General features: G+C 38.8%; 1 protein-coding gene and 1 long non-coding RNA gene across 6 annotated transcripts; both read left to right on the top strand.

Annotated features, from left to right (window-relative positions):
• The first annotated feature begins 7,762 nt into the window (after positions 1-7,762).
• Positions 7,763-120,960, top strand: CTDP1 (CTD phosphatase subunit 1). 5 transcript variants are annotated; one of them, XM_054189384.1, is made up of 13 exons: positions 7,763-8,154; positions 23,759-23,842; positions 26,959-27,052; positions 28,590-28,718; positions 30,024-30,174; positions 35,978-36,068; positions 37,182-37,348; positions 38,179-39,264; positions 47,699-47,840; positions 49,729-49,959; positions 56,356-56,521; positions 80,451-80,638; positions 118,749-119,285. In XM_054189384.1, the coding sequence occupies exons 1-13, from the start codon at positions 7,823-7,825 to the stop codon at positions 118,870-118,872; spliced, it is 2,985 nt and encodes a 994-aa protein (XP_054045359.1). In that variant the 5' UTR covers positions 7,763-7,822; the 3' UTR covers positions 118,873-119,285. The 5 variants fall into 5 exon arrangements, with proteins under 5 accessions (XP_054045359.1, XP_054045363.1, XP_054045361.1 ...); XM_054189386.1 differs by lacking the exon at positions 118,749-119,285 and adding an exon at positions 119,318-119,863 and having other exon boundaries at positions 7,764-8,154; XM_054189383.1 differs by lacking the exon at positions 118,749-119,285 and adding an exon at positions 119,927-120,960 and having other exon boundaries at positions 7,765-8,154.
• LOC128904747 (uncharacterized) lies at positions 44,332-45,494 on the top strand. The gene is made up of 2 exons (XR_008464623.1): positions 44,332-45,119; positions 45,277-45,494. It is a non-coding gene; the product is annotated as an uncharacterized LOC128904747 (long non-coding RNA).
• Positions 120,961-121,753: the final 793 nt, after the last annotated feature.

A 121,753-nucleotide genomic window follows, 5' to 3' on the forward strand; every position in this document is an offset into this window, starting at 1 on the left:
GTGGGAGTAGCCTCAACAAGGTAAATAATGGTTTACTTTATGAGTCAGGTCAGCTACCTGTAGGGCTTTCAAGGGCAGGGCCAGAAGGATGCGTCTATGCTGGGGTATGTATGGGTAGCCTCAGTCAGGTAGGTGTGTACGTGATAACCTCTTGTACAGATGAGCTGGTATGAGCCAGTTATACAGAAAAATACCCATCTGGCAGTGTTTGCGCTGCTCAAAATACACCTGTGCAGATCCATCAGTGTAAAACTAACCCCACTTGTAGAGAAGGAGCAGTGGGGAAAATGTAACTAACTTTCACAGATGCTTTATTTTTTATATCCTTTTCTTTTGGGTTGCCCAAGAAAAACAAAAATTGAGAAGCTAAATCAGTCTCTGCTCTATTTCCACTGAAGAGCACAGAGTTTTGCCAAAGGTATTTGCCAGAAAAAAGATCCAATCTGAACAGAGCATGAGAATTGCATTTTCAAACACAAAGAGCCAGGTGATGTAAAAGCTGATGACAACACAATTTAAACTGCCTTCTAATTGGTTATTGTGGTGCTAAGGCTTTGCATCATCTCCTTTTGAAGGCAACTGACAACATTTGAGATAGTTCAGTGTGAGTGGGATTAAGCCCCAGATACGCATTTTATTGTATTCCATGTGTTAAAGTCATTCCCTGAGTTGCTCCTGTAAAAGCCAGCAGAAACCGTGGCAGAAGGTCCTTGGCTGAGAATTCAAGAGCCTAGAAACAGGAAAAGATTGCCACAATGGAAACTACCCAAACCTCTTTTACTTGGGGCGCTCACGTACAGCAAAATCTGCTCTAGTTTCTGATGGCAAGTCCCATCGGCTTTTGAGCAGGGTAAAGCTTCCCTTCCTACTGGAAACACTAAAAAGACAGGATGAGGTTACTTCACTTCCCCAGGTGAAATCTGCCACTGGTTATCACACTGGACCCAATGAGGTGTCTGGGCATGGATGAGCTGTGAGACCTTTTGAATATCTCCATATTTTGTTCTAATGTTTAAATGTGATACCGCCTTGCAGACTTCTTGCACTGAGGAATTATATATAAATAGCTATAAACTCCCTGCCATGGGGACTGGCCAATCTGTGACTCTTGAACAACTTTTGCCTCACTTCTGAGTAGTTCAGATACAGCTCTCATAATAACATTGCATCATGTAATTGGCAACGGGGCTGTCTAGCACCAGGCCGGCTGGTTCATTCAAATCCCCAGCCACAGGGGAAAGCCCAGAGTGACTTTGCCCAGCCACCCTGCACCGCAGCTGCATGCCTGGGCTTTGGGCTGGAGCAGGGTCCATGGGTGGCTGGTGAGCTGCAAACCACCCCACGGCTCTCCTGGGAGCGGTGAGGTACATAGCGTGTGCTCTGTGGCTCTTGCCCATTTGCAGATTTCTGTAAGCTGCTCGTAGATTGTGGGAGGCTGGCCACCTTGTGCTCTTTGGCCTCACGAAAATTGCTATGGAACAGGAATTACTGTGGATTAAGTATGCTGTGAACAGCTTGCAGCATCAAAGTCGTCAGTCTGAATAGAAAAATACTCAGCCCAGTCACCTTTAAGAGGCATTATATAACGCATTTTGAATTTTCATTAAAGCTAGAACACCCAAAGCAGGGTAACAGGTCTTTTATTTTAAGAGAAGTTTTAGCACAGCATGTTTCAACCTTAAGTAAATAAACTGCAGATTATCTCCTTTATCTTCTTAGAATTCAACCGTACTGAACGCATGTATTTTTTTAAATCTATCACTTTCAAGAAGTGCTTCCCCACAAAGCTATATCTACCACCCCAGTGCTTTCACTCGACAGTTACATGAAGCTGATATCTACAGCATATGCTTTTGTTCATGCTACGTATTCAAATACAAAGGCGTGGTTAAAGTCTGATGTCCTTTTTGAGGGGAAGACTGGGGAAAACATCTGCCTCTTGATGGAAGCCATCTGGTGTAACCAGACATGAAGTCAAGCATTTTAACACAGTGTGTTCCATAGAATTATACTTACTAAAGAGAATTACAGATTCTTCCCTTAATGTTCTCATCACACACCGTCTCAGGGATTTTCCCTTGCACCTACCTAGGACTGATCGGTGCAATTATTTTGTAAAGCTTTGTCTTACTGCAATCAAAGTAACCAGAAACAATAATACCAATTATGTAGTTTTCTGTTGTTATTCTCCCAGCTGAGCGTTTCATTACAGGTGCAGAGAAAATCACAAAATAGTTTCTGCGGAAGGAGGGGCTGCAGAGGCTTTCTGAGATCAGCAGTACTGTAGAAGCTGCAGCACACCTTCGGTTTGTTCCAGAGATAAGAGTTAACATATCAGGGTTGGTAAGATGAGGTGAGGTCTTCTTATTTCATCCCTTACCTGCAACATTGCCAATTCTAGCCCTGTGCGGCCGTGCAGTGTCAGACTTCAGTCACTCAGTCCTTACATGCATCAAACCTGCCGGTGAGGGATCAAATATTGTCTATCCTTGTCTGCCCAAGGAGGTCTGGTAGGACAGGTGTGATGTTGAAATATATAAAAGCTGTGTGGCGGGCCAGCTTTCAAGAAAATGGCAGGTGTTCAGTAAAGCTGCATGACCTTAAATGTACATCTTTCGATGAGGGAGATTAGCAGGCCAAAGGAAAACACAGTAATGATCAGTTTGAGATATTTGTAGGGCAAACAAAGCTGCATCATTTTTATGACATGGTTCTGCTCTGCTGCCAAGACTATGATCTCCACATACAATAAGGGGACATTCAGTACCAACAAATACAGTTTGTTTAACTGAGCTCATCTTCAAACACAGGGCAAGATTACACTCAGGGAATCTAGAGAAAATTTGCAGTCTTTTCTGGTTTCCTTAAAGAGGTTATTTCTTATGGCAGAAATGTAAAAAAAAAAAAAAAAAAGAAGATATTGTATGAAAAAAAGAAGATATTGTATGAAAAAAAAGAAGATATAGTATGAATGTAACACCAGTCCTTGGTGCTTCATGTTATGCTAGGAGAGTCCTGTCACTAGTTACCTGCTCACTAGTGGTTTGCCCAGGGGTGAATACTGGTGCCAATACTGTTTATCATCTTCATTAATGACCTTGACAATGAGGCAGAGTGCACGCTCAGCAAGTTTGCAGGTGATAAAAAGCTGGGAGGAGTGGATGATAGGCCAAATGGTTGTGTTGCCATCCAGAGGGACTTTGGCAGCCTGGATAAAAGGGGAGAAAGGGACCTCATGAAGTTCAAGAACAGAAAATACCAAGTCCTACCCCTGGGGAGCAGCAACCCCAGGCATCAGGACAGGCTGGGGGCCAGATGTTTGAAAAGGAGCTCTGCAGTAAAGGCCCTTGGGACCCTGGTGGACACCAAGCTCACCACGAACAAACAAATGTAACCCTTGCAGTGAAGAAGACAACAGCATCCCATCATGCATTAGGAAGAGCACTGCCAATAGGTTTGAGGGAAGTGCTCCTTCCCATGTACTCATCACCAGTGACACTACTTTGGGGTGTGCTGGGTCCAGTACAAGAGAGGCACAGACATACTGGAGCAAGCGCACAAAGAGACACAAACGTTATTAAAGGGCTTGGAGCATCTGTCACACAAAAAGAGGCTGAGAGAGCTGGAACTGTTCAGCCTGGAGAAAAGAAGGCTCCAGAGGGATTTTACCAAAGTGTATGAACATCTGATGGGGGTGGGTGATTGTTGATAAAGAAGACAGAGTCAGTGGTGCCCTGTGAAGGCACAAGAGGCAACGGGCACAAATTGAAATGCAGGAAATTCTACCTAAACACAAGAAAAAGCTTTTTTCACTGTAAGGTTGGTTGAATACTGGCACAAGTGGCTCAGAGAGGAGAGGCTGTAGAGTCTCCATCCTTGGAGATATTCAAAACCCAACTGAACACAGCCCTGAGCAACCTGCTAGTTGCCCTGCTTTGAGCTGGGGAGTTGGGACTAGATGATCTCCAGAAGACTTTCCTTGACTATCATGACTACCACTCTTGATGGAACAGGGTTTTGCTAGACTTGCAAGTCTGTAAAAGTTTTATCTATATAAAAATTCATTCCTGATGAATTTTCCTGCTCTTTGAGGCTACCTTTTTTTCTTTACGCTCTTGAGACAGGCCTCAGCCTGCTGCACCTGAGCAGAACATCGTCAATCCACCCTCAAAAACAAAAAAGCCTGGGTGCGAGCTAAAAACACTGGTCAGATGAGAGTTGAGGAGAAGTTCTGCAAGTCAGCACTTCCTGGTGGAGCTCCACGGTGGCCTCATGTCCTGGGATAGAGTCAATTTTCTTCCTAGTAGCTGCTGTTGTGTTTTGAATTTAATACAAGAATAATGTTGATAGCACATATTGTTTTAGTTTATTAAGTCAAGGATTTTTTCAGCTTCCCATAGAAGCTAAGAAGGAGCATAGACAGGACAAGCTGGCCAAAGGATATTCCATACCACAGACATCATGCTCAGTGTATATATATGGCGGTTGGCCAGGGGACAGGAATCCCTGATCGCTGCTTGAGAGAGGCTGGGAGTGATGATCACACGTGATGATCACATGATGATCACAGCAGGTGATGAAAGCAACTTGTGTTGCATTACTTTATTTTGTAAGAGATTTACCATTATTACTATTTTTTATTATTATTATTATTATTATTATTATTATTTTGTCTTCCATTACATTTCTATTAAACTGTCTTTATCTCAACTCATGGGGTTTTTTCTCCTTCCTCTTCTCCCTACCCTACTGGGGTTGGGGGGAGGTGAGTGAATGGCTGCACGGTTCTAGATGCTGGTTTGGGCTAAACCGTGACACCTCCTTGGTGGTCACTGGTGGTGTTAACTTCAGTTTTCATGTGCAAAAGAACATGGACATGTTTCTTCAGTGCTGATTATTTTTATTTCAGATTAAGAAAAAGCAGAGAGCAACATAGAGAGATACTACCAGTCTCCCCAGTGAGAACTGTGCAGCCTTGTAAAGGAAGGAATAGTATGCAAAAAGGAAACGACTCACCTTTTATGATGTAACTTTACTGCATGCACATGACAACATTAAAAGAATATTATTAAGAATAATACACACTAGGGAACATAAGAATTAAGGCTGGTAGTCAAAATACGAAGAACAACTGGGGCTCACCTACCTTATGTTCAGTATTCAGTTTTAAATGCAGTGTTCAGTGTGTGGCCTTATTCTCTACTTATTTCCCACTGTTCAAACTCTGTTAATTGTCGTGGTTTGGGCTGGGCTGGCGACTAAAATGAACAGCAGATGCTCTCTTTTACCTCTCTCCCCTTCAGAGTAGGGAGAGCATCTCCCTTCAGAGGAGAGGAGAGCAAATGAGAGAGAGACTTATGAATGAAAAGAAACTAAATTACTTTAATGAAATATTAATAATAAAATAATAAAAAGATAAGACTATTAATAAGAAAATAATGAAATATATACAATATATACAAAACCAGCATCAAGCTCCCAGGGTGACAATCACATCACCAGCAGGCACTGGGAAAGTCACAGGCTTGACTCAGCTACAGATGGGAACTGGATTCCAGATCTGGATTCAGGAACGCATGGATTGGGATTAAAGGTAGACGAACAGACAGAGTCCTCCTTGGACGTCGGCCATTGAAGAAAGAGGCTGAGCCCTTTGATCCCTCAGCTTTTATACTGAGCGTGATACAGCTGGGATGGAATACTCTGTTGGTCCCTGCAGGTGAGACCCTGCTACACTTTTCTGCTTCCAACCCTCCAAGAGGGGCAAAGAACAAAGTTAGCTGACCTTGGTTGTTATAGCAATAAGTGTAAGCAGGAGACTCTCTGCGTACCATCCCTTGGTATTCACTATAAACATCAAGCCTTAACACTCTGAAAGTGGACACTGTATGAAAAATATGCCATTAATTTCAGAGAGTGCAGTTAGTTTAGATGAGACTTAACTGAAAAGCAAAATGACTGAAAATAAAATTGGTTCTGTTTTACCTCAAACCAGGACATTATAATAACAAAATTTCTTATAAGCAAATCCCTCCAATATGGGCAAGGCAGTATTACCCCCTCCTCACACAGCCCAGGACAGAGTATGTACACAAACACCCTCTAAAAACTGTGGCTGAAGACACTGGTGTTGGACAAGAACTCTGGAGCAGAAAGAGAATGAACAAACACCATTCTGCTGAGCAGTGTCCAAACACCTTCGCCGTGAAAATGAACTATTCCTCTTGCAGTTCCTTATGTACGTTATTCATAACAAACCTTCCAACTTCTCTAGTAAATGAGTGGAGGACTATACAGCCAACAGCCTCCTTTACTATGTAACCTTGAGGCTTCCCAAAAAGCAACTCCCTTCAGTTCATTGTACAAGAAAGGGATCTAGAAAACACATGCGATCATGCATGTGCATGGACTCATGAATGAAAAGAAACTAAACTACTGTAATGAAATATTAATAGTAAAATAATAAAAATATAAGAATATTAATAAGTCTATGTGTGATCATGCTACATCCAGCTCAGGGGCCCCAAACATAGGAAGGACGTGGACCTGTTGGACTGAGTCCAGAGGAGGGCCACGAAGATGATCCGAAGGCTGGAGCACCTCTGCTACGAGGACAGGCTGAGAGAGTTGGGGCTGTTCAGCCTGGAGAAGAGAAGGCTCCGGGGAGACCTTAGAGCAGCCTTCCAGTACCTAACGGGGGCCTACAGGAAGGATGGGGAGGGACTCTTCATCAGGGAATGTAGTGATAGGATGACGGGTAACGGTTTCAAACTGAAGGAGGGTAGATTTAGATTGGCTATTGGGAAGAAATTCCTTGCGGTGAGGGTGGTGAGGCACTGGAACAGGTTGCCCAGGGAGGCTGTGGATGCCCCATCCCTGGAAGTGATCAAGACCTTGTTGGACAGGGCTTTGAGCAGCCTGGTCTAGTGGGAGGTGTCCCTGCCCAGGGCAGGGGGGTTGGAACTAGATGATCTTTAAGGTCCCATCCAACCCAAACCATGATAAGATTCTATGATTATGCCTGTGTACAGGGAGCTGATAAAAGGTGCATGGCAACTTTCATTCAAGAGTTTCCCTTTTGCTAGTTGCTGGTGATGGTAGCCGCCCCACAACCCAATCTTGTCATGAAGTTCACAGCAACGTCTTGCAGGCCAAATTCCCCACTGTCCCACACTGTTCTTGTTTGAGGGTATCACTACTGACATGTTGGGAGGAAAAACCTTGGGAGAACCTGCTGTTATATAGAGACTGCGCGCGGATGGCATGCTGTCAGGCTTCTCCCTGCCAAAATCCTGGCTCCAGCTCTGGAGCTCCTAGGTCCAGACACGTTAAGCCTGGGAGTGCCAACGGAGAACGAAGATTAGGTGTCCTTGCTACACAAGCACCAGAGATGCTGAGGTCGTATTGCAGTCCCGGGTGAAGTTTCCCGCTTCCCGGCCGGAGCGGGATGGACTACAAGCCCCAGCATACCCCGCGCGTTCCCGCCCCTGCGCGGCCTGTCGGGGGCGGGACGCGCGGGGCATGCTGGGGCTTGTAGTCCGCCCCGCTCCCCGCCTGCCGCCACCGTCCGCGCCCGGGCCCCGCCCCCGCGGTTCGAGCTAGGTGCGCCTGTGCCTTTAAGCACGGCCGGACGCCCGGGGTCCGGCGCATGCGCAGAGAGGCCGTGACCTCGCTGGCTGTCGGTGCCGCCGGTGACTGCTGGGGAGCCCCCGATTACCCCCCCCCCCTTCCCCCCCCCCCCCCCCCCCCCCCCCCGCCGGCTCCGGCCCCACTGCCGGGCCGGCGGCGTTGCCATAGCGACCGCCTCCCCCCGGCCGGGACGATGGAGGGGCCGGCGGAGAGGGGCGGCGGTCCCGGCGCGGAGGGCCCGGCGGGGTTGATCACGGAGATCCGGGCGCCGGGCCCGCGGCCGCTGCGGCTGCTGGAGTGGAAGGTGTCGGTGGGGACGGCGGTGCAGATCGGGTCGGTGCTGGCGCTGTGCGCCCCGCTGCCGCCGGTCCCGCGCCCCACCGCTGGCCCCTCCGCCCCGCCGCCCGCCGCCAGCGGCGCCAGCACCCGGCCGCAGCGGGCCGGCCCCGAGCGCAAGCTGAAAGCGGAGCGGCCCGGCGTGGTGCGGGAGCTGTGTGCGCGGCCCGGACAGGTCATCGCGCCCGGGTGAGTGCGGGGCGGGGGGCGGCGAGAGGCCCGGGGAGCCCGCCCTGGGACGCGGTTTTCGCGCTTTTTCCGCAGCGCCTGGGCCGGGCCCTGCGCCCTGCCCGCTCTGCGGGGCGTCCGACGTGCGCCCGGCCCGGCCCCGGTGCGCGGCGGGGAGCGGGTACCCACTGGGGCCCTGCCGCCGGTGCGACCGGCGCGCGCCATCCTCTCGCTGCCGGCGCAGGGACGGGGGGAAGGCCGCACCGCTTTCTCCTCAGCTCCCAGCTATGGCAGGCGCTGGCGAGGCGGCGTGTAACAGGGGCCTTCTTCCGTCCCTGAGCCCCGCTTCCCCTCCGCGGCGGTCGGTGTGGGTGGTGCAGCCGTGCCTGGCTCCGGCGTGTGTCTCGCAGCCACGTTGCCGCCGGCAGGGAACGGCCCTTCCTCCGGAGCTCTACGCGGGGAGCAGCCGTGCCGGGAGGAGGAGGAGGATGAGGAGGGAGCAGGGAGCCGGGGAGGTGCAAGAGACCGTGCTCGGCTCCCTTGTTTCAGAGCCGCGTCCCGTGCTGTGAGCTCCGCCGCGAAGAGCTGAGCATCCCCTTCGCGAGTCTCGGGGCTCTCTGAAAAATGGCATAACTACTTGGACGTTTTTTTTATTTTATTATTTTTTTTTAAAAGTTTGGCGGTTCGCTGTTAGGTTGGTGCAAAACTCAGGTAGTGAAGGGATCGTTTCCTGCCTGCTAGGAGGAATTCTAATGGGAATCAGAGCCGCGGCAAGGCATTTTTAAATTACTAGATGCCATACATATAATATTGGCACCATAAATGCTTTTAATACTGTAGGCTTTTTAATGTATAAGTCTTCACAAATATAAATGAGGTGATGTAATTTTAACTTTCAGAAGAGCAAAGGATTAAATGAGAGAGATTTTCCATAGTTTAACAATGGCTTTGTCTTGATAAGACAGGATGTTGGTCGACTTTTAAATTCTTAAATGGCTAATAGATAGGGCCTCCCAGTTTTCTAGGTTAAATTGGGCTAATAGTTTGCTCCCCTGTACTTCAAGAAGATTTTTCTTTTCTCAACAGGAAACGATTGAAATGCTCTACTTCCTCTGTTTTATGACAGCAAGTTATTTTCTTTTATTGCAGTTCGCTTGATTTTTGGGTGGGTGCAGCCAGGCCTAAACTTTCTTGATTGAAAATCACCAGTATATGCAAAACATCTGTGTATGGGAGTGTTCTCAAAGGGTTAGAAAAAAACCAGTCTGTTTCTTTTTTTATCAGTCAGTAATGTAAGATGCTACGGAGGAGATATAAGATGTGTTTTTGTTGCTACAGAGAGTATTAATCTTTCTGAGATAAGACTGTGGCTTTCCTTTCATGCCACATCAGCGTTCTGCTGTTGCATCTGGTGCAACACGGCCAATCTTTTAATATCTGAATTAGAACAAAGGTACCATAAATGCTAGGTCAGATGGTTTTACCATCTTAAAAATACAGACTGAAATTTTAAAACACTGCGTGCATGATGAAATTCATTTGATAGTGCCAAGTGGAAGGGAAGATAAGTTATCTTCTTGTCTTTTCATTATGCTAACTAAGCATTAAAACCAAAGACTTTAGATGGTGAATGTAAACAATTTTAAATATGATGGGTCTGATGTAGCAGCGTTTTTAGGTTTAGCTTTGCTCAATGTAAATGTTAGGACTTGAATGCACCAATTTTTATACAATGCTTTTATTGGATCTGTCTGATCTTGATTCATTTGATTATAATTAGCAAGTCCTTGCTTTGAGACAATTAGAAAATACTGTTCTTTATTACTGTTGTTCTTGGCTTCTAAAACATATGTATCTTATACTGCTAAAAGTTGTTTCTTAATATTGACCATTGCTAGATATTACGCTTCTGTAATTCTGACTTTTCAGCGTGCGTTCTCTCTTATGTGCTGTAATGGTATTTACTGGGTGAATGTAAAAGAAAATTTCAAGTGGAGAAGTAGAAGATGCATGACCTAAGGGTAGTACAGCTGGGCAGCAGTTGGAGAGGTGACTGCATTTCTTTGGTCACTTAAAAGTGGTTGTTTGTGTATTTTTTTTGGTGAGCATCTAATCTCTTGCATGTGGCTTCCCGTTTTGTGGAATGGAAATAATAACATTTCACTACCTATCAGCAATATTTAAATGTATGTTAAATTGTGCAGTATTAAATACAGGTGTGATTAAGGTAGGTAACATAGCTGAAATTTATTCAACATCTCCAGAAGATATACTTTTTTTTTTTTTAATCCAAATTATCCAGGGTGGTAGGTGCCATTTGCTGCCTTCAAAAGAAGTGCGTTTGGTCAGTTTAGCCCTGAATTCTCTATAAACCCAAAGATATATGCAAATATTTGTCAGGCATTTAATTAAGCACTGTAGAAATACTGTTTCTATTCCAAATATTTTTCCTTTTCATTAAAACCTGAGAACATTATTTGATTAAACCTTTTTATTTGAGGATAAATAATGTGACTGTCTAGGTTTCTTCTATGTCAATTTGGTCATTATGTCTGAAAATGACACCTTTTAGCACAAGTCTCTCCATCTCAAGAAGATACATTTCTTTCTTTTTCTTTTATATCAGGCATGAAATTAAATCCTTTGGTGTATGGAAGTAATTTTCCATGCTTATAGCACTTCATTTTCTTGTAGTTTGATTAACTGCTTTTTGGCATTGATGGTGGCGTAAGCTGCCCACAGGGGAGAGAATAGTATTGGGTGGGGGTGACAGCCTGAGGCAGGCAGGAGGTGGCTTTTGCTTATACTAGCAGAGGTAGGCTGGCATCAAATGTCAAACTAGGACTCAAGAGAGGAAGGTGTTTGACCTGTTAGGACTGTAAATAGCAGGTATGACAGTAAGCAGTTAATGAAGGGTCTTTGATGTTAATGAAGCATAATTTCTATGGGTGGCAGGAGCAACAAATAAAATGTCAAAAACTGCTGCACTGCTCTGTGTATTATTACTGCCAGTTACCCATCAAGGTTAATAGCTCTGAAGCTACTACAGGTATGTCAGGATTCTGGGTTGGGTCAGTATTTTGTTTTATGTGAATATTTACATAAGTGTTTCTAATATGAAATGATTGTCTGCTTTCAGGCCCTACTGGTGGGATAGACTACTGAAAGTCTTTTGTTTGGCTCACATGAGTAGAGTCTTCCAAAATATTTATTACCTGTACATTTAAACTGGGTATCTTTGTGTCTTACTACATAGCTTTAATAGCTAAAACTTGTGTTCTTGTACAGAACATAAAGTATATGTGTGCTGGAATAAAAATCTTGTTTAAACCTATCTGTATTCTAGTGAAGCAAAACTTGTATTTGTTCTTTTTGGAGAAGGTAGTGGGGGAAAAGGTGGGAATTTGTTCTCTAAAACTTTAGATTTTTATGTGTTGTTACTTGGCATTTTTTTGTGTGAAAAAACTTGATTATAAATTTAAAAAAAAATAAAATCTTCCTTTTGTTATCAAATGCCACAGAGCCTCAGGGCCTAGTTTACCACCCAAGATGAGGATACTTAACCTTGGACCCCAATACCTTTCATCTTCCAATCTTCAAGGGAAATAAAATGCTGATGGATTACAGTTTATTTTGAAGTAATGACACTTGTAATGAACTACAGGAAAAACAACTTGCTGTTTTAGTTAGACACAAGTGTTTTCATAATATCCTGTCAAATATTTAATGAGCTTATTGGAGTCTACAAAAAAACCTCGTTGGCAAACACTGAGGATTGTTGAATAGCACTTAACAATCCCAGTTTACTACATCTCTCACCTAATTTCTTTTTACCCTTGGATTCATTCCATTATTTTTTTTTTATAGTAAGTTTTGGAACGTATCTTTCTGACCTGTTTCATGTGTATCCCTCCCCCACCCCTTCCTATCATATATTGTGATATTAAGAAAATCTGCTTTTTAATGTGTCTGTCTTAAGTTTGGTTGAGTTTGATATTGAAAAAGATCCAAGTTCTAAATCAGGGGTTTCTGTCCTTCATTGCCGGCTTTTTATCCTCTTCCTAGTTCTCCGGCACCTCACAAGTTGGAAGCTCACACTATAGCTAATAGCGCTGAGTGGTAGAGTACAAAGTCTGTTTTCTTTATGCGGCCATCTGTTTTCACAAAACTTGTAGGTACTTCCTTATCTAAGAGAATCAAGCTGCTCAGTCAGGTTTGATTGGAAACAGGCATCAGCCTCAGAAGTTCCCAGTGGTGTGGTTGTAGCAGCCTTGTGTTTGTAGTAGTTCTTGGTGCAGCGTCCTTAGACCATGGTTTTGTGATTGCTTCAGGCTAATATGAGAGTTGGCTGGAATGGATGCTCACACTTGTGAGTCCCTCCAGCTTGCATTGAGTTGGGTGTTGGAAATCACGTAGCTAAAGATGGCTTGGTCTCTTCCCCCCCGCCCTCCATCCTTCCTACCCAACCTGTGAAACTGTCCATACTGATCAATTCCTTCATTTTGCTCAGTTGCTGCAACAGGAGTGTAGTGTAGGGAAAGGGAGGGTGATTTATCCTTTCAGCAGTAGCCTGCATTTAGGTCAGATCAAAGTGGTTGTGTAAATGCAGTAGAGTCATTAGGGAGATAAATGACATGTTGATACTGGGAAAGAACATTATTGAGGTTGTGTATGTCCCATATGTCATTTTGAATGATAGTTTTTAGTACATGTTACTTTTATCCTTACAAGGTTTCTCCTAAAACAGGGGATTTTCTGCTGTCAGAGTTCTTACTGTAAGTTGCTCATCTCACTTGAGCTCAAGGGCTTTGCCATTGTTTGTGAGTATGTGGAGAATCCCATGGGCCAGCAGACAGAGGGAGATAGCTCATGGGACTATTTTATGCATCTTGTTGTAGAACGACAAGCTGGTTGGTTGTAGCTCTCGTTTAAAAATGTGTATGTTTGTAGATGTCTGTGCTGGCTATCAATTTTGCTTTTACCTAAACTGTAATGGATTTTTATTGCTGTGTAGTTTCTTTACTGTACTTTGGAGCTTTACTTCAATACTAGAGTTGTTTAGAAGATCCCTGTCTTTTTTAAAGGCAAACGAGCATGTTATTTCTTCTCTGAAACTGCCATTTGGTTCTCCCTAATTGTAAAACAAATAGCCTTCTGAAGAGAAAATGTATGGACAAAAATTCTGACTGTGGACTGGAATGAGACCTTTACTTTTTGTGCTGCACAACACTTAGCCCTTTGAACTGGAAGGGACTGGAAAAGTTTGAGGAAGAAAGTGAGAGACAAGAATTTTGCTTTGAATTGTTTTACAAGTTTCTATCTTGACCTAAGAGGTTTTTTCCTTTGAGAAATCCTACTAGTACAACTTGCGTCCCTGTCTGGACTGATGACTGCGTGTTTGGTGTTAAATTAAGGGATGATCCTAGTAGGGATTCCAGCCGTTTGGATTTTCAAAATCAGCCTTACGCAGTGGAAGACTCCCCTTAGCTTATTTCATAACCCAATATTTGAACTTAATAAAAATGAATATGGGGTGATGGTATTAAAAATTCTTAAATATTACCAAAAGTATATAAAAAATCTTTCCAGTTGGGCCTTTCTAGCCTGAAGGTTCAGTAAAGAGCCAGCCTTGCATTTTGGGATCTCTTTTTGAGAATGATAATAGACAATTCAATGCAAGTTGTCACCTATAAAATATTCTTATTAATATCTGTTTTGTGTAGTTAAAAATGTTAATTAAAGCTTAACCTAAGGTCTTCTAGCACACGTGGATAGTTGAATTTGCAGCAGTTGCCTTTTAAAATATATAGGGGAGCATAAAATGACTTCCGGGAAAGCAGGTAGTATTGCATTACAGGTTGCAATTCAAAGATCTTAATTGTACATTTTGGCTAGGTTTTGCTTTTTTGAACCTAGACCTACGGATTTGGAAATCTCCCCCTTGGACTGTAGGGGAAGGATGGATACTGTCACTAACAGGAGAGACTGGTCTTAAAAAGGCTTTGGAAGATGGAAGGGTTCCCCCTGTTTTGATGTGGACGAGGAAGTGCCACCATATGTAATGTGTGCTTTGAAACCTGGGTGAGAATTTCTCACCATATTTTGTAGCGTGTTACAACAGTGCTCAACAACTGTGTATTTTCCTTCAGAGTCTGTATCTCTACTTCTGATGAAGTGCTGCTTGTCCAGAAGGATGAAACATTGTTTTCAGTCAGTGGAAACTACTTTTTGCCTCAGACTAGCCTGTTGATGAAAAGGAATTAGCTAGAGTGGAGTACATAGAACGTTTGTGAGAGCACGCTATCTTTTCTGATGTTTTCTGAAACACTGGTCCTATTGAAAAAGAAGGAAAAAAAACCCCAATATAAAAATCTATTTTTGAAACAAAGAACAAAGGTTTTGTGCTCTTTCCAGTGCAATGGGAAGGGAATTTTTCTTCAGCCGTCTGGTGGGACTGAAATTATTTCGATTTAGGGTAACTGGGCTGATGCTGGATAATTCATACAAGATATCATTCATCAGAACCATCTAGGTCCAGATGGGCTTTTTCACTTTGTATGTTTCTGTGTGTGACGTGGTGGTGTACCATGTAGATTACTTCTTACAAACGCATCCATTTTTTTATGGTATGTCCTTTTTTAAGGAAAGGCTGGGGTATTGCCAGGCCACTATTTCACTAATAATCTTTAAAAAAATAAAATAAACTGCTTTTCTACAAATGTTTTGAGAAAAACTATAGAATAAGGCAGTGATTTGGACATTTAGAGTAGAACCGAATAATGCCCATTTGTTTGCATTGTAGTGCTTCCTCGTTTAAAAATTCCATCTAAAACTTTGCAGCGTTTGGCTGGTGTGTAAGGCAAAAGGTCTCTATCCAAGCTTAGTGGAGTGAACTGTGTGAATCCCGATTCGCAGGAGGGGAGGGTGGGTGAGCAGCTCTAGCTGAGGAAGGCATCGCTAAACAAGAAGGGAACTTAATTAACTTTCCAAGTAACTTTACAGTTATTTATACTACTTCCCTTTTATATGCCGAGAAGCCTTCTCAACTGTTGGGCTCTGCTTTCAGAGTGTGTGTTGGGTTATTCTGGGCTCACGTGATGCTCTTAGGTGTCCCCACAGCATGCGATGTCACGTGGCTGTTGCCAAATGTGGGACTGCTGCTCCTTGGTTTGAAAGCTGCTGCAAAACTTGTGACGGTCTTGTTCATAATTGCTGTTAAGGGTGTTAAGAGTTATTAAATTTTCCTCCATAAGTGTGTTCATTTGGCTTAACAGCAAGTCCCAAAGGAAAACATATGCAGAAGAGAGTGTCAAGGTAAAAATTTGTCACAGTATCTAAAAAGGGAAAGGAGGGGAGGAAGCTGTTAGGCTTGAGGATTCTGCATCCTGCTGTAAGCCTCTTCCCATTTTATTAATTGTTTGGAAGTGACAGACAAAGGGACCATGATTGCTTAAGTGTCTTGTTCTAATGAAGAAGGGGATGAAATGTTTGGAGAAGGTGTAATGTTTTCTGTTAATAGATGCCGCTTTCCAAGGCAGAGGGGGAGAGGTCACAGGATCCTCCCAGGCTTCTTACGCACAGGAAGAAACAAAACACACGCAGCTGCCAGCTGTATGCGTGTCAACTGTCTTTTTCTCAGTCATCTTTCTCTCTTTTTGGTGTCCATGCTGTTTTGGTGTTCCTCAGCAGCTGTTTCTCTAGATATGGGCCTGCAGGTGCAGAAGGCAAACCAAATCTGTTCAGATAATCACAGGTTAACTTAGCCGGGGATAGGAGGAATGCAGTGGTAAATCGGTCTGAGGTAAGGCGAAATTATGTGCCTTTTCCTGGAGGAGAGGAGGAGGATTTGAGAAGTTATACATCTGAAAAGAACAAAAAGGGATCACAGACAGGATTAGTCCAAGACTGTTGTCAGCTGGCTTTGCAGCAGTTCAGCTGTGACTATCATTCTTTTGTAACTGATGTGAATGTTAAAGTGTCATTTGAGAAAACAATAATTAATCTAAAGCTGCAGTTCTGTCGATTAGGATATACAGTCACCGTACTGCCACTTCAACTTTTTGGATAAATGCTTATTAGGTTGGCAGTGATCATCATATATATGCATATATATGTATGGGCAATGGATTTGGAGTTTTGATCCTGCAGTCAGATGGATGTTCCTGAACCAATGAACTTATCTTGAAGAGCATGTGCTAGAAAGCCACAGTTAGTGGTTTTAAAAAACGTATCCTGGGATAACGTAAGCTTTGTAAAAATGCTTCCTTTGAAATCTGCAAGTAGGCTTCCTTAGGAGCTGTACCATGCCTCGTTCTTCCCTTGCCAGCTTTTTTTGTGAACCTGTGTCACTTATTGCTTTTACCCTGTGATTCTTATACAAGCAGGTGCTGATGGCAGTATACTCATGAAATGCTAGAGGAGGGGAAATTGTAAAAAATGAAACACCTTCTTTAGCGTAACAGTGAAAATCATGGGTATTCATATTAAAACTACAGGTATGGTTCACCGTTTTTAAACTTGGATGTGTTCTTAAAGCTACTATGTTTTAACTATTTCAGGACATCTTTTATACCCTGCATAGTTCTTACTTATCTAAGATGTGCTATGCGGTAGAAGGAAGCTGGCTGTAGTATGTGTTATGTTTCCAGCTGTAACTGACTTTAACTGTAACTGGCTTTAATTAGACTATTGCCTTGATGTTTGTGTGTAAAATTTACAGATATCTCTTAGAGATGCTGTCAGCAGTTTGAAGTCCCGTGGGGCTTTTCCAATAATATTTCTATAGTTGGTGTGAAGTTCTGGTGTTAAGTGTAGTCAAGGAGTCAAAGAGCATGCATTCACTTTGATTTTACTGCTTCAAGTGGTAGTCATCTGTTCAGTTAAGAATATGTAACCTGTGTGTGAACACAAAAGTAATTTTGCAGTCTTTCTGGCCCTGTGCTGTTAGATGCAGTTCCTCAACACTCAACTGGAGTTGTGCTGTAAGTATTTGGTAAGTGCTGTGTGACTGCCAAGGCTGCAGTTGGAGAGAGGTGGCAATAGAAATACAAATGTATAAAGCAGAAATGTCAATAGTTGACAGTGATGGTGGGGGGATGGACTGTAGAACTCTTTGCAGCTTCGGGGAATTACTGAGACATGTCAGTGTATTTTCTTCTGTTATTGTTAGAAGTACTACTTAATACTGATGAAACAAGTTAGAAAAACATGAGCTCTTAACTCTGTACTTTTGAATTCATTATGTATGAGCCTTATTATTTTGAGGGGTATTTATGTAAAAGTATGGAGAACGGTATTCTTACTGTTACCTTTTTTAAAAAAATATACTTTTGAATTCTCCCAAATCATCAAATTTTTGTTAAAAATAATCGTTGAAAGATTTACTAGATTTATGTAAAGGGCACTGCAAAATGTTTTGGGGGTTTTGTACCTTTTTATTGCACACTTAATATTTAAAAGTGGCTCTTCAAAACATGTAAAAGTTGCCCATATGTGTTTGTGCATGGAAGGTGGGGAGGATTACCTCCTTCCTTGTAATGCCAAAATCTTTTCCAGAAATCAATGGAAATGGTACTGAAAGGCTTGCAAATCATGCAAAAGAAGTAGACTTAATTCATGCTTAAGGTGTCTTTTGGTTTATAAATAAATTCCAGAAACTTTGGGCTGAAGTTTCTCTTGGCATTCATGAATTACGTAGTGCTGTTGACCGTATCTGCACCTGAACAGATATCTTGCCTCAAAAGTAGAAGAAAAAATACTTTTCAGCTTTTCTGTTCTAAAATGTTTTTAAGTTCGCACACATTTTAACTCATAATTGTGAATAGTTTGTGTTTAATAGGAAGAAAAAAAAATCTCAATACTAATTTTTTCTGCATTAGCTTTGAAGTATTGAGATGATGCCTTGAAGTGTGAACTATGCTTTCTATGAGCTGCTGCTCGCAGCAGTTGTTATTATATAGCTGTTGTAATTACAAATGTGTCTGTACTCTAATGTCGGCGTCATGCTAGGATAGGGTGTGGGTTTTTTATTTATTTTTATCAAAATGGCTGTCTTGGTTGTGTGAAGTCTCTGGGGCTCACACATTTGATATACAACCTTCTCTGCTTGCTTGTCCTTGAGTGTAAGTCAAGTGACTTCTGTAGAGAACAGATGAGACAAGTTTCTTGCAATGTCTGGAAGAGGCTGTAGGCCATGGGTTGCCTATAGCAGCAAGAACTGTGTGTACTTGTCATCCTTGGTATTTTTAATCAATTATTCAAGTACTCTCTGCTTCTTCACAGATATCGATGAGGGTTAAATAAATAAATAAATCCAGTGGTTAAATATCTAAGGAATTACTCTTTCGTGGTGATTTCAAGGTGATTAAGGCTTTGAAAAATCCTTGCTATGCAGCTGCAGTCATATGTAATAGAGGCTGTGGTTTCATGTACATTGGGCTTGAGGGCTCTTTGTAGTGGCTCTAAATCCTGCAGCCACATACCACAAAATGTTGTTCTGGTATAAGCTAACAAAAATGTCAGTGTTTCACAAATTTGAGTAAATTAAACTGTAGAAGCAGGCTTTAAAGTTGAATCAGCCTTCATCTGTCTGCCCTGATAGTTTTATGACAGCTAAAAGATTTTGTACTCCTATTTGTTCTAGGTAGGTTAGTTGATTCAATAATAGTTGATATTAATAATTACTGATCTGAGACGTGTTCATTTGTTATTTTTACCCCTTGACAATTTGGCAATAACACCCTCTTGAGCATGCTGCAGAACTGGGGGGGGGGCTTTTGTTTACCTGTACACTGGAGCCTCATTTTGCTGCATTAGTACAGTTTTACATCTTCTAATGCTAATTGCAAGGGCATATGGCATCAGATTGAGGACAGCGGGTTTAAGTGATCACAGTGACAACTTGGATTATGTGACTCTTGTGGTATTTGATATCTTTCTTTATCCCAAACTGATCGGAGGAAAGCCAGTGATCTCCTGGCCCAAGGTACTGAAATAGTCCTTTCTGGAAGTGCCAAAGGAGGGGGTAGGCTTTCAGAGGAAACGTGAGGGTGGGGAAAAAAGAAAGTAAGGCATTACCTTTCTTTGGCAGCAAGCCATTAGAGCAGTTGCCTCTGGAAGCGGAGCCAAGCTGTAGTAGAAGTCCATGGCTAATGTGTGAGCCAGCCCAGGCAGGATGCAGGAACAACGACAAAACCATGGATGAATGCAAAGAGTAAATTTATTTTTGTTACCTCGCCAACCGGGGGATCCCTGAAGTAGCACTCGAGCAGAAGCACGCAAGCAGGGACACAGGCACAGATGAGCTTAGTCCATGCTAGAGGATCACTGACCCTGCTGGGTTTGCCTATATATGGGGGATTCGTGCAGGTGTAGTTTACACTGTGCCTTGGTCTTTCCTACAGCAGACCAGGAATCTCAAGCATATTCAATAGGGTGTATCTGAGTCTTATCACAGGTCTATGTTATCTACACACAGATGTTCTACTTGTCCAACATAGAAGGCCAAACAGCGATTAGTGTGATATATGTGTTTTTTCAACACCCTAGCTGCAAGTCACTGGAGCACGTTTACAATCCTCACCAATCTTCTGTTATTTTCCCACAGCTAATATATGGGCATGTTAGATTAGTACTGAATAACTAAGATAACCTATCTGCTATCACGTTAGGCTGAGTACCCTTAGGTACAGCTCTCTGTAGTTTTCTCCAGTAAAGCTATGTCATGGCCATTGTACTCATGTGCTGCAGCTGGCTGAGCCCCCCACCTGCAGGTAAGTGCTCTACTCCATGATAACCTAGCTCAAGAAGTTCTTGCCAGTCTTCCTGTAGCTCCTGCACTTGCTGTCATCCGTATTCACTGCTGGAAGTGTTAGATCATTCTGGAAAAACAGATTTAAAACATAATAAAACCTTTAGGGGATTGCTTTATGTTTGTAGTCAGCTCTCTTCAGTGATCCAGTTAACTGCTTGCTGCAGCGGAGGAGTAGCAAATTTGTAGCATGGATGCGAGGACTTTGTATGCTGGCTTTCCTGCTGTAACTAACCTACCGGGAACCACAGTCATGGTTGAGCTTGATAAAAACTTATGTTTGGAGTCAGCACTAACGACTAGGCCTTAGAATTAGCAAAGGCATTGACTTCCTCTGTTAATAAAAGCAAAATGCTCGTATTGGATTTCATGAAAGCTTTCCTATTTTTTTTTTTCTTTCCCATGCTGCTGATTGAAAGCAGATATTGTTAAAAGACTTGTTTTAGAAACAGGCAAAATGTGGAAATGCTGGTTGAACAGTGACAGGCTTATGGTCATCAGCATCCTAAGGCCATTAGTAAAATGTCTGTCCCTATCCATGATCGTTACAACAAAAATAAAATTTTGCTATAATGGCACACCTAGTATCTCTGTTTCTTATTTACAACCACATCTGGAAAGAACGTGACTGAGATCCTAGAGTGAGTTTTGTTATTTACTTGTTCAAGTTTTGCTTAAATCCCATTGTGTTTTGTCACTTAAAAGAAACTGTGTGTGCAGTTTGCTGTCCTGTTGCAGTCCTTTGGCTATCAGGGTGGGTATTGGAATGATCTACCCCATCCACAGCCACTCACAGAAAATGTGCCTTTCACAGCCCAACGGCTTCCCTAGCGCCTGGCTCACTTGCGCAGATGTGATAGTTTGGAAAACCGGGAAAGGTTTTTGCATCTTTTGTGTCAGTCTTCCTGGGAATGTTATTGTTGAAGTAGCCGATGAGCTCTGCTTATCACCGAGTGCATCCTGGAGAAGTTTGGGGAGAAAGAGGAAGATGCTGTTAATGCTGCCAGCAGTAGAACTTATTGCAATTCTTCAGACTGGATGGGGTGGGATTTATTTTTCTCTCTGGAAATGGAATAGGGAGTGGCTCTGTTCTTTAAGCAGATTTCACTCATGACCCAGAGAAGAGAACAAGCAGAAACCTGAACCCTTATTTGGTATATGCAGCCATTTAAAGATAGTCATGCGCACTGTGATTCAGCTTGATCTTGTCTGATAATTTTCTTGGATCTTGGCTATTAAATTTTTAAAATCCCAGTAAAAGGATTACTTCCAGTTCTGAAATTCACAAAAGTTGTTTTACTTGAGTTAAATGCTTGTTCTTCCACAGTATATTCCCTTCTTGTAATTAAAGCATATCTGCTAAATTTAAATGAGTAAAATATTTAAGTACACTTAAGCCTTGGTAAGGTTCAGGCCTTCTTTCTGCAGCATTAAGTGGTTTGTTTGGGTTCTTTCCCCTGGGAGAAATCTGCTTAAGATTCTCACAGTTGTACTCGAAACTTGACCAGCTTGGTTGTGTGGTGCTCAGAAGTTCGCTGGTGCTCTGGAGTCCTTCCTCTGCCCTTTTGGGTTAAACGTCATCGCAGAGAATGGTATAACAGAGGGCTTGGTATCATGTACCTCTTATCTCCAGCAAGCATCATAAAATAGATGTTCTGGTCACATTTAAATGTGCAGGGGCACAACTGATGTTTAGCAGTGCTGTTTGGTATGTGACAAGGTATAGAGGTGCTGTTTAAGAACAATATCGATGAATAATTTAGAACTCTTAACTTTCTCGTAAGAATCTCTCCTTTGCTAAAATCAAAAGGACAAGATGATGCATACCTATACATGAATGGAGAAACTCTTGCATGCCCTAATTTGAATCTTGCCTCAGCCCAGGAATATACCAGCCTCTCCTGTTGCATTCCTGGAGTGTGATGTTACTTTGGATGCAAAGTAGAGAATGCCTGAAGATATTTTTGGCTTCTAAGATGGCATTAAAAAAAAAAAAAGACTTTTTTCATGAACTATTGAAAACCAATTAAACTGGGGTAAAAACTCAGTCATTGTAAACTCTTGTACACATTTCTGTAGCTCATATTGCAGGGTGTTTTTTGGCCTTTTTAGGTGTCTGGGTAATTTCAGGTTCATACACTGAACACAGGTTAAACCAGCAATTCTAACATGGTCCTTAGTCTGAGTTCATAGCCTAAAAAGAAGGAACTTAATGATGAATCAAGGTAAAAGACAGCAAGACAGGCACATTGTCAAAGGGTTGGGGGAGGAGAAAAAGAGTCCAATGAAATAATGCAGACACAGGGGCATGAGAGGAAAACTAAATAATCAAACAATGAATTGCCAGTAGTGAAGGGCCACAAAAATAGCTTGTCTCATGCAGTTCTTGTACTAAACCAAGCATGACTATTTATTACTTGTGTTTTGTGAAATACATACAGTGTTTTAAAAAAGACATCTAAAATGCTTACACAGAAGTGTAATTTCCAAGCAGGTGATGACTGCCAGTGAGAAGGGGCAAGATCTGCACTTTTGTAAACGGGAGTACTGGTAGTATGATAGCTTGTGAAGACTTTTCTTTAAATAAACCTGACCTGAATCTAGTTCTTACTCTCAAGGATGAAAAAATCCTCAGCATGGGCATCAACTGCAGTGTCATCAGGCTTCTGGTCATTGAGAAATGAGTGACACATTGGAAATAAGCAGTTGTAGGCATCACTTGGAAAGTGGAATTCCTTTTGAAATTCATAAATGCTTAATAGTCAATTACATGAGTAAGAGATTTGAGCATGCAAAACAATTTTTCTCCTGATGCTGCTTATTGCAATGCATTTTTGAAGCCAAAAAGAGAAAACTACAACAAACTTATGAAAGAGCTTGGATTTGCGGCATTTTTCTGCTTGATTTTTTTATTTTTCCTAAAATATTAGAGAGATGCTGTAGCTCATGGTCACAGAGTTGAGGAAATTTGGTAGTAGCTGAACTATACCTGTTTATTAGAGATGTTTTAATTAAAAAAAAAATAAAAAACAAACCCTACAAAATGAAAGATCAACTCCTTCAACTATGTTGAAGAAAATGGGAGAAGTCTTTTGTAAAGACTGTTCAAGCAATTGAGATAAATGCTGGTATTTTCAAGATATTGAATTTTGAGAACTGAATTTGAACAAAGGAGTACTTTAATTAGATCATTTAACTGAAAAGCAGACTTTGTCTTCTAAGCAGTTTGGAATAGTAAATGTCACACCTCTGCATCTCAAGCTCTAATTTCTGGTTTGTTTTAGCTGTTGTTTGGAAGACAGAATAAAATATCCTTTCACATCTTTTTATTTTAAAATGGGCAAACCAAGGCTTAAGGATCAGCAAGTAAAATACTTTTGTGAAAAGACTAAAGCAATATATGTTTCTGCTATGACACAGGAGAATAATAAACTAAGATTAAATCAGTATAGAACTAAAGTTTCCATATTGATTTTCATTACTGTGTAGCTCAGTAGCATATTAATGGGGAGTTGTATCTAAGTGTAAATTGTTTCTGGACAAGCAGTGCTTGTTTTGTTAATATACTGAACTTCTTTGCTAAACTAAGGTAAAAAACTGACATTAATATATGTTTTAGTGAATTTTGAAGGTGCAAAATTGAATACTTTGAATAGTTGGTGTCTTCTTTCCCTGTTGGGTCAAAAGCATGTATCTTTGGGGGCTGGCACTAAAATCATAACCAGAAGTTATTCTTTGACCTCTTTTAATCTGCAGTCATTAATCTAAGTGTCTGAAATTAACCTGCAATAAATGAAATGACTACATCTTTTTCAGGGGTGTCTTGGTGAGACTGGAAGGATGCAGCCATCCTGTTGTTATGAAAGGCTTGTGTGCAGAATGTGGCCAGGACTTGACTCAGTAAGTATTCTCAGCTCTTTTTTCCAACTTCTCCTTGCTTGTGATTAGGGATCCAAGCTCTTCATTCTCTCACTTACTACTTTGCTTCTCTGTTCTGAGTCTTGGTAGTTATGAATCATACCTATAAGGCTAACTGTGAAGTTGTAGGTACTAGTTGGGAGGGAGAACAGTATTCGTACTGCCTAACATAAGCAGGTCGTCTCGGAGTGCTACTATAAGGAAAGTTGAGAGGGAGTTTCCTCTACAAGTTAATTTCAGCATAAGGCACTCTTTCTCATTTGCCTTTAAAAAAAATAAATCTATTGAGATTAGCTCATAAAATTGTTGCTTAAAGTTGAGTGGTCTAAATATATTCATTCCTGATCACGTTATTAATAGTGTAATTATTTAATAAAGTATACTTACTGAAAAATTGCTGCTTGTAGGCAGGAATCAGTGTTCCTTGTGGATAAAACCAGCACGTGAAGAGGAAAGAGGCAAGATCTATGCCACTGTTGCAAAGTGTCTTAGTTTACTTTTGCTATTTACACAGGGCACCCCGGAATCTTCAAATATGTGCCCTCTTTCTCCTTATATGTCACTGTAGTCACAGGTACATTGATTAGAACTACATTTCCTTTGAGCTATTACAGTGATTCATAAATAGGAATATGGGTGAATAAGATGCCATGTGGGTACTTGAGTTACAGTTCATGTTACAAATTTATGACTTAATAACTGTGCATGCTCTCTTTCTGTGGAGATAAATGCAGGGTGACTTTCTGCCTTGGGTAGAAAATGTAAAGCGCATGCATGCAGACATAAATTCTCATCACAGTGTGTCCTACTTTGTTTTTATGTACTCATAACTGAGGTTGAGAGTTGTAAGGTGTGTCAACAGTGACTTAATAAACCCGAGAGTTTTATCTGTGCAGGTGTAAATAGCTGTTAGTTAATATCTCTCTCATTCATGTGACCTTGCTTCATTTGTACTGTGTCTGAATGGGAGCTAGCTTGTCTCAGTGCTTTAAAACTGTTTTCAATTTTTTGTGAAATATTCTGCAACGGAACTGAAGAAATTTAAGCCTGAGGCCAAAAAGAAAGCAAATTCAAAAGATGACTGTATTTCTCTTGCTGTGTGCCATTACCGGTACAGTTGGTAAAGAGAATGTTTCTTATGCATATCAAATTACTAATTCAACAGCTGTCATCCAAAATGGACTGTATAGTAGCCTGGGTTTTAGAAATGAATGTTACATGCTCATTTCATTTGGAAGGAGGTACTTTGGTTTCTTTTTAATTCATAGATCATTAAGAATTATTTTGTGAGCATTATCCTGTAAACCAGCACAAGTGGACTGAATATTGAAATGTTACATAGGCAACATGTACCCTAGTTAATGGTTGGATATAGCTTTTAATGAAAAGTTGATTGTTAATATTTTGTAAACAAGTATTACTTGGCAAAACAGCAAATCTTACAAAGTTAGGATAATAAAGAATAGGGCTTTGCCTGCCCTGAACAAATTCTTGATTTGAGGTTTGAATACAGTCACATCTAAATATCGCTATTATATAATTAAAAAATCTAGATAAATTCAGGGTATGCAGTGAATTCAGTTTTCTCAATTAATACTCCTCTACTTCAGATAATGTCTTCATTTTATACAAAATGGCTTACACATCTGGAAGAATGTGCTAGGTCTGCCGAGCCTGCATCAGTAGGCAATTCAAAAGCATCAGTGTTTTTCTTGCCTGAAGAAAAACTAGTACAGCCAGTTCACTGCCAGCTTGTTGGGTGTTAGTCAGTGGTGCATCCTTTCTGTTAAACAATTCTTATGCTCATTCAACAAGTTGTCTGAAAACAGTTCATGTTTTTTAAAGACTCATTTAAAATACATTCAGTGTTACATGTAAGAGGTATTCTGAACTCTGAAGCAAAGGATGTAAGATGCTAAAATGCACATGTAAATGTTGGACCAAATGAAATAATCTGTCTTGTTTCTGAGTATCAGTGTTTCCAGACGCTATGATACAGTAAAAGCATATCTGTCTGTCTCTGCCACAACACACCTCAGTAACATTTTTTCCCCCAGGAACTTGCTTGTCATGAAGTGAAAAGTGAGTGAAGTTTAACTCTGGCTGTAGATCTGATACCAGATTTTGTCCTTGGTAGGGCGGATACTTGGGAGAAATAAAAGTTGTGCATGTGTCACATAGGACAAAATTTTATGGTAGTATTTTTAATGTTGGTGAACCATAAATAATGTCTTCAAAATTAGATATCAGAGTTCCCAACAAATTGATCTGTGTAAGCTGGAAGCTAGTGATACTGACACTATGTGGGGTTATTTAGTATTCAAGGAATTTCATACTTGTGTGTGTATGCACACAGGCACTCTCTCACATATGCACACACGCACACATATGTATATGGATGATATGTGTTCTGTATGTATTAATATTTGTATACACATATATATCATACGGATCTGTACATGAGTAAGACTGTGCATATGTATAATATACACATAAATGAAATAAATACAGGCACACACGTGTAGGACCTCATTCCGTTTGTGCCAAAGGGAAAAGCATGTATGGGGATTTTTTGAATGCTTTTTGTGAAGCAGCAGTCACATGTAAGTCACTCTGCTATGTGTAAAGAGTAACTTTCGCTTAAAAGTGTCTCCTGCATAAATTTATTTCATAGTCTGGCTTGGAGAAAACTAGGTAATTGCATGTTGAGTGATTGCCAAAAAAGGAAAGGAATAGTTTTAAATGTGAATAATTTGGTAGTTATGCTTAGCTTATAACTGTTTTCTAATGCCACTCAATAGGTAGATGGCTGTTTCATCTTAGTGTCATTTTTAATGAAATAATTATATGGAAGCATACCTAATTACAGTGATTCTTTTTGCAAGTTTTTTATGATGTGCTGCATTGAATTCTTTATTCATTTTGTTCAGTAACTTGCATTAACAAGAATCTGAAAGAGTGTATTAGTAAAAATAGCTCTTTTTAATTATAGTTTTTTGGTGGTGACTAGTTTGATACCACAGATTTTAGTATGTTCAACTCTTCACTAAGCTATTACTCTTCTCATTTCTTAATGTTTCTTTTCCCTGCGTGATTAGGATACGAAGCAAGAATGGAAAGCAGAATGTGCCATTATCCACGGCAACTGTGTCTATGGTTCACAGTGTCCCAGAACTGAAAGTTAGTTCTGAGGTGAGTACCACCATGGCTTCTTTATTCATACCTTTCACTGTAGCTCTGCAGTTGAGAAGCTTAATTATAGGAGTTTCTTCAATGTTGTATATACCTCATACAGAAAGTTTGGCTTCCCTTTGAAAAGAGGAATTTGGGGTTGAACATCAGTAGCCATGGGTATTTGTGTGTTTACTCTAATGCAAGTTGATTGTTATTAGGTTTTATAGTGGGGTTTTTAGAGCTGTGCACTGAAAAGATGGCACTTCTGTGACAGCAATATGAAAACGTAATACTTCAATGTTTTTGCCTCTAAGAATGTGCAGTTTGTGGAAATCTTAGTTTCCACTAGCTGAAACGTGTTAAAAGCTTGCAATGTCTTTGAAACCTAGCTTCACCCTTCACCTTGAAATTGGTCCCGCTAGATACAGTAAAGCTAGTTTGTTTGCAACATACCTGTATGCTAAACTTATTTCATAGATTCATAGAATTGTCTAGGTTGGAAGGGACCTTTTCAGATCGAATCCAACCATCAGCCTAATGCGGACAAAAACTGTCACTAAACCATATCGTTATTTTTCAAATATTCCATTCAGCTGAGTTATCAAGATATGCTGGTTCATCCCTCAGTCTCTTTAGAGGAAAAAACATGTTTATTTTGAAGATAAACATTCTATTTATCTTCCTTACCAACTTGATCTTTTTACCTTTTTATATTGCTGATTGCTCTTTTCTTTTTTTTTTTTTGGTAACTCTTCAGAGTACACCAGTGAGAAAAAATGTGATGATATAAGCAACTTGAAGTATCCCCATCATAGTGGAGCATTACAAAGGGCAATTTGCACTTGAATCCTTCTTCATAATGCTCCATTTAACTTTGCTTTTTAAGTTTAGCAGTCTAGTGGGTAACACTGCAGCTTGCTATCAGAAGTGGTTAAAGTGAATACAGAGCTTAATATGCTACTTCGAAAGTTTGTAACTATGCACAAGAGGAGTAAACTTCAACTCAAATTTACGGGAGTATGAGATCTTTGATACCTGTGCCCACAAAGAACTACATAATCTAAATATTTATGTCTGAAGGCATATATTCCTTAAGTCCAGGTTGACAGTTATAATTGTTTGTGTCATTAGCAGCTTCCGTTTAATACTCAGACAGGCATCATCAGCTCTGTTGTACCTAATTGATACAAAATCACTGAACACAGCTGACAGTTTTCAGACTTACTGAACTTGTCCTTCGTGTTTCCTCTCAAGACACCTAGCCGTAATTAATTCGGTCATTATTTATTTCCTAAATTTGGAAATTGTTGTGTTGAGTTTATCACTTTTAAGAGTTACTAGTGCCACAAAGATCTGAGAGTAGACTTAGGGCGTATTTTTTTTTTTCTGCAGAAAAATTGCTGACAAAACTGCCATCACTATAGTTATGTTGGAGCATCATTTCTTACGCAATTAGTTTGTAGCAGAACTTCTTCTCAAGCTTACAATACACAAAAGGCAATAAACCTGATTTATTTCATCTAAGCTAAGCTTAGTTTTGAATATCTTGTCACAGCAAGCTGAGCAGCTAGGAAGAGAAGACCAACAGCGACTACATAGAAATCGAAAACTGGTGCTGATGGTAGATTTGGACCAGACATTGATCCATACTACAGAACAGCACTGCCAACAAATGTCTAATAAGGTAAGTATTTGGTGTTAACTTTCAAGCCAAAGTAACAACAGGAATATTTCTAACAATATTTAAATGATGGTCCTTTAAGAAAACATTCTGTGGTTAAATACATTTGTAGTTGAAGAATAGCAGAAAATGAGAAATGTGTCTTCTGAAATATATTAACTTTTTCTCTACATTTAAATTGATTTCTCGACATCTAAATTTTCTTTCTTCCAGTTATGTTTTCCATCCCAGTGAGAAGTTTCAAGTAGGTATTTCTAATCTCTGCTTTCCTTCCTCTGCAATTCACAAGCTGAGTACTCAGTAATGAGACTTTTTTTCCCCTCCAAGTCTGAGGCAGATATAGTGAATTGCTGTTGGAAGACCCTTTTTGGGTACTCCTGTGTGTTACTACGTCTGGCATTCCATGAATATGTCTAGTGATTTTTTTTTTTCTTCAATTTTGTTTTTTTAGGGGGAGTTTGGGTGTTTAACTCCTTCATGAAACATCATTGAACTGATAGGGACTATTGGCTTGTAATATTTCCAATTTCGAAACTTTAAAACAAGAAGCATGTTGGAATGTGTCTACAGTGACTGTACAGGAGGATGCAAGTTCAAACTCCAGTGTTATGCAATGCAAAGTGCGGTTGCATAGTTCCTCTTTCTTTCCTCTTGCCATTCTCTCATGTCCAGTAGGTTCAGCACGTGTTCACACCTGCTAGCAAAAAAAAAGCTCTACACATACTCTGCAATTGAGAGGAAAGGGAACAGTGAATACTCAGTGTCAAGATTAAAAAAACCGTGCATATTTGAAAGGCTGTGTCTTCATCTGCGTAAATGCATGGTTTGAAGAAAAACATGTGTGTTCTTAATGATTTTGAGATTTTTTTAACCGGGATCTTTATCTGCAAACTTCCTTCCTCATTTGCTATCTGATGGTATGTTTCCATAGACAACGAAGTCGTCGTCTTGTTCTTCTATGTACTGAAACTAATCTGAGTGAAGTTCACTGAGTAGTACTGATTGAAGTGAGATCCTGAATTTTAAGAGACTGGTTTGCCACGAGTAAAGATCTGAATGAAAGTTGCCTTGATCGTAAACTTTTCAACAGTGCAGCTTCCTGCCTTTGAAAAGCTTCACGTTGTACTGCCTGGCACAGAGCAAAAATGTGCTTTGGATTTTATTCATCCATATAATCTTTGTGGCCAAAATTTGCTTTAGCCTAGTCAGACCAAATGAAAGTAGTGGAAGTGATGGAAGAGCGCTCTTCTGGAATACTGGCATTTTTGTTTGGTATTTTGATAATATGAAACATGCTTTTTCTTCTAGGGAATATTTCATTTCCAGTTAGGTCGAGGTGAGCCTATGTTGCATACTCGTTTGCGTCCTCATTGTAAGGAATTCCTGGAAAAAATTGCCAAGCTGTATGAATTACATGTTTTTACTTTTGGCAGCAGACTGTATGCACATACAATTGCAGGTGAGTAGTACCTTACATTTAACAATATTTACATAATCAGCCTTCATAGTCATAACCAGTTTTCTTTCTGTGGTTGTTTTCAAGTATTTGTTCTTTGTTTTATGCAAAAACACTTCCTAAATAGTCCTTTAAGCAGAATTCTTGGCTTGTTTACAAAACTGTGCCTGTATGGGCTGTAATTTTAGAAATAAACTTTTTTTTTCTCCATCAGACGTGCTTTTTTTTTTTCCTTCCCTAATGGTTAGAGAATCAGATTGTGCCATAAGAACTAGTGCCTTCCTATTGAATCAAATAAGAAATCATGCTGATGGGCTGTAAAAATGATCTGCAACAGCCCTTGTCTTAGAAATCTAAAGTAACATTTCCATAAAAATCAACAACATGAGATTATCCCCTCTTATGCGGAACACCCTCCACCCCTTCTCGACCAACCCCTGCTGCTTCCTTTCACCAAAGCAAGTTTATTTGCTGTAAATCAACTTACAGCAGTTCTGTTTGTGTCCTGGAGCTGAGGTGCACTTACTTGAGGAAAAGCAGCGATCTAGCAGTATTTTCACATATTCTTCTCAAGAACTTAAAAATATTTTCTCTTAGTAACTGAAAATTTGCATTTCAATTATAGCGGTAGTAGTCGATGGTGTGGATCACTGGCTGAAATGTTTTGGGTTTTTTCCAACAAGCAGAAATCTACCCTGTTATGCAAGTATATGGGTCAAATTCACGTTAGGACTGTGACCATGTGTTTAAACTGTAAAATTGGCTTTCACCCCATCTTGAGTCTTCCTTGACAGAATAGCGTTTTCACCTCAGACTTTCCTTTATTAAGTCTGTCAGACTAAGACAATAGAATTGTGTTGTAGGTTGAGTCTGCATGTCATGCTGTCCTTGCTGCTGTTCCATGTCTCCGAGTTTGTTTTTTTTTTGAAGTTGTGTTTCACATCTGCTTTTTAATGTCAAGTTGCCACAAGTGCCTTGAGCAATGCTATCCCAATGATCCCACTTCTTGGCAAGAAAGGAAGATTCCAAAATAGTTAGCTAACTATACTAGCTAGCTCTAGAACAGTTTAGAAAAGAATTGTCTAGTTAGAGAATTCTTTATGCATGTTAAATAAGACACAGAAGATGCTTGTAATGACAATTGTAAGAGACTTCTGTAACCAGAAAGCAATACCTATTTGTGGTCTCCAACTAATTCTCCTTGAAAGAAAGTTCAGGAGAGGCACGTCCTGTCCTGTCCATCCAAGTGAACGTTTCTACATTACTTCATATTTATTGGCTAAGTTGTCTGAATGGTCTTCTTAAAGCCTTGTCAGTCTCACTGTTGGATTTTACATTGTGTGCTGCTAATGCATTAACACTTTTGCACGCTGCTTTCCTTCTTATGGTGTGGTTATTTCTTGCGTAGCAAAACGGGAATGGTTTTCATATACGCTAGGTCTAAATACCTGGTAGTAAGGGAGCGGATGGGCAAACTTCCTCACTTGGATCTATATGCCAAAATCTGTATGTGGCCTAAGGTCAGAAGATGTACAGCTCCAGAGCCAGGGAGAAGAATGTGTTGCAGAGGTAGCTAACTCAGATGTGTAAGTGCTTTCCCAGTGATTGATCTTCTCTCAATGTGTGATTTGGTCCTGTGTTTGCTTATTTTAATCTCTGTGCTAAAATTTGGGTTACCCTGCAGGCCCCATGCTGGCGCAGACTGATACTTATAATGTGACAAGCCTCTTTGTGGGCATCATACTTGAGCAGCTCCATCTGTTCCATAGAGGAAATAGCCACCAAATGAGCAAATTAGGGTATTACTGCTCCTGACATCCCCAGACTTCTGGAGTTTTGCCTGAAGCTGTCTAACCTCATCAAAAGCATTCAAATACAAGTGAATTACTTGTACAGTGATGATGATATTTTCAACTGAAATACGTTGGTGTGGAGAAACAGTTGATATAGCCATTGATCCACATACTCACCTGTGTAACCAAGATGCAGTAACAGAAATGTATAGGTAATACATATAGAGAACACTTGATGGCAGTATTGGTTAAATGACTTCTTACAGAAAGCTGTCAGTGTGATATGTTACATAAAGGAAGGACTTGTAATAAAATGCTGGGAATCTTTTTTTCTTAGGTCCTCCACATACATCCTAGATTTATTTGTAAAATCTGAGCTGCTTCTGCCATGTCCTGGGAGGCTTTTTCCTCATGTTGCAAAGAGATGACATCTTGTCAGCCCTTTTCTCTCATCCCAGTTGACTCCTATCGGATGTTAAGTGGGATTAGCTGACATTTGTAAACACCATTTATGTCTGCTGAAGTTGTTTATCCTAAACCCTTTCTTAGTTTGACACATTTACAAAGTGAGGGATATCTCGTAGTACATTTATGAAGATGAGTTTGGATTTTATAATCTATTTCCTTTCTACAAAATTATTTTGACCAATTGTTCCTTAATTTTTTTCCTAGTCTCCATAAGAGAAGTTTGGTGTATTTAATACTGAAGTCAGCTTAAATGCTGGTTGTAAAAGTGAATACTACTGTGAATTTTGAGCTCAGAGGCCACTAGGCAACAATAATGCAATGTGCAATCACTCTGAAGATTTAAAGTGGAATTTATAAAGTAGGACTAAGTTGAGGGCATTCATATGTATGTTTTGTTACAGCAAGAATATTACAATATGGATTTCAATAAATAATTGACAGAGTACGTGTGTATATGTAATCACCAGTGTCTGAAGGGCTCCAAAGCTATTGAAAGATTGGGTAAACAGCTCTTTCCAGGTTCTAAAGTAGGACCTGAAGCAGAACTGGAAGTGACCTTATTCTTCAGAAATTCAATTTTAGATTTATTTTTAAAAGGACTTCTTCAAACTCATGTTGGATCCTACTGTTATATCAATTCTACTATGAAATTGCTGTTTAACTCAATCTGCCTCTTAAGATTTGAGACTTACCCAATATGAGTGAGTTACTTTTGAACATTGCATCTTGTGATGATTTTTTTAACTTCACAAGTCTTATTTGCAAGTTTGCTTTTCTAAGAGAGTCTATACGCGGTCAGGTAACACAGCTTGATAAGCCTGTGTGTGCAAAGACACAGATTGAGATACTGGAAAACAAACAACTGTGAGGGAATAGTCTCTGCTAGGTAAGTCTACTGAACAGTCCCTCGTAATACCAGTCAACGGATAATGACAGGGTCTTCAGTTTGTTCAAGAAACTACTTGGAGGCATACTTAGCACACTAATTTATGAGAATAAATGGAAGCTCAATTCTGATTTGAAACAGCAAGTCTTTGCCTTCAGTCTTTTTGACTTCTATATTAAACATGCTTACAAAACGAGAAATTCATCAACATTTATCCTTCTGCTGGAATGATTTGTGCAAACTGATACTTCTCCAATAAAAACCAATTTTGTTAAGATAAAAATTCATTACCGACATTAAGGCAGCAAACTGTGACTATAATAATTTTTCAGGATATGGTGGTGGGAAATAGATAGGAATAAATAAGTGAAACAAAGTAAAGAGTAAATCTTAGGAACGCTTTTGCTGTTTCTGTATACTCTGAGTTTATACATAGACCTTTTCATTGCTCTGAAGTCATAGAAACTTGCAACAAAATGCTCCCACAGAAAAGTGACATCATCTAAGCAGATGGGTTTTTTTTAGTGGTCTGTATTGACTCTTCTTAAAAAAACAAAACCAATACTTTGGAAGCTATCATCCATTTGAAACCTTCAGCTTCATTATTAAAGGTTAACAATGAAGCAGTGTACTATCATCAAATTCTAAATCTTTCAATAAGTACTTTGTGAAAAGATTTTTATTTTTAAGGTAGTAGAGGTTTTCATAATGAGGGTTTCTCAATTCTTTTTGTTACTGAAAGCAGTGTAATAATGATTTTTTTTTTTAAAAAAGTTATATCTTAGCCTGTACTGAGTTTTATCTTGGAGGGCATACCTGCATCTACTTATTTTTAATGTAAAGTTTTTAGTTCTTCAGATTTATCTTCTATTTGCACTGATAAACCAATTTAAAGTTAATCTTTTAACTAACAGTATGTGATCTAGCCACTAGGTGTCTCGTTTGCTCTTGCATGGAGTATTTTTAGTGAATTATTAAGGGGACAAAAATATTAAAATTAGTCTTTACCAAAGCAATCTTGAAAAGCTCCAGAACATTACCTCATCCCTAATCCCTGGCAGCCAGTGTTTCTGTGTCTGAGCTTTCTTAGTCCAACTTTCTTTTCTTACAGTTTTAGCTAGTCAACACTGCAACTGAATGCTCCATTGCGGTTTTGCAGTTTAATCAGTGCACTCCCATCCATCTTAGTGTAGTGAGTCCCTGTGTATTCAGATTAACTAGTAGAAGAGAATTTGGTTGGGGAGAACAGCAACTTGTGTGACAGCTTATGTAGTTTGTCAAAATATCTGTGTGTACAGCAATAAATCTTTGTAGCTAATTCTCTCAATTCATTATGCCTAGGTACTGCAAGGGTCTCACTACAGGGGATGATTCTACGAGTTTGCAGCAATTCTTAAGCATAGTCGGGTGAGTTAAGGTTGAACCTCTGTCCTTAACTCGGAATTTTCTTGCTTTTATGGGTTTTAAGTTATTCCAATTACACATTAATATTAAATACATACAGGATCAACTTTTCAGAAGTAGTGACTGGTATTTATTTTTTATTTTTTTTAAATTTATACCCTCTGTTTTTGAAGACCCAACTTAACATACTCCTGTGAGCTGGACTTCCACAAGGAGTTGAAGATGTGCTCTGTGAAAATCCCAGAGGTCCTTGAAAGAAAATTAAAGTTGGTCCATATAGTCTGTAGTCATTTTGAACTCTGGTTCTAGCTGTAAGATGGCCACCATATAAAATAAAGTAAAACTTTAAAAAATTGTTCCCAGATTAAGTATTGACTGCCTTGTATTATTCATAAGAATAATGAGAAGTTGATGCTAACTTCAGTGCAGATTCAGTAAAATGAAAAATTCAGATTAGCATGTAAAATGCCAGTTTTTCTAAGCAATTATGTGGCTGTGATCTGCTCATGAAGATGAACTTCATTATTGGAGACTAGGTTCAAAAGCATGTGCATGCGTGTTTGTACACCCAAGTCACCATTTTCCTAAATAATGGCATTTTATCTTGCTTTAAGATCAGCTAGCACAGCTTCTCCTGTTTTGATTTTGGTGTTTTGGGTTTTTTTTAGAGTGCAGTCAGAACTGCAACCGGGTCTAAATATTTCTAGGAATCCCAGCATCTATTCACTATACGTAAATGTATTAAAGTATTTGTTAGAGGTACAACTTAAAACCTACAAATGCAAGAGTTCCGGCTGAAACTGTCCCTTAACTTGCCCATTGTGCTTAAGTATTGCAGCACATTGCCGACTCTTGTGAGACTTCTCTGCAGTCCCTAGGCATAATGAGCTAAGGAAAGCATTTAGCTTTAAAGAACCACCTGTAGAGAGATAAATGTAAGTTGCAAAAAATCATATGTATCTATCACCTGCTGTATTTCTTTCAGCCTAATTTATTTGGCTGTCACAAATTTAGTTACTTCAGTTTTGCTGCTATATTGAAAGAAAACAAGATGGGTTTTTTAAAATGAATCCCACTGCATTAGTTACAAATACTTGATCCACTGTGCTTATCCTTTCCTCCATATAATATCTTTTACCTTAAAATTGTATGTTTGTTAAACTGCTGTGCACAGATTAAAATAGCTGAATTATATAAACATAAACAAGGAACAAGCATCCTTGAACATTAACTTTTTAATTCCTTCTTTCAAAAGGATTTTTGGACCCTGAAAAGAAGCTTTTTTCCCATCGGATATTGTCAAGGGATGAATGTATTGATCCATTTTCTAAAACTGGGAATCTTAGGTATGTATATGGGTCTTATGCATTAAACAAAACAGGACAACAAAGAGAATATGCTAAATATAATAAAAATTACTCCCCCTGTACTTAACATGTTTATAGCCCTTCCATATCTGCCTCTTAAATATCAACACCATCTCAATAAAACTGCAACGTTAGGTATTGCAGCATTTCGTCCACTTAATGTGTTCTGTGCTACTAGAACAGCAAGAATGTGAAGTAATGGCATCTTTGTTTTACTTATACCTTTTACTCTTGTAATAACTTAACCGTATTTCCACTTTATGGCTTGTTGACCTTGTATAAGATCTTGTAGGTTGTGGCTTTTTAATTAAACTAAAATTCCTAGTTTGAGGTTAATTCATATTTGAATGTCTAGTATTCTGACTTTGAAATGTGCCATATATCTAGCAGCTTCTCTTCTGCAGTGTTTCTTGAAATTGGGTCATTTAGAGCCTTGAATTCATATTCTAGTCTAAACTCATGTTCTGATCTTTTTCAGAGTATAAAGCCAAGATTTCTTCTAAAAACCAGATATGTTTAAAATTTCATAAACCTAGATTAAAAATGATTGCCCCCTCCCCGTCTGACTGTAGCAAACAAGAAGCTTTTTTCTTCACTTGCTCTGTTTTCGTATGCATGTTTATATCTTAAGTGCTCTACCTCATCCGCCTAGGTGATATTAGTACTTCCTTTGTCTTGGTTTGAATGAGTCTACTCTTCAAAAATGTTTCTTGTATCTTTTTCCTAGTTATATATAGATAGTGTATTGCCCATGTGATAGTTGTCTTTGAGCTGTTTGTTGACATAAACTGTGAAGGCTAGACAGAAATTTTGTAATATTTTGTTCTAGCAAAGGCTTGTTGGTTCTTGCTTCTAGATGTTGGAATAGAGAATTTAAAATACCTGTTTCCTTTTCTTATTAACTTTCATTAGTTCAAATACTGTATTTTGAATTCTGCAATTTTAATCTTGCTGATTTGTTTTTGTAAGTTCATATATAAGCATGTCCTGCAGGCATGCTTGTAATAAACCAGAACATCAACAGAAACTACTTTCATTGATACTATTATTTTCTAAAACTGGATTCGTTTTATCAACCATTTTGTCTCTTAGAGATCTCTTCCCATGTGGGGATTCCATGGTTTGCATCATTGATGATAGAGAGGATGTTTGGAAGTTTGCACCCAATTTGATAACTGTGAAGAAATACGTATACTTTCAGGGGATAGGAGATATTAATGCACCTCCTGGATCAAGAGAAATTCAAATGAAGAAGAGAGGTAATTACATAATTTTTAAACTGTTTTTACAACTACTTCCACTTGTCAAATGTGATTTGGGTACGTCATTGGCTTGATCTTACTAGTATTGCTGTTGTGCTCAGATGAGCAATCCTAGACTGTTGTAGTTGACAGAGAGTGCTCCCGCAGCACAAATGTAAGTAGCTTAGTAAAACTGGTCTGTTCTTGTTGATAGCTTTCCTTTTAGTGGGCAACCACAGCAGAAGTGGAGTACTGGTAATAGTATTTTGGCTGTTATGGCTGGAGACCTAATGTGGCAGTACACTAAACAACAATTTCTCTCTTCCCCCTCTGTAAAACAAGGTAGTTATTTTGGTTATGAAAAACAGGAAATTTATGAACGCGATGGAGGTTTATAAAGGAAGTTTTTATAGTTGTAGTACTGGACTGGGACCTTCTGAAGTGAATTCTGCCCTATTTTTTTTTTTCTTCTCTGTAGTTATTTCATTGCTCTGAGATGTAATCATAAAACTCGTGCTACACAATAAATACTTTAATGTTTGCATAGTTAACAAATAATTACTTATGACCTGTGTTGTTATTTTTTTTTAAAGCTACTTGCACAGCTTCTTCACAAAACTAAAATTTGTTAGATTTGCCAGTTCTTTCTAGTAATCATCAACACGTAAAGTATCTTAACAACTTTGAGAAGCCTAATGGTCACTTCTAAGCATAGTGAAGTCTGACTGTATATGTAAACTGTGTGTTTAAGGAAAAAGAAAATTAAATTTTGATTAAACTTTTATTTAAAAACAAACAAAACCTGAGAATAATATGTATGTTTAATTTCTTTCTTTCCTGTGTCTTAGTAAACCACTCTACAAAACCAGAGGCACTTGTTTCAGCAGTGACATCAGTAAAGGATGCTGAAGAAATACGGAATGTTACATGTGTAGAAGAACAAAGCAATGGTCTCAAGAAAGCTACAAAGGACACTTGCACTGCAAATGGAAGTACTTCTGTAAGCAGTGAAACACCTGACTGGGATGTGAAGTCTCGTGATAAAGTTAATGCCCAGGACTCCTTAAACGATAGCACTGATAACAAAAAGGACAGTGAGGTAACTTACGATTTGACAAATAGAAAAGAATCTCAGACTTTTTCAGAACAAGTTGATAAAACGGGGATAGAGAAGCAGGAAACCCAGGACAAGACAACAAATGACTTGGACTTTGAACTGTCTAGTGACAGTGAAAGTGATGGTGGATTGGATACCAAAAAGTCATCCACTTCTGTATCAGATAGTGAGAATGAGGAAAAGGGAAGCTGGAAGAAATCCACGCAACCTCTGCAGGATGAGAATTTGCAGAAAGAGAGTTGTACTGATGTCAGTGAAAAAAAGGATGGTCTGCTGAATCATTCTGGGGACATGCAATCTCTACCTAGTGAAAATATTCATGACAAAACTGATCTTGAAGCACAAGAAGAATGTGAACAGGAAAGCCTTTGTGATTTAGGAAACGGGTGTGCAGACAAGAAAGAAGCTGAAACAGAGTCTCAGAATAGTGAACAGTCTGGAATTACAATGGGTGAATCCTTGGACCAGAGTATGGAGGAAGAAGAGGAGGAGGATGATACAGATGACGACGACCATTTAATATACCTTGAAGAGATCCTTGTGCGGGTTCACACTGATTATTACACAAAGTATGATAAATATCTGAAAAAAGAGATTGAGGAAATTCCAGACATCAGAAAAATAGTACCAGAACTAAAAAGTAAAGTGTTGGCAGATGTAACCATAATATTTAGTGGACTCTACCCAACAAACTTCCCCATTGAGAAAACACGGGAACACTATCATGCCACAGCACTTGGAGCTAAAATTGTGAAGAATCTGGTGCTGAGTGCTGATGATCCTGACAAAGCAACACATCTCATTGCAGCAAGGACAGGTAGGTAAATGAGACTTGAGTTTTCCATCAGCTTTTTTCCTGTTGCAGTTCATTCATACCTTGAGCTGGTTTTTGTATAACCTACAGACTTTAACGTAACTGAGGTTAGCACTGAAATTGAAGGGGAGAGTCTTCCTAGCACAACTTTAAAAGCCTTTTTTAAAGGCTTTTTTCTGCTGCTTTTTGATCAAGTGTGGCTTTTAAGTATTAAAAGGAGGACCTGCTAAATAACCTCTGATGTAATATGTCATGTCTCACCTCTTGGTTAAGAGGTGGTGATACTAAGTCTTCAACTGTTAAAGATGTTGAATAGAAACTTTAAGATTTGTGTCCGAGAAGAGTTTATAGTGGCCTTGCTACAAAGTTACAGCAATGCTTTCCATCTTGGTTTCTCATATTTCATCTCTCGTGGTTCCGTTTCACTTCGTGTGGAAATCAAATTATTATCTTAAGAGACTGGAATCTGATGATACCCTGTCACTGCTCTCTGTGCATCCTGTATATCTTTGCCATGGGAGATGTAAGAGAGCTTAGCCTAACTTTTGGTATGTGTTTCACAAAGCTACCTGGGTTTACATGGCTATAAGATACCATTGGTTAGCTGCCATAGAGGAGCTAACAGGCCACCACTAGCTTCTAGCACAAAGGGGTTTTTTTGTGTGCACCCTGACCCTTGGTTACCTCATTGTTGGCCTTTTGAAGTTGTAATCTAAATATCTGATAATCAGAACCACAAAATCCAAAAGTAAAACTGCATGGTTTAGATCTTCTAAAACTTCTAGGTAGCTTTAGGACATCTTTAGATACCATAAGCAAAGAAATACACATCTGCTGCCTGTTGGAATATTTTTTTTTCCTGACTGCTGTTCATATAAGTTTTCAGTACATGAGAAGCATCTTTGTTTCATCAGCTTGTACTATAAAAGAATGGAGTATATTTTCACTGGCTGTAATATAGATGTGTATATTTTTCTCAAAGTGTGTGCGACTTAAGAAATAGAACAAGGTATTTCTTAGACAGCTGACCAGGAATAATTTCTTCCTGTTGAAGAGGCAGTGATGCAAAAATCTCCAATGTTTAGTGACTGAAAGGAGGATGTTTTAGTTCCTTAATTTCTACCACTCTAAATACGAGTAGTGTTAAAAAAACCATGGATTAAAACCAGCCAATTTATCAGTCTATTATGATATGCTAATCAGCTTTTTTTAATATATATAGCCTTGTTGTTATTTAGGCTAATATATTTGCTAGGCTAGTGTAAACTTACCTCAGTTTCCAGTTATCTCAATGTATGGTTCTAGTGATGAAAAGCACAGGTAGCTTTTATTAAAAAGTTGGTAAGTCCAACTGTTGCGAGAAGGGGCTGCAGTATTGACCTAGTCACCTAGCATCAGAATAAAATCTCTACCGATGGACCTGCAGTGAAGTAGCAAGTTTGTATTATTTGTCCTGATGTAGATATGCATTTAAATAGTGAAAACAACCTAAAAACCAGAAGAGGCTGGAATTAATTTCATGGAGATTAGCTGGGGTTTGTGAAAGTGTGACAGTTGAAATAGTGAATGGGAAACGTTAAAATTAGTGGACACATCAGCTCGGGCATCTGTAGTTTTACTGCAGTTGCTGAACAGCTCTTTTTAAAATTGCAGGAATAGCAATACTCTTATCAGCAAAGAATTACGCATGTTTGTCATACTTCATTGGAGACATAATAGCTGTCAATGTAACTTTCATGTTTTTCCAATTTCAAATCTTAAAATGCTTCATTTCAAAGTTGCTTTGTCTAACTTGCACTAGATAGTTTCTGAATGTAGTTGTACATCGGACACAACTACTATGTGATGTGGTAAAGTTGATAGGATAAAGGTAAATGACACAGCCCCACCCCCAAACGTATGCATTTCTCTAGAGGAAAAAAATACTGAATAACATATGTTAAAGTACACAGCATTAGAATAATTAGAAAATTATTCACTACCTGTACATTCTTAGTGAATCATCCACTACTATTGATCTTACTTTGAAAAACTATTTTAACTTTAGGTTTTGATTACATAAACGTGCTTTTATGGTGTTTGAATTCAGTTTATTAACACATTTTAAATTAATTTTGAGTGCTCTTTTGAAAAATAAATAGATTCCAGGGAGGTCTGTATTTTTCAGACTTTTTGTCAAGACCTAGATTCTTCAAAATAGTCATGTAATGCTGGTGTTGCACTTGGTACTTAAAATAAATTCAAATATTGTCTGCTATTTAAAACAAGAAATCACAAGAAGAGTACTATTCCTGAATTGCCAGTGTGAAAAATCTTTATTGTCAGTATGTAGAAGCTACCCCCTGCTTTTAGTAAGAAAAGAATTGCACTAATTCTACAAGAGGCAACTTGGTAGTCTTTTCTGTCTAATGAGAAAGACTGTTGTCATCTTTCATCATCACTTAGTCATTATTTCTGTAACAATGGCAGTGAAATAGGGGGATTTGGAGTGAAAAAACTGTATTCTCCAATAATATTTTTTTTTAAGATTCTCATGGATTGCTTGTGGGTTTGGTTTGGGATGGGGTTTTGGTTTTTTGTGGTGGTTTTTGTTTTGTCTTTTTTTTTCTGACTGAAGACTATATTTTCTCACTGATGCTTAGATGGGAGTAGTTATGCTTCATCATCCTAATTTCATGAGGGAAACTCTGAAGCTTAATCAGAGATGTTAAGGATATAAATTGTGTCCAGTCACAGCTGGACTTGTGATAAGTCAGCTGTCAGCGTGATTTTCATACTGATTCTCGTGTGGTTAGAAAGCAAATTCTACAAATCTCTATTACTGCCGGTAAGCCATAAAAATATTACATCTCTGGCTCCTGTGGTAAACGTCTGAAGCACAGCTTGATGTCTAACTGCTGGTGAAGGGGGGAGACAAAAGCATGTCCCTTCTTGACTTCTGAACAAAAGTCAGTGGCCTGAGACCAGACAATGTTGTTCTGCTTTTATTTTCTTTTTTTCTTTTTCAGTTTTTTAATGTGGTTGTGAAAAGGTGACTTTAAAGCATACCTGTGGAGTTCAGTGTTTCTGGATGAGCCCGCTAACAATGGCTAGCTTAGGGCTCAGACGAGCAAGTTAACTTGCATGTTTACTTTGCATTAGCTGCACTGTAGTAAATGGTATATACTTAATCTGCAGCAGTAGTGAGGGCAAATACTGTTAGCTTTTGAGTTTTGAACACGGAGGAAGAATTTGTTGGAGGAAATAAAAAGGCAAGAAGTCAGTGTGAAAAAGAGTGCCCCCTACGTCCTGGAGGGATGGATTTTTTTCACCCTGCAAAGTGACCACATCATAGCTTGGTGTGTGGAATAAACAGCTAGCAAATACCACTTTAGATTGTATTTACAGCATTCTTGTCAGCCTATTGCAGTAAATAACTTAGATTTCTTTTATTCTTTGTATACTTGTCTCTTTCTCTGCAGATAGGCAGCCTGTTTCGCTGCAGACACTCTGTAATTCAGATACTCTGAATTCTGAAAATAAATAAATCCTTTTTCTTGGAGAAAATTAGGATTTTTTTTTTTATTCATTATATAGGGAGGAAAATACACGAATCTTTGTATCATCTAATCAGCTTTCATAGATCTGAGTGACTGAGAAAAGGCTACCTTATAGTCCTTTCCACTTACCTATGGGCTGCATAAATCTTTCTTCAGTTTTTGAAATATCTGCTGTTTGCTTTAAGCAACAGTAAACTGCACTGGATGACGAGTTGTTATAGCTGTGTACACACTTGGCAAAGCAGTTACCACACTATTTCATAAACCTTGCTATGTTCCTTCCTGAACAAATGAGATACCGTGGTTGATTTTTGTATTGAGTTTTTGCTGGTGGAGAAGATAAAGCTGTTCAGGTCACTTAAAAACTATTCTAGTGGGGTAGGAGTGGAAATATGTCAGTTTAGGCTCTGAATGTTTCTTCCCTTTTTTAATTTTTTTTTTTCAAAATATATTTAATTCTGTGTCTCTTCCTCTACTTTGAAAGTAACAGGGGAATAATTTCCTGACTTAGCCTATGTCAAGTTTTACTTAATATCATTAAATACCAGGTTGCTTAAAATACCATTTGTTCTATGAACTGTGGCTCCTTTTTATTCATCCACATCTACCTCCTTAAAAAATGCTTGCTCCTGACTCTCTCGCTGGTACTGAGAGACAAGAGAAAGCTGCCAGCTGGTAAAGTCTTGTTAGCCTGTCCTGTGAAGTGGTGCGAGGTCTTCACCAGACATAGCTATAATGTGTCCACAGATATTATTTTTTTTTTTCTGAATAGTATTTTCAAAGGCCACGTCTTTAAAAAAAACCCAATTAAGCACTGCTCTAAACATCTGCACTGACCAGATAAGCCTGTTGCTTTTACTGGCAAAGCACAGTGCAGTGATAAAGCTGAACTCCAGATGTAGCCTCTGAACAGCACATCTATGACTAGTTCATGGTTGCTTAATTCTTGTAGGGCAAAACACTGAGGTCTATACAACTTGTCTTAGGGTAATGTTGTTGAAGAGCTTCAGGATTTGATCATAAATCAAGATTTACATATAAGAATGGTCTGAATAGAAATAAACTTCTAGTGATCAGATTTTCCAGGCAACATCTGGCTACCTCGTTACAAACTGCCATGAGGACGTGCTGACTTTGGTGTGCTGGAATTAGGAGAGTGTGGTCAGTGACTCTGGTTGCTCCCCCTGCATCGTGTGCTTTGGTTCATCCTGGCACAGCCTTGAGCATGTGTGCTGGGTTCCTCATGGGGGGGGTTGAATTGGAAGGTACAGTCAGCTAAGCACTCACGGGTATTCAGTCTGCAGGTCTAATCTAAAGCAAAAGTCCCTGAAATACGTATGGGGATGGGCATCGCTCCTCCAGCACCCTTTTGCCCTGCAGATCTCCCTGTCGGGCTGCGCTACTCGGTAATGTGAACATAGTCAAATATGCCGTATAGCATTTCTGCTTAGTCTTCGTAAACATACAGCTTAGGTCTCATTTATCTATGTTGCTTAAGTGCCTGGTGTGCTTCAACTTTGGGTAAGACAAAATAAAATGCTGTAGTGAAACTGTATGTCCTGGAGAACAGTTGTAGAAGTTTATTCTTGCATTATTGATTTTGGTCACTTTTTTAGTAATGAATTGTCAAGATTAACAGGATGCTTTTTTCAGCCTTTCTGTGCAAGTTCAGAACTAGAACTAATGAGTCACTTCCCCAGGTTTGAAAATAACCTTTTCCCAATATTATGTGCTTCAGGCTGTATCTGTCAGAGGGTAGATATGATGAATTTGAACCCTGGCTGCTTCATGTGGAATGGCTTGTGTGCTTTTTTACCTTTTTGGAACTAATTTAGACTAGAATTTGAAGTAGGGAAAGGTGATTAGAGGAGAATAATGCAAAAGAGTTGTCCAGAAAAACAGTTTTTTCTCTTAAGTGATTTTTAGCCCAGCTGGATGAGTCAGATGTTCCTAACTGCATCAGAAATACTGTTGCTTGGATGGATTAAAACCCTTTCTGCTGTCTCTTCTTAATAAGCATACTTCCAAAAGGGGAAGTTACACCGGGGAAAGTGAGAGGAGAAGGCAAGGATATTAAGTGTTGCAGTACCATTTCTCCTACCCAGTTAAATTTGGTGTTCTACCAAATCTTACTCTAAAAACATCATACATGTGAAATCTTGATTTGTGAAGAAGTCAGCTAGAAATAGAAGGCAGCCCCTGAGATGGCATAGTTGTATTACCTCATGCAGTTTTCAGTATGCTGGAGCATGCAACAGGCAGCAGCGCTTTAGAAACGAGGAAGAAGCAGAAAGCCTTGGTGTTGCAGAGGTGAGAAAGGTAAGGCTTTTCACCCTCAGGAGGTGGGTTTGGTTACACACTGGTCTTCATGACGTCAACTTTAATTTTATGGTAATGGCCTATACCTTTCGGAGCTATTGTTTCAGAACCATAAGAGTTTCATACAAAACAGTGCCATTTGGCTTTCATGTTTAAGGCTTCTGTTGGAATCCTGTTGACCAGAAGTAGTCCTCAGTGTACATCCGGTATGAAACCATCAGATATGCATGAATGCAGAATGTGTATACGTGTGGAACAGGCAGCAAGATGAAGCACCTGACAAATCATCAATGCAGAAGCATCGAGTTTAAAAATAGTTAGAGGAAGCCATCTTCTCACATATCTTCACAGACTTAACATGAGATGAAGGTGCAGTTTTATGGTTTTGTTCAGGTTTTCTCTGATGAGATCCAAAAGGAGCAGCAATATCTTTAGTTGCGTGAATGGATGTACTATGGTACCAGATAAGCTTTTCTTCAGGGTATTATAAGTACAGTCTGTCTATCCAATAGCACCAGCAACTCTAGTTAACTGTTCTGTATGCTTACTAGTGAAGTAGCATGCTATTGTATGCTGTATTCAATCAGCTCCAGAGTTACGTGTGGGACAGACAGTATTGCTAGTCACATCTGATATTTGATTCAGTATCTAATACCAGACACAAGTACCTAAACTTCCACTGGACTTCTCACTCTTGTTGCTTTTTTTTGTTGAAACTCCTATGCTTACGAACCCAATTTCAGCATCCTCTTTATAGCAGTTGTCTTCTTACCGCTTTGTTTTAATATGTTGTCACTACTTTTCTCCTTTATTACCAAAAGAAAGCATTTTCCAAGCCAAGTCTTTCACTTTTTTAATCCTTTTGTCCCCCAGATCTCTTGATCTAATTCTCTTCAGAACCTCTGCTTTCTTTCCTCTGAAATGTACCCTGTGTATAAATGAAATACAGCTTTATAAATACGTGTCTAACTGCAGGTATTTCTACAATTCCTACTGAGGTTATATAAATAATAATAATAATACCTCCTGTGGAAGCTCCCTCTGGCACTGTAAACTGGCTCATTTCCAATAACTGTTGCATGAAAGTGCTCCGCCTCACTGATTACTTTTGACACTGATGATCAATTGGAAAACAAATTTCTTCTATCAGGGGATGAATGATCTAGGTACACCGACCTCCCTTTTTAAAGAGTTTTGCTTTTTAGTCAGTTAAAACCTCCTGAACAGCAAAGATGTGCTGGGATTAACATGGTTGGAGTTCTAAAGTTGTTTTCCTTGAGTCCTTGTTTGACAGTGGTTTTATTTTTATTTCTTGGCAAAAATTAAAATACAGCATTTGTAAATCATTTGTGGTTTGGAAAAGGCTTTATCTTTAAATTCTCATCCTTGTGTTTGTGTTTATCTTAGATTCTTAAATTAATGCATTTTTATTACAAAGATAGTAGTGTGGAGAAAAGCTATATGTTTACTGTGCAGCTCTTAAGTCCTGAACTGTGGGATTGCTTGCATTTGCTCCTGAAAATAGAAGAAATGTATTTGTGCATAGAACATCTTTTTCTTAATCTGAATTCAAGAAAAAAAGTATTTGTATCTAAAGACAGAGGAAAAGTTAGCCCTACTTCTGTTGGGTTTGGGGAACAAAAGTAGGGAAACATGCTTTCAGCTCTTTGGCGAAGGACAGTGATCTCCTGCTCTTGCTGTTTATTTAGTCTTTTTGAATTTACAGAAGTCTAGAAAGTGAACTGTCTAACTAATTAGGTCAATCCTCAAGAGCATTTGAGCTAATCTGTCTACCCCAGTAAATTCTAGTTCAGGTTGTAAACAGGCCTTTGCTATTAACTGTTTGCTCTCATCTTCAAATGATGTGGAGAAGTATGGGTACTTCAAGACTTTCATCTTAACTGAAACAAGTAAAGTCATGTTGTTAAATGGCAGTCACGCAGATAAAACTCCAGGGAACTGTGTTGAAACCATCAAATTTATTTGCTGTTCTTGCTTCCTTGTCAGGATTGTTCTGAAACTTAATTTTTTTTTTTTTTCTGGAGGCTTCACTCCTGAAGGCACATGTGTGATAAATTTTTTAAAAACTTAAAACTTAGAATTTTTATTTATTTATTTTTTAGTTAGTAAGGTAAACTAGACTGGAGTATTGTGGTTTTATATAAGCATCTGCAGGAAGAAACCCCAAGGTCTTTGTGCAGAGTTGATAGGCTTCAACAGGGTTGGTTAGTGTTTGAAGTGATTTATTCTTCAACTTCAGTTATGAGAGTTCGGCTCTTAACCTAGAGAAGAGGGCTAAGTTGTTACTTTTACTCCTGCCTTCAGTTCTTGATGGTCTCCTTTTATTTCGCACTTCTAAACAACAACAAAAAAATGTAGTGCATTATTTTCTCTTGGTGCAAAAACATTTAATGGGCAAATGACTGAGCTTAAGCGTTTTACATAATGTGTAAATAAGATGAAATGCTACAAATTATAGAGATATAACAAAAGGGAAGAGTGACGGCTTTCAGTGTGTACTTAAAACTATTTTCTGTGTTTCTGGAAACACTGTGATGTTATGTTTAACTTTGTAATAGGTACAGAAAAAGTACGGCAAGCTCAGGACTGCAAGGACCTCCATGTTGTAAACCCTGATTGGCTGTGGAGCTGCCTGGAGCGCTGGGATAAGGTTGAGGAACAGCTCTTTCCCTTGAAGGATGACTACATCAAAACACACAGGTAAGTGGGAACTTGGGGGAGTAAGGGCCATGAAAATAGATTATTCATACAATCATGCTAATTTGTTAATGCAGCTATAAAATCAGTTTCTGACACTCAAAATGGTGTGCAATGCTTACAGATTTTATGAAAGAACCCTCCATTTTCTTTGATTTCTATGCTGCTTAAACTGAAGATCAGGAGGCAGTTCAGCAACTAGCAGAATCAGGAGAAACCTGTGGTACCAGTAGTTTCTTAAGCAGTTGTCATTGTTAGCCATCTTCAGCTGGAGCAGTTGATCTTGTCAGTTCATCCACAAATTAACACAGGGAATGCCACCAAGGCAGAGGATCATCTGTGCTGCCAAATGAGGGGGGGGAAAAAAGTACACACTCCCACAACATGAAAAATTGGTAAAGTATGGCATTTTTTTCTGAGACTTGGTAGTGGGGAGGAAGAGAAAACCAGAAAAATACAGCAGGAAGACCTGAGGCATTGGAAGGCATGAAGGTAGAAATAAAAACTGGAAGACAAGAAGTAGTAAGAGAACAGGAGGTTTGGGGATTATAAGAAAAAGTATTAAAGGAGAAAGGGTTAAAAATAATCAGTGCATTAGGATGACAGCAAATAGAAGGGGCAGCCAAAAACTTTATTACACGGAGGAAGTCAGAGGATTATTAAGAACAGCTCCCTTTAGGAAGGTGGCATGGTTAAAATAACTCATGACAAGATATGGTAGAGCCAGCTTTTTCTTCTTGACTTCTCTGTTTGGATAGACTGATGTTAATAGCATCTTGCAAGCCTAAGGGAGGACCTTCCCTTCTATGTTTAGACAGGAAGGGGCGTAGCATATTAGATTTCCTGTATTAAACTGATACTGGCATGATTGACTGAGTAAGCTAGAGATTTGCTTTCTTCTTAGAAGATGGTAGCCCCGGAGGGCAGAATGTAAGTCCTTATATACTCCAAAGACACCAAAAGTAGAAACGTATGGAAGTGAGGTCATGTATCAATTGAGAGACTAGGTAGAGACCCAGGATCTCTAGAATTTAGGAAAGAGATGTAGCCTGCTTATGGCTTGACTAGAATACTTCGTCTCAGAGGCCTGACACAGCCAAGTTCTCAGTACAAATCTGGACAGTGGCTTGTAAGCATCGTTTTTTGATGTCTAAATGAATGTTGGTCTTTCTACCTATCTGTGGAATAATTACTGAAAATGCTGCAAGACTACTTGAAAAACGTCCATGAAAGCATGTGGTAAAAACTCCACTTTTGTGGAACTTCTAATATTTGTTACAATGTGGTTTGTTTTTTCTATAGCTTCAGTTTCATGGGGTATAACAAACTGTTTTGTTTAATTATTTCTTTTTAAATTATTCTGTTTGCTTCCTCTTTTTTTTTTTGTGGCACTTTGTTGTAATTGGATAGTATACCATAGTGATGATTCCTGCAGGCTGAACTCTGAATGTTTCTGCTGACACTTGAAAAATTATGTTTTAAAATGCAGCAGGGTGATCATAGGTAGCTTAGTATTTTAACAAATGAGTTTGGATGACTTGTCAGTTAATATTGTGTTTATTTTCTCTCAGAGTCAATTTGGAGAGGAAGTACAAGGATCTGGTACAATAGCATGCTTTTCTTTGTTGTATATGTGCAGATTGTCATGCAACTCTAGCTGTTCCGTTGTTACTACCTGGAAGCAATTTCAGTAACTTTATACATTAAGACAATTTTTAAGACACATTTAATGGGAGTGGGGGAGAAGAAGTGTTCTTTCAGAAATCTTCCAAACTATTTTTTTTTTTCCCCCACTTTCTCCTTTAGAAAAAAGGAATATTCATTTTTTACATTCTGGTTAGATAACTCACTTAAATTTCTAAAGCAACTTTTTCTGAACTTCATCCAACAGAGAGAATAGCCCTGCCACGTTTCCTGATACACACAACACATTTCAGACAGCTCTTTTTCACCCAACACCCATCCATCCAAAGTCTCAGCCTGGTCCTGAAGTTCGACTTTATGATCCTAACACTGGAAAGCTAATCAGGAAAGGCGCTCAGACCTCTGGCCAGTCGATGTACATCCAGTCTCCAGCTCCTCCCATCACCTTACCAGTCCACGGCGAACACTCGTCCTTCAGGTACCTAAAGCATAGCTAAGAGTCACTTCAACTATTATTTTCAGATACTGTAGTAAATTTAACTCTTGTTATCTTCACACTTGATCAAATTGTCATCTTTGCTTTAGTTACTTCGTTTGCTTTCTAAAAAGCCAAGGAAATGAGTGAAAGTGAATAGTCAGCTGAAGTGAAATCGGAATGCTAGAATTCCAGATGCTTTTTGTGCCTCATCTAAGTGTGAGTAGAAGCCTCAAACCAAATAAATGCAGCATGTAGTTTGTGCGCTTTAAAGGAGGTCAAATAACTCATCTCTGAAGTGAGGTGGCCTAACATATTTAACAAGTCTTGGAATACTGGATTGGTTTTTTTGTCTATGAAGGATATCTGATAGCATTTGGCTTTTGTTTGTAAAATATTCCTTTTCACCTAATTCCTTCAGGTGGGACGTTAGCTTTGTGTTTTGTTTTGAGGAATATCAGAAGTGGTGGGAAAAGGGGTGTAGCTAACAGAGTATTCTGACTGAGTGTTAGTTGTTAATCCTTAGATCACAAAATCAAGACACTAAAGCAGCAGGAGGGGGAGGCAGCCTGCTTTTTGAAGTACAAAGGCTAGCATCTGGACCTTGTCAAAACTTGTGGATTTGGTTAAGCTACAACAACGCTTGTCTCTTACAGATGCGTAAAATATCTAAAATTCATCCCTAAGTATCTCCGTAAAAGATCTAACTATCTGGAATGCCAAGAAGTTTAGCAAGGCTTGTTGACTCCAGTGGTAAAGAAGTAGCTGGTTGAAGGCGAAGCTTTTCTTTTTGTAAAATGAGATCAGAATTCTTTTGTACAATGTGATCAGAGTATAGCAATTGTTATAAAGCAATTCAGTTTTCCAAACAACTACAAGAATACAAAGCACAACTATAAATCCCCAGTTTTCTACCTTTCTTCTTTCTCCCCCACCGCTTTTGCAGTGTCTCACTTATAAAAGTTTTATATTATTAGTGCAGCTTGTTATGTTTCCACTCTATCTTCCTGTTGCTAAATTATTTCAACCTATGTTTTCAGTTGTCATCTTTTTATAGGCTTTTTCTTATTTCGGCTTCCTTGTTTCTGTCAACACAGGTTGAGTCTCTCTTGTTTGTGAAGTCGTTTTGTTTTCAGTTCCTTTTTAACTGTGTCTTTAAAGTCTGTATTTTACTTTACTATGACATATAAAATGAACAGGAAAAACTTTAAATAATCACGACACAGCATGTATCCAGAGAGGAGCTGAAAAGCTTTTTGTTTTGTTTGTTGGTTATTGTGGAAAGGAACTTCTCTAGAAATAGAGCTGGGCTGGTTGTATGTGTATATAATTGTCATGACACTTCTAAGATGCTCCAATATGATGGTTTATGTTGAAATTAATGCATATTGATGTTTGTTGTGCCTTTGTCAACAACTTGATGAAGAGTTATGTCCACACCTAAGCCTATTTTTCTTGAATGCAGAGGTGCTTCTTCACTTGCACATCTTACGGAAAAGGAAAGAAATATACTTCACCTGTCCTTTTAATTGAGTTTCTCAGAGCCCCAGACAGGTTTTGGTGGTGGAGCAAGACTGTATCTCTTTTCTACTCCATTATTTTATTTTACTTAAACATTTTTTTGACTGACAATGCTCAGGGTTGAGACACTTCAATCTAAGAAAGTGAATCAAAGTACTCAATCTGCAGCTGTAAGAAAAGAGATTAGCATAAGATATATGCTGGGAAATAGTATTTTCATCATCATTTCCTGTTGTCTTGGTTCCAGTGGTAAAATTAATGACCTGTAAACACTGGTCTCTTAATTGGGATGTGTCTATATTCCTCAGAGCAGTTCCGCTATCTTCAACTAAGATGGTGAGGAGTGTCTTGGTAAAGTCTAGGAGGAAAGCAGTGCTGTGATCAAATACCACGTTAAGTACTTTTAACGGATACGAAGTACAGTGCAAGCAGAGCATGAAGGCTGTAAAGAAGCAACAAAAAGCCGAATAGGAACAGCTTTGCTGTGTTTTGACTCAACAAGAACTGAGGCAGAAGTACTGTATCATCACCTTGCTTTGTCTTAATGCATACATCAATGAAAGCTTTTAAAAAAGCTTCACATCTGATTGAAAAATGGATGTAACCCTTGACTTTAGAGAAAATGACCTTAGTGCAGCAATTTCTTGGTAGAGGGAAATGTATTTTTGTGTCCTGACAAACTTCATATGCTCCTATGCTCACTTCCTCCAGAAAGATGAGAGTATTTATCAATAAGCCATTGAATTTAAGCAGAGTTAGATAAAGCTATTAATACTCACAACTGCTCCTGTTGTGGGTAGCTGTAGTCAAAGCCTCCAATCTTTGATAGTTTCTAAAAACTTCATCTGATTCTGAATTTCCTACAGTGGGCAACAAAATTGCACTGCTGTGAGAGGAAACCCTTGGAGATGGTAGCCACATGTGGCATAGCAATGGTACTCGGTCTCTTACGGTAAGAATAGACCTTATTGAGCTTAGAAGATAAGCTCTTGCAAGGCTGGTTACTAAAAGGGCTTCAAGTCACCCGAGTACAATTTCATAAGAACTGTTTCAGTTCTCACTTTTTATTTACTTTGGGTTCTACATTTTTAGTTTCTTTCTGGGATTCAACTTGAAACATAATTTAAATTGGGACATGATTAGTTTAAATATCTACGTGGACTTTGCTGTGAAACTGTCACCCAGTGAGTTACAGATGGTTCAGTTGATTTGGTCAACGTTTTGTGCGACAGGCATAGATCTTGCCATCGCGCTCGGCTCTGAGAGACTTGGAACACCTGCTTTTTGTCATGGCTGTCGCAGCCCGAGCGGAAGAGTGGCAAAGAGTCTGCAGCTGTACTAGAAGGGCAGGGAATGGAATGCAGTGCAGTGCTGCTCAGCGGCTGCGGACAGGAGCTCTTCTGCGAATATAGGAAGGATTTCTTTTTAAAAAATAACCTCCGCATCGGAGTTTTGACACTCCATACGTATCTCAACAATTTGCATTTTCATATGGAAATAGTATTCTGCAAACATTACAGTAAACACTAAAGTTGTTACAGATCATGAGATGTGTAATGTAGTGTTGTCCAAAAAAAGGCAAATGCTAATGGCATCTTGGACTAGGATAAAGTAAAAATAATACTACAAGTTAAATTCTAGTGAATGCTAATAATACGCTAACAGATGAAGCAAGGCTTAAAATATGGATATAATTTACATGTGAGAAGGCAGAAGTGGCGCTCTGATTTTAAATAATGCTAAGATGTGCCAAATGTTTGCTTTGAAAAGGTGTGTAGAGCAAATGTTGGTGGCTGAAGCAATTCTTGAAGATTTATATAAATTAATTTCACTTTTAACATTTTTGTGTCTTAATTCACATGCTCATTGTTACAATTTTTCCTATCTAATGTTATCAGTCTTGTTATGACAGCAAAAAAACTAGATACCAAATTGAAATCATGAATGGAACTGAAATATTTTTAACATTTTCATGATGATAATGCGATTTTAGTTTTGCCCTGATGCTGTATTGATGAAAGTGTTAAGATGCTTGTTGCTTCCCCAAATGTTGAACTCGCCCTGCATGCAGTGAGTTCTAGTGCACGTGCATGTCCTTGTGCGTGTAAGACTGACAAGCACCAACCAACCTGTGCTGGGTTGAATATGGTGTTATTTTTGAAAAAAAAAAAAAAAAAAAAAAGACTCGTGAATCTCATCTGATTAGAAATAAATGTAAATTCCTGCATTTGTATGTCTTTAAATTTTAACCAACGTAACAAGCAACTGAAAATGTAAAGCATGAAAAATGTCTTTGATAAAATAAAAATGTTTCTTACAAACCTTAAAGAAGTCTTCGTTTTATATTGCTTTTTCGAATGCTTTGAGAACTCCCAGTATTTTTAATCTAGTAGCAGTTGGAAAATACTGGGGGGGGGAAATCTGACAGAAGGCTTCAGAAGCTGTTAATACAGTTATTTTACAGTGAATGTATAATAATGTGGTCAAGGATAATGTCACATTTTATTCACGTGGGTTTTATTTTTTTAACAATGGTAGAGTCTTCAAGATTAACCTGAGACTTGTAATATTTCTGCATATTACTGCTTCAGAGTAAAGAAGCTCATAGCTATGCCTTGTTTTGGATGCAGTATCTCCAGAATTAAACCGTCAATACAGTTTTTATTAAACAATGATGCAAAATAATTCTTGCCTTTGCTACTCATTGAGGTGGGGTGATGCTCTCTAGTGTTCAAATAAAGAATATAAATAAGAACACAATGATACAGAAACTGCAGAAGGAGGAGTTCTTGCTGTCATCAGTTATGATAATGTGTTCTTAAAAATACTTACTAGATTTATTTCGAGTCTTAAGAAAATCTGCTTGGCTGCCTGCTATGTATAACTTGTGTGTAATTCTTGGCATGGTCAAACTTGTCATGTTTTTAATACAGTTATGTAAGATGGTTATACCTTTTTGTTTTGTCATTCTCTATTTTACTAAGAATGTAAGTGACATCACCTTTGGCTAGGGTACCTATTAAAAAGGCGTCGAAATCCTATTTTAAAAGATCCTTTTGGAAAACATAGTGGAATGCTGTATTTTTTTCCTCTTTTACCTATGAAAATTACTGTCAGAGCAGTTTAACAGCAAAACTGTGTAGTCTTATAAAATTGAAAACATTTAGCAGAGAGGAAAAAATCCCCAAAAAACTGTTAAACTGTGATGAAAATCTCTAACAGAAAACAGTTTGGTTAGTTCATTTCTACAACATCCAAATTGTTTTGGCTTCATAGGAAATTCCAGTGTACAGAAATGACAAACTGTGAAAGGGAACGCTTCTGCTGTGTTGCTGAGTGGTGCTGAGCCGATGGGGATCTTTTGCAGCCGATTGCTGTGCTGCCCACAATGGGGCTATGGGTTGGTTCTCTACCCCCGCCAACTCTCATTCAAAAAATGAATTTGCATCTCCTGCACCTATATGTTATAAACCCTCAAAATGACCTTGATTCACAGCTTCGTGTGGCTTTCGGATTTCATATGTTCTGGGATTGAAGTATTGATGTAGGGGAAAAAAAAAAAATCTTGATATTTAGATGGCCTTCTTAAAAAGCTGTCAAGTTCACAAGAGGAGAAATGATTTTGTAGAACTTTTCATGTGACTGGATTGACATAATTTGATAATGGCTTTTTTTGGGTGGGGCTGCTGATCTAAAGCTGCTTCTTGAAAATCCAGGCTGGATGAGAAGCAGCCATCCTGCGCTGAAACTCTTGTCAGCAGAAACCACACTGAACCCTTTTTTTAATCACCACCACCCTCTGAAACAGCTTGATGGTGTCTCTCCTGACAGTTACAACTTGAAACAGCTTGTGATTTCAAATACAGTCACTTTTATGCTTGCTTGTGGTAATTATTCACCCCACACACAATCTTGTGGCTAACATAAATAATTTGTGATCCATGAGCTTTATGACCTGAGATCTTTGAATAGGATTCTGGGTGGTGCTGAGCTGCTGTAATATGTTCCAGGAGGTTTGTGTAACAGCCCAGTATTCATAGTTAAACCGTATTATGTAGCAGTTCCAGCTTCTCAAAGTCTTTAATAGTTAAGTAATATTCACAGAAATGTTACTCAAGAAAGGTAGAAGTCTCCTGCTGTTGTTCTAGATGTAGTCTATTAAAAGCAATTCCCATTAAGTTATGATTATCCATTTTTACAAACATCTTGGCATTCCTTTTTGTATCTGCATGTTCTGGTTAAATACATTAACTAACGAGGTAATAAAATACAAACTAAGGGAAAATGCTACCATATTTGAATACAGTAGCCAAAAAGAAACATGGTCTGTTTTGCACCTCATCCAGAATTAACATCTGTGAAATGTCTGAAGACTGAGGCTGCAGAAATGAGCTTTCTGCTTGCAAACCTCTTGTCTGTAAGGTTGAGAAGTAGAGAAGTATACTTTGAGACTCAAGAACACAAGCATAACATACATCAGGAAAATATATTAGAATGTGAGAATTGTTACCTGAGTGATAAATGTGTCAAGTGACAGACAAACTCCGATTGAGTACAAACCTTAAAGTATTTTAAGGGCAGTGCATTTGCAGCTACTGAAACTCTTGACCTCAAGAAAGATTTGATGGTTACGTAGCAGAGCAATGGGAAGGCAGGATAGTGAAGTATCTTGTCAAAGGCAGAGCAAGAACTTAAGCCATCAAAGTGAAAATAAAAGCAATCATTGTGAGACTTGATCTTTTTCCTGTTGATGAACCCAGAACCCTATTAAGCAAAGTCATAGATATTCAGCAGTCATAAATTGTTTATAGGATTTAATTTTAGACAAGCTGTAAATCAAGTAAATATTTCTCATGTGGGACCCCTGAAATTTTTCAGAGTTGTTCAACCACATCAGCAGCAGATGTTTGAAGAAGAAGACTTACCAGCGGGTGAAAATGATGAGCAGCCTGGTCCATCTAAGCGGAAACGCCAGCCCAGTATGTCTGAGACAATGCCCCTGTACACCCTATGTAAAGAGGATTTAGAAAGTATGGATAAAGAGGTGAGCTTAACTAATTCTGACAGGTTTCTAGTATAACGATTGTTAGTTATGCATAACAGTTTAACTTCTGTTAAATTACGCATGTCTGTGAACTGACCTTGTATGCCGCTACAGTAACTTGAAATAAGAGCCACAGCAAGCTAAGAAGTACAGTTCAGTCTAAAACGCAGTTAGGTTCTGCAAAGTAAACTTGAATTAAGGAATGAGAATACTCTTGTGTGTAAACAGACCTGTAAAGCAGAACTTCATTTAAGTATAGCTTTGTGACATGAAACATGTTATGACATTTGCTGTGTGTTTAGCTTTGCCAGGTGTCACTTCAAACTTTTTTTTAATTTTAAAGTAAATCTTCCAATGTTCTGGACAAAATCAGTGGTAGGATGGGAGAAGAGAGAGGTCTGTGGATGTAAAAGGCACAGGCTGTAGAGAAGATCAAAGAGCCGAAGAGGAGCATGGAGCCTCATTATCTGTAGACATGTAATTGCAGTGCTGTTAAATCGTAGCTATTCTAGTTCTGCATGTGAAGGAAGCTTTCTGTCACAGAGTGAACTGTACTTTTTTCATACAAAAACGCATTATTTGAAATTCATTGTGGACCTCTAGCAGCTGCTTCTTTTTCACTCTTCTTTCTGTGCGCTCTTCGCAAATGAGCCACCATCTTATATAATATTAAATGATACATAAAGGAAAAAATACCTATCGCTGCACACCGTACTTTCATGAATTCATTACACTCTATGCGGCTTTACTGTAAAACCTAGTGACACTGGAACTTAAATCCATCTTTGAGCTTAGATCATTCACTGAGGTGGGGACAGGAGTGTATAACTTGCCAGCTTCTGGCAGTAAGTTGATTACAAGGTTCTAGCCATAACAGGCCTTGAGAGTTATCTTCAGAAAATATAATGAAAGTGTGAGAAGGAAACGGCATATTTCACCAAGGAGAGAAAGAGTTTATGTATGCAGCATAGTGTGATTTTGAGATATGCTGTTGCTAGAGAGGTCCTAGAGGAAGTTTGAGCTGGTATTCTAGGGAAAGGTCCAATAACTTTCAACCACTGTGATGATTTAATCTGAATTTCAGATGAGTGCAAGCTTTTAACTTTACCTGGTAACTCTCAGAGTTGACAACTCTTGCTTTCTTTTGCTTTTTGTTCCAAAGTATTTTGCCCATTTGATCTCAAACTTTCATAAGAAACAGTATTTCTTCTTATCGTGGTGCCAGTCCCTGAATCCATCTGTCTCTTCCTTCTGTTTTGTCAGTGGTACTTAAAGCAAATTGTTGTTATGGGTTGTTTTTGTGTACTAACATTTTTCTGATGGTGTGGGTTTTGGAAAACATTAAGAAATTACTGTTGCAATGTGTGCACTGAGCCAAAAGAAAGTGTGTGCGTTTTCTAGCATTACTGCATTTAGTATTTATTGTTCTGTTTTTAAAAATACTATTTGGACCTTGGTAAAAATACGAATCTTCTGGCACTGTTTGTTTTGTGATTGATTGCTCACTATGTTACTACAGTTAGACCAAAGAAATTAAAGTTTTCTATCTATCCTACAAATATAAACATCTTAAATTACAGTGATTTGTTTTTAAATTATGCTTTTACTTAAGCTGCATGTTATGTTTGGAAACTAGACTACATGAACTTCGGAACAAATGAAGCCCAAATTCCAATGGATTTTCTTTTTCATAGTTGACTTAGCTTTGGTTCCAGGAGTATGATTTGAGGTTATAGTTGCTGCCAAAAGTTTCCCTTCCACCAGTGTCTGTTCCCACCCCTGTCTCTATTAAATTTACATCTCTCTGATCCTTGGTCAGCTGAACCAGTAGAAACTCATTGCTTGTTTTTTGTGTGCAGGTATGTTTTGGATTTGTTTGGTGGGGGAGGAGGGTGGGAGTTTCTGGTATTTTAGCTCCCCAACGTGGTTTGATCAGGGGTCAAACATTGGCGCTGACACAGAGAAGGGGGTACACAGGACATACATTGTGGAGGGTGAACTGGATATGGTAGTGCCAGCAAGTCATCGTCTCCTGGGAGGTGACTATAGAGACAGCCACGGAAGACTAACCTTCGTGGACTAGCCTTGGGACTGCTAGCTTTGCCTTGGCAAAGATAATATATTCATGTACAAGAAATGTAATGTAAGTAATAAAGCAGGATTTTATGGTGTTGTGTGGGAGTACGCTTATGAAAACAGGAGGAGGACGTGTGGTAACGTAGTCCATAAAATATAAAAGTTTAGTGGAGCATACATAGGAGATTCTGCTGTCCGGAACATTACCAAATAAAGTGAAAATAAGCTCGATAAGCATTGCTTGTTGGTGCTCAGTTCTCTCTGACACCGTGACTAGTTTAACTTCCACAGAAAGGTGTTTGCCCATGTCTCATTCTTTATCAAAACATGTTAAAGGGTAAGAACCTTTCGCAATGTCATCACTAAGAAAGGTGAGATTTCTGTTTTCTGCCACAAAAACGCTTTTGCATCATTTGTATCCTTTGTAGGGGCTCTAACAGCCACAAGATGTACAGCTGATTGCAGGCTACCTTGGTGGAGTGAGGGAGTCTGTTTCAGTCACAACGATGATGTCTTGCTCCACAAGTACAAGTGCTAGTGCTGAGACTGTTGGGGTTAGGCGTAAATGGTCCAAGAAAAGTGAAAGCAAGTTACGGTGTGGCTTTGCTGCAGTGTGAGCCGACCCAAGTCTCAACTGCTGTGTTCCTGTCCCTGAGCCACTGTCGGTAATCACGGGACCATACGGCAAGCCAGTTCAGGGAGCTGGTTTGGTCAGAAAAGATCACTTTCCAGGTTAATCTTCATCATTACCAGCTTCCTGAAATAACTCACAATTGCATGAGTGCTAGTGTCAGGAGCGGGAAGAAGATGGAAGAGCTGGGAATGAGTAGTGAAGGCAGAACTGCAGCCCTCTAGCTTTAAAATTGCATCCTCAATATTTCTGCTGAATTCCCTGGCAAATTCAGATTAAGGATTTTTACTAGATAAGGAGACTTAGGCACTGGGATTTTTTTCAATGAAATAAGAAATGCAAGCATTTATATGTACTGTTTCTATGGACTTAGCAAGCAATAACTAACTCCTTTGTGCTTAACATTGAAAGGAAATGTTGCTTTTTCTTTGCACAAATCTCTGAAAAGGCCACACAGCCCCAAGCAATACAGAATTTGCATGTAGTTTATACATGGGGGAGTTTTGTTAGAAGAATCAAGATGGAAATCAATAAAGAGAATTTAATTATGACTTACTCCCAAATTAAATCCCTTTCCATCCTTAACCTATTTAAACATCTGTTAGTCACTTTTCCTAGTAAAAAAGCGGTATCTGTTCCAATATTCCATGGGGAAAAACTGCATAGGCATCTCTACTAAAATTTGATCTTACATGGATTTTTATCTTCTCTTATTATTTTAGCTGTAGTTGTGCTATGGATACCTTTTAAAAAGTACGTTCTACCTTCTTTAAGTACATCAAAATGAATAGCATCCCGGCTATTGGGTTGCAGTGAAAGGTCACTTAGCCTTTTGTATCTTTTTCAGTGCCAAAGATCTGGGAGACCAGATCCAATGGTAGCTTCTTTTCCTTATGACATGAAGGGACTGTTTGAACTTTAGGAAAGTGCAAGAACAATAGTATTCAATGTAATAAGATTGTCGTTCACAGGGCAATTGCCAAATCGGAGTAAGTGTTTAAGAAATGGATCCCGACTTGGGAAATATACAGCCTGCTAATGCTGCTGCCTCACAGTTGAGACAACACTTTCCCCCTTTCTTTTCTGTAATAGCGAGACACAGATGCTTTGCAACTGATGCTGCTCTTTGTCTCTGCTATGGAATGGTAAAGGGAAGCAGAATTAAATGCTGCCAGTTAAATTAGTTTGTTTATAGTCATTTTTAAAGACCTGGATAAATTTTTGTTTCTAAATAAGTGGTTGTCTGATATAGAACCTGCAAAAGTCACTCCGTAAAAATGCTGTTTATATCAGATAGTATCTAGTATGCTGTCATCTTCCTGGTATGTTGCTGGTTTCACCAAAAGGCAAGGATTGAAAACCATCTTTAAAAAGGAGGTTTGCAAACAATTAAATGCAGTCAGTAATAAGTAACTAGAAACATCTCTTGGCCATAATACTTGTTCCAGGGTGACTTTGTTTTCTCAAAACTGATAATCTCACTTAGAGGGAAGGTATCTACTTCCCCTTCATTGACTGAGTTGGAAAGTAACTGTTGCAGAAGCCTGTCCTGTAGGGAGAGCGAGCCGGGCTCCGCTTGCCCACCTGCTTACCATAGAGGTATAGGACCGTTCCTTCGTGCTTTTGGTGTCACTGTCCTTCCCATGGGCTAGGTGGAAGTTGCTGACCCTACCAGTCACTACAATGTTGTGCAGGTCTGTTGTAGTTTACTGACAAAAACCAGAAAGTGGAATCCAGGCTTCAAATTACTCTATTCGTTTCCAGAAATAAGATTTATTAGCTAAAGCAAGTTGCACAAAGGAAGGTAATGGCATACAAATCATATGAAGACATACACATGTCTTTCTATTCATAATCGATTATCTCAGTACAGGGTGACGTGCAGTTTTCCTTCCCAGAGGTTACTCATGCATCATCTTGCAAGGATATTTCTTCAGAATTCATTGAGAACCGCTCCTGTGAACTTTTAGTGTATTGATGCCTTTCTGCACTAATACAATTACTTATACGTTTAAAGGCGGCCAGCAAAAATTACCAATGATCAATACTTAATAAATTCTGTCAGTCTTGCTGTTTTAGAAATTGTTTTTATTTCATTTAAGCTATCAATAATTCTTTTTTATAAAAGATGGTTTTCTTCTGAATTTGTGTTCCTAAATTATACTGGAGAGAACCTTATGCAGCTGGGCTAGCATCATGTACAGTTACCTAGTCAAGTTGATGTAATCTTGACACTGTTGTATCCTATACACTATAAATAAGCTGTGTTTGGTTTTACATGCTAATTGCTTCCTGATGGACCTTGACTTTGCTTTTCTGTAAAATTTATTCTTTTTTTGTGGATGTCTGTTGCAGACCCAAAAGGTGGGGTTTTTATTATTTTTTTTTTTAGCCCTGTGCATTATGCTAACTTCTAAAAATGTTTAATTGAATCAGTTTGTATAATCTTAAAGATTTTCCCTTTCATAATCGATGTCCCTTTCATAATTAGGTTGACATTCTTACGTATGATAAATCACTTACCCATGAGATAAGTAAGCAAGGTCAAAACTTTTCATTCCTGTTTGCCTTTTGGCTACAAATTATTCTCTTGTCTGATCCTTTAAGAGCTGTGGCTGGCAGTACAGTTCCTTTATTTTTCAGGTGTTTTCTAATTCATCAGTCCATGTAAATTGTAGAAACGCATAGAAAGATTCCAAGATGCTCCCGTATAAAAAAGGAAAATGACCCTTGTCTCTTTTTTTTTTTTTCTTTTTTTTTTTTAACCTCTGTGAGTTTTGAGCCTGTGCTGGGCTCAAGATCCTGTTCTCTCTTGCTTATATATAGGCTGTTGCCACATCCGTGGTAGACTGGAAGCAACAGTAGAAGACAGACAGACAGCGAGAGGTATACTTATACCTGTCGCTGTCAATGCTTGCAGGACCAGACTTAGGCAGATACCCAGTACAGGCTTCACTGGTGGGAAGTTCAAAAAGGAACTTCAGTAAGGCAGCAAGATTTAAGTAAGTTCAGTAAGGCAGAAGGATTTCTAATTATGTTTTGCAGTGCCTCCTCATCCAAGATAGCCTGGGATTACTGATGTCCTGGAACAGCTGTGTACATGTTGTCTGCCAATTGTATGATTCTTATGTTTTTGTGTTTATTACTGTGTTTTTGTCAGGGTGCTTGAGAGCAGTATCTGTGTCTTGTCAAGTGTCATTATCTCTGCCATCTAAGGTGAAATATTTTTCTGGTTTAAATTCCTCTCAGTTTGGGACCTGGGAAAGGGAAAGAGGAGGAGTGAATCTGATACCAGTCAGATCTCCAGCTTTTCCATCTCTCACTTCAGTTAGTGGAGGTGCACAGATTCCTACCATTGGCTGGATACATACTTCGCAGCTGCGAAGTGACCACATTGCAAAGATATGTTCTGTGCATCAGTGCGTTTAAGTATACAGATTTTTCTTGAGTGGGAATTACCTAATGAATTACTTTCATATCACAACGGTTCAGTTGATTTGGTACATATTCTGCACGTTCTTTTCCTTTTAACTAAGTTGGAATTTATGTACCATATATGAAGACTGAAATTACATTCTGCTCTTACATAGGGCCATTTTGTCACTCCTGCATTTTGCTTTCATCTAAGCAGATTTATCCCTTTATTTCTGTTTTGTATTTTGAGTTAGTGGCTATACCATGAAGTGAATTAAGAGGCAGTGGTTTTCTCCTTCAGTTTAGTGAAAGCTATTATCTCAGTAAGTGGTTAGCCTCTTGGTTAGTTTAAAGATACTAATTTAACATGGAGGATGTGGTCTCTAGTGCAAAATAACAGCTGCCTGGGGCTCACTTGGACTGCATTCCACGTTAACAGTTCTTTGAATTTCCGCAACTACATTTCTCATACAAAATTTCTTGTGTGATACCTTAACATGTAGCGCATTATAAATTGTACAGAAGCTAAATTTAGTGAGCAGCTGCTTATAAATTGTAGCCTCTTTTGAAGTTAAAAGAATGAGCCTGCCTGTGTAGTTGCTGTTGTCAGTGATTGTCATCCAGGCACCTTGGCCATTGGAAGTTATGGGGGCTGCTTTACGGTTATTAGACTGCTTCCACTTGAACTGAACTTTAAAAAAAAAGTTTTTTGAGGTAACTCTGGTGAAAGTATACATATGGAGAAGTATTAAAGCTAAATGTGCTACTCCTTGTCAAAAACTTATGAGACACTAAGAGCCTGTATGAAAACAATTTGCCGAAACATCTGGTGGCATAAGCAGAGCTGAGGACATCCGGACTGGCTGGCCTAGGTCCGTTGCGGGCCTCGGTGCTTCCCAGTGCTGTTTGTGTTCTCCTCACCTATGGCCCTTCTGTCGCCTTCCTTCACACACCACTGTCTCTTATATGGTTAAATAGCACGGAATTAATTGAACATTAAACTATTATAATGTTAAAGCAATTATTTCACTCATATCTCATCTGATTAGTAGAGAGAACTGAGTAAGGTTGTCCAGTACTATTTTTAATAGTTTGGCAGCAGTGTAGAATTAAAAGAGATCAGTACAGTAGGATGGCGAGAGGAAAGATGAGCACTTAAAGGAAGCTGGGTATCAGTCATTTGTTTCTGCCTTTCTTCATGTTTTGCTTCGAAGAATTAGTTTTCTACTGGAAAATGGAAACAATTCTAAAAAGTAGCAATGTATTTCTATTTATTTTTAATTACAGAAGATATAAACATGTTAAAAAAACACAAACAAACAAAAAAAACCCAAACAAAACAGTATTGGTCATGTTTAAGTTGTAGGTAAATCAGCCTGACAAGAAACACTGTCACTGAGTGTTGTTGAGCTAGTTGAAAGAACGCTAAAAGAAATGCAGCGTAGATAAGGCTAGTGAAATTAGAATGGATTATCAGCATGTGAAACATATTTTCCTCTTAGTCTGATATTTATCTGCAGACCATTAGTTTATGCACTAATTGCATAGAGCTGGTTATCTGCTAGTTTTTGTTTATTAAGAGGGCTTCATGGTCCAAGCTTGCCTTAGCAGCTTTTTTAAGTGATTGTGAAGAATTTTTTAATGTAATATCGTGTTTTACCAGGAGACAACTGATTACCAAAGTAGGAAAAGGATTTTTATCTAATTTGATACTGTCTCGAGTAGGCAATTAATTTTGGACAGCTTCTGTTTTTCTACACAGGTTGCTTAGAAAAACATTATTTAACCACAATTTCTGGTGGACATCTAATTTTCATTTTAGACTTACTTTTATGAATTTATGTACTGTGAGGGAATATGGGGAACATATTGTAACCTTTTGTCATTCAGATGGTATGTTGTATAAATATCTGCATTTTGTAGATAAAAATGGAAGCTACCTATATATATAAGGATTAGTTTGATGGCACTCATGACAAGCTGTTAATTAAAAGGTGATGTTATTATATAGGATATTTTGCAAAATGAACACGATCAGTCAAATTCTTGGCCGGTCAGGCTATTGTTAGCAGAAAATGAATGATTGAGACTGATTTGCTTTTATTATGCCCAGATATATTAACAGGTAATTTAGTCATCAGATAAGTACAAATGGTTGTGCTACAATAGATATTATTAATGGGTTGCACCAAACGGACATCAACTAAAGATGATGATCATTCAACTAAAGAAGCAGTTGTGCTTACTTCAGACCTGACCTCTTTTTTGAGGAATCTGATAAAACTTATAGTAATGAGATTGACTGCCTGAGTTTTTTCTGGATTTCCCTGTTTGTTCTATTGACAGTCAGTCAAAGATTGATTTGGTTTACTTATCAATGAAGATGCTTCTGCCATCTTACATATTCTTCCTACTTTTCCGATGCAATTAACATTTGATTCAGATCCTCTGCCATTCTTCCAAAGGTGTTCTCAAAATTCTTTCATTTTAAGTAATCTTGGTTTTTTAGAGGATTTTCTCATAAGTTATTGAGAAAAGTAGCCGCTTTTTACACATTGCTATCATTCTGCTAAGCACAGGGTAAAAATTACGCAAAATAGATTAAATCTAAGCTCTGGGTGTTTGTTTCTGCAGATATGAACAACTTCTTTGGCTTTTAAAGTATGCCTGGTAATATAGTGAATACGTTATTCTAATGTTATTTCATATGAAATGGAAAGTAGGTCTATAAAGCTTCCTTCTCTAGAATGTATGTACAAGGTGTTTAAAAAAAGTGAAGGTTGGTTATTCTATATGGAAGAAGGCCTTTCTATAGATTCTGTTTGATTTTTCTAACAATGTTGATAGTACATTACGTATCTGCAGCCTTTTCTGCTTGGCCTGAGTAAAGAGAAGCTCTAAGCCTTTTCCAGCTGTTTGCTCACTGAAAATGGGGCAAAACCTCTTCAAATAGAGTTCAGTAACCTCATTTTAACATATGTATCTACCTCCATATTCTAAATCAAATGCAGCTAGGCTGTCAACACTAATTGGCCACAGTTAAGAATGAGTTGTCTGAGCCAAGTTAAACAATTTGCAAGCTGATCCCTAACATAATTCTGAGCAGCTGCATACCGGGCCTGATTGAGCCTCATCACAAGTATAACATGTTTTTACATTTAAATTTGAGCTGTTACTCCCTGTGAGTGATATTTAAAAGTGTCTGCTCAAGTCCTGGTCTGTCTGAACAGTTTCTTCGTAACTATTTTTTTTTTTGTTTTATGGAGATGCCCCGATACTTGTATTTCAAGTTAAGGATAAATATAGCTATGCAATACAGCATAATATATGTTAGGTGCTATGGAGAATCTTTACATACACTTGCATAATGCTAGTCTGCTGTAATTACTTACGGATTTAATTTGTGTCTGAAATTCTGGGATTATAAAAACGCAAGTCCATTTTAGTGACATAAAGGCCAGGTTTGTACCATTACCCTTTAATCAGCTGTTATTGATCATTTATCGTAAGGTGACTTATTTTTTAAATTGAATTTATGCATAATTGCAACTGTTTACTTCCAAGACATCTTTGAGATAAAATATCTTTGCTTTGGTAGACTTTGTTCTTGTCAGGCGCCAGCTTCAGAGAGCACTGAATATAGTCACTCGGCTCTGCCTCTGTGCGATAGTCCTGCAGCTGCAAGTGTTCTAGCTCCTGTGATTATGAAAAGCTGTGGAACTAGAGCCCCCTACTGATGTAAAAAAATTCCCTGCTGCAGTATAGTCACAAAATGAATAATTACCTGAATGGCCATGCTGCTATAATTTTTTTCATGTCTCTAGTAGGGGTATTAATTTTAGATTTTGAGATAACGCATTGTTACTCTATGTTGTTATGGGTTTTGTATATGAGCTTGCACTTTCCCTTTCCCAGGCGTCACAGTCAGCTGTAGACAATATTCTCTGTCTCTCCTCATAGCAAATATGATGATACCGCTTTCTCCAACATGAACACAGGTAGCTGTCTATCTCAGATATTTTAGTGCTCCAACATCAAACTTGCGTCATCCCAGAGGTATTGAAGACTGGATATAGCTGGCATACCACAACACAGAGAGCTTATCAGAACCTGCATAATATTCATCACCTTAATACTGAGCTTCTTGTAAAAACTGACCACTCTTCAGCTGCTGGGTTTCTTTCACTGTGGTTTGGATTGGGTTTTTTCTTTTTTTTTTTTTCTTAATTTATTCTTTGCCTGATTCTGGCTATTGAGTGGGCTAGCTGTGCAGAACACTTGCATGTCCACAATGCTCGTATTTCTTCACTACTTCACTTAAAAGCTGCATGCTTGTTTGTACAGAGTCTTTTTGCAGTCCCGTTGCCCAGTTCAGCAGAAACCATTTCAAAACTGACCTGTCTTCACTGTCATCTTTAAGTTTCTAGTAAAGCAAATTCAGAAATAGTTTTCCCTAATGCTCATTACTTGAGGTGCCTATGTTAGCATGAGCACATTGATAAATGTTTCTTGGCTCTTGTGATAACGAGACCCAAGCTAATCAGGCTTACTGAAGAGGGAAGTTCATTGACAACGAAGCAATGCTTCATGAAGCCAGATGACGTCTGGCAATGCTAATGGTAAACAGGTTAAAATTAGAAAGTTGTTGTAGATCCAAGCTGGCTCTGCATATAGCTAGCTTGGATCAGGCTGGGTTTACTAGCCTTCTCATAGTGTGTGGATAAATCTATGCTGAACACAGCATATCTGTGTTTATATGGCAGTGGTTTTGAGGTAGTAAGCCCTACTGTATCCCAATTGCTCTACACAGCGGTAGTTTAAGTTCCTTTGCAGCTGTGATACCTGCAGAAAACCTGCACTTGCAGATAAATGAAAGCAGATTTTGGCTCGTCTTGTCTTCTCACCGTAGCATTTTAGTATGCTGTGACTTCTGAACAGCTTTATATGATGCTGCACAAGAAGTTCAGGAGTTCAGCCTTTGAAATGGAAAAAAAAAATTATTTTTTTTTCTGAAATACCTATGTAGCATTGAGTATTTATACAGTTTAAGTGAAAGATATGCTTTCAGTTAACCTTGGCGTGTTAAAACGTAGCAATCATAGAATCATAGGGTTGGAAGGGACCTCTGGAGATCAGCTAGTCTAACCCCCCTGCCAAAGCACGTTCAACTAGAGCAGCTTGCACAGGAACACGTCCAGGCGGGTTTTCAGTGTCTCCAGACAAGGAGACTCCACCACCTCCCTGGGCAGCCTCTTCCAGTGCTCTGACACCCTCAAAGTAAAGAAGTTCCTCCTCATGTGCTAGTAGAGTTGTTAAAACATCTGGTAACAAGGATTCATTGTGAGAAGGCTTTGAAACAGTTGAGATGCAAAAACCATTTTTTTTTTTGTCTGTGTATTATTTATATCTGAAACTCTTTGCTTACGCTTGTATATATTTTCTTTTCAGGGTGAGGATTATTTGTGTTCTCGTATCTATTGGGGTAAAGTCCATAGTTGTAACTGTCATTCTACAAAAAACAATGTTTTCTGATCATGACACTCTTCAATAACAGTCTGCATTTTTGGATGCAGCATTTCAGAAGCATGGTGTTTGCCTCTGAGCTGAAGCATATCAAAACCTTAAAGGTAAACTGAATAATCTGTAATTCAGCTTGAAGTGATTCAAAATCAAGCTCCCTCCCACTCTTGGATTTTATTTTTTTAATGGAATAACCAAAAGGGTTAAGCCCTAAATGGTTCTCTGAAGTTTTCAAGGATAATGTGTACTTTCAGGTTGACTACAGCATTAACTAATGCCTTTGAGGATGACTTGAAAGAGACTATGTGGATAAGTATCCTGGTACTTTTTTTCAGAAAATTTGAGATTTTCTGTTTAGAAGTTCAGGCTGCAAAAATCTGTATCATTTTTCATATTAAAAAAAAAAGGGGGGGATTATTTTAAACTTCTTCCACCAGTTCAGCAGATATTGCCAGATAAAATAGTGAGCACATAGAAAGAACTGACCCGTTCTCTTTTTAAAACTGGTTGGACAGACAACAAGCTGGATTGATGGAGGAAAACTGCCCACACCTGTTCAAAGCTACATCTGTGTCAAGAAACATAATATTAACTGGGCCAGAGTGGGAGTGAGTTTTAGCAGTAGATTACACTTCGTTCTAGTCTTTGTTATCTAGGAATCCTATTGCTTTTTAGGTTAGGGGAATCAATATGCTATCCTCCACAAAATGTTTGTGAAGGTAAACACCGTAGTAGATGTGTTCAGCATCTATGGACTTTTTCACTTTTGTGTTTTTTAAGTGGAACTGCACAAGAGCAGATGCTGTCGAGAATGTACTTGAATATTTTGATGCTCAAAAAATTGTTGTAAAATTATGTCCAAAGAAAACTTGCTCTGAAACAGGAAACAGGAAGCAAAACGAGTAGACGAAATATTTTTTTTTATCCTAAGTGATTTGTACCCACTTTTCTATTTATTTTTTTATAACATAAATAATATAAAACTAAATGAGGAGCTCAGAAATTGTACAATCTCTTATTACTAACATACTGTTACAGTGCTGCCCTCAGCACTTGAGTAGCATCTTGCTACAGATGTCTCCCCTTGGCAGTGAAATGCGTCAGAAAAGATCACTCGGAGCCTAGGCACTACGCCCTCTCCAATTGCCACGTGTCATTTGTAATAGTATATTATGATTTCTACCTTTATGTGTCAGTGGTATTTTGTGATAGTGTTTAAACACCTTTTGCAAGCATCCTTCTATTAGCAAATGAGATTAATTTATGTTACTAAAAAAAAAAATCTTGATTGCTAGACTGTTTTTGCATGTCTTGCTAAATCTGTAGGAATAAGAAAGGTACGGCTGCTTCTGGCACAACTGTGCCTCAGTTAATAGCCAGACTAACAGCTCTTAGGAGAGACTTGCAAAATCGTAAAACAAAGCTGCCTCTTGCTGCATATCAGTAAAATATACATCCTTTGAAGTAGAAAGGATGGCTTTGAGAACAAAAAGTATCATGATACTGTCCTGTTTTAAAACAAGGGTGAGCAGTACTACTGTAAACTATTAACAACTTTTTTAACATGTTGCTATAAAGGTTAACAAGGTGGGAGCTATACTGGTCCATGTTTGCAGCAGGCTGTAACCCACAAAGAATCTGCCTGTGTTACCTTTTTTTGTTTAACGGGTATGGATACTTCTAGTCTTTACCTGGCCTTTTTGTTGGCTTTTTTTTTTCACTTTTTCTTTTACTTAATCTTTTACTAAAGATTACATTGATGGTAGTCTTTCTTCATTTTGCACACCTGAAAGTTAATTTATATCAAGTAAAAATCAGTGAAGGTCTATTTGTATAAATCCTTGCTCCTTTTCCTTCCATGAGTTTGTGTACGCTAGCATTCTATTTGTATAGTATCAACATACTGTCTAGGTTTTCCAGTCTCTGGATATTTATGTAGTGCTTACCTCTACAAAAAGAGTGTAACAAAATTTGAGTACAAGACTATTATCTGTGGATTCACTCTCTAGCTCATTCCTTTAAGATAAAGATTTGTCAAAGGTGAAATAGGGACACCTAAAGTGTGGCACTTAAACTTGAATGTGCAGCTTGGGTTTCTCTTCCACTGCAGGTTTTTTGGTTTTGTTTAAGATTTGCAGGTATGGAAAAACTTGAAAGATTGCCCAGTGACATGGGTTTTACTCTGTGTAAGAGCATCTGCTGATAGTACCAGTAAGCCGCAGTAGCAGCAGATGGTTCGGTTCATCAGTTCATGAAATTCTGTAGTGGCCACGAAAGAGCATACAATAATACTTTTAACATAACTTTTCCAAGCCATCAGTCTGCTTCCTGTTGCAGACTTCCACTATTCAGGTCGTGGCAGTGGTCTGTTCCTCTGTCATGTACTGTTATGGCATGGTTGGTTGTGTAGACACAAAATGAAGCATGACAGGGAAATGGTGTAGTTAAGCAATAAACCAGCTTAAAAAGGTAGGTAATTAAGCTGTTACTATCACTGAGATGTTGCTTATCAAGCAATGCGATAGCTTTGTTGCATGTAGTCCAATCTAGCAGCGGGATGCTGAAACTGGCAGTCCTCCTTCCTCCTTGCTTCTGTTCATCTTGCAAAACTAGGAAACCCCGTATTTAAATTTAAACCTACCATCTATTTGTTGAAGGTACGCTCACTCATGTTTCTGCTTGGTGCTTAGTAGTGTTATGCAGGGGAGGAAAAAAAATATTTGGATAAATCTAAATCCCTCTTCCCTGTTGATGCTCAGCTTTTGTCCTGTAATTCCAATGTTCATATCCTGTCTCTCTGAGAAGAAGCAAATTAGAAGTTTTGAATTTGTGAAAATGAAGCCAAACTCCATATGGTGGTTCTCCATATTTGGAGATACTCAAAACTATCCTGAACAAAGCCCTGAGTAACTTGATACAACTGTGCTGGCTTCAAGCAGGGAGCTAGACCAGGTGACCTTCAGAGGTCCCTTCCAACCTAAATTATTCTGTGATTCTAGGTGTTTACAGCCTAACAAACTTTCCAATGTCCCATAAGGTGCGGGTTGTTTCTGTTTTGCTTTTTTTTTTTTTAAAACAGGTGGGGTAAGTGAAATAGAAAGAGCAAGATTAATATTCTGCTTAATGGAAATGCTGAACACTCAGATGGTTTTCATTTCCTTCAAGCTTGCAAGTATTGAGCATGTTTAATAGTCAAACCCTATCATCTTCAGTAGGGAAACCAATATTGAAGAATATACAGTTCGTGACCGAGTATATAAATGTATAACCTTTTTCTGACCAGCTTCGGTTTAGCCAACTGCTTCAGCAGAATACATTATAATTTAAATTTAGTGATCCAAGACATGAAAACTGATCTCTAAATGAATTATATGTGAAATAAATTTTATAAAATCTTTTTTCTAAGGTTTGGTAATATTCCTTAAATTGTTTACAGCAATTTTTTTCTAATCTATCAAAGTAGATATAATAGCATTGACAGACTTGATAGTCTAACCTGAAGCAGCCTTTATCAAAAACAGGATAGTACAAAGACAGTTTTCAGCGTATGGAGATTTAAATAGAGGAAAAAAAATATGTGTGATTTTTTTTTTTAAATGATGAACAAGACTAGTTTTTGTTACTCTTCTGATTTTACTGATTCATCACCTGTTCAGATGAGCCAGTGGTAATTGTAGTAGAGAACAGTAAAATCTGCATTTGAAGTGCTTGAGACAAAGGGGTGTTGAAGCACATGCCTAAATGCATTATGTGACTCAAAATCAAGTCAGAAATTTGAAAGGAAAAAATGCTCTAATGCCAAAGAAAGAAGATAGTTTAAATAGAACGTGAAAGGCAAGTTCTTCTGAGGTTACTCAGAACAAATGGGACTGAGTTATATCACGCATTCTTTAAATTTCATGTACTGAGGGATGACTTAACCTACTTCAGACAGTTTATCCTTCCAGTGACATCTTTGTAGAAAAAAATGTTTTGTTTCAAAGTGACTTAAATTCAGCCCAAGTCTCTTAATACAAACTTTGTGCCTTGTAGGAAAGTTTAATTATTCACATGCATTATGTTATAATATCACATCTTAAAGCATGTTAAAAAACTTTCTAGCTTTTTTGAAGACATGAGTGGTAATTTCTTGCTCCTCAGATAACGGCTCCTAAACATTCAGGTGGTAAGAATATACAGAAACAGCTATCCAATTCATTAAGACAAAAAAAGCAAAATGGAAAGTTTACATACACAGAGGAAAAAATTAAGATCAAAGACAAGTTAAAAATTGTTAGATTAGCTACCATATTTGGAAACAAGTTTTCCTGATGTCAAGCTAAGTGGATTCTTTTCTCTCCAGTAAGAAATGGCCTCGTGCTGCAGCCCATAGCTGCTTATAGCTATGGAAGTTATAAGAAATTAATATTGTTAGCTCATTTCAGCCAAACTTAATAATGGACTCAGAAATATTGGAAAGAGGCACCAAGAAGTGCGTAAGTCCAGGCTGAAAATGTTTTGGGTTTTTTTTCTCCTATTTTAAGGTCTTGCAGCTGAGCTATACGAGTGCTGCAGAGTAGGTCCAAGTAGTCTAGTCAGTGAGGCTTCAACCAATCCCTCCTAGCGTGCTTTTTGTGATCACCCAGCTAAGCATGGAGAGGAAGAAAGGGCTTTATTTGACTGTCTTACCACATCTGCAGTTTTTTAATGGTATGTAGCAGTTAACGACCAGATAAAGTGATACTAGGCAAACCATGAAAATGGTATTGCAAAACTAAGCTCTACAGTGTAGCAGAGTGGAACAACGTCCTGGTGTAGTGGGAGGTGCCCCTGCCCATGGCAGAGGGTTTGGAACTAGATGATCTTTAAGGTCCCTTCTAACCGGAACCATTCTGTAATTCTATCACATTACTCAACTGAAAGGCTGTTTGTTACTGAGGAGACTGCTTCCCTGCAAAGAACCCCAGGGCAGAGCTCATCCTACTACTGGCTTTTTGTCTTACCTAAAGCCAGAACTTTTTGTAAGTAACATTCCATAACAGACTAAAACCACATTATTCCTTTGAGAGGTAGCTGTAGATCATCCTCTTACTCACTGGCCTTTAACTCATGTTGTTGGAGCCTTTTCTGGAATTTTGGCATGGATGTTTTCAGCAGTCTAAATTGAAGAATCATTGCACTTAGCAGCCAGGGAGCTCTTATTTCTGTTAGGGCATCATTGTTTTAGAAATGCTGCAACCAAAGAAACGGGGCCTGCCTCCGGTAGGCTTAAGCTATCCTTCCTCTCCATCTCAGTCATAAGCTAACGTGCAGTCCAGGCAGAACTGAAATGGTGTTCCTGTTTTTCAGTGATTCCCATCAAGTCTATCCTGATGACTAGGCGAACAGCTGTATTCTGGCCATAGGTATTGTTGGTAATTTTGATTTTATTCTCTGATTTCACCATTAAAAAAAAATACAATGTAGATTTATAGGCCTGTTACTATTTAACGAATTTTTGGCAGAGGATTTCTTTTGAAAACAGAACAAAGGAAAGGAAGATTAGAGGTATGGATGGCTTTTTAATCGGATAAAGCCATAGCGTCGAGGCTGCAGTGATGTCATTGACTCGGGAAGGCTTTGGAGAAGTCGTTGCATTAACTCCCCTGAGGCATTTTGTCCTCAGAGACTTTGAATTAAAAAAATCATTGTGGATTTTACAATTAGTAACTTTTAGTCCATGCAAATTTAATTTATAATTCAAAAATTGGTAGTTAGGAATAGGCTTTTTTCTCTTTCCAACATCATGAAGTGTTACTGATTTAATTGAAGAAAGCAATTTTCATTATGCTAATAATAATGTTAATGTTTTAGAATCCTTAAGTCAGCACTCGAAGCACCCTAATTACCAAGGAAAGACTTGACCTCCTGTCTCTTTTAGCAGTTTTCAAGTATTTGTCCTAAAGATCTCACGAATGTTTACAAAGTTTCTACGCAAATCTAGGCATTGCTTTCCAGATGGTAAATCCAAAGATACTCAGAACTTCTAAATAGCGTACTGTGAAGGATTAACAGCCTCATTTGATCGTGATCAAGGTTACAGGATTGTTATTAGTGTTGTGTTTTAATAACAATATCAGTGTGTAATCTCTAAGTGACGTTTCATTTCTAGTTTAAGTATTAACTGCAGTAGTAAAACCCAAATGTGGTGAATTGTATGGCTGTTGTCGCAATTGCCTTACCTTTTCATTTGCACAATTTAAGTGGTCAGATTAATACAGGCAACCTGTTTGGTTCCTTTGGCTTTCTTCCCTGCAGTATCTGCCTTTTAGGAGCACACTATATTGCCCAGGGCCGCAATTAAAATGTGTGCAGACTTTTTAGCTAATGCTGTGCAGCCGAGTTTTTGAACTACAGCTATTGGGTCTGCTGTTGCCACTGTTCATTCCCCAGCAGGGTCCCAGTGCAGCCTCCAGGGATTGTCAGCGGGAGCTCCTTTAAGTAACTTCCACATGGTATTTTTTAAACTGCTGTTTTTCAAATTTCAGCATAAGCAGCTGTGCCCAGTGTAGAGCCAGGGCTTAAAGTTTTGGGGTTTTTTTTTCTTACATAATTGCTTTTCATCCTAAAACTGGTAGGTCTTCACCAGGGGCTGCTAATATTTCTATGTGCAGTTCACTAACAGTAGATGAGCAGAATTCCAGACCACGGGTGCCAGGAAACACGCTTCACAGGTTTGATTTTTTGCTCTCATTCTAAAGGTCTGACTTCTAACAGAAATCTGTTCGCTGCCTAAAATAAAAAAAGCTATCCACGATTGCTTCTTTTTTGCTATTTGGCTTCACTAAAAATTAAAAAGACTTTATAGGTATGTTGCTGAACTCAGCGCCTTCTATCAAGGATGTAACACAAATCAGTTGCCTTTTAAAGTACATGGAAAAACTAGATTAATGCTGTATTCAGTAGAAGACAAGTCAACATTCAAATAGGCAGCCATTGTAGAAACTTCAACATGGAAAGTTGCTTAATAACACCTGGCCTTGCTGAGGTTTTGCACGTGGGTAAAATCTGTATTATGCTGGGTAGCACAGAACCAAGCAGGATTTGCAACTAAAGATGGCTGCCTGCAAAAGTTAAATGGCCCTGTGCTTGACTTTCTGCTCATGAAGGTGCTTTATCAATCCTGTCACCACCTCTCACTTCTTTGCAAAAGGTGTCTTTTTTTGGGTGTCAAGGGGTTAAACTTTCCAAGTCAATTGCAGAGGTCTCATTTCTCCTGTCCCACTCTTGATAAACGTTTCCTTGCTTTACCAGATGCCTATGGTATGATTTGAGGAGCTTGAGGAAAGAGAGAACAAACATTTGTGAATGTGCTACCATAATAATTTGTCAGGCAATTGTGTGCCATGGCAGTGTTGGCAACTAGGCATCCTTGCTTGAACCTTGTGAAGAACATAACTTTTTTTAAAAAGAGCTCTCATTCTTTTCTTCTTTGACTGTGATACTTTGCCGGTGAAATATTCTCAGTGACCCACATTGCTGTGGGACAGCTTGCTTTCGTGTTCGGAAGTATTGCTTCCAAATTATGTGTACTTTTCAGCTGCTATTGAATCTTCTAAGGCTGCAGCACTGTGTTAGAGCACTGCTAGGTGACCTCCTGTTAAGCTGGACTATTGGAAGATAACTGCACCTTCTCTAGAGTTGTACTGTATTAATTCCTGCAAACTACTTAATGTTGTGGAGTTAGTAAATTTTTTTACAATATTATTTCCAATTTTTTTGCCACTGACAGAACAGTTTTGTTCTCATACCTCTGTGCTGGAAAGTTAGAAAGCTCAGTGCACAGTTCCAGGAAGATGGAGCCACCACCCTCTCTGATTTGATTTGCAATCTAATACCATCGTACGCTGTTAATTTCACAGGCTCAAGAAGGGCTTTTTTTATTTTTTGACATGACATTTCCCATCTACTCCTTCTTTCGTTTCTTGTGTTACTGCTGTGTTAAAGTTCCTGAAATAGTCTGCTGATTTTTCTAACATTTCATGTAAAATACATGTAAAAACTCCACTGATGTACTGAAAAGCAATAGTTTGGGACAAAACAGAAGGGAATGTTGGAAATGGAGGTTGGGGTAAAGATTATAGGATCAAATGGAGGATTATGGGAGCTTATAAAAGCAAGCTCTCTGTCCTCTAGGGAAACTTTTCTTATTCCACAAACAGCATGCCCAGCAGTTCTGGAGAAACAATGAATTACATGGAAAGAGCATCTTTTGGCAGTATTGCTAATGCACTGCAAAGCAATTAGGATGTTAGCAGCATTTGGAAGGTGCTCATGTTTCCAGGACAGCTTTCTAATGCAGATGTGGCTTTAGATACTTTAGATGTAATTGAGGATAGGAATTAAAAGCGCTGTCTTTCATGTTGTCTGCCTGATTATGCACATGTACTTGATAATTTTTAAAACACATGCAGTATATTTACAGCCTTTAGCAGTTTACGTCCTGTAGTTTAGAAGTAACCTGTTAAGACCAAAACACTAACTTTTTACTTTTCTTTTTTAAAAATAAATAAACAAATCTTCATATAAGTCATGCAAGTGTGTAGATCAGTCCCAAAATTTGTTTTGGTAAAAAAAAGAAAACGTCAAGCAAAACCAGCGCCAAACACTGAAGTGTTTTTGTTCTTAGGAACAAGTTTTGAGCACGCTGGGATTTCAGGATGTCAGCAGTGTGTTTAAGTATGTTCAAAAAAGGTGTGGTGTACATTTCATGATTAATTTTTTCAAGACTACCAGCCTATTACGTTTCAAGTACTTGTACACATACAGTTTGAGATATGTATTAAAAGAAATTGGTATTTGTGGTGCTTACGTTGGGTATGTCATCCTGACCAGAAACACTGAGAGTCAGACGTACTCAGCTAATTGAAAGAACATAAAAGAAATGCAGTGCAGATAAAGCTAGTGAAACTTGAATTGACATGTGAAACCTCTATTTGCCATTTTTTTTGTCTGATATTTGTTTGCAGAGCATCAATTTACCCACTAATTGGGTAGAGCTGGTGGTCTGCTATCTTCTATAACTAAGAGGGCATCGTGGTCCCTGGCCCCAAATATTGGCAGCATTTTAAAGTATTCATAGAGAGTATGTTAAGGTAATACCATGTTTTACATGGGGATACCTGCAATTACTGGTGTAGCCAGACATTTTAATTTCATTTTAGAGTTATTTTTATGAATTTATGTGCCATGGGGGGAATATAAGGCACGTATTGAAAACTTCTGGCACATTCAGATGACAAATTATATTAGTATCTGCAAGTTCTTCCTGAGATGCAATGTATTCAACGCAATCTCAAACAGGTGCTTAGGAGACACAGGCTTTATGCTGAAATGCAGTTCGTTTTTATTTATGATTACTATCAATACCAATTCAATTGTTTCCATTGCTAACAATGAACAGTCATTTTTCTGGCAGTAGAAACAAACGTAATGAACTCTTTGTAAATACTTCGTTTTTTTTCTGGTTTTCCCTTAATGTATGCACCCAGTTGGAGCAAAAGTACAATTGGTCTTTTCGGAAAGACTGGGGGGGGGAAATTTTGTGTGTCTTCCATGCAAAACTGGAGCACAAAATGAACAGCTGTCTGTCAAACCTATTCTTTTTGTAGAATTTTCTGTAATTCCAGTAAAGAATTTATTCAGAGCATTCTACTGCTTTTGAGAGAGATCATTTAGGTAGTTACATGTGTTGTCCTGTTGCTGTCTGAGGTAGTTAGTTTCTCAGTTCTATTAAAACTTGAATTTTTAAATAATTGCTAGTTTGAAAACGAGAATTAAAGTTATTTACAACTTCCTTTTTTATTTTTTTTACTATGTAGTTTACATTACTGTATATGTAACTGCTTCTTCCAAAAAACGTAAAGCATAATAATAGGTCTCTGTCACATCCATATTGCTGTCCCAAAACATTGCCTGTAAATTATCTTTCTAACAAATTGAGGTTGCTCGTGAGTTTCTCTTTTTGGTGTTTTCTCAGAGTCTTGATACATTTTGAATGTGTAAACTCAACTTCTGGAGTAAGAACGTTTCCCAGCTGACCTGGTTTGTTAATAGTACAGAAGGTTTTGGCTTTCGTTTTAACAAAGCTCTAGGTGCTTTACAGCTGATAATCAGAGAATGAGACTGAAAATCTCATTGCTCGTTGGTTTCTATTTTGCCAGCATGAGTGTATGCTGTGCTCCTCCTAAATGAGAAATAAAACAGCTTTGTCAGCTGAGGACTTCTTCTGGCTTTTATAATCGGGTGTTTAAAAGAACTGTCAGACTTTTCATTCTTTTGCTAGATGGAACAATTTGTCATCTTCAAGGGATGGATCACTTTTCTTTTTCAATGTTAATCATTCCTGCTGTGTTATAAAAGTCTTTAAGTATTTTAAAGATAGCTGCTATAGTAGTTTTTAAGCGGTAAACATCCCCTCACTGTCTCTTACCAGTAAAATTTGGTATTAGCTGGCATTTTCTTCTGATGTGTTACATTCCGTTTGTATTAATCATATAAAATCTAATGTTATAAGCAGGAATTGTAGTTGGCACATCAGTATCTGTCTTGGAACCAGATTGAAAGTTTCCTCTGCTCTTTAAGCTTTTCTATTTATTTGAAGTTAGTGATGTGTCTAGGTAGATAGTTGCTTCCTAAATGTTAATGTGCTTTTTTTACCTATTAATTTGTTCAAATGAAGAGCTTAAATCTTGCTGCCTCAATGAAAGCATAGTTTGTTTTCCATTTCCTTTGACAATTCTGGAAGATGTAGATGGTAATATTTGTATTTTTCAGGACAGTTTGCAATTTAGTCCATAGTTAGGCAGGAATCTGTATTTTTGGGAGCCTTTCTAATTAGAGCAGTTTGTAAGGACCATCCCACATTAATTGTTTTCATATGCAATGATTTTCAAATTTTGCCGTATTTCTATGATTTATATGTGCATTTACAATGCCATTACATAGAAATGGGGCATGTATATGTACGACTAACTTAGATGTAGATCTCTTGCATTTAGTTTGATAAAGAGAGAGCAGCTTTGATCTTCCTTCTATGCATATCAAAGTAAACAAAGAATGAAAGTAAACAAAGTAAACAAAATCAGAGGTGCATTTACGAAAGATGAGATATAAGTGACTTTCTTACAGCTTTCTTCCAGCTTTTCGGAAGATCAGTGGAAAAACAGTGTAAAATCTTTTGGGCCACGTTCAGATACAGAGTTTTTCTTCTTGGTAAAGCAGGTGTGGTATTAGTGACAACAGAGAGTGGTTGCAAAGCCTGTTTTAACTTATGCTGATATGAGCTGCTTTTAGGAAAAATTCTTAAATATCAGTAGAGAAATACACATAGCTTCTTTCTATGTCCTCTGCTATTCATAAAAATAGAGACACTGTAGGGATCTTCACCTCTGTCTCCGCATGTTTTCATATCTTTCTGACGGTTGAATGCCAAGTCAAAGAGAGTATAACCTTTTGAAGCTCAGCAGGGTAGCTCATGAATATGACTTGCTTTTAATGATGGTTTCAGCAGTTCCAACCTGTCAGAAGCAAATTAGCTTGTTCTTAGAGGAGTATGAAATCCCATGCTAAGTTTTCAAAGGCAAAGGCCAAACAATTATTTAATGAAATGTGTAAATGAAATGTGTTTAATGAAATGTGTAAATATTTTGATAGATTTGCCTTCATTAATTAGAATAAGCAGACAATCTGGTTTGAATGGGCTTCTGTACGTTCTGTTCCATTCATATTGTATTACTTAGGAATACACTTCTTTAAAGTTATTTATCTATAAAGGAATACCTGTAAATATAAGAATACTTATTAGCTAGAGATTTTAATATCCCTTGCCCAAGTGATTGTGTAGGTTATAATGGTATAAATTATGTATAGTATAAAGTGTATGTTGTTATATGTTATAATAGTATAAAGCATCTGTCCCTTTAATTTCATGACAGCGCTTCTTCCATAATAGTTTCTTGTTTATAGCTGTTCATGCTGTTATAATAAAATGCAAACACCTTCAAAAGTGACTGTATCATGTATGTGAGTATACTTATATCTATCTTAAGTTAAACATCGACTAAATATATTTAATTCAAATAGAATGTTGCTAGACCCTGCTACAGAAATCGTATTGAAGACATTGGGGTTTGATTTGAATTTTCAAGGAGAAGGTCAAGGAAAGTTGAAGGATATTCTTAATGATTATTTAAGAGCAATCCAATAATTCTGAAAGATTGATATAGAATAGTCTGTTAGCAGATACACTGACTCTCCACTCCTTGGCAGGTGGATGACATCTTAGGAGAAGGCAGTGATGAAAGTGATAGTGAAAAAAAAAAGCCAGAAGAGGATGGTGAAAAACCTCTGATTAGTGCAACAGGGACTCTAGGAATGAAAACAGAACAGAGACCCGGATCCTCATCGTCGTCATCATCATCTTCAAGTGAAAGAAGCTTAACAGGCAGTGTGCCCAGGTATGAGTTTTTCAAACGTAAAAAGAAGCATTAATGATGTTTCATTGTGTTCATGTGCTATTCAGCATGCTTTTTGGCAATGCAGTCTTTATGTTGTTAACTTCTGTGTGTAGGTAACTTCTTTTGTAACTTGGTGAAATTGTCAAGCTTACCTCTGCAATGTTTTGGGATTGATTTAAGGCAATGGTCATAGTAGATGTCTGTTGAGAACCAGGATATTGCCTGTTTTGAAAGAACTAAAGACCACTGAACTGTATTGATTTTAAAGTAGTCTTGATCCTTGAGCAGATATAGGACAATGTCCTCTGCCGTGTTACTTTGAGTAAAATAAAGCCTGGGTTTGGAAAGTTATGGTTTTTTCATCCTGAATTTTTGAGGTATTTTTGCATGGGAAATTCATAAAAATGAGGTTCTTGAGATAGTTGTCTGCTTTAGTCTCTTAGAAAGAAATTTAAACTTCCTAGTCTCTTCTGCAAAAATGATGTTCGTGTCCCACCGCTGACTGTTGAATGGTGGCTATGAACCAATTTGCTAGGAAACTAGAACTTGGTAAAATAAGTGCATATTAGAAATACGTTAAGGAATGGTTCTCAATCTGCAGCCCCTTAATCGTTTTTAAGACTAACAATATATAGAGAACAATATAAGATTAAGATTATAGCACTTTTAATTTAGAATTGCTGGGATCATCATCCTATACCACAAATTTCTAAAAATGCAAATATGACTTAGATGTACATTGCAGTTTCTTTCTCCTCTCATAACCAGACTCTGTTCTCACTCATAAGAATTTAAGTTCTAATAGTTTTTCCTTAAAGGAGGACAATATAAGTAGTAGGACTTAGGAGACTTATTTACATTATTTTAACTTTTGTGAGCTTTGTTCTAGCACACAAAGAATGTATGAGAGAAATAGCAAAAACCAGCACAGAATGCAATATATAAATATTCATGAGGAGATTTTGATTGGGATTTTGATTTGGTTGCTGTGTCAGGAGTTTATTGGAGAAAGAGCTACATGGGAAGCTTGCACAGTCCTTTTTAGTTTATTGTGGGTATGTCTAATCATTGAGCATCTTCAGAAAAATGTCAGTCTAAAAGATATAGGAATTTAATCTGACTCATATAGGTAGAAGAAGAATTCCCTCTTAAATGGAGTCTGGAAGAGGAAAGGCAAGCCAGTGATTAATATTTCTAGAATACCATTTCAAGCAGCAAGGCACGGTGGTGGCATAGCGCTGTTAGTTCGTCCTAATACTGTGATGTTTTCTTGCGTAGAAAATGCGCCAAATTCTGAAAAACAAAAGGCAAGAAGAATTGTATTAAGGAATATTGCGTATTGTTATTGCTAAATACTATTCCCCATGTATGGTTTGCAAAGATAGAGAAAGTACATTTGTAATTAACACTTGCTCTATATAGGAAAGTTATAAATAAGCTTGGAAATACTTCTGCACTCAAAGCCATGTAGAGGTGGTAGTGTTGTTGCTAGAGTAAAGTCTTCGAGAGGACTTCTTAAGTAACTTTTCTATTTTTGACCTTTCTGCCTCTTAAGAGTTTCCCTGCTATTTTGTTAAATTGCATCCAGGATTGAACCGGAATGGCATGCTGGAAAACATACTCATGAACTGCTGGTTCAGGTGCTGACCCCGTGTCTGCAAGGCAGGAAATTCTGCTTGATAGAAAGGAGCCTCCACCCATCATCTTAATTCCATTTTAAGTTTGAAGTTTTAAATTGACGTTTTTATGGTCAGTCAGTGTTGTATGTGCTAAAGAGATACCGTACCAGAGGGGTAATACAAGAACAATTCTTAAACACAGGATAAAAATCTCCAGAACCTTAGCCCCACCGACACAAATAATAGCTACAGTTTCTGGGGACCGCATTTCTAAAAGCTAAGCACTATACAAACATATATGTCCCAGCAAGATTTGAAGTTTCTGTTCTGCAAATTGAAGTCTTTGGGTTTGAGGAGCATAATGAGGCTGAAATTGTATTTAATAATTTTAAATTATTTCTGCTGTCATATAGCCTGAAGTCCTGAGTTATTTGTTACCACAAATGCCATCACTTCTTGCCACATCAGGAATACAGAGGCTTTGTATTCTAAAGGCCAGTCCCAGCTATTCATTATGTAAATCCACCCTGGACCAGCTGTTCAAATCATTATTTCGCAACTTGTTGTGATCACCCTGATGTCCATATTTTAGTTATTAATGTTTCCAGAAAACAAAAGCTACAAGAGAAAGGCAGTCCAAATATCATCCAGTACCTCTACCCTCATGTTCTGGCTCAGCTCATTCCTAGTGTTGATGAGGCCTGCAGAGACTGTAGGTTCCTGGTGAGCAACACTCCACTGCTCCATTACACCTTTACAGTAGTGACTGACACTGGAACCACGGCACTTACAAGACAGAAATGTATTGCTTCTGTTTAATGTTAGTCTTCAGTCTTGAAATCAACAGAATACCTTGATCATTTCTCTGGTTGGTGCCACTTCTAAAATTCTCAAGGATGGAGAAAAAAGTCATCTTTGAGAAATCTAATAGCTACTTTTTGAGAGGGGGAGGGGAAATGCAGCATCTTTGCTACATCCACTTACTTTTCTGACTGTTGGTAGGTACCATGCACCAAGGTTGCAGTTTGACAGCCTAGACTTGTCTTAAAAGCATAGCTTCTCATGCAACTTAATAAAATGCCTGCCTTTGTCGTATGTGTCGTGTTAAAAGGGTACTGCATAGGCCAAACAATGAATGGGAGTTTCATACTGTGCAAAAAGATAAAATAGAAATTAGTAAATTAAAAAAAACAGTTGTTTATACTATTCACATTTGATCAGCCTCTTGTGATTAGGACCTGCATAACAATAAAATACATTTGCAGCTTGCTTTTGCTTAGAAAATCTAAAGGAGGTAAACAAGTTTTTATTCTTAAATATTCTTGAGTTTTTTGTAGATAGTATTTTTCCATGTTGCTTCTTATCTAATTTAAAAAAAAAAAAATGCCGTTTAGGGCTTTGATCCACTTTTTGTTGAAGCAATGAGGAGCCTGACTTCAGCAGGAGCTGGACTTGAGCCCCCTCACAGTTCTTCTAAAATTTTCTGCTTAGAATGAAATTCCACTTCAGGTGGTTGAAACACGTCATGCATGAAACTTATTGCTGTAAGTTATGAATAGAGAGTTATAAATCACGAAAGTGCATAGGTGTTTTTAATAGGTGTTAGTAATGATTAGTGATTCATAATACGAAAAAGCTTTTGAGCCTAGTACAAATAGAGAAAACTGAATGTTTATTTTCCATTGCACAGTATATACCTGGCAGCAAGGGGTGTCTAATTAGATGAGATATTTTAAGCTTTAAGTTGTCAGTGCACAGTTTGCTTTATTTTTCAAGTGCATTTTGATTTCGCTCTACTGTCTCCTGAGACTTGAGTGACAGTGAGCATGTTTGCCGTTCTCATATTTCCCCTTACCTTAAGCTTCCATATTGTGAAGTAGTTGCCATAATAACGTGTATTGAACAAATAGGTTCCATGTTAGTATGCTTTAATACTGGTCTTTGTGGCAACAGGAAAAATCAGGTGAGAGGCTGTGGCAGTCTCAAAAAGAATATACTTGGTAGAAGGATGGACGGGCACATGAAATAAATAATGCCATTGAGAAAATTAGCAGGGCAATATGTCAAAGGCTGGGGTTTAGCATCTTTCATATTGTAGATCGTGGAAATTTCTAGTAGAGAAGTGAAGCCCTGTACAGCACATGTAAGTGTGCTACGTGTCTATTGACTTGCCTATTTTCTGATGCAGAGCAGACTTTGAAAACAGGTAATGAAATGCTTCGGTTGTATTACTGTAGCTGGGAAATTGGGTGCACTTCACTTAATAAATTGAAATGTTAAAGGGGTAGCAAAACAGGAATTTGAGATGTGCCATCTCTGTTGCTGTCTTCTAGTGGCATGCCATATATTTGTGGCATGTGGTCTTCTATAATACATCTAAAATTTCTCTTAAGATATTGGAAGTATTTAGTGGTGAGTGGGAGTTGGCAGGAAAAAAAAAATCACATAATACTAGTTTAGTTTCCAAGTACTTATGTTCCTGTGAGATTCTGAACTGATAGTCCAGGTGAACCCTTCCATTTCTGTGTTCGTATGTTCTAGTGCAAGGTTTGCAGTCAGGCTCTACTTCCTGAGGGAAAGGATGCATTGGAATCCTTCAGCTTTTTGAAGGATAGCTCATGCTGCAAACACCCTGATATGCAGGATCCCTTTATGGGCACTGAAGTAGAAATAATGTAGTTCATTTACCTATGCCATAAAATTATTTTTCATAGAATCAATACATTGTAATTTTTAATAACTTTTAAGTGGGAAACTGAACTGTTGTAGCAGTATTCTTTTTGCTGTCATAGGGAGAGTCTTCCTCAGAGGTCTCCAGTTTCTAATAAGCTTAAGGGCTCGTTATTACTGCAGGAAGTGGTGGAGAAGTAAAGGAGTGGTGGCTGCTCCTTCATGGGAAAGACCATTTGGGTGTTGGAACTACTGAAACGTTCCAGGTCTTGTGTGTGAGGCCTCCCTGAAGCACAAGGGGTTGGAGGCAGCTCGCTGGTTTTGCATCCCTCTGGTGCTAAAGCACAGTTCACTGCACATCCGTGGGCTTTTGCAGCTTGATGTTTGATAAAGGGTGGTTTTCTGGTGTGGGGAGGTGGGTTGGGTTTTTGTTCTGGTTTTTGCACAGGTTGGCCACCATCATGAGATACCTTCCCCTGAGGGGGAGCAGGAATGAAGGAGGAAGGTTGCGAACATGAAACGGATCGATGCAGTGATGCAATGAAGTGTTGGAGTGGATTATTTTAGTCATGAAAGGTTACAGCTAAAAAGTATGTCCGTTATTTGAAGTATGCTCATAAACCACACTTTTCTCTGTACATATTGTTAAGCAGTTAACTTTATTTAGACTCCACATACATCAGATAGGTTTGATCGTGTATTCACTGAAGACCTTTATGGATTTTTCATTTGATTTTTCATAGGTTTTGTTCAGGTTCCCAGTGCACTCTTAATTTAATAAACTTATTTCTGAATGCTTTCAATTCACAGTGCCAAGGCCAGTTTTTTTACAGTGTTTAGTTCCAGTCTCGGTAATTTCAGCTTGTATAAATCTGATGTAAGGCCTAAGAGTTGCTCTGCTGAGAATTTCTTTACTTTGGAATGGAAATTTCAATACTTGTGTTAAGACATGTTTTTCAGCTTAAGAAGGAAGTATTCTCCCCTGAATAACTAGTGAGAAGAAATCTAATAACTGGAAGCGATATTTAATCTTTTAGCAACAAAATTTTTCTTGTCGAATTTAAACCTCCTTTACAAAAGTTATAGCTCAATGAAGTGTTTTCTTTAGCAAAGCTTCTTACTTATAATTTCTGCATCAATCCTGAGTAGATTATATTTTTGACTGATGGAGATACCATAATTTTAAGAACAAATGGGTAAATTATAAAAGATGAGTATGAAATGGTACTTTTCAATTGGACTTCAGCTTAATTTCAAAACATCTGAAATGCTTTCTGCTTTTATACATTCACATTTTGAGTTTCTTATACATACTTCTTACTAAATTCAAGAAAAGCATTTGTCATGGTTTAGCCTCAAACGGCAACAAAGAACCACGTGCCGCTCGCTCGTGCCTTCCTAACACAGGAAGAATCGTAAGAAAAGGCAAGACTCTTGGGTTGAGACAAAGGCAGTTTAACAGAACAGCAAAGGGAACAGGCAAACAACAACAACAACAACACGGACAGGGGAATATACAAACGCGATTACGGAAGCGCCGCTCCCCCACCACTCGCCGCTCGCTGGCCGGACCCCGGCCGCCCCAGCCCGCTTTCAAGCAGCAACTTCCTGCCCCCTCCCCCGGCAGCTCAGGGTGGGCGTGGCTCACATGGCATGGAATACCAGGAAAAGTTAACCCTATCCCCACCGGAACCAGGACAGCATTTTAAGTTACTTTGCTACAGAGTGGTATTGACCTGAAGTCTTTCAGGGATCCTCCAGGCTTTGAAACTCTACATAGAATAAATCTTTGAACTCTGGTTGAACTAAAGCAAATTATTTTACTCATTTTTGGCAGTCTGATCACAAAGAGTCTGCATATTAAAGCTGTCCTTTGAGTTCTTCTAAAACAAGTTTTGTCAAGCTGTCTATTCTTTATTGTCTTAACAAATAAGAACTGTGATTTAAAGTACAGCTGTGTTAGAGGATTCATAATGTGCAAGGTAAAACTTCAGCTATCTATAGAAAGGGTTTACTAGTTCATAATCAAGGAAAACTGAGAACTCAAAATCTCAGAAATCCCTCAATTGGCTTTTCTGTACCTGTTTACTAGACTTTTAAAAGGAACAGTGATATTTTATGCACTACCTTAAGAATATCTTGTATTCTTTTAAATGTTTTCTTTTCTTTCAAACATAGTAGCACTTCCTTTCAACAGCCACTTTGCAAGAAGACAGAAATTATAGTTTTGCTTGCTTTCTTGCTGCCAGAAGACTGCTGCAAGCTCCTGTGCAGAATTTTGTTGATGACACCTTTCATCCTAATTGAACCAGTATATTCATTGTCACTATAAGTTTCTTTCAGTTCCCAGTCTTGAGACACTCAGATTTAAGAATCCTGCGACCTAAGTTTTTACAGTTTGATGCTTCCCAGGCTGTGAGCCTTGTGGTTGTTATTCATAGTCATCTGAAATTTTTTCAAAAACTCTTTCAGTGACAATCTGTTCAAAATGTATTAGAGGAACTAAGTGGTATATGATCAAAGTCTTGTTGAAAGTACCCTTAATAGCCAACAGCATATCTCAAATATGACTGACAAAAGAATTGTAGAAATTCAAGCATTTTGCCAAAGAATAGTGGTACTCTGCTTTCTTATCCCAGCGACTCATTGCATTGTTTCATGATTAAAGTCTTAGTGTTATTACACTGTATAGTCTTTTAGAATTCCTCTCTAAATGTAGCAAGTATACTGTTGATTAGATCTTTAGAATATAGAAAAGCTGCAGATCTGAACTGAGAAACACTGGTAGTTTAAAGTCATCCTTTCCTGCCTCCTGGATCACTTACTGCATCAGGATAGCTCACTTAATTGTCAAGCAGTCTGTCTGGTGAAGAGCCTCTCTGTAAGATCACCTTAGAACACACTGTGTGAAGTTCATTTTAAGAATTAAATCTTTTATTTACTCTTTTCCCTTGAAGTAGATTTTAAAGGGACAGTCAGTATGTCTAACTTCAAAATGAAAAGGGGATCAATGTTTCTGTATTTGGTCAACACTTGGATGTTCAAGGAAACATTATGCTTAATTCTGGAGAGAACAAATCCTAAAGTAAACAATTACTTGCCATTGTAGGTAATTGAAAAATTTTGTTTGAAGAAAAATTTAACTTTATTTTGCTCTCATTGATATATCTTTTTCCAAGTCATTGCTTCAGGTGTTTAATCTGAATCTCTGTGGTGTATGGTTATTCTGAACTGCTTAAGTTTCTGGAGCAGTAGAGTTTAGTCATGCATAATACTGATGTCCTTTTGTATATCTCCCATTCAGATCTCCCTCTGTAAGAAATGGAGTTAATTATTGGAATTGGCCCGAACTGTGGTATAAACCCATTTCTAAAACTGCACTGTGGTTTTGGCTGCAGGCTGTGGGATTTCAGAGGAAAACAGCTCATCTTAAAGACTGTATTCGCTGAAAACTTGTTACATCTATCTTTGTATTGCAGAAGCAGCATTTCCGTTAAGCATTGGTGAATTAGGTTGAACCTTGCAGCTTGTTTGGGTGGTTTAAGATATCTGCGCCCAATTAGGATTGCTGGAAAAATTCAGAAAGCAAATACAGCCCATTTATTGATACTGACAATGAGATAGTGAATCCACACTCAAACACAATACGTTGGCTAGCAACAGCAGCTCGTTATTGTTCCTTGATGTAGTTTGGTAAATAAATGCAGTTTTCCTACTTGAATACTAGATGTTAATGAGCATCTCACTCCATTCTAGTGAGCTCCAGTATGTGTCCTCACCAAAGGCGGAAACCCACTCAAACTTTGAAGACAATGAATAATCACTGAGTAGGGGGAAAAGACAGACCTAAACTCTACAAAAGTAAAGATCCCTGACAGGCAATTACCTCCTCTCCCAGTTGTGGAAAAAGCTGATTTGCTTTAAGAATTTGCAGCGATATGTGGCATTTGTCAGCTTGAAGGAACTTCCCTGGAAATTCCTGTTCTTAAGGTGGAGCCAGTAAAGGAAGCTTAATATGGATGATGTGATGTCTCCAATTTAATAGATTATTGCACTTCTGAAGTTTCAAGTTGTTGGGAAAAGTTTGAGTTTGTTTCACAGAGAACAGCCAAAATTTGTCTCTGTAATTATTACCTTGATTAGTCTAAACTCTTATAAATTCAGTCTAATTCAACATTCTAAATTCAACATCTGAGAAGAAAACATGCCTCGGGTAATAAGACAATGTGATTAATATATGTTTTATAGAACAGAAAATTCTGATTAAAAAATTTTGCAAGACTTTTTCCTTGGGTTTAAAACTTTACTGATATGGGTGATACAACTACCTGAACTAGCTAGCGTGTTTCCAGTCTGCACAGTACTCCTGCGAAGATTTTAAGCAGCTATTCAAGAGGGGTATCTTGAAGCAATAAGAGTTGACACTTCCACCAAATTCCTTTTCCCTGGAAGTGTTGATTGAATTCAACCTCCAAAGTGGAAACTTTTGTTGTTTTCTGGTGGGACAAATTTTTCCTGATATAACGATAGTTCTCATGGTTACAACAAGGTAAGAGCATGTTTAAATGACAGTTTGGAAGTAAACAGACTCTTTGTGTGTAGTACACATAAGCAAATAAAAAATTACTGCAGCTTCAGTTAGGTTTTTTTTTCCAGAAGCGATGGTGAAACACTCCAGACTGAAATCCAGGATTAGCTTCTAAAGACAAGTGCTCCTGTTGGCAGCACATCTTGCTGTTTTCACACGAGCCGGCTGTTCTGCAGAATTTGAATGTTGCTTCTGTTTGGCAGTGATTTTGATGAAGGCTCTAAGAAGGAAGAGGGCTCTGGGCATGCAAAGCATATTTTGCTTCAGTACTTAGTTATCATTATTGAACTGAGTGTCCACTCTAAACGCTAAAGATAAGTTTACATTTAGGAATGTTTTTACTTGAAACCTCTTGTGTTATCCCAAATTTCTACGTGACAAAATCAATGCAAGGGCAATAATAGCTTTTTGAAACCATTTTAAATAAATCAGTTTGTTTCCTCCAAAGATGTTTTTTCTTTTCTCCTTGGAGAAAAATAGTTTGGGGAGATAGCTTATTTCACCAACTTTGAAAACCTACACCTAGTAAGGTAAATCTGACTCTTCTTGTCCTGTTTCAACACACAAAAATTTATTTTTAAGAGCAAACCATGCAAAGAATAGCTGTACTTGAAAAATGTAGTCATAGCCCATGCTTTGTTTTCTTTGGGTATCTTTGTTTCATGAAAAGTAGATTTGATTGAAGTGAAAAACTGTCCAAGCTCTTAAGTGATTCCTTCCTTATAGCAATCTTTATGATAAGGCTTCTCTATATACTGGTGATTTATTCAAAGTGTCTTTACTCGTTGATCTCTGCAGCTTTAACTGAAATTTGAAAATTAAGTGGATTTTTAATCAGAGAAGTTCAACAGTATTAGAAAGTAATTGCAGACATCTAGAGAAGTCAGTGACAAATGTTATAACACCATATTGGAAGCATTTTATAATTATCAGTGAAGAATTAAAAACATGCAGGAGGAATCAAGAGAGCTGGAAATCTTACTTTTAAAATTGCATCTACTTGCCAGCATGCTTCTGTTTATCACACCGCTTACTATCTTTAAACTAGACTTCTCTTTTTTTCTTTTTAAAGATGCCAGTCATATAATTTGACTGTAAACATACTTAGCGTTCTTATGCACTCTTATACTATGGCCTCACAAATAATATATATAATGGGTTGTGCTTCATTTGCAAGTGTAAGTAACATTGCAGTTTGCTAAGCCAGTCTTTCTTTTGAAGGACTATTTGAAGACTTCTACAGTAGAGAAAATAACTATTCAAATGTCAGGTTAGTTTGCGTGCATATTTCACCAAAATATTGCCTCTAAAATTTCATTGTGGTGATATGAAGGTTTGACTGTACTTGTGTAAAACAGAAAAAAGCAATCATCTTAAACAACAGCCTGAAAGAATTTCACATTTAAATTTTGCCATATATTGCTCAGTAGACTTGAATCATTGTAGAAGCAAACCTGTAGCCTTCTTAGCAAATCAGGAAGAATTTCCGCTGTGTTTATAATGTTTAAAGCTTTTCCTTGGTTTTAGTTGTCATTTGTCTGTTAGGTAACTGCTAGTCTTTCAATCTGTGTCTGACACTGCAAGTACTGTAACAGCACCACCAGGATGACGAGGAGTTCTGTCTCCACATTAATGAGGTTAAGCATCATCGGTTTTCCTTGTAAAATGCTGGGTTACTCCGTAATGAATTTAAAGCTATTACAGAATATAGTTTTTAGGCTGTCTTGTTAGAGAAACTGCTTGCTTTTTTCCCCCTTCTGATTATTAGAGCAAAATGGAAGATCCAGCATGACTTCTGCCCGGAGGACGCGGGCAGTGCTTGTCTGCGTGTTTTCTCAGAGGGGAAGGGCAGGGCAGAGGGGTTTTCCCCCCCACACCATGCAAGATTATTTTGTTAGAGCAAAACTACTTTTCACATCTGCAGCAACCAGGAGAACTGTGAGGCTTCTTTGTCACTCCTAGCATAGAAAACGATTTACTACTTAGACTGCTCACTGCTCTTCAGGTTCTCCTCATATCAGAAAAGTGACAGTTCTCTTGGGCTCAAGAGAAGTGTTGTTATGGGCAAGTCGCTTAGTCAAGCGAGGGCAAGGGAGAGCTGCCTGCAGGGCAGATCCATCTTTCAGAAATTGATCTGTGTCAGCTTAATATTCTCACGTTTTTCCAGTGGGAAGACATCTACCTTCTACAAAGGCTACCAAGCAGAGCTTACCTGGAACTTTACTTCTTGTTGTCCAGCAAGGTTTGTCGGGCTCATTGAAGAGGGTTAATGATATGAAGGATCCCACTAACTCCTTAGGTCCATCTGCCATCACAGTAGTCTGACAGTATTCGGCTTTTGCCTGGTTTTAGGGCATTGTTCACTTCTGTATAAAGTCTGCTTTTGTTCTGGAGGGGTTTTTTTTCGTATCTGGGTAGAGATACTGCTTTCTTTTAAAGGAGTACGAGGAACACACAGATTTGGTAAAAGTCAGTGAGGGATTCTCTCTTTTAGTCTACATTTCAGGTGATTTAGGGAGTTAAATATGTATTTCTATGCCTCGTTTATAGACATGCACAACCCTCTGTGAAAACGTTGCAGGAGTTTGTGATAGATGCATAGAGAAATTAGTCTGAAAATAAATTTGTGTTAAAGGTTTAAGGTGTTAATGCTACCTGCTATTTGAAAGCTACGTTACTGATTGAGTTATCTTAAGATTCTTAAGAAATCTTTTTAAGGTTGAATCACGTAGCTTTTATACACATTTTTGCAAATACCATTATTTCAAATATAGCAACAATATCCTACTCATTTGCTGTGCCTGAATTATGTTTTTTAGCTAACTTGTTTACTTGTCTTTTCTTTGTTGGATGCACAGGAGGGGTTATAATGCTTCATATATTGCTTTTCACAGAGGATTCAGAATTCTATTGCTATGAAAAGATTATACCCAATTTGCTGTGCTTTGTTCTGTATAATCTTCCTCGAAAGTTTTTACTAAGAAAAAGGTCTCTGTAGGTCTTTCTTTGCCCAAGATTTGATTTTCAAGTTTTTTCCAGTATTGAATTAAACTAGGTCTCAAATCTACTATGAATGCCCTATAAAAGTAGAGGGATTTTTTTTTTCCCCCTCCTTCTCTAGAGCTATGCGGTGTAGCTATGGTATGTTATGCCTGGGGGATTAACTTTAAACCATAAGGAAACGTTGGGTTGAAAAATGGGTATGTGTTAGTTTTATTCGGAGGGGGGCGGGGGGTTTGCAGCATCGGTATGCCAGTAGCAGGTGCAGAGGAATGGGTTTTCTACACCCTTGTAAACCCACAGGTGGATGGACAGATGCTGAAAGTTATTGGTAGGTAGGTGTGGTCTAAGGAACACAAATGTGTGATGCTATTTTCAACATACTATTTTATTTGATATTATAAAAGAAAAAAAAAAAGACAGGCATGCCTGACTAAATCAGTTGTTTAAGGAATATCACATTTCTATTTAAAAAACACATGAAAAAAAACCCTACCATAAACAATTTCCACAAATGACAAATGAAAGGATATCTGGGAGATCTGCCTCAAGGGAGGGCAACAGTGTTAGAAAGGGAGGTTGGCACTGAACACTTCTTTTTAGGAAGACTGAATGGAGTGCTCTAATACAAGTAAAAAAACCTCAAAATTATCATCTCAGTGAAAAATATTTTTCCTCTTCATTTGCTATTATATGCTATCTGATTGAGGGAATTGTTCCCCAGAGGCTTTTTTGAGATAGAAGCTATACTGTTTTGATCGGTGTTTAAATAGAAGTTATCTTTCTATTAATATCTTAAACCTTCAGAGATGATATGTATGTCCTTCACTTTTAGCTTTTATTTTTAGTTTTCTTCTGCTGCTGTGGTAAAGAAGTTTTTATTTCTGATTTAAATTGATTAAGCTTTATGATCTCATATGGAAAAATTCACATAGACAAGTCTAAAAACTCATAAATCATAAAGCATAGTTTAAACTGCTCTAGCTCTTCAGGAAACAAAATTAGCAAAACATAAAATAAATTTGCCAGTAATTGGGGTATAATTTATTTCTCCATTGGTTTTAAAGAATATTCTGTTTTATTTCTGTATGTCATTCAGCTACAAAAAGAAAAAAATAATTTGTAACACTGCTGCTGGGTAGGCTATCACTTGAGCTATGCAGGATTTGGCTCCTTTTATATGCTATCAGATCACCTTTTCAGCTATGATTTTGTTACTTAAATGTAATAAGGCCTAATCCAAATGTACTAGCATCATGACCGGCCAGCATGATAATAATGTATAATAGAAAAATATTGTTTTGTTCAGAAAATTCTAATCCTCTCCTATTTGGAAGCGACTTCACAAAATGTAGGTTATTTTCTCTGTGGAGTTGTTGGACGCTTTTCTTTTTACGCTTGCCTAGTCTCAGATCGAATGATTTCCTAGTGGTCACATTTCCGAAGTTGGCGTAAACCAGATGATGATGATATGATTGGGTGAGGAGTAGAGATTATTGGTAGATTAAACCAAGAGTACCGGAGTTGTGCAGATGTATGATTTCTTTCAAATTTCTTCAAAAATAAAACAGCGAAGAAACTATAGCACACGTGGTGGTAGATGTTTGAAAGAAGATGTGGGAAACGAAGCAGCAGTCTCTGTGTATGTATTGGGTACCCAGCTCTCAGTGGAGAAGTAAATGGTGGTAGTGAGCGTGTGGTGTGGTACTTGCGTCTACATGAGGGTGTTAGCCCAGATCAGGAGTGTGCCTTTGAAGCAATGCTTTGCTGTGCCTCCCAGAGGGGTCTTAGAGTTCACCCTTTCCTTTAGGTCAATCTAAGCTAGGATTTAATTCTAAGAGCTTGCCTGCTGTGCTCTAGCCAGTAAGGCACCTTCAATCCACAGGATGAGTTTACAGCTCATCTGAAGTAAAACTCTCTTTCTGTCTTTAATCAGCCATATGGTCTATATGCATGAATGCCAAATGCATTTTCTCAGTACGTACATTGTCAACAGAACAACAGTAAATAAGTCACCTGGAATATTATTCCATTTAAACTTTTATATGCTTTCAGGGTTGGATTCCTTTTCTAACGCTTTTGATAGTCTCTTATATCTAGACAGTTTTGTATTATTTCTTCTTGATCAGTTGTATGTTGGGACATCGCAGTGCACTGCTTTATTTTAAAATTTCAAGTGGTAAATTGCTTAAATTACAGGAGTGGCACTGATGAATGGCAAAATCAGCCATATAACCAAATGAATGCATGGCTTAGTTTTATATAAGAGCACTCAATTAAGTAGATGAAACATTCATATCTTCAAGCTTGTTAATGAATTTAATGGCCCACGTTTCCAAGCTATTGCTAAAAATACACCTACTACAACTTCAGTTAAATTGCAGATTAAATTACAGTTGTGTTCCAGCTGCTGATTAGTCTTGTTGGTACACAATGTGCATGTGGATGTCAAGAAAATTGTATGAAAAATACTTGAGAAAATGAATCTGAATATTCAGTAAGTTGGGGACAGAAGAGATTGCAGTTTCCCTCAGGCTTTTTTTCAGAGTTTTCTCTGCAATTTTACAGTTGGCTTTACTCCTATATTATGTTGTCTGTAAGAATCTACTGTCATCCAATTACACTGAAAAATTATAATTTATATTAGAAAGTCTTTTCTTGGCTATGTATATTGATCGTATTTACAGCCTGCAGGAAGACTTATAGGTGAAAAGCAGCAATAATTAAGTCAGTTCTCCATAAACTAAATTCCTGTTTAGGATGCTTACCTAAGAAAGCAAGCAGCCCACCAGAATTTTGATGTACCCAACAGAAACTAGAAATCAAATTCACGTTGTCTGTATGTAAATGGGCTTCTAAGCAGATGACAGCATTGCTCCAGGAGAGGAATATCTGTCACAAAAAGTAGCCATGTAAGTGATTTTTGTACTTGGAACTTGTAGAAGATCCTAGAATTTGGGTAAGGCATGAAACTGGACCTAAATCTGAGATGGCAAAGAAATTGAGAATCAGTATTTTGCTCATTCATTCAAGTAAGTGTCTTGCACTTTTCCTGTTACCAGACACCATCTGTATCAGTAATCAGCTGGGCTGTGTCTTGAGATGAGAGAAGAGAGTACTATAAGATGGCACACTTCTATAGTTATGCTTTTATTTTGAGGTTTACTTTTGGACAAAGCTTAATGATCTGTAATGTGTACAGATTTTTTTCTTATACGGGAACATTGTTTTATGAAAATTATGAGAAAAGTAGATATCATTATAGCAAGTTATCTGTCTGCCCATCTCTGTGCTCGAGTTCTATTGTGGAGGTAGGACCAGCATGCTGCTGTTTTTTTCCAAAAGATTTGGAATGTGTTTGGATGGAGGACAGGGAGAACAGGCAAGGAGGTGCCAGAGGTGAATACTGTCTCCTCAAATTCTGCTGGCCCTCAGATGGGTGCCAAGGTGCTTAGCACTGGGAGCATATCCCATAACAAGGGAGATGAATTATTTCATATCTCTGCAGGACTAATCTAGCATTTGTTGAGAATCAGGCTCTTCACTTGATCATAAAGTTTCTGTTGTTTCATGACTGAGAAGCATGAAATAGTTATGTCTAAGACGGGAGTTCTCAAAAGGGCTAGAGAGGCAAGGTGGTAGTGATGCAGTTTTTAGCATCTCCAAGGATGAAGCCTTGACAATCTCTCTGGGCAACCTGTGCCAGTGCTTAGTCACCAACACAGGGAGAAGGTGTTTCCTGATGTTCAGATGGCACCTCCTGTGTTTCACTTTGTGCCTGTTGTCTCTTGTCCAGTCATTGGGCACCACTGAAGAGAGCCTGGCTTCGTCTTCTTTACAGTATCCCTTCAGAAATTTGTACACGTTAATCAGATCCACACCCCACCCCATTCCCTGCCCCAAGCCTTCTCTTCTCCAGTATAAACAGTCCTAGCTCTCCCAATCTTTCTTCATAGGAGAGATGCTCCAGTCCCTTAATCATCTTTGTGGCCCTTCATTGTATTCTCTCCAGAATGTCCGCGTCTCTCTTGTACTGGGGAGCCCAGCACTGGACACAGTGCTCCAGGTGTGACCTCACCAGTGCTGAGTGTAGAGGGGAAGGAACACCTCCCTCAATCGACCCACTGACAACACTCCTACTGCAGCCCAGGGTGCCACTAGCCCTTTTTGCCACAGGGGCACATTGCTGGTTCATGAACCAGGGGTTCAACTTGGTGTCCACCAGGAACCCCAAGTTCTTTTCTACTTTTTAGCTGGTCAGCACCCACCTTGTACAGGTCATAGGGTTATTCCTCCCCAGGTGCAGGACTTCATACTTCCCTTAGCTCAACTTAATGAGGGTCCTGTCAGCCTATTTTCTCCAGCCTGTTGAGGTCCCTCTGGATGGCCTGTCAGCCATTCCTCCCAGTTTTGTGTCATCTGCAGCCTTGCTGAGGGTACACTCTGTTCCATCATCCAGATCACTAATAAAGATGGTAAACGCGACTGGACCACGTATGAATCCCTGGATTACACACTAGTTATCGGCCTCTAGACAGGCTTTGTACCACTGATCACCACCCTTCGGGCCCAGCCATTCAGACAGTTTTCATCCCACCTCACTGTTAATCCAGCTCAGACTTCAACAGTTTCTCTTATAAGGATTTTATGAGAGAGAGTTTCAAAGGCCTTAGTGGAGTATTTTCTGCTTTTCTCTCATCTACCAAGCCAGTCTTTTCATTGTAGAAGGGTATCAGGTTGGGCAAGCACAATTTCCCTTTGATGAAGCCATGCTCACCACTCCTGATCACCTTGTCCTTAATGTGCCTGGAAATGTTTCCCAGGATTAGCGGCTCCATCACCTTCCCAGGGACTGAGGTGAAGCTGACAAGCCTGTAGTTCCCTGCATCCTCCTCCTGCCCTTTTCAAAGATAGGAGTGACATTTGCATTTCTCCAGTCATCTGGTACCTCTCTCAAACACCACGATTGCTTAAAGATTGAGAGTGGTCTCACAGTGACATCTGCCAGTTCCCTCAGCACTCGTGGATGCCTGCCATCAGGCCCATGGACTTACGTGTGTCCAGTTTGCTTAAGTATTCCCTGACCTCATCCTCTTCCACCAAAGGTATGTCTTCCTTGTTCCAGCCCTTCCCCCTGCTCTCTGAAGGCCAGTCATGCTAATAAAGACTAAGGCAAAGGTGGCATCCATACCTCAGCCTTTACCATGTCCTGTGTCACTGGGTCCCCTGCCCCATTCAGCAACAAGCTCACGTTTTCCCTAGTGTACAATTTGATGCCTATGGTACAAGACCTTGTCGTCTTTGACGGCATCAGCATCTGGTGGTCACTGAAGCCAAGGATGACTTTGACCTTCACACCCTCAACAAGCCTCTTCTCATTTGTGAATATGAGATCTGGCAGAGCACCTCTCCTCATTAGCTTTTGTTGCTTGAGTTCGGTGCTGTGCAGTACTGTGTAGGCATTAGAAGCAAGGCTGGGGCCACACTGTGCAATGAAGGAGTAGGGAACATGGGGTAAACAATATTTGAGCAATCTAATTAAGAGCTAAATACATTAAAAACTTCTTTATGGTGAGGGTGACGGAGCACTGGAACAGGCTGCCCAGGGAGGTTGTGGAGTCCCCTTCTCTGGAGATTTTCAAGACTCACCTGGATGCAGTCCTGAGTAATGTGCTCTAGGCAATCCTGCTTCAGCAGGGGAGTGGGACTAGATGATCTCTAGAGGTCCCTTCCAACTCTGAAAAAATCTGTGATTCCATTTTATAATCACAGACGTGAAAAGGCTGAAGCTGAGCTGGTACCATGCAAATTCAGGTCCAACACCTCCGAGGTGCACAATTTCCAGCAGGGCAGCCACTTTTGGATAGCTTATAAACTGCCCAGAACTGAGGTGGCTCCATGCAGTCAAATTGGATGTTTCCAGGAGGATGTTCCCAGTGTGCTATCTTTGCGAAGGGTTTGTTTTGGTTTTTGTTTGTTTGCTTTTTTTCTTTATTCCACTGATTTTTTTCACCTGTCTGAGAACATCCTCTGGAGTTGCAGTACAGAAATCTGGGGTCTTAGAGAGCCCCAGCTTCTATCAGCGCATCTAAATTGTGCCTGGTGTTTCTTGCACTATGCTCCAGCTGCATCTGATAATACTTGTATTACCTGAGTTTTCTACTGTCAAGGGTAATCCAGCACACAGAGTCTGGTTGCCCCGTTTTGTACAGCTGTAAAACTACGTAACATTGCAGTCAAATATGTTCTTTAGAATGATAGTTTTCTTTTAAAGTATTTGATCAATAGCAGACAGTTATTAAAAGCTGTCCTCAATAAAAATAGCTTTCTCTAGATGCTATTGACATAATGCATCAAAGTGTGGAAGAAAGGAGGGGAAAAGCACATGTTCTTAGTAGAAAGGTTTATCTTCCAGAAGAGGTCAACAACAGTGACACAAATGCTTGCAAGCCTTGAAAGTTTTCCCTTACTCTATCAATTTAAATTTCTTTGATACTTGCTGTCACCTTCTGCAGAGTTTTAGCATTACTAAATTTTTAATACTAAAACCAACCTCTTGAACCCTTACCGCCTCCTGTGTTCATTAAGTTCTCCTTCCAGCTCTTCATATGGATTTATCCTTCGTCACTGATCATACAGGAAGATATATGAGCTTTAAGCTGATGTTTTATTTCCGGAAGTGGAGGGCATAAGTATAATTTATGCAGTGAATATTAGGGTGTAATGCCTGTGACATCCATATTGTTATCAAGGAATGTCCTTTTCTTTCCAGCAACTGAAAAACAAATATGTTTGTCTGAGCTTGGGCTCCCTTCTCCATTTCATCCCTTTTAGAATTTTACACGGCTGAATGTCTTGGCAAAAAGGCGAGTTTCTCTTGTGAGGATGAGGGAGAACTTGAATTAGAGAAGAAAAGAGGGTACAAGAAGAAGAAAGGAAGGTACAAGTTTTAGGGAAACTTAACAGAAAAGATGTCAAGTGCCAGGGATGGTAGCTTGATGTAAGGAAGTGGATAGTTCTGGAGGGGGCAGAGGGGCAAGAACACAGCAAAATCAAATCCTGAGGACAACAGAGGGGAAAATATGGTTCTTGTAAATCAAAATTGTGTACTTTGGGTTTAAAGCAGCAAATACCTTGCATGCCATATTCATCGCTGGAGTTTCTTCCTGCTGTGGTGCACCCTTTCTGTGAGCAGTACAACCCTTCCAGGGATTGCATTTTGCATTAGATACGCCTTTCAGTGCCTCCCAAGCTGGAGGAAGAGAAGTTTCTGAATCATACTCTTAATGTCTTAAGAGTTCAAGTACGGTAGTGCCTGTCTTAGATATTCTCTGTCAGTTAGTCCCACAGGTAGCATTTTAAAGCCCTGTAATTGGTCATATTTCCTGTTACCTGAAGCCACTCTTCTAGATGAAAATGCCGTAGCATCTTTCTAAAAACAAAAATGTGAATGAGTAATTCCCATGGTCTGGCTGAGGCTTTTATACTCCCTGTATTCCTGATTGCTTATTTTATCCCTTCAATATAATCTGTCATCTTCCTTATTTCCTTAGGCTTCTGTTCTGTTAACTGTTTCCATTACAAGAGAGAGGTCATTTTAAGATTTTTGAAAGGACAATTGGTAAAACCCTACTTTGATTTTAAAAGGAGACTGTCAACTCTACTATGCACTCAAAATGGCTTCCTTTTAAAAATCACGGTCCTTACTGCATATGTGTATAGTTATATATGTCTCAATTGTCCTTCCCATCTGTGGTTCCTAAGATATGGGAAGGGAAAGACTGAAACCCATGATTTCCTGGACACCATGGACATAAATCTATGTTCCACACACCAAAAAAAATTTAAATAGCAATCTCTATAAGAAGGAATTTTAGGTGATTGCTGTCTTGTATATGTGGTTAAAATAAAGTATTTTGAAGGGAATAGTTTTTATAGTGAAAACGACAGCTATTAATTCAAAGAGATCAGCTTTTAATATATACTGTCATAGTTTCTTATCTTAACCAGTTATTAAAAAAAAAAAAGAGGGGAAGGAGCTGGGCAACTCTCCCCAAAACCCAAGCATCAGTTCTGAGGGATAAACCTGGGTCTAACAGATGGATCGGTGCTGCTCTTGACCTGGGCAGTTTTGCCCTGAAGAGTCATCGGTGAATTTTGGAGGAAACTGACTGTGATCTTATTAAAATATTTTGTATGCATACATAATCTTATCTATTCTTGCGCTTAAGAAGAAATTGATGAATAGTATGAAACTCAGAGGACTTAAGAAAGGAATGTTGCATGATTAAGCAAGCTTTGTGCTTGCAGCTTCATTTGGGAAGCATGCATTACTTCAGTTTTCTTCTAGTATGATTCTTGATGGTGACATTTTGACATTTGACAGGCCTTTAAAACCGTCCCCCACAGCATTTTCTTGGAGAAGCTGGCGAATCATGGCATAGACAAGTGTACTCTTCGCTGGGTTAAAAACTGGCTGGATGGCCGTGCCCAGAGAGTTGTGATTAATGGGGTGAAATCCTCTTGGCAGCCGGTCACCAGTGGTGTCCCTCGGGGCTCAGTTTTGGGGCCAGTTTTGTTTAATTTCTTTATCAATAATCTGGATGAGTGCACCCTCAGTAAGTTTGCAGATGACACCAAGCGAAGTGGGAGTGTTGATCTGCTTGAGGGTAGGAAGGCTCTACAGAGGGACCTGGACAGCTGGACTGATGGGCCAGGGCCAGCTGTATGAGGTTTAATAAGGCCAAGTGCCAGGTCCTGTATTTCGGTCACAACCCCAAGCAACGCTACAGGCTTGGGGAAGAGTGGCTGGAAAGCTGCCCAGCAGAAAAGGACCTTGGGGTGCTGGTGGATGGCCAGCTTAACATGAGCCAGCAGTGTGCCCAGGTGGCCAAGAGGGCCAACAGCATTCTGGCTTGTATCAGGAATAGCGTGGCCAGCAGGAGCAGGGAAGTGATCGTGCCTCTGTACTCGGCACTGGTGAGGCCTCACCTCGAGTGCTGTGTTCAGTTCTGGGCCCCGCTGTACAAGAGGGACATTGAAGTGCTGGAGCGTGTCCAGAGGAGAGCTACCAGGCTGGTGAGGGGTCTGGAGACCAGGCCATATGAGGAGAGGCTGAGGGAGCTGGGCATGTTTAGCTTGGAGAAGAGGAGGCTGAGGGGAGACCTCATTGCCCTCTACAACTACCTGAAAGGAGGTTGTAGAGAGCTGGGTGTTGGCCTCTTCTCCCAGGTGAATAATGACAGGACCAGAGGAAATGGTCTGAAGCTGCGGCAGGGGAGGTTTAGATTAGATATTAGGAAGAATTACTTTACTGAAAGAGTGGTCAGGCACTGGAACAGCCTGCCCAGGGAGGTGGTTGAGTCACCATCCCTAGAGGTATTTAAGAAACGTCTAGATTTGGCACTTCAGTGCATGCTCTAGCGGCAGAGATTGTAGCGGGTTTGGTTTTGGGTTTTTTTGTGTGTGTGTATGGTTGGACTCGATGATCTCAAAGGTCCTTTCCAACCATGAAGATTCTATGATTCTATTCTATTCTATGATTTTTCTTATTTATGTGGTTTCCTGGTTTCAGCTGGGATACAGTTAATTCCTTCTAGTAGCTGCTGTGTTTTGGATTTAGTATGAGAATAATGTTAATAACTCATCTTGGTTTAGTTTTTGCTAAGTGATGTTTATATTAGTCAAGGACTTTTTCAGCTTCCCATAGTAGCTGAGAGGGAGCATAGGCAGAACCAGCTGGCCAAAAGAATATTCCATACCATAGATCTCATGCTCCATATATATGTGGGGTTTGGCCGAGGGGTAGGAACCCATGATCGCTGCTCGGGATGGGCTGGGCAACTGATCATTGGGTGGTGAGAACGACTTGTGTCGTATCACTTTATTTTGTATATTCTTTTAGTATTATTACTGTTGTTGTTATTATTTTTCATTCTAGTAATATGTCTTTATCTCAACCCATGAGGTTTTTTTCATCTCTCCTTTTCTCTCTACAGTACAAATGAGGGGGGAGGCTTGAGCGGCTGCATGGTCGTAGTTGCTGGCTGGGTTTAAACTATGACAGTGGTAAATTAAGAGATTAAACAACAACGTTGACAGCCACTAACCTCAGGTTTCTTCATAATTGTATTGTAAATTTATGGTAGGATTCTGTGAGGGAGGAAAAACTATGAGAAGTTCTTCATGGGTTCCTTACAGAATACTTACGGGAGATTGCCTTTACCTATGGCACATTTGTGCCTACTTGAACATCGTGTTTCAGAGGAAGGTACTTAGCATGCATTTCACAAATGGGAGAACTGTGTAGATTTCACTAATCTTCAAAAGCAAAGTAGCAAAAAGAATACTGGTCACTGGAGAGGAACAAATATGAGGAAGCACACACCAATTCAAAATATACTTTATTTTTTTCCCCTTAAGGTATTTCAGTTTTTTCCAACCAATGTTCAAGGAAAAAATATGTTTTAAAATGCAAATAGGAAGACAACATTGCAGACACAAAGCTACAATTCATGCAGACCTAGATGCTTCTCCTGTTTGTACATTTCTTTTCTCCTTCACATAAAGCATAGTCTTAATCCTGTAGAAAGCAAGAAACTCTTTAAGTGTAGATTTTTCATTACCCAGAAGGTACGATAACAGTGGAGTAATGGAAAAGATGTGTGAGCATGACTAGCCCTTTAATGTGTCAGTGTTCATGCTGCGATGGGAAGGGTACAAGCACAGAGTAAACTAGTTTTCGGAGAGTGGTACAACCCTTAGAATGACATAGAAATTGTTTTCTCAAGTCCCCTTTTGTTTAAAAAAAAAAAAAAATCTTTTTATCCTTGCTGTTTTGTAACATGGATAATAGTAATTCCAGAATAAAGGCATGGAAAACATGCAGTATTTCAAGTAGTAGCCTAGATTTGAAAGTACTTTACTGTGATGAAAGCTGCTTTTGCCATCCAGAATTTGTAGTAATAAAGTCACATTTGCAAGAGACTAAGGATACTGACAAATGAGTTGTCATAGGTAGACATCCTGTTCTTCTGGCATAAGTTACTGCTCCATAATGAAAGTGGTTGCATGAAATACAGATTACTCCAGAGCTGATCTTTCGCACCTGGCCCTCAAACTTCTGTTTTTGAAACTTCAAGTTCAACAAAGAGGCATTTGAATGGGAATTCTGTATCACAAAAACATGGAAAGTTTCAGTAAAGCTTTTCAAGCAGGATATAATTCTCTGAAATTCCACTTTTCCAGTTACTGCACTAGGCTTACCATTCATATCAAAACGGAGAAACAATATATATCTTCTTACTGTATTCTTGCATGAAATTCTGTAGTTCTCATCCTTCTTTCTATTCGTCAGAGATGTAACCTGAATTTTTTTGTTTATCCATTATAATATAGTTTTTCTGTGTCAAAATTAAAACGTGCAAAGAAAGGGGAATGGGATTTCACTGTGCAGGGGGATACTCCATCCCCCTGGCTCCATCTGGCTCCATCCCCATTTACAGGAAAATCAAAACTCTCAAAATTACTGAAAGATTACTGAGAAAAAACAGATCTAATGTTGTATGTTCAGACATGCATAAATCAGTAGGGAAACAAAGGTATGCTTATTCAACTGTTGAAGGGGAAGGTCTGGGCACATGAGCATCGTTGATCTGTGTAGCACAAGAGATAGATGCGAAGTCTGCGTCAGGAGAAATTGCAGGACATCGTTTGCTTCATGGCTGCTGCTTATAGATTCTAAAACACTTTGAGCTGCTAACCGATGAGTTATTGCAAAGGCCTAATACAATATCTGTTAATTAGAGGAACATGCATTTTGGAAAGCCTCAGATCATTAACTGGATAAGGAAAAAAAAAAGTCACAAGAGAGAACAGGGAGAGTGTAAACTTTCACACATTTAGACTATTAACTAGAGCTAAAATTAACCAAGGTGCCGGTTCGCATTTAGATCGTGAGACTGAAATGGTCTTGTATTTCGCTGTGTTTCCTGCAAGGAGCAAGTGCACAGCTTGTGCCTGTTTTCTGAAAGTGTCAAGCTGCCAGGTTTCCGTTGCAGCTTTTTTGTCTCCTCTAAAATGGAGATGCTCGTCCTCCTAGAGGCTTTTAGAAAGCAAACTGTGCAATCTGAAAGTTCTCTGGCCAAATCAAGCAAACCTTCGCACAGCATTAATGCAAAAAACAACTAGCTTAATTATACTGTAGACCACCCGAGAGCCTGGGCTGACATCAAGGCAGCTCTATAAGGTGTAGCTGGCCCATTCCCACAGTCCTAAAATGACAGGTGTTGTAGTTACACATATTGTATCTGTGGCACCTCTCCTAAGAGAGCTGGCTTCACTCTCTGGCCTGCAGGGTCAATGCTTACTTGCTCTCCGAGGGCAGCTTGTGGCCTGCTCACAACTGCAGTAGTGGAATGGATTGCACATGAGCATGCTGCTGACTACCGTTGTATGGCCAGTGATGGTGACCTTGTTCTTATAAATTTCAGTATTATCACCAATACATGGGTTTTTCATAAATCTAACATGGCAGGTGCTATAGCTAAGTGCAAGGGGACTGACTGTTTTTTGCTATTTTCTCCTGGAAGTTGCTCTTCTTGTACAGTGTTCCTAAACAACATGAATAGATTGTTTCTGAGAAACATTCATATCCACAAAACATGAGTTTTTTCAAATCAAACCTATCAAATATAAACAGCAGTTGAGTTTTTTTTAACTTACTTTCCTTTTTCTAAGAGATTTTTTCCAAAATCTCTCTACATATGGATATGATGTTGCTTTTGTGCCAAGTTTCTTTAGGATTTGGTGGTATAATAAGGGAGATATTCTCCACTTTAACTATCACCTAAATCTAATAAATTTTACATTAAGAATCGTGTAAGTTGGTTTAGTTCTATAAATATTTTTTTTTGCATTGTTCACTAAATAGCTGAACAGTGGTACTTTGAACCACTTTAACATGATTCTGTGGTATCTTCCCATTTTCCTCTGCTATATGGAGGATTCAAATCATTGCAAATTGCTAAAATGCAAACTGCACAAGACTGCTTTTCTCACAAGGTTTTGGTTTGTAATACCTGTGTTTACGTTAGACCATATTGGATGGGAAGTTTGAAAGGGCTTTGAAATACAGTCTGGTTAGAGTGACCATCGCCTTTAGCTTCTTTTACCGTCTGCTGTCAAAATACCTAGAAGCTGCTTAGATGCAATAATATAATATTATCCAGTCCAGACGTCTTTGTGCAGTTAATATAACTTGAATTGCACATGATATTGAGGTTATACCTATTAATGGACATAGTGATTATGCAGTTGAGATGAGGAAGAGAAGTATCTTTGGAAAAGTGAAAAAAAGCATAAACTTCTCTTATACTACGTGTTTTCAGTAACAGATTTGAAAGCTAGTGTGTCTTAGTATATAGAGAATTCATTAAAAACAAAGTTGTCAATACCATTTTTTCTTAATGAGTTTTCCTATTTCAGTACTATGTGGCTTAACTATGTAAGTCTACATGACACTTAAGTTCTAACAATTCTGATATTTCAGGGGAAGGATAGACATACAATTAAAAGTTTGTATGTTACTAGACTTAGGAAAGTGCTGTTAAAATATATCTTTATTTTCTCAATTTACTTTAACACTAAATAGGTCCCACTTATACTTTCCATAAGAAATGTGCTGGTATCTGCAATATGAACTGAGAATCTAAGTTGCTACTTTTTTCAGTTTATACAGGAGTAAAAGTTCAGAACCGTAATGTAGGTCATCAGGTATAAGTATTTACCTTGTTTTCCTTGTCTCCTTAAATGTGCTAATAAATGCTAAAGTATGTACAGGAATCGCAGTTACATTTCTCTTTTCTAACTCTTTATGTCTGTAATGATTTAGTGAATCTGTGTATAACTTAAGAGTTCTGGGTGAAGTAATGAAATTGATTTCCCACTAATGCGTCAATGTATTTGAAGTAGAAGTCTTTCTGCAGTCATTGCCTTTTATCACTGCAGAGCCATTAACTAATAGCTTCCACCCTGGGACAATGGAATGACTAGAGCCTGAGGGAAAATAATTTTCTATAATAGATCTGGAAGAAGCACTCGTCTACAACAGCTGGATTTTGTAGAAGCAGACTATAGAAATCAAGTATTTGTTAGTATCGTTTTAGAAAGAGGGATGAAAAGTGATGAGGCATTCATGTAATCAGAGAGAAAGAACAGAGGAGAGAGATGTGCTTTCTAGCAGAGGATTCTTTTTAACTGCGAGACCAGCTGAAGAAGAAAGTGCAAAGCATTGGAAAACAACGCTTCAGTTTGGAGAAGAGTCCATGTGCAGCAGGGAGGATCCTGGCACCCTTCGAGGACCCTGTCCTGAAGCCTAAGGAGTGATCTAGCCTAGCGAGAGGAAGAAATTAGGTGAACATGTTTGTCTTTTATCTAGCTCTGTTTTTCTTATGCTTCTACAGTAAAGATTAGTTTGTCTCAGAATCAAGAATGAGTGTTTTGTTTGCTTTCATTAGTATATAACCATTAAGTGAGCTGTAAAATCAGGATCGCTGAGGTCAGAGTCAGAGGAATTAGTTTGCATCAGCCACCTGGGAGTCAGAAGTGTCCTGGGCAAGTCCTAGGAGAGATGCATGAGGTGAAAGAGGAGGAGAGCCTGTGCTGAGGAGATCCCAGCTTAACCCCAACCCAGGGAAATGGGAGCTGGCTTTTGACCCCATCTGAAGAGCTCCCAGATAGGGAGAACTCTTGATATTTAATGCTACCCCTTGAAATAGTTGGCTGTGGGACTGTTCAAAACAATCTCACAGACAGGACTGGAGAGTTTTTGGAACAACACATAAAGGGCAGTTATCTGATGCTGGCTCTGTAGCCCAGCTGGGAGAGGTGCTATTGTGTGAAACATTTTATTTAGGTACTGCCTATATCCAAAAAATGCCCAGAGTACAATTCAAGTTTAAGAAATGAAGGCCACGAGAACCTAGGATAATGGGAAATGAGTTGGGAGTTCTTGAGTTGGGGACCTGGAGAAGCTTGAGAAGTGGGCCCATGTGAACCTCATGAGGTTCAACAAGGCTAAGTGCAGGGTCCTGCATCTGGGTCAGGGCAGTCCCTGGTATCAGTACTGTCTCAGGGGTGGAAGGGATTGGGAGCAGCCCTGCTGAGAAGGGCTTAGAGGTACTGGTGGATGAAAAGCTGAACATGAGCCAACAATGTGCGCTTGCAGCCCAGAAAGCCAACTGTATCCTGAGCTGCATCAAAAGAAGCATGGCCAGCAGGGTGAGGGAGGGGATTCTGCCCCTCTACTCCACCCTGGTGAGACCCCACCTGGAGCACTGTGTCCAGCTTTGGAGCCCTTAGCACAGGAAGGACGTGGACCTGTTGGAGCAGGTCCAGAGGAGGGCCACAAAAATGATCTGAGGGCTGGAACACCTCTGCTATGAGGACAGACTGAGAGAGCTGGGGTTATTCAGCCTGGAGAAGAGAAGGCTCTGGGGAGACCTTATAGCGGCCTACCAGTACCCCCCTACAGGAAAGATGGGGACAAGCTTTTTAGCAGGATCTGTTGTGATAGGACAAGGGATAGTGCTTTTAAACTAAAAGAGGGAAGATTTACACTAGATATAAGGAAGAAATTTTTTATGATGAGGGTGGTAAAACACTGGCACTGGTTGCCCAGAGAGGTGGTAGATGCTCCATCCCTGGAAACATTCAAGGTCAGGTTGGACGGGGCTCTGAGCAACCTGATCTAGTTGAAGATGTCCTTGCTCATTGCAGGCAGGGTTGGACTAGAGATAACCTTTAATGGTCCCTTCCAACCCAAACTATTCTGTGATTCTGTGGTGACTTGATCTGCTTAAGAGTCTGTTACCTGTTCTGCCACCTTGCAGAACCGGCATCTCCAGCTTGGCTCCTGTGGTGGACAGAGCGAGAGAGGGATAACTAGAAATCTGAATCGATTTGAAAAACCTGAGCTCTTAGTGTTCACTTACAAGGGGAGGAATAAGAAAAACATTTCAGTCTGTCTTCAACTCCAGAGCACTTGTGCCACACAGAGGGGGCAGTTCCTTCCTCCGATGGGACCTGGATTCAGGTCAGAAACTCTAAGCATCAGGTTATTTTGTAGTTATTTCCGTTTCTCCACAGGAGCAATTAACAATACCAGGCTCCAGTATCCTGCTCCAACTCACAGAAACAATACAGTTCCCCCAGCACTGGGTGAATATTTAAGCACTTGTTATTACCACCACCACCACTGCCCCGTTTCAGCAGTCCATAGGTACTACTGCTGTTTTGCATCTGTGGCTTTGAAAGAATGGAGAGGGGTAAGGAAGACATAAAGCGGAAGTTCAAGATGAGGGAAACTGGTAACATAGTGCTTCAGTTTACCTATCAGTGAGAGAGCTGGCATGAAGACTCTAAAGAATAGCCTGGTGTTGGCCCTAAGGTAATTTAGGCAGCATTTTTTCTTTCAGGCTGAATGCTTCAGTGCAATTTATGAGCTATTAAACAATTTAGGTTTTTCCTCAGTAATATGTATGGATATCTAAATATCTCTTGAGAGTAAGGAAACCAAGAAGTACACTAACAACTGTTAGCAAAGGTTTTTAATCCTTCATTCTATGCCACTACTGAGACCTAGGACATTAGCTGGAATGCTGTAAGGCAGTGTTGTTACAATCAGGAAAAATAGCTGATATATTACAACCCTCTAGTTTCCCTAATGAATTCTAAAAGTACTTTAAGTTTCACATAATAACTAATGTGCATTAATCTTGACCCCTGCAAGTCTGTAATGGCTGCTAAACAGCAGTGTATATCAACAATTAAAAAGTTGGAAGTATGTGCTAAAAATGTTGGTAGAAGAGAAGCAGTGCTGCTTCTTAATGCAGGGGGAAAAAAACCCTGTAATCAAAATAGGTAGATCTTCCCATTTGTGAGTAGTTTCTTAATCATTTGAACTCCTAGTAGGTTCAGATTTTGTAGAAAACTTGAACTTATTTCAGAAGTCTATTGCATCAAGCTGATTGTGGAGAATTGTCCCTGCATTGTTATCAGCCAAGCACGTGAAAAGAAGAATATGGATGTTTTAATTCCGCACAGTAGCTGTCACAGCAGCAAGTGTCCTTTGCTGTGTGGCAACCGCGTGCCACCAAGTTGCGCAGAAGGTGTCCCTGTTCACTGAAGGGTACGTCTCCTGGTCAGAGACTCATTTTGCTGTTTCTCAAACTACCAGTGTCGCTTGAGTGTGCCTTTTGCTATCCCAGGAAATGTTTGCCAGAAAACTAAATCAATATCAAAAAAATCAAAAACAAATACATGACAGTATTTGTTTTGTCAGTTACAGTAAAATAAGCCATCAGACAAACCAGATCCTCAGACAAAATATATTTCTGTTAGGCAGAGGACCTGTAGAGCTTGCAGGCGCAATCAACAAAAATATAAAAGACACCTCTCTCAGCTGACGTTGCTGTTCACTGCAGACCGCTGTGTCTGGAATAGTAATACCTGAAGGACTGACAAGAAGGTTTTTAGTGTTCCAGGTGTTAACGAGGGTGGGTAAACTGTACATGAGCTGCAGGGCCAGAACCGCCTGCAAAACGTTGGTACATGTCCAGGCTTCTCCTCTCTGCCATGGCTGCACACATGCACTACCCCGATCAGGGTAACCTGGCCGTGCTGGCTAGAAAGGAGCAGGCGTGTATCTGAGTGAGTCCTTGCCCCAGACAGTTCAGCTGTGCAGTGTCCTCAGTCAGTTTGGAGAGGGCCTGCAAAGTGATTTTCTTCCCAAAGTCAGGCAGAGGGGAAGTGTCTGGTCTTTCTTCCCATCAGGCCCCTGCCTGGCATCTCAGACCCCGCTCCTGTCCCTGCACCAGTGTGGCTGTCTCACTCTCGGGTAGCAACTAGAAAGATAACAACTTGTTGCAGTCTTTGTTTTTCTTAAACGTCTGAAGTACTGTGACTCTCTCTGTAACCATTTGGGGCCCAGAGAAACACCTTTTCACACATTCCTCTTGCGTGCATCCATATATCCACCGAACTTGATAATCATACCTTAAATGAGCCTATGGCTGGTACGACTGCATCGATAAGTCCAGGCTCGGTAGCATCCTGTTACTCTGGATTGATAATAGATATGAAGCATCTTCTCCTTCAGGTCTTCTTCGTTAGAGGTACGGGAAAGGCTGCAGCTGAGCAGTACAGTGAATCTAGTTTTTGGACAGCACCATCAAAAAAAATTTGCAAGCGCATGACAGAAAGTACAGATCAAATACATAAACTGCCTTTGCTAGTTCAAATTTGTTCCAGAAATATTGACAGAAAAAATTGTAGAGCAGACTGTAGATGGGATCAAGTACAGTTAGTCAGCAGAGCTGCGATCTGCTGCACCGGGTAGTTTGTCGTATCTTAGCTAGTGTGAAAACAACAGGTACGGTGAATTCTCCGCAGTGTGATTCGATTTGGCAGATAGGCTGGCATACGCCAGTTGGATCCAGATTGAATTTGTGATGCTCGGTGACCCAGTATTGTAGAGATCCAAATTTAATGAATGTAGACCCACTTTTTAGGGAGTTTTCTTAGTATTGCACAGCGAAAGATGGGTAGAATTCTGTTTTGAATGTATTGCATGTATTGGGGTGCTGTACATATCAACTACACAAGCCTTGTAAAACTGATGTAAAAGTCATGTAGTTCTGTCAGATACTCTTACAACTTTAATGCAAATTTTTCTTATTTGTAAATCAAGCCTTGACTCCACTTTCCGCTGTTTCTCGTGGAAACCTAGCCATTTCTAGACCAAATTTCTAATAAATTTAAGTTCAACGTTTCTTCTACCAAGACGCGACTTCCTGCCTTGATGTCATTTCATCTTGTAATTTACTGGCTTTTCTAAAATGTCTTGAAGCATACTAGAATGTCTGAAGCAAAATGTTGACTTAAAATACAACTTTTTAATGCCAATAAAAGATTTTTTTAGGTTCTTTGTAGGTTTGTATTTCACTGCTGTGGTATCTCCAAAACAAAGTCTTCCCAAACCACATGGAAAAAAGATTTATTGTATAAAATTTCTACCAATAAAGAAAAATCTAAGATGGCAGGGCTGGGAATTTGGGGAAGGAGGAGGTGGGGGGATGTGGAGCGCCAAGATAGCATGTCCTGCCATTGGAAGTGCTGAAGTTTTCTGATAGAGGTAGTAGAGGAATGCAGTATTCAAGGAAAATGCTGTATGATACAGAGAGGCAAATCTCGCAGCCGATTGCCAGAGGAGGAGATCTCGCTCCCATGTTCCTAGCAGTCCCAGTGTATCACCCCCAACCTCACAACAGTTGTAATGCCCCAACACCTGCACAAGGAGGTAACACTCCTCGCAAGCTAACGAGAAAGACAGCGGACAACTTGCTATGCTAGAGGATTTAACTGGCTTACCACACTGCAAGGCAGGCAGCGGAGCCAGTAAACTGAGGGGGCATCCAGTTTAAATAATCTGGGAATGTCAGGTGGATGAAGGGCTTCCCTTTTTTGCCAGGAGTGACCTAGTACATGGAAAGAGTGTATGTATTTTACTCCCTTGGAAAGCAACGTTTTAAAGGACTTTTAAGTCTTTTTGGTGCTGCAGTGGCAATGACGGTGTTACCAGTACCCGTACAGAGTCGGTGATGTGTTTTGTGTTGGTTTTGATATTTTGTGATGAAGCAGAGATGTTCTTCATTAATATTCTTGTGAGCAAATCCATTGGTCAGTGAATGAACATCCTAGAAGGACGTTGGTTTTAGCTATTTGCAATTTAATCTCAATAATTTATTGAAAACAATAGCAAAGTAATAGAAGAGTTAGTAAAAATCAGAGTTAAAAGCTTTCACAAAATCTTCTTAGCTTTCAGTATAACTTAGTGTAGCCCATAACATATGTATTAATATACACATTGAGGTAATGTGCAAATATCTAACTTAAAAAGCCACCACATAAGTAAAAGAATACCAAATCCTACTTCCGGTCTCCTTGGTTAGAACAGTCATTGTGTTATGAGCTAAATTATATATTTATTTGTTAAGATGACCAGCGATGCATCTTGAAGAATGTTCTCAGTGTTTGGGTGATGCTGGCAAATCTGATCAGGGTGACAGGGCAGGTGAATTCCAAGAATGACTTTGCAGCGCTGGGTCTTTAAAGTGTAGTTGTGCTCCCATATATTGGCACAGGGGCACCTCCACACACGCACTATGCTCACAGTATGAGAAAAATGAAGGTAGTTTGACTTTTCTCAGAGAAATCAGATGCTTTTTGTTTCTCAACTCCTTATTTTGATGTATGGTTTTGAATTTTCTAAATGGCCCATAGATCTTACATTTTTTGCCTATTTTTCATCTCGATGTTGTTACTGTATGCTACTGTTTTCTAAAACACTAGCTCATATTTAGATCTCTAATGATTAAACTTAGAACATTATTCTTCACCACTGTCTCAGACTACCTCCTGCAGTGCTTCCTGTAACAGAAATTATTTAAGTGACAGCATTTTCAAGGACCTTTTTTCAAACCAAATCCAGGTAGAGCTGCTGTACTGTACCTATTAGGCACTGGTGAAGGAAGGCTTGAAGCTTCTTTTGCTCGCTGCTGATCCTTGGTATCTCCCATTATGGCCTCCCAGAGCTACCCAGAATCTCCACAGAGCTATAAACCTGCCATCTGACATTTGTTGTCAGAACGGGTAATATTTGTAAACTAGAAGAAGCTGGAGAGAGAACTTGATTCAGAAAAACAGAGGCATGGTTTAGCTTTAAAAAAATTGATACGTTGATGGACGTATATTTTTTTCTCTGAATTTTGGCTTGATTCCCTGTTGGGGGGTTATTCAAATGCAGTCATCGAGAAAGGGGGTAAGGTTGTTCAGGAAAGGTGAATAGATCCTCGTCTTTCTGTTTGTTTAGAATAGGATTAAGGGATGATACACCAGAGTGCACGTGTGCATTTTCCGTCATGGAAGTGTCAGGTAGCAGCCTGGCATTCCACATATTGAACAGGATATTTAATTTTTGGTTGCCTTCTACAAATCAATGACAGGAGTATTTGTTACATGATATAAAACTGCCCCGATCACATTTGCCTTTTGAAGAAATAACCAATGTTGCATGTTGTAAATACCTTCTTATAACAACTATATGGATTATTTTTAAACAACTTTAAGTTAATAAAATAACAAGTAATATTTTAGAGACATAGTTTACTTATCTGTGATTTAGTTACATAAGAAAAATTGTAGATTCATCTTTTCGGTTTTGCATTATCCCATTTAATTATTATCTGTATCTAATTAGTTCAGTGCAGAGAAAGTTAGTTCAGTGCACAGTCTTTCATTTTAAAGCTTTATTGCTGCACTTTTTTTTTTGAAATATCCTAACCCAAGGTTTAATTGTTAAGAAATAACCGTTTTCAATAAGTTGGGGTGGGGTTTTTGTTATTGAACTTTCCCATTGGTCTAAATATCAGGAAAATATGGTCTTGCCAAATGGACGATTTTAGCAAAATTTACAACATATCCTTGCTGACACATTGTAGTAATTTCTGATCTTCAGTTTTCTATGACTTGCTGACTTTAAAAACTTTCTTTCCATTTAGATATACATTGAGTGTTTACTTCAGAGAACTATAAAGCTGTTAAAATAGTTTTAAAAGTTTTCACAACAGTTTCTCACCGTTAGAATAGTGTGCAAGTGTGCTAAATTTTAAAGCAGAAAGGCACTGAAGCGGGCGGTACAGGATTTAATTAGATCTCACTTTACCGTTGTGTTAGTTAAAATACATTTTGGAGCCGTCAGTTGGAATTGTTGGATTTCTGTGGAGATGTTTTTGTGGAGAGCGTTAAAAGCATGCCGTTCATCCAACTGCAGGATCTCTTTCTGCACACCGGGGCTGTGCAATAAACATTCTCTGTGCACTTTTCTGCATATTAAGATTTCTGGATCATCCCGTGATCCCGCAGACAACGTTGGATGAGTTCATGAAGAAATATGCGAGGTGTCTGGCATTTCTTCCTGCGACACTAAATATTGTCCTGTTTGTCATAGCATGAGCATAAAGTAAAAACACACACTCCAGCTTGCCAACATGGGGTTAGTGCGATTTGTTGCTCTTCAGGCAGCGTGTGCTTGGCAGCGTGCTATGCCAGGGCTAGAGAGGAGCACCAGGACAGAAAATCCAATGTTCCTGCATGGATGTAGAAGACAAATTGCCAGAGGGTAGACACCTGAGTTTTACAGGCCTGCTATGGACAATTGCTCACGCCTGTATCAAGCGTATGTAAAAGATGTTGCCATATATCCCATGTTAAGAAAATATAACTGCAAAACTTGGAACATCTCCCTGAAAATTTAATCAGCTTGTCTGTCCAGTGTAATGTCTTCATGCCCATAACATTGGTTTTCAATCTATACATTCTCGGATCTCACATCCTTTAACCTTGTTGGGCTAGTACTGGGCTGGCATCTTCAAAATTGGTTGAAGAACAGTTTTCCTGGTTTACCAGCTCTAATTCATAACAACTGAAGGACATTGCAACAGCACTAGTTTATCTAAATAAATTGTTCCCTTAGTCAAATTCTTGTGGAAGGGAGTCAAATTCCTGTTGCGATACCAAACTCAGCATCACGCTTCTCTCCGTTATGGAAGGAGCTTACAGAAAGCTGTGGACTAGGAGTGTATGGAAACAGGGACAGACCTTCCACGTTGGAGTTCAGAGGTGTGCCTGGGGCAGCGTAGGTAGTCTTGCAGGGTTGTAATGCTGTTGGAAGGCAGCAAGCTGTTTCAAAATGCCCTTTTCAAACCATTGCCTTCCAAACTGCTTATGGCCGCTATGTGAGTGTTCTCATTAGAGAGTAACTTGACTGTATTTGGTACCAAATTTAAGTCCTAATTTATGATGTCAATGCTATAAGCTGATTGCTTGTAAAGGACTAAACGGGTTTAGTCTGCAGACTCTACTTTGTTACTGTACCAATTTGAGGAGCTATTGAAAAAAACAGGTCAATTTGCAACAATTTAGAAGTTTATTTCTTATGAGAGTAAGGATGGGGATTGTAGGTGTTTGGAGTTTAAAGTATATGTGAACATTTATTTAAATAGTTGCTGTGGTTGTCTTTTGCAGGTTTAAAACAAAGTTTGGAAAAGCTTTAGGTTTGGTTTGTTTAAAACAAGGGTTATGTTGTCCTTTGAGTTCCTGTTAGATGCTTCTATTTTAAAATAGTCCTGCATTTCTTAAAAGGGTGTCATTGGGATACAAAACACACCGGAGACAATTTGCTTTTCAACTACTAGAAAAAAAAAGTTTTTTCCAGCATTATTTATTTTCAGCTAACTATAAATTAAGGCCTTAAGGTAACAGAAGCAATGAATACCGACTTTTTTTTTTCACTGCTTTGCTCCCTATGGCTCTTCCAGTGAACTAAACTTAAATAGAAATTATAAGAATGAAGTTTTCATTCAACCTATTGTTGTAATCGTATTTTAGTGATCGGTTTAACAGATCAGGAGCTGAATAAATTTTTATTTTCAATAATTTTACCTGTGCTATTTTTCACATGCATACACCATGCTCTGTTGCAGCGTTGTAGTATCTTCTCTTCCTGTCCATTTAGAATACCACTAAGTATATTTCTCATTAGCATTCTGTAGATCAAATTTTCCTAAAAAAAGATTTCTCCATTACGTGAACTGGCCGGCCTCCTAATACTGGGTACTACAAAGGAAAAATATTTAATGCAAAGGCAAATGAAATATGAATTGTACAATTTTTTTCACAGACTTGTCAGATATTTAAAAGTTCTAAATTCAGTCTTTTGGAAAGTTTAATTGTTCATTTACGAGGTTAAAGATATTCAGTTATCATCCATGTGTTTGTTTTTTAATATCAGTCAAGCGAAATTACTTTTAAAAATGCAAATTAGGCTAATGAAAGCCTGCAACATACTGCTGAATCATTTTCTGTAAATATTAAGGAGGAATCCTGTACGTGCTTAACTTTTCCACTAAAAAGTGTTATGCACTATGGCTCTGAAACTTGAGATGACAAGGAGTGGGCACAAAATAATGAGGAAAATATACATTTTAAATTGTTTGTTATGTTAATAGGTATGCTGCCATGGGGATATACTGCTTTTCTCTGAAGATAGAAATGATTAATGGGATGTTATCTCTCTTTTCTGAATTTGCAAATAAAAAATGGAGCACTTTGTTACTGATTTTCTTCCTCCCTCCCTACTTCTATTAGAGTTAGCTTTGCGTTTGATTTCATAATACTCATTTAAATATTCTTGGAATAGCTATGAAGCTGCAGTTTCCAGTACACAAATAGTGAAAGGTGTTTATATCTTAACAAGAACAATACGCGCATTCTCGAGAGATTTTTTTGTTTCTTCTAGCAAAGGACTAATACTTAGTTGTGTTTTCTTTTTTGGTTTTGACCTTTTTTTTCCTCCCTGTGAGTAAGCAAGTTTTCATATCTAGATTGAATAGAGCTGTCTTTCTAGCCTTGCTGAAAGAACAAAAACTGACAAAATAGATCGCATTGAGTCTTTTGCATTTCCAAAGGTAGTGTTTAATACAACCGAATGAAAGATGAAAATATGTCAGGACTGTCCCTTAAAGTTCTCTGGAAAGTCTCCCCGTAGACTGGAACGCCGTTCTTTAACGAACTAGTTACACCGAGTATTTCAGGTCCCTGTATTCTGTTGGTTGCCCGCACTGAAATCTAGTTGCTATGGAGTAGATTTAAATAAAAAGGTGGCTTTGTTGCATAAATCAGTAGTTTTGGTAGTCTTTGCCTTAATTATTTAGTAAATGAACTGTTCCTCACTTTTAAGAAATAATCAGCTGGCAGTGAGATATTGTTTCTTCATAAACCTTTTTTCTACAGGAACTTTGCTATTGATTTAGGTCCCAGAAAACTCAGAGTATCTGGGCTGGCTCTAAAAAACTGCTTGTCCTGCCACGGTCTTTACTACATCATCTGCAGTTGTGTGTACGTGCTTCATATGTGTAAATTATAGCTGTCAGGCTGTTAGTTTTATTTTTCAATTGGTAGATACCAGCAGTTTCCGTAGATGCAGTGTTACAAACAGATGAATGCAAATATTTTCAGCTGTGAACATTGTGCTATAGATTCCACCCCCCATCTGTCTGTACCGCTATTTCTCGGTTAGCACTACATGTATGTTTCTTATCCACTACTTGTTAAATACACACAATTTTTTTCTTCGTTTGCTGAGTAAGACTTTTCCAGCTTTCTTTAGTTCCCAATTAGCTTTTCTCCAGCTGCTACTATCATTAATACCTAAAATTGTGCGGTATCTCTGAAGGCTGAAATCATTGAAGTGAGCAAGTGAAACTCAAGCTCCATACATTTCTATAGCTTTTGATGGAAATGTGCTAAGATTTCTTCCAGCTGGGCATTTTTAGTCTGAGTGCTTCCTTGTCCGAATTGCATGCTAATGTAGGCTGCATGGAAATCGGTGTTACGCCTGAGAAACTGCTTTTTATTGTGTATTAGGCTGCATTTAGTGCCCTGTAACTCTCTCAGCAGGGCCACATTTGAGTTTCAGTAGCAAAACATTCAGGAAATGCTTTCACCTCTTCCCGTTTTTCCTTGTTAGGGGCTTTGACTGAATGCCAGGGCTTCAGCCTTACCTCCCTGGAGTATTACTCCTACCACCCTGTACTGAAAAAACAGAAAAACCCACCAAACGCCACTGTTGAGGAAGCACTTAGTAAAGCAGCAGCAGTGTTATCTTTTGGTCCCACTGGTGCAGCTGAAAGGAGAAACAGGGTAACGTAGTACTGCTCGCTTCCCATTTTGATTCGGGCTCCGCTCCTGACTTCACGCCCCGCCTTGTCCATCTCCCAAAAAGCTGAGAAAGTGGAGTTCAGGCGTCACTCAACCAGCCTATGAATCAAGTAGTCTGGGCTCCTGAGAATTATTGTTTCTGGGAAAATGGTAACAAGAAAGTCTGTATAAATAAAAATCGCGTTGTGTTTCGGTGTTGCTTACAAGCTCACAAATTTGACTGTTAATCTTTGTATTTATTTCTTTTGGATATACATAGTTTAAGCTGGTATTTATCAAAGGTCTTTCTGGCTATATGCTCCTTCTCTATACTCTTAGAAGGGACCATTGTTAAATTACAGCTTTTTGCTAAAAGATAAAAGATTATTTGATTAATTTTTCATGATTAATTTTTCAGGAAGAAATTCTTTGCGGTGAGGGTGGTGAGGCACTGGAACAGGTTGCCCAGGGAGGCTGTGGATGCCCCATCCCTGGAAGTGTTCAAGGCCAGGTTCGACGGGGCTTTGAGCAGCCTGGTCTAGTGGGAGGTGCCCCTGCCCAGGGCAGGGGGGCTGGAGCAAGATGATCTTTAAGGTCCCTTCCAACCCGAACCATTCTGTGATCTGTGATGATTGCGAGTGGATGCGTTCCCTTCTTGATGAAACCTCACCTAGCAATGAAAAGGACAGCTATTTAAGAGAGAACCCCTTTGCATTTATTTCTTCACTTGAAATGCTCAAGGATCAAATGCTCAAGGAAGGATTTTAAAGGTGTTTCTGCAGCTCATTATGAATTCTATGCAATGCAAAGTCTCAACTTTATTTTTGTCTCAGAAGTATATGTCTGATATAAAATTCCCTTTTGGCAAGGAAAAGAGGTTTTAGGATTCCACAAATCCAAATTCTTTTGCTTATGGCTACGTCCCAGTTGAAGCATTAGATTTTCCTTGGAGATCTTTCACAACCAGGAACATGATTCTTTGGGCAGGGTATGGTGCGCAGCAGCTTCATGTTTAAACTGGTTGATTCTCCAGAGATGCTAAGAAATGTGTTTTTCAGCCTGGCAGTACTAATCCAGAGAGACATATAAGGGAAGAATAAGACCCCTCCTACGTTTGGAAGCATGCAAGTGTAGAAGCTGGTGCCGTGAGATTTGGTTAATTAGTTAAGGTTTTATTTTTATAAAAAAGGAGAAACTTGGCTATTTCAAAATCCTATAGCAACATATAATGTATTTTGGTAATCTCGTTCACACGATGGATTTCTTCTCCCTTTTGGAACGTGGGATGAAAGTAAATCAAGTCATTATTTTCAAACAGTCTTATAAGTTGTTTTCATTCCTTGTTCAGAAGAGTGAGAGAAATAAAATTAACAGTAACTTGCACCTAGAGCTGACGGTAAATAACAGCAGTTAAAAAATCATTTGTATGAGCTAACTACTGTTCATTCATTTAAAAGCAAGTGCAATATTTTTTATCTAGACCTGAAATGAAGTTGAGTCCTTTACCCATTTTTTTTCTCCCGTTGAATAGTTGTCTGTGTTAATGAGCAATGAGATACCTCAATTAATGGACATTATCTCTGTTTGTCCTTCCAGGGGTCACAAGCGCAAGCTGGATGAAGATGATGCTGCCAGTGAATCCAGTAAAGAATCTAGCAATGAAGATGAGGAAGGAAGCAGTTCTGAAGCGGATGAAATGGCAGCAGCACTTGAAGCTGAATTGAACGACTTCATGTGACATTCATGCAGAAGATGGAATTTGTAATTATATTTTACTTCTCATAAACAGATTGGACTTCAGATGAGTCCCTTATGTCAGTACTCAGTGTTTTTCCAAAATGTGTGTGTATATTTTGCAAAGCAACACAAGAAGTGACACATTATTTTACAAAATCGGAAATAGATGTTTTTAAGGTGTTTTACTAAAGGAAAATATACTTTTTTAGACAAAAAAAGTATTAAATGGGACTTGGTGTGCTATGCCAAAGACATGCTAGGAGCTCTGCAGAACCTTCATTATACAGAACAGTGATACAAAGATCTGTGATTGAACATACAGCAATTTTTTTTAAATACTGCAGTCTGTGGTTTATGGGTAATGGTCTTCAAAAAAAGGAGGAGCTAAAGGAGATGGAATTGTCTGAGTAGTACAGCAGGAACCTGATGAACCGGTCATCCTTTTCCACAAATAAATGTTATCAAATATAAAAGGATTTTTAAAATAAAAAAGAACGATTTATATTTGTATAGAAACAGAGAATGTGATACGCAAGTTTTGTGAACTCTGCACTTGACCCACCCGTCATTTGCTTCTAAGAGAATACATAATGATCAAAACTCATGTTTTTAAGTTACTTTGTGGAATAGTTGGGTTCTTTAGGGACATCATTTAGATTTTTACCTTTTCTTCTCTGTAACCGGAAATTTAGCACAGCATACTGTGTCATCCTGTACTGCCATAAGCAGCATATTCACCCGTTTGTGTTGTCTTGGAAAGAACGAGTGCTACTTCAGTCTAGATAGGATTTAATTTCTTTGACAAGAGATCTGATGTAAAGTTTTTGTATATTCTATTTCATATTTGACCCACAAAACAGATTTTCTTTCATTTAATAAAAATTCATTTTGTACGCTTTGTTTCCCTTTCCTGATCATTTGCTTCCATCAAATACAAGGCCCCTTTCTGTATTATCTTGCCTTTACTCTGCATGAAAAGAATGAAAAGCATTGAAAGCAACTGCAACTTTGTAGATTCAGGCAGGTAACTGAAGCAAAGAAGGGAAAAAATGGCTCAGAAGATTCTCTTTCCTCTGGTACGTGAACTCTTACATTCTGACATTTTCTCAGGTCTCTCTGACTGACCTCTGAAGGTACCGTAAGGGTTATTGCTCTGGTGTTGGATTTCCGAGGCTAGAATCATGGTTTATTCTCAATTGTTAGCAACTGGAGAAACAAATCTTTTTAAAACATGTTAGCAAAAGAGGACTCATTAATTCAGGTGTCGTGGTTAAAAGGAAGTACTTTCTGGTGCAGAAATACTTAATTTTGCCACTGAGCAGTGAAACAGAGAGAATATTTCAATAGAATCTCAGCCGGTTTACAAAGAATAGCCGAGTTTTCAAAGCTTCATAATGGCAATAAAAGGAAGCCTGGGAAAACAGGAGGATCTTTTCAGATTAATACTGCTTTTCCACTTCAGCATGCAAGGTCAGCATCCACAAGGCAAAAATAGTGTTTTCTGTGGGAAAAATGTTAAACTTCCTGGACATTTGCACAGATACCACATAGCCAAAGTCTGCGGCGCTGCCTCACCTGCTGTAGCTCTCCATGAAAACAAGCAGGATGTCTGCGAGTGAGTTTCGTTGTATAACGGAACAAAAAGACTGGTGCTTGGAAAACGGGAAGTCAAAAGACTGTTTTTTC

Source organism: Rissa tridactyla, chromosome 2 (genome assembly GCF_028500815.1).
Source record: "Rissa tridactyla isolate bRisTri1 chromosome 2, bRisTri1.patW.cur.20221130, whole genome shotgun sequence".
Lineage (NCBI taxonomy): Eukaryota > Metazoa > Chordata > Aves > Charadriiformes > Laridae > Rissa > Rissa tridactyla.

Coding starts and splice junctions, on each gene's coding strand:
- CTDP1 (XM_054189383.1), top strand. CDS start 7,823: ATGGAGGGGCCGGCGGAGAGGGGCGGCGGTCCCGGCGCGGAGGGCCCG. Junction 30,175..35,977: donor GTATGCACATACAATTGCAG/GTGAGTAGTACC, acceptor TTCTTTCAAAAG/GATTTTTGGACCCTGAAAAG. Junction 56,522..80,450: donor TAGAAAGTATGGATAAAGAG/GTGAGCTTAACT, acceptor ACTCCTTGGCAG/GTGGATGACATCTTAGGAGA.